At 42.8% G+C, this 136,279-nt stretch overlaps 3 protein-coding genes across 3 annotated transcripts in view; 1 reads left to right on the plus strand and 2 right to left on the minus strand.

Moving 5' to 3' along the window:
• Nucleotides 1-13,615: 13,615 nt before the first annotated feature.
• Nucleotides 13,616-79,139, plus strand: RMND5A (required for meiotic nuclear division 5 homolog A). The gene is made up of 9 exons (XM_068564183.1): nt 13,616-13,941; nt 34,616-34,758; nt 48,204-48,338; nt 49,981-50,081; nt 66,957-67,123; nt 67,817-67,982; nt 70,997-71,099; nt 73,083-73,237; nt 74,494-79,139. Exons 1-9 carry the CDS (start codon nt 13,800-13,802, stop codon nt 74,555-74,557), a joined length of 1,176 nt encoding a protein of 391 aa, XP_068420284.1. The 5' UTR covers nt 13,616-13,799; the 3' UTR covers nt 74,558-79,139.
• Nucleotides 79,140-87,913: 8,774 nt separating this feature from the next.
• Nucleotides 87,914-93,063, minus strand: CD8A (CD8 subunit alpha). The gene is made up of 6 exons (XM_068564750.1): nt 92,905-93,063; nt 92,444-92,809; nt 91,757-91,867; nt 91,459-91,573; nt 90,138-90,164; nt 87,914-87,965 (listed from the first exon to the last, which is right to left on the minus strand). The coding sequence occupies exons 1-6, from the start codon at nt 92,951-92,953 to the stop codon at nt 87,914-87,916; spliced, it is 720 nt and encodes a 239-aa protein (XP_068420851.1). The 5' UTR covers nt 92,954-93,063.
• Nucleotides 93,064-136,231: 43,168 nt separating this feature from the next.
• CD8B (CD8 subunit beta) overlaps nt 136,232-136,279 on the minus strand; it is a 12,939-nt gene continuing 12,891 nt past the window's right edge. Inside the window, exon 5 of the mRNA XM_068564751.1 lies at nt 136,232-136,272. Coding sequence (XP_068420852.1) covers nt 136,232-136,272 — 41 coding nt within the window. The remainder of the gene's footprint in view (nt 136,273-136,279) is intronic.

A 136,279-nucleotide genomic window follows, 5' to 3' on the forward strand; every position in this document is an offset into this window, starting at 1 on the left:
TTCTTTTATATCTTTGTTTATTTTCTGTCTAGCTGTTCTATCAACTATTGAAAGAAGGGTGTTGAAGTCTCCAACTATTATTGTGAATTTGCCTATTTCTTCTAGCTCTGTCAGTTTTTGTTCCACATAATTTGCATCTCTGTTGTCTGGTGCATACATATTTTTAATTGGTATGTCTTCTTGGTGGATTGACCCTTTCACTATGATATAATGGCCACCTCTATCTCTGGTAGTTTTCTTTGCTCTGAAGTTGTCTTTATGTGATATTAACATAGCTACTCCTACTTTCTTTTGATTAATGTTTGTATGATATCTTTTAAAATTCTTTTACATTCAGTCTACTTATATGATTATATTTGACATGAGCTTATTGTAGACATAATATAGTTAGGTCATGTTTTTTAATCCACTCTGCCAATCTTGTCCTATAATTGGTGTATTTAGATCATTTACATTTAATGTAATTAATGATATGTTAGAGCTTAAGTCTGCCATTCTATTTTTTGCTTTCTGTGTCTTCTCTTTGTTTTCTGTTTCTCTGGTTTCTTTTTCCTAGACATACTGTGGATTACTTGAACGTTTTTTATACATTTATTTATTTATTTATTTATGGCTGCGTTGGGTCTTCGTTGCTGTGTGCGGGTTTTTCTCTAGTTGTGGCAAGCGGGGGCTACTCTTCATTGCAGTGAGCGGGCTTCTTATTGCGGTGGCTTCTCTTGTTGCGGAGCATGGGATCTAGGTGTGTGGGCTTCAGTAGTTGTGGAATGTGGGCTCAGTAGTTGTGGCTCGCAGGCTCTAGAGCACAGGCTCAGTAGTTGTGGTGCACGGGCTTAGTTGCTCTGCGGCATGTGGGATCTTCCCTGATCAGGGCTCAAACCTGTGTCCCCTGCACTGGCAGGTGGATTGTTAACCACTATGCCACCAGGGAAGTTCCTACTTGAACATTTTTGAAGAATTACATTTTGATTTATCTATAGTGTTTTTCCCCAACTTTACAGAGATACAATTGATATATAACATTCTGTAAGTTTAAGATGTACAACATGTTGATTTGATACACTTATATATTGCAAAATGATTACCACGGCTATGTTTTTTTTAATTAACTATTTTAATTACCTATGCTTAAAATTTTGGCAAAATATACATAACATAAAATTTACTGTATTTAATCATTTTAAATATGAAACTCAGTACATTCACTGTGTCGGACAGCCATCACCACTATTCATTTTGGTAACTTTTTCATCATCCCAAACAGAAACTCTGTACCCCTTAAACAGTAACTCCCCATTTTCCCCTTATCTATAGTATTTTAAATTTTACTCTGTAAATTTTTTTTTTTTAGTGGTTGCTCTAGGTATAACATTATACATACGTATCACAGTCTACTACTGTCCTTTTACCAATTCAAGTATAGAAACCTTATCTCCCTTTATGTGTTGCCCTCCCTCTTAATGTAATTGTCTTAAATACTTACTCTACATACATTTAGAACCACGTCAAACAGTGTTATAATTTTTGCTTGCACTGTAAATTTAGAAATTTAGAAAACCCAAGAGGAGAAGGAAAGTCTATAGTACATACCAATATTTTTGCTTATTATGTTCTTATTTTCTTCTTGATGTTCCAATTTTCTTTTTTGTTTTCTTTGTTTGGAAAATATTCTTTTTGGTATGTCTGCGGGTGACAAATTCTCTTCGTTTTCCTTCAAAAAGAATGCCAAGATTTCCCTTTCATTACTGAAAAATATTTTCACTGGACATAGAATTCTGGGTTGACAATCCTTTCCTTTTAGTACTTGAAAAATGTTGTGCCGAGATTGGTTCAAGATGGTGGAGTAGAAGGACGTGCGCTCAGCCCCTCTTGTGAGAGCACCGGAATCACAACTAACTGCTGAACAGTCATCGATAGGAAGACACTGGAACTCACCAGAAAAGATACCCCACATCCAAAGACAAAGGAGAAGCCACAGTGAGATGGCAGGAGGTGCGCAATCACAATAAAATCAAATCCCATAACTGCTGCATGTGTGACTCACAAACTGGAGAACACTTATACCACAGAAGTCCACACACTGGAGTGAGGGTTCTGAGCCCCACGTCAGGCTTCCCAACCTGGGGGTCTGGCAATGGGGGGAGGAATTCCTAGAGAATCCGACTTTGAAGGCTAGTGGGATTTGATTGCAAGACTCCAACAGGACTGGGGGAAACAGAGACTCCACTCTTGGAGGGCACACACAAAGTAGTGTTCGCATTGGGACCCAGGGAAAGGGGCAGTGACCCCATAGGAGACTGAACCAGACCTACCTGCTAGTGTTGGAGGGTCTCCTGCAGAGGCAGGGGGTGGCGGTGGCTCAATGTGAGGACAAGGACACTGGCAGCAGAAGTTCTGGGAAGTACTCCTTGGCGGGAGCTCTCCCAGAGTCCGCCATTAGCCCCACCAAAGAGCCAGGTAGGCTCCAGTGTTGGGTCACCTCAGGCCAAACAACCAACAGGGAGGGAACCCAGCCCCACCCATCAGCAGACAAGTAGATTAAAGTTTTACTGAGCTCTGCCCACCAGAGCAACACCCAGCTCTACCCACCACCAGTCCCTCCCATCAGGAAACTTGCACAAGCCTCTTAGATAGCCTCATCCACCAGAGGGCAGACAGCAGAAGCAAGAAGACTACAATCCTGCCTGTGGAACGAAAATTTCATTCACAGAAAGACACACAAGATGAAAAGGCAGAAAGCTATGTACCAGATGAAGGAACAAGATAAAACCCCAGAAAAACAACTAAATGAAGTAAAGATGGGAAACCTTCCAGAAAAAGAATTCAGAATAATGATAGTGAAGATGATCCAGGACCTCGGAAAAAGAATGGGGGCAAAGATCGAGAAGATGCAAGAAATGTTTAACAAAGACCTAGATGAATTAAAGAACAAACACCTAGAAGAATTAAAGAACAAAGAAACAGAGATGAACAATACAATAACTGAAATGAAAAATACACTAGAAGGAATCAAGAGCAGAATAACTGAGGCAGAAGAACGGATAAGTGACCTGGAAGACAGAATGGTGGAATTCACTGTTGCGGAACAGAATAAAGAAAAAAGAATGCAAAGAAGTGAAGACAGCCTAAGAGACCTCTGGGACAACATTAAATGCAACAACATTTGCATTATAGGGGTCCCAGAAGGAGAAGAGAGAGAGAAAGGACCCTGATGAAAGAAATTCAAGATGATACCAACAGATGGAGAGATATACCATGTTCTTGGATTGGAAGAATCAATATTGTGAAAATGACTATACTACCCAAAGCAATCTACAGATTCAATGCAATCCCTGTCAAATCACCAGTGGCATTCTTTACAGAACTAGAACAAAAAATCTTAAAATCTGTATGGAGACACAAAAGACCCTGAACAGCCAAAGCAATCTTGAGGGAAAAAAACGGAGCTGGAGGAATCAGACTCCTTGACTTCAGACTATACTACAAAGCTACAGTAATCAAGACAATATGGTACTGGCACAAAAACAGAAATATAGATCAATGGAACAGGATAGAAAGCCCAGCGATAAACCCACACCCCTATGGTCAACTAATCTATGACAAAGGAGGCAAAGATATACAATGGAGAAAAGACAGTCTCTTCAATAAGTGGTGCTGCGAAAACTGGACAGCTACATGTAAAAGTATGAAATTAGAACACTCCCTAACACCATACACAAAAATGAACTCAAAATGGATTAAAGACCTAAGTGTAAGACTGGACACTATAAAACTCTTAGAGGAAAACATAGGAAGAACACTCTTTGACATAAATCACAGCAAGATCCTTTTTGACCCACCACCCAGAGTAATGGAAATAAAAACAAAAATAAACAAATGGGACCTAATGAAACTTAAAAGCTTTTGCACAGCAAAGGAAACCATAAACAAGACAAAAAGACAACCCTCAGAATGGGAGAAAATATTTGCAAACGAATCAACAGACAAAGGATTAATCTCCAAAATATTTAAACAGCTCATGCAGCTCAATATTAAAAAAAGAAACAACCCAATCAAAAAATGGGCTGAAGATCTAAATAGACTTTTCTCCAAAGAAGACATACAGATGGCCAAGAAGCACATGAAAAGCTGCTCAACATCACTAATTATTAGAGAAATGCAAATCAAAACTACAATGAGGTATCACCTCACACCAGTTAGAATGGGTATCATCAGAAAATCTACAAACAACAAATGCTGGAGAGGGTGTGGAGAAAAGGGAACCCTCTTGTACTGTTGGTGGGAATGTAAACTGATACAGCCACTATGGAGAACAGTATGGAGGTTTCTTAAAAAACTAAAAATAGAATTACCATGTGACCCAGCAATCCCACTACTGGGCATATACCCAGGGAAAACCATTATTCAAAAAGACACATGCAACCCAATGTTCATTGCAGCACTATTTACAATAGCCAGGTCATGGAAGCAACCTAAATGCCCATCGACAGACGAATGGATAAAGAAGATGTGGTACATATATACAGTGGAATATTACTCAGCCATAAAAAGGAACGAAATCGGGTCATTTGTAGAGATGTGGATGGATCTATGTCATACAGAGTGAAGTAAGTCAGAAAAACAAATATCATATTAATGCATATATGTGGAACCTAGAAAAATGGTACAGATGAACTGGTTTGCAGGGTAGAAATAGAGACACAGAGGTAGGGAACAAATGTATGGACACCAAGGGGGGAAAGTGGCAGGGGTGGGGTGGTGGTGGTCTGATGAATTGGGAGATCGGGATTGACATATATACACTAATATGTATAAAATGGAAAACTAATAAGAACCTGCTGTATAAAAAAAAATAAAATTCTAAAATTCAAAATAAAAAAGAAAAATGTTGTGTCACTTCCTTCTGGCCTCTGTGGTTCAGGTGAGAAATCTGCTGCAATTTGTTTTGGTTTTCCCCTATACAAAATGGTGTCATTTCTTTCTGGCTGTTTTCAAGATATTTTCTTTTTCTTTATTTTTCAGAAGTTTAATTGTCATGTGTCTTGAAGTAGAATTCTTTGGGTTTATCTAACAGTATTTGGTATTTGTTCAACTTGAATTCATAGGTTTATATCTTTTGCCAAGTTAGGGAAGTTTTCAGCTATTATTTCTTTGAATACTTTTTAAGTCTTCCTCTCATTCTCCTCTCCTTCTGTGACGACAGTGATATGATTGTTACTTTAAAAAACAAAACACCCTACAGTCACTGAGACTCTGTTCATTTTATTCCAGACTATTTTCTCTCTGTTGTTCAGAATGGGTAAATTCTACTGGTCTGTTCCTCAAGTTCACTGATCCTATCCTCTGCTATCTTCACTCTATTATTGAGCCCAAACAGCAAGTTTTTAGTTTTACTTATGTATTTTTCAGTTCTATCATTTCCATTCCATTCTTTTAATAATTTCTATATCTTTGCTGAATTATTTGTCTTTAATTTGTTTCAAGAAAGTTTGTAAATGATTGTTTTTTTGATAGCTTTAACATAATTATCAGATAATTCCAACATTTGATTCATCTCATTGTTGGCATCTATTGATTGTCTTTTCTCATTCATGTTGTGATTTTCCTGGTTGTTGGATGAGTAATTTTTTAAAAAATTGGATAGTGGACATTCTTGATAGCATATTAACAAAGCGCTGGATCACATTTCATCTTTGTCTTCTTTTTCCTTTTTCTTTAGCAGGCAGCCCCCTGTTGAGATTTAGCACATGGGTGGCTGGGTATGTATGTTTAGCTTCTAAGCCCTGCCAACACCACCTTGGCAAAAGTGGAGCACTGACTCACGCTGCCTTGTTGCAAATAGGTGGGGTGGAAGTTCAACACTCCCCTTGCTCCACTGACAACTTCCCAGTGAAATCGGGGCACCAACTCCCACTGTCTTGTTGCCTCTTAATGGGGCTGTAAGCTCAGCTCCCTGCTCAACGTGTTTGATACCACTTGATGGGGGAATTGGAGCACCACCTGCTTTTGCCAGGCAGAAGATGGAAGATCAGCTCCCTGACTCAGCCCTGCCAAAACCATCCTGCAGAGGAATTGGAGTGCTGCCTCCATGTCCATGGATTAAAGGGGGTTGAGTGGAAAATTAAGTCCCTGCTCAGCTCTGCTGATACCATGCTACGGGGAGAGGATGCAGTTTTTTGTGTGTTTGGCTGGAGTAGGACAGATATTGTCAACAAAGTTTTCATCGTTAGGCCACTCTTTTTTCCATTCGTTGGTTAGGGCTTTTCTTGGAGCTTTTGTCTGTGCCTGTTTGTGGTGCTGGGCTGAAGGTTTCTGCAGTGCCCCATCTGAGATATGAGAGGAAACCTGTGAATTTACCACCATGGCATTTCTCAAGTCCCAAGACCCCTATGCAGCCCAACTTCTTCCTACCTTTCAAAACATTCCTATGTTTGTTCCTATGTATGTTCTTCCTACCTTTCAAAACATTCCTATGTTTGTTTTCTGTGCTATGTCCAGAGTTTTTTAGGAACAGCCTGGAGGAATGGGATTACTTCATGTTTGTGGAACTGGAAGTCTCAAAAGGCCATTTTTAAGCACTTGCTTAGTTTACTATCTGGAGTTTCCCCCAGGTTGTCAAAAGTCATGAAACTTGTACTTCAACAATTTACAACCTAGACTCTGCCCTGAAGAGATGCATAGTAAGATACATAAACAGATGAATCAAATGCATACATAATAAGAGGAAATAACGGCACCCCAAATTTTTATAGGGCTTCATGGTTTACAGAGTACTTTCTATATATCTACATATACATATATATTCTTATACATTTACTAATTACATGTATACATTTACTATTGAAAACATATTTATATTACTTTATAAATAAATATATATAACTCAGTGATGTTGCAAGGTGGGTGAAGTAGATATTGTTATTTAAAAAAAAAAAAAAAGGCTGTTTGGTTAAGATTCTTACCAAAGAATCTTAAGTAGAAGTGCTACAATTTTTGTGAATTTTAGCCCTAGACTCCTATTACCTAACCACACTACTTAGGATAAATGATCTTTTGTTTTATTAGAAACCCCATGTTAACAAGTAATCATGGAGCATAATTTTGCTTTTTTGAGGTACACTGCTTATGGGTTTTGGAGTCAGACAGATTCAAATTCAAATTCCAGCTCCACTGTGTATTAGCTGTGTAATCTTCGAGAAATTACTTAACCCCTCTCTGCCTCAGTTTCTTCATCTGTAAAATACGGATAAAAATAATATTTACTTGAAAAGATTGCTTTGGATAATCACACATTTAAAGCAAAGTGCCTGGCATATTGTAAGCACTCAGTAAATGGCAGCTATTATTATTACTAGGATAAATAAACAAAGCCAGGTGGGGGGGAACCCATTGCATTTCCATAATGAGGAAGTAATGATTCAGAATCAAAGCTTTCAAAAGCAGGGAGGGTGCATCTACCCATTCCTGTTCGGCTGTGCAGTACCTCACATGTTGCTTAATAAACACTGACATCTCTGTAGTTCTAGAACTGGAAGGGACTTAAAGGTCATCTATTTCAAGCTTCTCATTTTATATAAGGAAACTGAGCCTGAGAGGGGCTGAATGAATTACTTCAGGGTTACAGTGCTAGCACCCTTCTGGCTACACCTGACCTGGTAAACCACACAAAAGAGTGAGCAGGAAACAAAGTACAGAAAGACACCAGGATTCCAAAAAGAAAAAGATTCAGACCAATAAAACTTGAGGGAGCAGGTCCAAAAGGTGTAAATACCTCCCTACGGGACGTCATATACGAGGGCAATGCCTACATATCATCCTCATAGAGATCTATAAGGGAGTATCTAAACTAGAAGGCAACCAGTGAGTGGCTTACAGAAGGGGTGATGGCTACATTGGGGTGGGCTTTGCTGGTGAGAGAGGCTGTCTTCTACAAACATTAGTGATGCTGAAAGAAGGTGGTAATGGATACAGAAGGAAAGGCATTATTGTCAACACTGCCTGTCCAATCCCTAACAGTAGGTCATTATGGCAGGCAAGTATCATCCATGTCGGCAAACAGGCATGTAAGTGGCAATATACCCCAAACCACAGAGGAGATATAAAAGAAGTGAAAAACATTCAGATCAATACTTTTTGCTAGTAGTTATGCTTTCACCCATTTCTTTTTTTAAATTTTATTTTTGACTGCGTTGGATGTTCGTTGCTGCTCACGGGCTTTCTCCAGTTGAGGCGAGTTGGGGCTACTCTTCCTTGCGGTGCACGGGCTTCTCATTGCTGTGGCTTCTCTTGTTGCGGTGCACGAGCTATAAGCGCATGGGCTTCAGTAGTTGTGGCTTGCGGGCTCTAGAGCACAGGCTCAGTAGTTGTGGCGCACGGGCTTAGTTGCTCCGGGGCATGTGGGATCTTCCCAGACCAGGGATCGAACCCATGTCCCCTGCATTGGCAGGCAGATTCCTAACCACTGCGCTACCAGGGAAGTCCACCCATTTCTTAAATTATTCTTAGTAGCAATTTCCAGATATGTCCGTGTGGAGATTATTTTTTTGGCTTAAAAATGATGAAAATCGATTTTTAAAGAAATGATGAAAAGGAATGTTATTTTTTGTAATCCAGTATTTCATAATAATGCATTTTGTCAATTTAACCTTACTTTCATATTGGCTGTCAGCTAGAACAGTCAGTAAATGAGCAAGGTCTCTTTCACAAGGTCTGTTTTTTACAGTTATAAACATAGTCTTTCTTACTCATATCTGAAAGTGCATTTTGCATAAAAGCATATTTTTAAAGCAGTTTTTTTATAGATTCTCAAATCTGAAAGATGCAATTTTGACTTTTTCTATCTTGCCTCTGTCTAGTTTCAAGCTAAGAATAAGTCAAAATGAAAAGAATACATATGAGAATAAGGGTGAATGCTAAGTTATAGTTAACTATTAAACATTTCAAAAAGATGGCATGAGCAGTTCTAGAAACTTCCTTTTGTTAGAGAAATGTTAAGTGGACAGTAAAAGCAGTTTACAAAATTGTTACATATAACGACAGCTACCCTTCACATATGGGTCTATGTGTATATGCAGGAAAAACTCTGGAAATTCACCCCAGATGTTAAAACTGATTTTTCTTTTTTTCTGGGTCTTGGGATTTCACGGGTTGATTATTTCTGTTTACCTATTTGTACTTTCTGATTTTCTTACAATGAACATGTATTTTGGTCATAAGACAAAGGGTTTTTCTTTCTCTCATCTTTCTTTCTTTGGATTGTTTTCTTAAATGTTACAGAGAAAGGAATCTGGAGTGGAGGGGAGGACCAATGCAAAGACCAGAATAATTGCAAATGAAAGGTTCTCTAGATTGAACAAAATATGGGGCAGGACTCCATTTGATACTGGCTGGGGTTTTTGTTTGTTGGCTGGTTGGTGTTCGTGTGTGAGTGAATTATTTTTTGTCGTGTGGTAAAAATGCAATCATAGAAAAATAATTTGCAGTTGTTCTGAAAATGGAATTTTTCGGTTGTTGCTTCTAGAGACCCTTCTCTGAGAAATCAAGGTTTAGGCTTAAAGCAATTGTGCACTGGGTAGGAAGGGCCAATACAAAGTAAGGAGAGAACATAAAGATCTCTGCCCTTAAAAGTACTATTTTTCTCTCCTCGGTTAAATTTGAGGCCTCTTCTCCTCTTGTTTATTTTCTTTCCTTTAACAAATACCTAGAGTACTTTTTCTGTGTTGATTAAATCATGGGAGAGGAAAGAAAAGTCAGCCCTGACCTAAGTGTTAACAATCTAGTTGAGAAAACAAGGTACACATTGGAAAAGTTAACTAAAAATACAGGGGCAGTACGTATTTAAGCATTAAATGATTGAACAGCAAAGTCCTCCAGCAGTTAAAGGAGTGGCTGGTAACTTTACTATGGTCATGGTCTAGATCAGTACTGTTCAACTGAACTTTCTACAGCAATGAAAATGTTCATACTGTGCTGATTAACACAGTAGCTACTAGCCATGTGTGGTTACTGAGTAGTTGAAATGTGGTTAGTACAATTGACAAAATGAATTTAAAAAATTTTTAATTAAAAATTTAAATAGCTACATATGGCTGATGACTACCATATTGGGGAGTGGTAGATCAAGATCTGGAAGGTATCAATAGTGAAAGGTATCAATAGTAATAGGATTTGTCCTGTTACTTGAAGAAAGGGGAGGATCTGAGTAGCTGAGAATAAAGAAAAGCATTCTAGAAGAAGAAAAAGCATGAAGAAGCTGTACTCAATTCACCTTGAAAGTGTGCAAGTGCCCAGTGTTTGGATGGGGGATTGTGATGTGTCACTATGCTGGGCAGACCATGCAGCTGAGAATTAGGATTTGAAGCTGTAAGTAATGGGGAGTCGTGATTACTTCTGATCAGTGGATAATAATAGCTCTTACCATGTGCCAGGCATTATATTGAGTGCCTTACATGGATTGTCTGATTTAATTCTTTTGTTTTTTGGTCTGGTTTAATTCTTATAACAACCTTTCGAGGGGAATGAAGATTCACCTGGTGGGACTGTAGAGGTAAGAGATAAAGGCAGGTAAGAGAAGCAATTATAACCTTGGAAACATGTCAAAAGTACTAAGGAAGGTGAAGGATGTAGAAACTAAAAAGCCTCATTTAAGACATTAGGAAGTTAGACTCAATAGAACATGTGGAGGGTGAATGGAAAAGGGAGTGAGACAATCTTTATCCTTAGGGATACTGATGAGGACAAAATCCTGGGAAACACCAATAATTCTGGGGTGACTGAAAGCAGCTGACTTAGTAAATGGATCTTCAGAAGGGTGTAGTTGGCAATGGAAACAGGTTAGTGGAGTCAAGAAATCTGATGGGGAAAAGGTTTTCAAGAATCCTAGAGGTAAGTTAATGATGAGGATGGTGAAGTGGCAGAGAAACATGGGAGAGTTAGGGTAATGCGGACAAAAATTGAGGAGTCAAGAGGAGGAAAGTCTGTTGTAGAAGGGAAATACGGATTCTGCTTCTGACATGTTGACTGGAGGTAACGAGTCCTCTGGATGATGATGTCTTGCTAGTTGGGGGGAATGTGAAGCTGGTTTATGAGACAGATCAAGGCTGGAGAGGGGCAATTTTAATGTGTTCTCACAGTACAGCAGGTAAAGGGAAAAGAGAAGGTTGAGGATAGAACCTGGGACGAATGCTCATCCACATAGGTGACTAAATGAGAAAGAAGAGCCAGCAAGGGAGAAGGGGTGACTGACCCATACCATGGCAATGCCCTGAAGGTGAAGGAAGAATTTTAAAAGTGATGGTGAGTCACAATTTTCATGTGTTGCAGTGAGGTCAAGGAAAAAAAGAGTGAGAAAAGGGTGACTGAGCTTATCAAGGAAATCCTTGGAGAAACAGGAGGAACAAGTGCAGAGGATTTGTTTGGGCAGTTTGGCCATGAAAGGACTGAGAGGAAAAGGGAAACAGCTTGAGGAGGGTTACATGAAGGTTTCCCCCATGTCCCCAGGTCAGCTGGCAGCTTAGGAAGGGAGAAGGGACTCTTCTTCCTTTAGGTATTTGACAACAGTTAACAAAATGGATGGTATAGGTAGACATACTTTGAGAAGAGTGGCAGAGGGTGCTGGAGTTGGATGTTTTTCACTTTCTCAGTGAAGCCGGAATCAGGGCCACCTGCCAAGAAAGGAGAAAGGAAATCGGGTTAGGTGGGGAAGAGAAAGAAGATATGTAACAGCAACAGTTGGGGCTGCCCTTGAGAATTACCAAGAAAATAAATTAAAGGATTGGGTGCTAGACCAACATGATTCCATGACTTTCAACTGCCATCTCAGATTTACTCCTGGGAACTGACAACAATAGTAACAACCACCATCACTATTTATCATGTGGTTATCATGTGCTTCTGGGTGTTTACATAAATTATCTCACTTAATTTTCCTAACAATGACGTGAAGTATTATTAATTCTGATTATTTCCAAATTATAAAAAAATTGAAGCTCAAAGAGGTTTTACCTTAATTAAAAAAAAAAAAAAAAAAAAAAGATTTCATACTATGTTGCCAGGCACTGTTCCAGGCACGGAAAAGACAGGCAAGGGGGCTGCCTTCGTGGAACTTTATTGAAGAGGTGCAGACAGAAAAGTAAACGAATAATTTAATCCGATCATTTCAGATTTTAATAAGTACAGCGAAAAGAATAAAACTGGTAGTATAATAGGTATTATAATAAATGATATAGCAATGGAGGAGGGAGCGCGGGAGGGTAGAAGATACATTAGTGTGGTCAGGGGAGGACCCTCTGTGGGACAAGTGAGCTAATGACAAGGTGGAAGAGCTTTCCAAGGCCAAAGAAAAGCTAAGTACAGAGGCCCTGAAGCAAGAACCAGCTTGGCTCCTCGTGCAGCTGCAGCTTAGTGAGCAAGTAGGTATAGGCCAAGGTTGGAGGCGCCACGGCAAGTCAAGGAAAGGATTTACGCAAAGGGCGTAACTCCATCCGATTCAAAGGAGTAAGGCGCCGAAGAGGCAGGCGCCAGGCCATCAGGATCTCCGACGCGAGTTTGCATTCCGCGAAGCTGCCCGTATTAGACGCGGGGTGAGGCAACCGGTCAGGAGAGGCTCCAGGCCCAGGGGCCAAAGGGCCGAGGCCTGCGGGGGTGGTGGTGTGAGGCGTGTGACCTTCCGGTGTCGCAAGAGTCGAGCCAGCACTGGGGACCGCGCCCGGCCAGCAGGCAGCCCCCCTCTCCCGCCTCAGAATCACCCCCGCCTTTCATTCTCGTTAGCGACCCTCGCCTGCAGCACCACCCACCACGCCTGGCCAGGCTTGATTTTTCCTCCGGGGCGGAGAGTCCGTCTTCCAAAACTTCGGAACGACAGTACCCCCAGGAGTGATGGGGAGATGAAATAACTCAGGGCTAGAGCGAAGTCCTACGGAAAATAAACCTTGTTATTTCTGCCTTGTTTTCCCTCTTGGCTTTCTAGAAACGACTTGCTTCCCGGGATGCTCTCCAAGTCACCCCCTCCAACAGCGAGTCTATTGGTTTGGCCCTTAGTCTCGGATTGGCTGAAGGGTTACGCCTCGGCCAGGGATTGGAGGACGTTTGTTCCTTACGTATTCGCGGCGCCCATTGGTTCGTTTTCCCCGTTTCTGGGCGGAGTGGTTCGGGACGGTTTCCACCCTCTTGTTTACGGAGCGCGTAGTTGTAGCGCTCTCGGATCGCTGGGGCTGTCTCCAAAGTTCCCTATTTAGCTCTTCGGACCAATTGGGTCCTTGCTCCACCCTCTCCCGCTCCCTTGCACGCCTCCCGCGTGCTACGGCCCACAGCTTTAGAGCGGCGGCGCGAGCGGATGCTCGTCGCGTTCCTCCGCCCGCGCTCGCCGGGTTGCCTCCCCCTCGAGGGTGCGATTGGTACGGCCCGCGCCTCCTCCTCCTCTAGCTGGGGTGGTTTCCTCCCCCTCGGGTCGGCGGCGCTTGGTGCCGTCCGGGAGAAGCAGGTCATCGGTCGGTTCCCGTGAAAACAAAAACAATCGGCGGCGCCTCGGCTGGCAGTCGAACGCGGGGAGCAGGGGCGCGGGGCCGGGTGGGACTAGAGAGCGGGAGCAGCGGCGACGCGCCGGGGTCGGGGCGCCATGGGGCAGGCGGGCGCGGGCTTCGCCGGGGTTCCCCGGCGCCGGGGCTAGCGCGTCCGCCGCCTCGGCCGCCCGCGCCGCCCGCCTGGGGGACGAGGAGCAGGACGCGGCCTCGGCCGGGCCCGGGCCGAACGGCTGCGGACACCCGGGCGCCGGGGAGCCGAACGCTGCCGCCGCCGCCTCCGGGATGGATCAGTGCGTGACGGTGGAGCGCGAGCTGGAGAAGGTGCTGCACAAGTTCTCAGGCTACGGGCAGCTGTGCGAGCGCGGCCTGGAGGAGCTCATCGACTACACGGGCGGCCTCAAGCACGAGATCCTGCAGAGCCACGGTAGGGCGGCCCGGGTGGGCGCGCGGGGCCGGGCCCACCCGCGCGCGTCCTTCAGGCCCCAGCGGGCTAGGAGGGTGCCCTCATGGGGTCCCGGTCCCGCCTTCCCCGGGGCGCGGAGACCCACCAGGCCCCTGTGACTTTTTCTCCTTCTCTCGCCCGATTTGTCTCGAACCTGCCCCGATCTCGTTGTTTATTACGAGTCAGCGCGAACCCACCCGGAAACCCATTCCGGAGCCACGGGCTCCAGCCCGGGTTAAACGGGGATGGGGGCCGCTCCTTCGCACCTGCAAACTGCCACCCTCCCGGGGTGGGCGCTCCTCGTCAATTGCCTTGGGCCCAAGGATCTGGGCCATAAGAGGGTCAGTGCAGCAAGCCCCCTCCTCCTCCCCTGCTCCGAACACTTAGCCTGGGGACTTACTTTCCTCGCCTTTCTTCTTCTGTTTTTTCTTCTTCTTTTTCTTAAATTAGAAACTCGAGTGTTATTCTTAGCTGTGGATTAACGGAACAGCCGCTCCTGCAAGTCCATGATTTGACTCTGTGTAGAAGTAGCTTTTCTTAACTCCGCAGCGGCACCGACACGATTCCTAGGAAACTAGCTAAATCAAATTGTTCAGCTCTCCTGACGTAGCCTGCGAAGAGACAGAGGCAACTCTCCGGAAACACATTGTAACATAAGTTGTTAGTTACTTGCGTTACCTGGTCAAGTTTTTACTTGATTTCCTTTCAGCAAACAGCTTTTCTCTGGAAGGTGTTTCCCCTGTATTATTATTGCCCTGGGCCCTGGGGGCAGATACTTTGCCAGAGTTAACTTGTGGAAGCTGGTTGGGAAGGGTTTTGGGTTTTGGTTTTGTTAAAGAACATTAAAGGTCTGGTGTCCTTAGATTAAAATATCCATAGTGTTGATTCCTTCTGAGCAAGAAGTAAAGGACTTTATTTAATGGATTTATTAAAGAGGTTGGGGGGGCCTTCTCAACTCAGAGGCTGAACAGAAGTTTCTGACGAGGGAGGTTTGGTAGCTGGGGTGATGTCGATACTGTGGCAGGTGCGATTGAGGACAGTGGTGGTGGCCGAGCTTCTCTCCATCTCTCCTTCCTTCTTGTACACCTTCCTTTCCCAGACTGCTTGCAGTTGAGAGTTAGTGCTCATCCATGGTGAGGGATGTCTTAACAGCATCTCATCTTGGACACCGGCAGTCGCGTTTGAACTCCGGGGAAGAAGCAAACCAGAGACCATAGTGGGAGTAGGACTTGGAATGTGAATATGGAAAAATGAGCAGACCTAGACAGCTGCCTGCGATGGGGAAGGAGAGGTGGAGTGGGGTGGGACTCCTGGCAAGGCTCTGGTGAACTTGGTTTTGGACAAAGTTGGCCTTGAAAGGCCAATGAAGATAGCCAAGGGCGTAATGTCTACTGGTGGTTGACGATGTATAGATGGAGTTTGGGAGGAAAGTAAGGTTTAAGATGGTTTCCTGGTGTCATTCCTACAGAGGAGAGTGAAGGAGATTACTTAGGCTGCAGGGAGGAAAGACTCTAGGATCTAACCACAGCCTTGAACTCCTCTTGAAGAGCAGAGGGCCAGGAGGTGCCCCCAGAAACAGAAAGGACAGGCTTAGAAAAAGAGAGGTTGGTCAACTGGTATTTGGTTATTGGGAGTCAGTGACCCTCTTTCCTTGCAGTTTCATAGAATTGTTAAAATAAACTAAGTGACTGGGAGTTAAGAAAAATTATGCAGATTGAGGGGTGAGGGGCTGCTTAAGTAATGGGGCTGAAGGTGTGCCCCCTCTGCCTTCAACTGGAGAGGAGATCTATGTTTTGTTAAAGACTGAAAGGGAAGGAGTGGGTGCAGGGTGCAGACTTGGAGCGGTGGAAGGAACATTTCATTTTTAGGGACCAGGTCAGAGATTGAGGGCTTGGATAGGCAGAGCTTGAGAGGTGGAAGATGGAAGGTAAAATCCCTTTCTTCCATGAGAAGACAGAGGGCATATTAATTGAAGGAGAATGTGATTGTGAGCCTCATTTTAGGGGATTTGGGGCCCATCCCAGATGGATAAAATCATTTTGAGAACTTGCTGAAGCAGGAATGTGTTCTAGACCTCTTTGCTTGGGAACTTTTCAAGGAACTTACGGTCAGCGGGGTATTAGCCACAGAGTTTGCTGTGCTATTCCAACAGTCTGATGTGGTAAATTGTGTGTGTTCCCTCTTCAGCCTCCTATTTTTTACCTTCTTGTCTACCAAATTGCAGTCTTATATTAATAATCTCTTTGATTTTTAAAAAATTCTTTAGTAATAGGATTAAGTGACTAAAGGCAGCTATAGAACATGAAAGAAAAGTAAGTACCACAAGTGCCAGGTCTAGTTTTCAAAATAAGGTCTACTTTCTTATGGTGTTCTTATGTATGAAAACAACAAACATCATGCTTTGCTATCTGGGTTATGGTATTTTTCAAAGCAGATAATTTCTAAAGTTCTCTGCAGGGTATTACATTGAATCTTAGATATACCCTTCTCAAAGTTATATCGACTGAAATCTGAATTTGGAACTCCATTTTCAAGTTTAAAGGGAAGTTTTCAAGGCTCTGAATGTACCTGTCTGGGCAAGTGATCTGGTGGCCTCTGGTGACCTGAGGGAGGGGCTCCAATTGGGACCCTCCATTAGGGCTTTGGATCTCATTCTCAGGGCTCATTTGTGGTGATATTCTTGTAAGAATGTGGTATGAATAAAGTAGAATCTTGGGGACTTCATAGATCCCCTACTTTGCATCATACTGTTGGTGAGTGACTGCCTGATTTAGAAGTGTCCATTAGCGAGGGTCAGGGGATCAGGTCGGTTTGGGAGGTTGAATTACCCTTTCTTATGTTTAAATTTCTTTTTTCTAAAGTTGTGAGCAGACAGCTATACCAAGTGAGGACAGTTAGGATGGTTTGTGGTAGAAACTGATCAAACATCAGTGGAGTTTAATTTGTAAGCCCATTGACAACTCAGGTCCACTCTCACCACTCTGATTCCAGATCGTAAACACTGCCCAAAGGGTGCTTGCCGGGCCTGCCCTAAGATCTCTCATTTGCTCTAAATTGCCCCATGTGGCATTTCCCCAACTCTGAGGGAAGAGGAGAGCACTGTTGTCATTTAGTTGTATCAGCCTTTCAGTGAGTTTCCCTGTGAGTGTGAAGTTTGGTCTAATTTAAGATTCAGTATAGTTGATGCCGTTGATGCTGTTTGGCGATTGTTCACAGAGTGCCCTTGATCTAATTTGGATGATGTGCTGGTTCTTCCCAAAGTTCCCTCACACATGTGCACTCTTACTTTTCAAATGGATTCACAATTTCACTTAAATAGATTTATCCTCATTTTAGGCAATGATATTTGTGAAATCATAGATTTGGTGCGTTAGGTATAATCAACTACATATTAAAATAAATTTGTAACTATTAAAATATTATTTCACATACAACTAAAGTCACCATTCACATCAGTGGTATTGGAACCACACTTTGGACAGCCCTTGATTAACAGATAAATGGTATAGATACACCTTGGTGATTTGACTTGTGATTATTTATTACCTTTTTTTGGCAAGTATATTTATATTTTGTTTCTCATTAGTACTTCTGTGGTGAAAGGGAGAGCGTAAAACTATATATCATGTATTGCTGATATTCTAAATTCATATTTCATGATAGAAAATTAGGCTGAAACAATTGGGTAACAGTTTTATGACATGTATGTGGTATACTTGAAAAAATTATAATCTTTGTAAGTGTAAAGGATGTACAGTATTTTTAAAAATTATTTTTAGGCTGTTATTAAAGGGAGTTTTAATATAGTTTCTGAAAGTGATTCTCAAGGAATTTTCTAAATTTAAAGTTGTATTTATTTTGAGTAGATAATACATGTAAATGGTATAAATTCAAATGATAAAAAAGGATACCCAGTAAAAAAATCTCCATCTCAGTCTTTCTTATTCTTGGACCACTTCACAGCCAGAGATGCTAGTTTCCAGAAAAAAAATTTTTTTTTTTTTAATGCTATTCTTGTCTGCTTACATTCTTTTTATTTATGTATGTATGTATGTATGTATGTATGTATGTATGGCTTTGTTGGGTCTTCGTTTCTGTGCGAGGGCCTTCTCTAGTTGTGGCAAGCGGGGGCCACTCTTCATCGCGGTGCGCGGGCCTCTCACTATCGCGGCCTCCCGCTGCCGAGCACAGGCTCCAGACGCGCAGGCTCAGCAGTTGTGGCTCACGGGCCGAGTTGCTCCGCGGCATGTGGGATCCTCCCAGACCAGGGCTCGAACCTGTGTCCCCTGCACTGGCAGGCAGATTCTCAACCACTGCGCCACCAGGGAAGCCCTCCAGAAAAAATTTTAAGAGGATTCAGGGAAATGATAATTTATCACTGTTTATTTTTTCTTTGAGGCGTTGGACATGTGGTTCTACTTACTGTGATTTAGGCCTAGTATTATCTCAATTTGCAAGGTGGTAAAGACAACTTTATTTGTGGGTGTGATCAATACATATTATCATATAAAACTCCTTTTGTGTGTGTGTGTGTGTTTGTGTGTGTGTGGTCTGACGCTTAGTAATAAAACTCTTTTAAAGTATCATCCTCTATATTTATCTCTTTGGTGAATCAAAGAGAATTTAGTTACTACCTGCAGAATTGCTTCCTTTTTTTTTTTTTTTTTTTTTACATTTGAGGGTGACAAATGAGAAGTAGGCAGTTGAACATGAAAGAAAAAACAAAATAGATGATCATGTTTTAAACTAGTTTTTGTGGTATTGTGTCAGTAGACAAAAACCAGAGGTCAGTGGTTGCATGTTAGGCATAACTTTCCATTCTAGAATTTGGGTTGTATATACTATATACATATTGAAAAGTATGTTTATTTATATATGTAAATTCTCTGCTTTTCAGAGCCTACCAGTGTTGAGTGTACTGTGTTGAATGAGTTGTAAAAGGATCAGGGTTTGGTGGACCGGTGCTTTGTCTATTTATTCACCCTTATTCTTTGGTGTACTTCAAGTAGACTACATAGCTTGGTCTTCCATTTGTTAATCAAACTTTTTGCTAGACAAGACACTCTTGAGAGAATAATGCCTTTAAAGTTCTGAATTGAATAAAATTTGACATCTACGTTGAACATCTAGTCTGGAAGGTGGCAGACAAGTAGGTCAGAAAAGTTTGCGTGGATTAACAGTAGCCATCGTTCAAATACTCAAGGAAGGGAATAGACCAGTCACCAAGCTACTTGGGCCTATTTTACAGATGGTGAGAATAATAATAATAGGTTAGTGTTGGTGTTTCCAGTTGGGTTTAGAAGCAGATTTAACTGTCAGCCATTCCTTTTCAGGCTCATTTAGGAGATAATCCTTTGTCCTTTGGCACCTTACTCATTCAGACTAGTATATTACTCAGGATCCTTTTGGTTGCAGGTGGCAGAATAGTTTTAACTAAGATGGAATTTGTTGACTCATAACTAAAAAGGCTGAGGTTAGATCAGTGGCTCCAGGGGCACAGAGGGTGTCGCGAGGACTGGTTTTGTCCTCTTCCTCTCTCAGCTGTGCTTTCCATGGTTGGCTTCATTCTCAGCAGAGCTTTTTCCACATGGAAGTAAAGATGGCCAGTGGACTCATGTCATCCTTGTACTGCTTGTGATCCCAGATACAGGAACATGCCTGTTTTCTGTATTTCCAACAAAATTACCAGGGAACATCCTTATTGTCTTGGTTCAGGTCATAAGCTTTTCCTGAATCAGTAATGGGACCCGGTGGGTGGAGCCCATTAGCCACCTAAATGTGGGCTGTGCTTAGCAAATGTTGGATGTATGGCCATGTGATCCACTGTTGCTCAGAGGAGAGAGTTCTAGAAAGGAAGACTTGCACCCAGACAGAAGTGATAGATGTCTGTGATAGTTGAGCAGCTACAAGTTACATTTGATAACAATGTCCTTTGAGATGGTTTCTTTATTTCTCAGCTTTTGCCTTGGCTCCTAACTGTAATGTTCATGTAATTCAAATACTGAGTGGCTGGTATGACTTAATCTGTAGACTAGAGAATACAACTCAATTCATGTTACCTTTGGGAACTTATTTGAAATTGCTTTAATGATTGGTATAATAAAATCATTTTCCTAGGGTTATCTTATCTCTTAAGTAGTTTCTAACACTGGATAATAACATCGGTAAGGGAGAAACTTGCCAACACTTCTGTGATACTGTCATACTAGAGTCAGTAGAGAAATTTCCATTGTTTTCATGTCTTAATCTTAGTAGTTAGAATAGTGAGAGTGGTGTTTTAGGCAAAATACTATTCACTTGGGATATTAAAACTGTCTTGTTTTTATTTTGGGCCCTGCTTCTTGATCTGTAAAATCTTTGAAAATGACCCCAAAATGCAGTTGAGGGGAGAACTGTTGAGGGGGGACCCTGTCCCTGAGCTGTGCACTTGGAGGCCTGTGGTACTCCATGTAACTCCCAGAAGTTGATAGATACCAGGGAGGTGATGCTCTCAACAGGGCATTTCGTCTGGCCTTCCTCTTAGATTACGTGCAGTCTAACGCCTCAAAGAACAGAGACTAGAATCTCTGGCAGAACTGAGGCTTTTAGAAATAAGCTTTCACCTTATTTGGGAACATTGTTCAGAGAGTCCATAAGGCTTATGTTGCCAAGTCTTTCTCCACGTAAGAGGCCTGGGGCACAGTGTGTTATCTTTGATGAGTTTGTTGTATCTGTGGAATCCATATAGATTTAATATCTTATTATTGGTATATGAAGACATTTGGGAGGAGATAAAGTGAGACTTCTTTAAAAAGAAACATTGTATACACGGCCTCAGTCCGCCAGGAAGGTGGAGGCTAGTTCAGGAGATAAGAGGATGAGTCTGAGCTTGTGGAGAAGAACATAAAACTTTGTCTGTCCTTGAGCTCAGGAGATCTGGATTTGAGTCCTTGTTCTACAACTTCACTGGCTCTACAGTCTTGCTTAGCCTCTTTCCTCTTCAGTAGACTGGTAAGTTATATTACGGAGTTATGGGAATTAAATAGATGATATGAACTGGCTTTGAAATCTGTAAAACAAGGTTTACTTGTTATTTTTAAGGTCTGTACCTTTAAGCAGTGTTAAGCAGTGTTTTAATTGAGACACTCTGACTATTTAGATATCTTTATTACTGGTGTTTGTTAACTACCATTCTGTATCCAGTGGTCTGCTTAACACTGTAAGGCAGGGGTCCCCAACCCCTGGGCCAGGACGTGGCCGGTTAGGAACCGGGCCACACAGCAGGAGGTAAGTGGCGGGCCAGCGATCGAAGCTTCATCTGTATTTACAGCCGCTCCCCATCGCTCACATCACCGCCTCAGCTCCACCTCCAATCATTAGGCATTAGGATCTTTTTTTTTTTTTTTTAACATCTTTATTGGAGTATAATTGCTTTACAATGGTGTGTTAGTTTCTGCTTTATAACAAAGTGAATCAGTTATACATATACATATGTTCCCATATTTCTTCCCTCTTGCGTCTCTCTCCCTCCCACCCTCCCTATCCCATCCCTCTAGGTGGTCACAAACCACCGAGCTGATCTCCCTGTGCTATGCGGCTGCTTCCTACTAGCTATCTATTTTACGTTTGGTAGTGTATATATGTCCATGCCACTCTCTCACTTTGTCCCAGCTTACCCTTCCCCCTCCCCATATCCTCAAGTCCATTCTCTAGTAGGTCTGCATCTTTATTCCCGTCTTGCCCCTAGGTTCTTCATGACCTTTTTTTTTTTCTTAGATTCCATATATATGTGTTAGCATATGGTATTTGTTTTTCTCTTTCTGACTTACTTCACTCTGTATGACAGACTCTAGGTCCATCCACCTCCCTACAAATATCTCAATTTCGTTTCTTTTTAATGGCTGAGTAATATTCCATTGTATATATGTGCCACATTTTCTTTATCCATTCATCCGATGATGGACACTTAGGTTGCTTCCATGTCCTGGCTATTGTAAATAGAGCTGCAATGAACATTTTGGTACATGACTCTTTGAATTACGGTTTTCTCAGGGTATGTGCTCAGTAGTGGGATTGCTGGGTCATATGGTAGTTCTATTTTTAGTTTTTTAAGGAACCTCCATACTGTTCTCCATAGTGGCTGTATCAATTTACATTCCCACCAACAGTGCAAGAGTGTTCCCTTTTCTCCACACCCTCTCCAGCATTTATTGTTTCTAGATTTTTGATGACGGCCATTCTGACCGGTATGAGATGATATTGGATTGTTGTAGGAGCTCAAACCCTACTGTGAACTGCGCATGCGAGGGATCTAGGTTGCGCGCTCCTTATGAGAATCTAATGCCTGATGATCTGAGGTGGAGCTGAGGCAGTGATGCTAGCGCTGGGGAGCGGCTGCAAATACAGATAATCGTTAGCAGAGAGGTTTGACTGCACAGAGACCATAATAAATCAACTTCTTGCAGACTCATATCAAAACCCTATCAGCGAGTGGCAAGTGACAATTAAGGTGCATCTTACGGAGTAGCCTGGACATAAGCAACACACTTCAGGTGTCACCGTCTCCATCACCCCCAGAAGGGACCATCTCGTTGCAGGAAAACAAGCTCAGGGCTCCCACTGATTCTGCATTATGGTGAGTCGTATAATTATTTCATTATATATTACCAAGTAATAATAACAGAAATAAAGCGCACAATAAATGTGTAGTGCATGATAAATGTGATGCGCTTGAATCATCCCGAAACCAACCCCACCCCCCGGTCTGTGGAAAAATTGTCTTCCACAAAACTGGTCCCTGGTGCCAAAAAGGTTGGGGACCGCTGCTATAAGGAATATTCAAAAGGTATACAAAACAGAGTCTTCAAGGGGCTCTATTTGGATAATGAGGCCAGACTTTTACATTGGAGAGGGGAAAAAACCCTGGCCATAGCACAGTACACTATAATAGATAACAGTGTTTCTGCTTGGTATAAATACTAGCAGTTCAGAGAAATGGGGAGAGAGGACCCCTTAGAAGGAGCTGCTTGGAGGTGGGCTATTTCAGTTGAACTGCAGAGCACTTGATCGGTAGTTATTAATCACCAAGTATATGTGGAACTAGGCTAAATCTTGTGGGACAAGCAATCGTCCTCATCATGCTGTAAGAACTTCCTGAGTAGTTGGGGAGAGCCCAGTATGAGCCCAGTATGTTTTTACATACTGAGCCCAGTATGTTTTTACAATGCAAGGCTATGTGTACAGGATAGGCCAAACGCTGATTGAATGGTGGCAACAATAGGGTAGGGTTTGGGACAGGGACAGACTCTTCTAACCTGTGGGAAGTTTCAGTAACAGACTGAATGTGGAGAGTGGGAATATGGGGCGGGGTGCCAGGAGAGGAGGTTGGTGAGAACAAAGGTGTGGAGGAGTGAGAGTACAAGAGGCGTCCTGGGAACAGTGAAGGACCAGAGTGGGGAGATAAGAGTAAAAAGAAGGAAAATTAAATTGGAATCAGGTTTTATAGAATCATGGCTATCAGGGAAGGTGGTAGACTGGGAAGATACTGAAGGACTTGGGGCAGGGGCGGGGGGTGCATTTTGAACAGGGAAGGGACACGGACATGATCTGAGACCAGTTAGCATTTAAGTTGATTGGAATTGGGAGTGAGGTTTGACTAGAGGCAAGAAGCCTAGTTAAGGTTTACTGTCAACCTCGATCTGATGAAATAGGCACCTGTTTTGGGGTAGTGGTGGTAGAGATGGAGACCCATGCGTGGGCTCTCCTGAGGGAAGGAATTACCAGGACTTGGTGCAGAGTAGGAGAGAAGGGCTGGAAAAATCAAAGGTTAATCTAAGGTCTGAGCATGAATGACAGGTAGACAATTATAGAACCAGGAGGAAAATGGGAAGTTTAGGAGAGGGAAAGGTAGAAATTTGGGTTTGATTTTTAAATGTGAAACCCACATTCAAATGCTAAAAGAAGTGCTAACTGGTTCCCCTATTCATTTCAGAGATAAATAGATGTCTAGCGATTAATTCTCTATATTTCTAATGTGAACAGAGTGAACAGGCTCTCTAAAAATATCTAGGAGACATTTAAAAACTTGTGCCTGCATCCTCCTCCTCTTCTTCTCTGGGTAGTTCTTGCCTCGCAGGCTACTGTAGAGCGTCACCTTTCAAACTTGTGCCCGTCATGTTGGTCTTGCTCTCTGCTCCAGGAGCGCTGTTAGTCTGTACCATGTCACTTAGCTCTTAAAGATAAATTTCTGTGTTTTTGTTTTCGCTCGTGGTCGGTTTTGCAGCCCACTAGGCTGTGATTTGGTGCAGTGGATCAGAACACCTATCTGTGAATCTACCTTTCTGTTCAGAAAGGTCAGAGGTTGACCAAAAAATGCTATCCTTTACTTTGTACATTTGCCAGCTATTAATATACCAAAAAGTTTGTTTTGTTTTCAGGATGTACTGCCTCTAGAAAAAAAAAATGAGTGTTTTCTCTTTGTGCCTTTTCCTTTTCCTCTGAGTAAATCTCTGTTGAGCAGCTGCTGTGTTCTAGGTGCTGAGGTAGCTCATAAGAAGCTCAGAACATCAACAGGCCACAGTTTGGTTTGCTACTCACAGTATGAAGTAGCCCTTTTATTATTATTTTTAATACCAGCCTTACCTTTCAGAGTTTCAAGTTTTTCTATTTTAATATCTTGCAAGCACATCCATGTTCACCTTGTCAACAACTTCTTTAGAATCAGTCTTGGACTCTTATCTTTCATCTCCTTTTATTCCAATCCTAAATTTCTTTTTTTTTTTTTTTAAGCTTTTTTGTTTTTAGTCATGCTTACTGAGATAATATTTCATTTTATTTTAATTTGGTTTGGTTCGGTTTGGGCTTGTGGGATCTTAGTTCCCTGACCAGGGATCGAACCCGGGCCCCGGCAGTGAAAGTGCCGAGTCCTAACCACTGGACTGCCTGGGAATTCCTTCCCATCCTAAATTTCTTAATCTGTATAGAACACTTAATCCGTACCCTCAACGCTGCTGACAAGGCATTCAGCACTCAAATGTTCATTGACTCTTAATGTTGTGATTTCTCCCTCCCCTTTTTTTTAAAAAAATAAATTTATTTTATTTATTTGTTTTTGGCTGTGTTAGATCTTCGTTGCTGTGCGCAGGCTTTCTCTAGTTGCAGCAAGCAGGGGCTACTCTGCATTGCAGTGCACATGCTTCTCATTGTGGTGGCTTCTCTTGTGGAGCACGGGCCCTAGGTGTGCGGGCTTCAGTAGTTGTGGAACGCGGGTTCTAGAGCGCAGGCTCAGTAGTTGTGGCGCACGGGCTTAGTTGCTCCACGGCATGTGGGATCTTCCCGGACCAGGGCTCAAATCCGTTTCCCCTGCATTGGCAGGCGGATTCTTAACCACTGCGCCGGCAGGGAAGCCCCTCTTTAATTATTATTATTATTATTATTTTTTAACTGAGAAATTTACATTCTCTTTATTCCTTTTTTTTAATATATATTATTTATTTTTATTTATTTTATTTTTGGCTGTGTTGGGTCTTCGTTTCTGTGCGAGGGCTTTCTCTAGTTGTGGCAAGCGGGGGCCACTCTTCATCGCGGTGCGTGGGCCTCTCACTGTCGTGGCCTCTCTTGTTGTGGAGCGGAGGCTCCAGATGCGCAGGCTCAGTAGTTGTGGCTCACGGGCCCAGCTGCTCCGCGGCATGTGGGATCTTCCCAGACCAGGGCTCGAACCCATGTCCCCTGCATTGGCAGGCAGATTCTCTACCACTGTGCCACCAGGGAAGCCCTTTAATTATTTTTTAAAGGAACTAATCTAGAATGAATTCTGGAGTATAGTTCTGTGAGGTCTGAGTTTTCATTTAGGTACAGTTAGGATTATGTTTAGTAAATGGATTTCTTTCTGTTTATCTGTATTAAAACTTGTGTGCCATTTTGCTTTCCCCTTAATTCCAAATTTAAAATCTCTGTCCATTTTATGAAAGCGGAGTTAACTTTTAATAACTCAGAAGAGCTCAAATGCCATACATGTATTATTTATAAACTTGGATATTTAAATTTTTTCCTGCTTCCACAATATTCATAAAAACGTTAAGTCTTAGTGATTTCTGGGGAGTCTTATTTATTTCTACCAAAATGTCCTAATCCTAGGTGGTGAGGTTTTCAGCTTTTTGGGAAATGTTAATAATTGTCATCATAGCAATACCTTTCTATGTTGTGCCTCACCATCTTTTATAGCGTGGTCTCTATTATCATGAGTCTCATCTCTCATGTGTTTGACCCTTAGGCAGCATGTACTTTGTGGTGTAATTGATACCTCTAAACTGCCTTTTATGGACCAAATTAGAACTTTTCATTATCTACTGATGAGCAGACATATCAACTGATGGTGTTTGTAGAGCTACCTACCAACCAGCTGTTCAGTTCTAACAACACTTTCTTAACTGTGTAGGTGTAATTTTTTGAGGTTTTTTCCCTGGGTTACCATAAAAATAAGTGGCAAACAAAATTGAAAATGCAAACACTGAGTAGGGATGCAAACTTAGTTTTCAGTCTTAATGATATCATTGTCTTGCTTGTATTATTAGGTGGCCCAAAATGATGAGTAAATCACGTCACAAAGTTGTTCACATGGCTGTTTTAAGCCATGTGATTAGTAATGAAGGAAAATAATGGAACAAATATATGAGCAAAATGATCAAACTGTATTAAAAGTTATTTGTAAAACCAAGTTAAATTAGGAATTTTATAATTTTTCGCTTTGTGGGAACCAAATACCCTTTTTAATGTGTAATTTGTTCTACCTTCCTACATACTGATTTTGGGTACGCTTTTATAGGAACACATTACGTACTAAAGTTGAGAAGTATTTCATTTCTTTGGCAAGCTTTGGGATAATTTTCTTTTACAAACAAGGAAACTGTGGCTCAAAACACAAGCCTGTGAGTTCTTATTCCAAGTCTTCATCTACATGTTTAAGGGTTTTTTTTGGGGGGGTGTCGTTCTTTGGAAAAGAGAAGGAACTTATAACTGGGGGGACTCTACTTTGTGAATGTGTTTTATTTGAAAATTGGTGTGTGTATTGACTGGTGTATTTATTTGGTGTTTGGAAAATTTAGGGTGCAGTGCTCTTGGGAGTAGTACAGCTGAAGCATCCTGGGAGAGAGCAGAGGTACAGCGAGCAGCTAGACGTGAAAGGTTGGCAGCTGAGAGGGCGTTGGTTCACAGCGTTGGTAGTGCCAGAGTCTCCAGTGCTGGGCTTGAAATTGAGACTGTGTAATACACGATCTATTATTTTTCTGTTCATTCAGTAAATAGTTATTGAACACCTGATATGTGCTGGTTGCCATGCTAAACGCTGGAGATTAAACACTCATATTTTCTACCTTCAAGTAATTTCGTGGGGGTGATAGACAAATAAATATTTACAATGTAGTGTGAAACCCTGATAGAGAAGTACAGGAAGCTATGCAAACAAATATTTTTCTAATTTACAGTTTCCGTGAAATGAATGGACGTAAATCCTGAAATGGCTAGGCAGTGAAGCTGAAGGGCAGAGCTTGAAGTCTTAGCTGGGCTCTATAAAAACAATTTAGGAGTTAACTCAAATATGTTTAATTTAGTTTGCCAGATGTCTGATTTTGGAGGAGACCATGCCTATTCCAATTTCTGAGAATATCATGCTTAAAATTTGTTTATAAAAGGTACTATTCTATTGCACTAAAAGAAAAATTATCTTTAACTTAGACCAACCATGTGTGTTGGTCCTTTGTTTGGATTTAAAATCTCTTACTGACATGCTAATTATTTTGCCTGTTGAATCAAGTCTAATAATAAAAGTGACCTTAAAAAAAAAAGTACTTTTCTGGTACAGCCACTTTGGAGGACAGTTTGGTGGTTTCTTGCAAAACTAAACATTACTCTTACCATAAGATGCGGCAATCAGGGCTCCTTGGTATTTACCCAAAGGAGTTGAAGCTTAGGTCCACACAAAAACCTGCACATGGATGTTTATAGCAGCTTTATTCATAATTGCCAGAACTTGGAAACAACCAAGATGTCCTTCAGTAGGTGTATGGATAAGGAAAGTGTGCTTATATCCAGACAGTGGACTAAATAAAAAGGAATGAGCCATTAAGCTGTACATGTATAGGGGCAACGTATATATGGGAAATCTCAGTGCCTCCTCTCAATTTTGTTGTAAACATAAAACTGCTCTCAAAAAATAAAGTATTAAAAAAAAAAAGTACTCGTGGTGACTAGGTGGTGAGCACTGTCTCAGAACGATTTCTTTCATGTTTGTGTATGGGTTCTGAGTACAGGGAGGTTTATCGCATTGCCAGACACAGTTGGCACGCGACTTCACCCTGGGTAAAAAGTGAACACTCCAGTGGCAAACCTGGAATCCAGCGTTCACCTTCATATCTGGTTTAGTTATGGTAAAGATGGCTGTCACAGTAATTGCCCAGCTTTCCTCCTAGGAACTGAATCCAGTTAGATTTCTTTCACAGAATGGTTCTCCTTGAAGCAGGTTTTGTTTTCAGACAAATAAATCAGAAGAACATTAGGACACTCCCTTTAGGACTTAGAAGTTTGGTCTCAGTCAGTTTGTTATTATAGTGATTTTCAAACCTGTTTTTACCTTTGGCTGCTTTCCACTGAATCCATTTGAAAATGCATTAGTGGAATCCTTCTCTCTGAACAGGGCTTTCCCAGGGTTCTCTTTCAGATTATTCCATTATACTTTTCTTGTGCTTCCAAATAGTTTGTAGAAATTATTTTTCCTTGGGGCATACTGAAAACTCTCTCAGTGTTAATTAATTGACCTTATATTACTAGTATCTATCATTTATCAACTTAGCAAACTAAGTTGCTAAGATTCGAAAATATCGATGGATTTCAAGGGTGGGGCATAGAAGTTCAGCTGGTAAATTCCAAATGCCCTCTCTCCAGCTTGGGCTCTGCTTTTCTGTTCCTTAACCTTTTGCTTACTTTGTTGTCTACTGACTGTAGAAACAAACATGTCTGGATGGATAGGAGTTATGGTTTGCCTTTTTTAGGTTTTTTTAAAAATTGAGTCAAAGTTCTCATACCATAAAAATCACCCTTTTAAAGTGTGTATTTCACTAGCTTTTAGTACATTCAGAGTTGTGCAGCCATAACCATTACCTAATTCCAGAACATTTTCATCACTCCCAGAAGAAACCTCGTATCACTAACAGTCACTCTCTATTCCACCCTTCCCCCACCCCCTGGCAACCATGAATCTCCTTGCCTATTCTGGACATTTCATAGAAGTAGAATTAAACAGTTGTGGCCTTTTGTGTCTGGCTTATCTCACTTAATGTTTTCAAGGTTCCTCCATGTTGTAGCATGTATCAGCATTCCTTTTTATAGCTGAATAATACTCTGTCATATGGATTTGCCACATTTTGTTTATCCATTCATCATTTGGACATTTGGATTGCTTCCATTTTGGGGCTATTAAATGCTGCTATGAACATGTATAAGTTCGTGTATGGACATACGTTTTCATTTCTCTTGGGTGTATACCTAGGAGTGGAATTCTTGGGTCATGTGGTAACTTTGTTTAACTTTCTGAGGAATGTTTTCTACCGCTTTTGCACCATTTTACATTCCATCAGCAATGGATGTGGGTCTGAGTCTCTATATTCTTGCCAACACTTGTTGTTGCCCATCTTTTTTGTTATAGCTATCCCAGTGGGTGTGAAGTAGTTTCTCACTGTAGTTTTTTTTTCTTAATAAATTTTATTTATTTATTTATTTATTTTTGGCTGCGTTGGGTCTTCATTGCTGCGTACACGCTTTCTCTAGTTGTGGCGAGCGGGGGCTACTCTTCCTTGGGGTGCCGGCTTCTCATTGCGGTGGCTTCTCTTGTTGAAGAGCATGGGTTCTAGGCGCGCAGGCTTCAATATCTGTGGCACTTGGGCTCAGTTGTGGCTCACGGGCTTAGTTGCTCCGCGGCATGTGGGATCTTCCCGGACCAGGGATCGAACCTGCATCCCCTGCATTGGCAGGCGGATTCTTAACCACTGTGCCACGAGGGAAGTCCCTCTCACTGTAGTTTTGGTTTGCATTTCCCTGTTGATTAAAGATGTTGAGCACCTTTTCCTGTGCTTATTGATTATTTGTATATCTTTTTTTTTTTTTTTTGACTGCACTACACAGCTTGTGGGATGTTAGTTCCCTGACCAGGGATTGAACCCGGGCCACGACAGTGAAAGCGCCAAGTTCTAGCTGCTGGACCAGCAGGGAATTCCCAGTATATCTTATTTGGAAAAAATGTCTATTCAAATTCTTTGCCCATTTTTTAATTGGGTTATTCACCTTGATATTGATAAGTTGTAAGAGTTCTTTGTGTATTCTAGATACTAGACCCTTATCTGATATATGATTTGCAGGTATTTTCTCCCATTCTGTGGGTTCTCTTTTCATTTTCTTGGTAGCTTTTGAAGCACAAAAGTTTAGTTTTGATGAAGTCCAATTTAATTATTTTTTCTTTGGTTGCTTTTGCTTTTGGTGTCATATCTCAGAAACCATTGCCCAATCCAGGGTCAAGAATACACCCCCTTTCTTCCAAGAATTCGATGGTTTCAGCTCTTACATTTCAGTCTTCATTCCATTTTGATTTAATTTTTCTCTATGGTATGATTCTTTTGCATATGGATAGCTCGTTATCCCAGCACCGTTTGTTCAATATGACTTTCTTTTTAACTGTTTTTTTTCCCCCTTGCTTTATTTACCATCAGTCCAAATACTTATATTAATAGTGCCTGCAGATGTGCAAGGCATATGATAAGACTGTGAAGTATACAGTTTACAATAAGAACTTGTCTTCCCCTTGGGTCTTACATCTAGTTGAGATTGATGGTGGCATATATACATGAAATCGTTAAGTAGTGTATGATTCTGTGCCAGAGGAGTGGTGGAGAGAACAGAATTCATTAGGAACTGAGAAGACTGAGTAAGTCTGTGGGCAGAAAAGTTCATAGAGAAGATAAAGCCATTGACCTTAGATAAGGTTTAGATACAGAAAGACCAGAAATGGTCAGAGCAGAGCTTACTGAAGCAATTAGATTCTTTTGGCCCCAAGTATGTATGGGACACCTTTTAGACAGATTTTAAAATTTTCCTGGATTACCAAGTATTCTCTTAGCCTAAACTGTGTTATTAGAGATTGGAAGCACCTGATATATACTTTGTGCAGTTGTATTTAGAAGTAAGGATAGTTTCTATTTTGGCCACCCCACATTGGATTGGGTACCTTATGGGCACTATCTCCAGTTTACTTATCTTTTTACTTCTCTCAGTGGTTGTCATTGAGCCAGACTTATTATATTCCCTCTTCACGGTCCCTACAATCTTCTAGATTTCTTTTCTTAAAACTCTGGAAAAACTATTCTTGTCATAGTCACTGATTACTTCTGTATTGTAGGTCAGTGGTCAGCTCTCAGCCCACATCTTACTTGATACATAGCAGCACATTTAATGCAGTTGGTTACTCCCTCCTCCTTGGCACATTTTCTTTACTTGGCTTTCTGAACACCATATTTCCTTGATTTTCCTCCCACACCAGAGTTAGTGTTTCAGTAGTCTTTGGTAGTCCCCTTTTCCAGTTCTACTTTGTCTTGGTCTCATAAACTTGGAGTTCCCAGGACTCCCTCCTTTTATCACTCATGTGTGTCTGCCCCAACTCTCTCTTGCTGATTTCATTTAGTATCATATGTATGCCAGTAACTCACAAATTTGTATCCAACCTTGACCTTACTCTTGAACTCGAGGTTTATATATCCAACTCACTCTTACACATATGCACTGGGGTGACTACTCAACATCTCGGCTTTCACAAGCCCCAAACTGAACTCTTTATGTCTCCCTCCCCCTCATAACTGCTCAGCCTTTAATCTTTTTCATCTGAATTGAAGACAGCTCTGTCTTTCTTGTTGACTCGGGTTGAAAACCTTGGAGTCATCTGTGAGTCCTTTTCTTCCCTCATACCCAGTCAAAATCCTGTTGGCTTTGCCCTCAGAATATGTCCGGAATCCGACCACTTCTCACCGCCTCCACGCCTAACACCCTGGGCTGAGCCACTGTTCTCATCTGGGTTGCTGCCACAGCCTCCTGACTCATCGCCCTGCTTCTGTCTTGTACTCCTAACATCAGCCAGAATGACTATTAAAATGTTACGTCAGTTTATGTAGCTGTTCTGCTCAAAACTTTGCAATGGGCATTCCTATCACTCAAAGAAAGTAAAAGGCAAAGACTTTACAGTACCAGAAAGGCCCTACAAAATCAGGACCCCCCCTGGTCTCCTGGGCTTCCTCTCCTACTGATTTCCTTTGCCAGAAGTCTACTTTAGCCACGCTGGCCTCTTTGCTATTTCTTGAGTAATCTAGGTATATTTCTGCAATAGGGCTTTGTCCCCCTCAGTCTGGAATGCTTTCCTCTGTAGGGGAGGAAGAATAATTTTCTTTCTACCCTTGCAAGTTCTTGGCTGAGAATACTATATTAAGACAGATTAACCAGTGAAAAACAGACAGATTGTTAACACGTATACCTCATGTGTATGTGGGAGATTCTCAGGGAAAAATGAGTAACTCAAAGAGGTGGCTTAGAATTCAGGCTTAAATACCATCTTCAGCTAAAGACAAAAGAAAGGTTGGTATGGGGAGGCCAGTAATGGAGAGGTTACCAGGAAAAGCACAGTAAACAAGAATCAGGTTGGTTATACAGATCTAAGTCTGAGCTGTCAACATGATAAAAAACTTCTTTAGAGGTTTAGAGTTATTCTTCTCTGCCTGGTACAGAGAGGGAGATACCCTTACAAATGGAGATTTATTTTATAAATTTAAATTTCCTTTACCAAAGGGTAACTTCTACTCTGTTTTCAGAGCTTCTGTGTCTGCTGTTTCTCAGAATAATCAGCTCAAAATCATTCTTACGCCAAAGAAGCTATTTTGGGGTGGCATATTCTGCTACCCTTCACTCGCCGAGGTAGCCACATGGCTAATTCCCTCGCTTCTTTCAAGTCTTTGCCCAAATGTCACTTTCTCAGTGAGGCCTACGATGTCCACCTGTTTAAGATTACAATTGCTCAAGCCACACACACTCCCCATTTGTTTTACTCTGCTTCTCCCCACCCCTGCCAGTGGCACATATCCTTTTTTGTCATACTGTATAATTGACTTACTTTGTGTTTATCTTCCTCACCAGAAGGTAAGTTTTAGGGCAGAGATTTTTGCCTGGACACTTCTATACCTGTCACATAATTGAGTGCTCAATAAATAGCTGTTGAATGAATAAACATCCTAAGGCTACTGTACTTTTGGGCTTTTTTTTTTTTTTTTTTTTTTTTCTTAATTTGGCTGCGCTGGGTCTTAGCGCAGCCAAATTTCTGATGTAAATTAAAGTTTAAGAACCACCACTATGAGCAGGATTTCAGGAGCCAGGTCTGTTGCTTACAGGTGTGGATGTGTAGATCTATGAGGTAATTGACAAGTATAACTGAATTTGTTCTCTCTTGGTTCTTCTCTTTCTCTTCCTCCTCCCTATTTCCTGAGGAAGTAGCACAGGGAAAGAGGATATAAACTATAGTAACTTCCAGTTGATTAATTGTTTTGTGTGTCAGGGTCCCCAAGACTAGCTTTAGGTTCTAGTGATTACCAGCAGGATGCACTGGACTCAGCAGGTGGTCATACCCATACTTATGGCTAACATTTATTACAGCAAAAAGATACAAGGCAAAAATCAGCCAAGGGAAAAGTCACATGGGGCATAGTCCAGAGGAAACCAGGAGAAAGCTTCCAAGAGTCCTCTCCCAGTGGAGTCACACAGGGCACGCTTAATTCCTCTAACATCAAATCCTAACAAGTGTGAAGTGTTACCTACCAGGGAAGCTTATTTAGAGACACAGTATTCAGGTGTTTACTGGGTACTTGTCATACAGGCACCCTCTGTCTAGCAGATACCGAAGAAGAAAAGTAGTTCAGCACAAACCACATTATACAAACAGTTTAGGCACAGTGAGCCATTCTTAACCAGTTAGGGTGGTAGGAACCCTCCGGTTCCAGGCCTGCTTGCAAGGTTGACCCTTGGCTGGCATCTGGGAACTTGGCTTTCAGGAGGGTTCCTACCCCCTAACTGGTTAAGAATGGCTCACTATTGCTTACAGGTGGGGATATGTTAACTCTTTTCTGCCGTGTTTCTCTTTTCACTGTTTTCATCATGGTATCCAAAGAAGTTTGTTTTTTCTTCTTTATGTAGAACATAAAGCATTTAGATTTATCTCTCTTTAGGAAATTTAGTAATAATTGAAATGTGAGAATGACTTGGACAGTTTAAGTGGATTGAATAAGTGAGTTTATTCATGTAGGCATATTTTCTGAAAAATGCCTTCACAGTATTATTGTCTCCTGATTTCAGTAATTACAAAAGTGATTTGTTTCATAGTAAAATTTTAAAATTTATTCCAAACAATAAAAAGTTAAAAGAGCTTTCTTAGTATTCACTTGAAAAATATTATCTATGAATGTGACCATCTGTTCAAAGCAGACACTGATTTTTCTTCACTTCACTTCCATCTTTCACGTTCCAAAGGGCCAATTTGTAACTTGCCATCTTTGGATTTGCTTTTGTGAGTAACCAATCTTCTTCCTTTTTTTCTTTTTTATAGGTCAAGATGCTGAATTATCAGGGACGCTTTCACTTGTTTTGACACAGTGCTGTAAGAGGATAAAGGATACTGTTCAAAAATTAGCCTCAGACCACAAAGACATCCACAGCAGTGTTTCTCGGGTCGGAAAAGCCATTGATAAGGTATGGTGTTGAAGGGAGTGTCTGGTGTGCTTCAGCATTGTCCTTCATCTCCTGTCACTGCTTCAATAACATTAGCTTTCTCAGATTATTTTCTCTTGTTTCTTTTATCGTTGCTTTTAATAAACTTTTGCAGATCTCGTTTTACTGTGTTATTCTTAAAGTTCCCTGTTGCTGTTATTTAAAAAAACAAAAAGAAAACAAACCGAAAACCTTCTCTTTTTACAGCCTTGTTTTTCACCCATTTGCTTAAATGATTACCGTTCCTAGTGTCATGATGAGTAATTTTCCAAGCAATTTTAACTTACTAGGAGGGAGTTTGTTTCTAGAAGTAACTTTTCCTACCTCCTGAGTAATTCCGAGGCCATGACTCTGCCTCTGTTATGGGATGATTAGGGTAACACGCTTGCATCTGTCTCCCCCGCATCATCCTACCTCTTGCTGTTTTCCTGTGAGCATGCTAGTCACTTGTCTCCCGTGTTGCTTTCTGTGTGAGTGGGTTGGTTGCCAGCTAGCAAGGCCTGTCACTTGTATTGGGTGATTTTTCTTTTTTAATTTTTATTGGAATATAGTTGCTCTTGTGACATCTCTTAAATCTTTAACTTGGTGGTTTACTTTTAAGCAGTTTTCACTTTTAGCCCTGGGCCAGTTTTGCCCTCGGAGTTCATAGTCCTAGTGGCGACTAAGAGAAGTGGCCTAATAAGGTTACTGTGTGATACCTCTGACTATTTCAGAGGAGTTTGACATAGTCAAACACTGGGGAATTTGTGACTGCTTATGGACATTTTTGTTCACACATTGTAAACTTCCGGGAGGGTAGGAAGAACTTTTGGGGACAGCTGTTTGTAGCAAAACCAGTCTTACGAGCTGCTCCATCTGTATACATGAGGACAGTAGCTGTAACGTAGAAACTCGTGGAATCCAGAGAGTGGCTCTAACTCGTGCGTAAGTCTGTTAGAAATAATCCTACAGAGCAGTAGGATTGAGAAGCTAGGCTCGAGGCAGCCTCAGTGAGCACTAGATGCTCGTAAGGAGACGTGGTTACCTGGTAGGAACGATGGGACAGGAATGTGAGAGGCGGGGCTCTGGGGACTGTTTGGGTAGCTGTGCCTTCAGAAGTGTTAGTGACCTTTCGGAGAGCTCTCACCACTCCCACAGCGCTGCGGGCTTCGCCGCAGCCAAAGAGGCAGAGGACTGGTGTTGGCGGCGGCAGCCTCATTTTGGGGTCAGTGATGGCCGTTGCCAGCAGAGGCTGGGAAGGCAGCAAGTGTTCTCTGAAATAGCTTTGAGGTTGTGATGCCTGTTTGTTCATTGCAGGGGAGTGAACAGAGCTTTGGGAGTGGCTTCAGCCTCAGACTTCTGGGGGCTGTGGCGTTGGATGCAGTCAGCTGGTACCTGAAGTGAGTGTTGACGTGTACTGCTTAAAGACCTCCTGGAATGGTGATGGGGGCACTTTAGAGGTGGTCTTTAATCACTGTGGGTGAGGAACCCTCTGTTTCTTTAGGGTGAGGTAACTACTGGTGGTGTTGAGGAAGCTTCGGATTTTGGCGGCTGACAGCGACCAAGGCGTTCTAATGATGGTTCAGACCCCAGGAGGTTCCTGGAGGCATTGACCACCAGGCTGCCTGCAGTTAGGCCAGTGTCGGGGGGCAGCAGGACCAGAACATGCCATGACAGTGAGAATAGCTGAAGCTTCCAAAGCAGCCAATCAGAGAAAGCTTCTGAGGAAAGATCCCAGATTCTGGGAGTAGGTAGGGATGGCCTCAGCAGTCGTACCTCAAGTGTGCGGACTACTGGCCACCAAGATTTGGAACATTTGGGCAAATAATTCAAGAGCTTTGCATTCTGCCACTGGTAGGGTGACCGTATGTCCTCATTTCCTAGCTTATGTCTTGTCCTGTCATAATTATCATCAGAACCCTCTTTTACTCTTGTCCCCCAGCTACTGGTGACTTGCTAAACATGTCTTCCTCCTGATCTGGCAGGTCTTTATAGATATTCATAAGGGTTATCATATTTTGGCTAATCTTTGAGACAAAGCATTTAAATGTATTTGGTGCTAGAAATGGAAGTATCTTTTTGAGATTGGATAACAAGGGAACACATAGTGAGTAATCTATATTCTGACTTTTTTAGGGGGGATGTGTTTGAGGTGAATGTTGCTAATTAAATATTTCAATTCACTCATTTCTCTTTTGAGGACATTTTTCAGGTACTTGGAAGTTATAAGGGCTTTTTCAAGTAGTTTCTTTTTTTTGGTAGGTTTTATGTTCCTGTGAAAGTAGTTTAGGTTCTAGGTGACCTGGATTCTAGATTCTTCTGATCTATCATATGAAATAAGATCATTAAGCTGATACTGGTGATATTTGTTGAATTATAGTCCTGGGGCACAGCAGAAAGCTTGGATCTCTTAGCCCAGTTCGCTAACATTTTCCAGTGCATTCTTTCCCCTCTTTGGGGGTGGGGGGGGGGCATCTACTTAGCCTCAGCTGTAAACGAAGCTGTTACCCTGCTAGAACTACCTAAACCTTGTACATGAGCTTCCCATGCATATGAGGAACTCTGTGTTGGCTGTTGTTGTCTAAGACTCCATTGCCTTGTAAAGTCTTCCTGCTCTTCTAGTTTGCACCTGGTAAATTTGTGCAAGCTTCCGGGGCCGCCTGCTATAAAGGCTGGGTGGACTTGTGTAGACTGGTAAACAAACAGGGTGAAGCTGAAGCCATTGTGGCTCAAGCCTTTACACACCAAACAGCCTTGAGTAATCAACTGGAATGTCATCCAGCGGCCTGTGAGCACCATGTTATGGACACATGTTCCCACCCTGCTAAGAGGAGGACAGTAAAGAAGCCGGTGACTCCTTTGTGAGCAGGTTGGCTGTTGAGTGAGGAACTTCAGTAAGTTTTTGACATGCTTAAATGATTTATTTTTTCCTTTAATGTTTCAGGGCTCCTTTTAAAGTTCTTTAGTCATCACTTGGCTGAAAACGTACACAGAAAAGAAGTTTATGATGTTAACCAAGAGATTTTCTGCCTTTTAATTATTGCCAACATAAAAAGTTATTGAAGATTTCTGCTTTAACGTGTTGACTATTTCCAGATGCTTGTCGTATAATCATAGTTTATAATATATAATAACAACAACCGTTGGGTTTTGTGGTAAAAATTTTTTTTAATGTGTTTTTAATTTTTATTTTATAATTTTTTAATTCCTTCTCTATTTTAAGAAAATCTAGACTTCTCTCCTGTTTAGTGTATTTTATTTAGTGTTTTACTTAGTCTTTTGACTTTTTTAAAGTTTAGTTCCTAAGAAAAGTCAATAACAACAATTATTGCTTTGGACTCCTGTGTGTGTGTGTGTGAAATAGTGCTAAGATTTTAAAGTGTCTAAAATTTGCTGTGGGACAGTGGAAAGTGAAACATACAGTTCTTTAGAAGATTGTGGTCTAGTTTGTTCATGTAAGGGTGCTTTTTGTACGCATAAAAGAACTGGAAAGATTCCGAGGCAACATAAAGTAAGTTTGCATAGGATAGACTCTGCTTACTATAGAAAAGAAAGGGAAGATCATTATGCTCTTGATTAATCAAAGGTTTCTGGAGTTGATATTTTAAATTTGATTTGGAAGAATGGGTAAGATTTAGAGCAGCTGAGCAGTGAGGTGTGTGGTTCTTCTGTGGCACCCAGAAAGGAGCTGAACAGCTGAGGAAATGCGTGACTCCTGTTAAAGACTCTCAGGGACTGACTGGATTGGAGCAGCCGCCCTTGTCAGGACTAGGACAAGATCAGGCTGGGGACAGGCCAGTGATGGAAGAAGGCCTCAGGATTTGCTCCAAGGAGATGAGGGGGAAAGGGAGGGAACGATGAAAGCATTTGAGGGTTTGCTTGCCTTCGTTAGAGAGGATGAAATTAGACTGAGGAGAAGTCAGGAGTAGGAAAATGCAGCTCTCGCTTAATGGAGTGTTGACCACGTTCCAGATACTGAGCTGAGAGCTTTACGTACATTTATAGCCCATGATGCAGGTGCATTATTCCCATTTCACATATGAGGAAACTAAGACTCAGAAATCTTAAGTAACATAGCCCAGGTGTACAGCTCGGAAGTGGCGAATCGATGTTTGGGAAAAGGTATCACACAAGAGTGTGGTCTTAAACACTGTGCTGTGCTAGGAGATCAGTTAGGCCGTTGCAGGGCTGGTAGTGTTTTAAGGGGGAAAATCTTCTGCCACCAGGTGGAGCATCTACACTGGTGAGGCAACACGATGATTGTTAAAAAATGGAGTAAGGCTATAAAAAGTGGACTAGAGAATATTTTAAGATAGTTCTGGGTGAGCCGTTTGGAACTGCCTTTTATGTAGATATGACTGGGGTATGAGAGGAGAGAAAGATACTGGCAGGAGAAAATTTGGGGGGGTTTAGCCTTAAAAAGTCGTTTGGTTAGAGTGGGTGAGGTCAGATAAGTACTGGCTCTAAAGTTCTCACTATGTAATAGATAAATCCTTGTAGTAGAGAGACGTTAAGGAAGGAAGGAGATTAAGGAAGGAAATGAAGGAAATTAAAAAGGCTAGAAAATTTGGCGTAAGATGAACAAGCTAAGTTTTGAGTTCTGAAATATAGGCAGATAATTTGATTTATGTTTTGGGTGGAATTTTTAGAAGTATTGAAAAGGAATGGTGAACAAAGTTATAAAAAGACAACAGTGATGAGAAGCTGGGAACAAACTCCCTAAAAATAAAACATGTCAAACTAACCGCCTTCCCCCCCCCCCCCCCGCCACCAATTACTAGCAAGGCATTTAATGAAAATCTCATATTTTTGTGGTCAAGATGGAAGGTGTTCCTTTTTAAATTAGGTGGTTTGAATAGGAGCAGCGTGTTCTCGATACCCTGTCCGCTTTGGCCACAGTGCTGCATGGTGTGAGGATGGGCCTGAGCCATCCAGGCTTGGCCACCTTCGTTTGCTCCCGGGTGGGTACCTCACCGTCCTTCCCTAGGATCTTTCTCATTAGAGCCCTTATGGAAAGAAGCGCTGAAAATACGTGAGCCCTGGAGTGATGAGTAGCCCTTGAAAGAATCTGGTCTCTTGTGGGAAGCAAAACCTACACGTCGTGAGAATAAGGGAGGGGAAATCTTTTGAGACCCATTTATCCTCCTGTCTACCCCAGGTTACCTGTGCCTCTTTTTAAATCCAACTAGCTTGGGCAAAAGAGATTTCTGTTTGTAGGAACCAAGAGTCCTGACTTAAGCAGCTAGTTGCTCTCTGGGTCTCTTCACTTGTACTGGGCTTCAGTTTCTGTGAAACAATATTGGTTTTACCCTTTTCAGTCTGAAGATCATTCTCAGAGGAGGAGTTGAGTTCCGCTTTCTCTGCCATGTGTCCCATTACGTTATTAGTTTTAGGCTCTGAGCAGGATGGAACTACCTTATTTAGTTGGTAATGATAATTATTTGTTGAATTATAGTCTAGTCCACAGAGAAAAGCCTGGACCTTTGCAGTCAAGTCTCAGATTAGGATACAGGATCAGAGAGCCCCACTGGATCTGGAGGGGGTACAGACCCACTTTTGCCTGAGTCTAGATGAAACAGCTTGCTTGGTCTAGCATCCAAGTTAGGTTGGGTTGAGAGGGGAAACAGACCCTATACCTATTAAGCTGTGCCAACTAATCCAGTCTGTAATTGTATTCAAGTGATTTTTAAATTAATGAATTCATTATTAATGCCTCTGTTAAAGTGCTTTTGTGTTTTTATTTTTATTTACGTTTTCTAAAATGAAGCTCTTTTAAATGTAGAATCAGAAGATTTGGTGGCAAGGCCTGGCCCTCAGATTCAACATCTGTGTTATTGAAGGCTTACCATGGGATAGGTACTGATAGTAGTAGATATCTTCATGTACATTATTTAATTTAGTCTTTAGCAACACCCTGTGAGGTAGAAATTGTGGTCGGCATACACAGATGTGAAAACTAAGACTTTGGCTAAGTAACCTGCCTGCGATCACAGAACTAGGAAGCAAATGGAAGAGCTGGGATAAAAGCCCAGATTTTAAGACTTTGAAGAGCCTTTCCCAACTGGAGTTCTTTGAAAGAATTAATTCCTAGTACCCTGAGGGCACCCACTGTATGTATGAATTTCTGGCCTGTGCTTCTAGAGTGGTAAGAGGTATGTGCCTTCTTTGGGAGAATTAGTAAAATAGTCACTCAGATTTCTGTAGTTGGTTCAGATAAGGAGGAAGTTGGGGAAGCAGATTGACCGGAGCAGAAAGGTATGTGAAATAGCATGTAAGATAATTGTGAGGGACAGGGATGCAAATGTGACAGGTGGTTAGACTGTGGGGCATTTTAAGGATCTTAAAAGCCCAGCGGAGTAGTTTGGCACATGTCTGGCCATGCCACATGACTCCCCTTTGTTTATAAAGAAATAACTTACCAGTGTGCACCCCCTAACCCCCCCCCCCACCTTCCTTGACCTGGTTAATCTACCTATCTCTTAACTTTGAAAACTAAAGGAGAGGTATGAATATCATGCAGAGGAGAGACTGGAGTGTCTAAAAGGAGCAGCATTTATAAATGCTCATTATGAGACGCTACTAAATTTATTTTCCAACCCATAGTTGGCAAAGCACTGCTGTCTGGTATATACCTACATACGGATTATTTTATTACAGGGCGTATACCTCCTCATCACCTTTACTAAGTTTACTAGTAAAAATTTAGCAATTTTTCCCTAAAGGGTTTGTAACAATTTATAGTCCTACTGAACATATATAACAGTTTCTGTTTCCTCAATTCTTACTTACACTTGGTATTATCAGACTTTTAAAAAATTTAAATCAATCAGATGGATGTGAAATAGTATCTATTTGTATTAATTTGCATTTCCTTCATCATCTTTGAAGTTGAGCCTCTTTTCATATGTTTGACCATGTGAATTTTCTCCTTTGTGAATTTCTTGGTTATTTGTCTATTGTTTTCTATTGGGTTATTTGTCTTTTTTATTGATTGGTAGGAATTTTTTTTAAAAAAAACCTCTTTTGGATACTAATCTTTTTGGGGTTGTAGTCAAGTAGGTATCTTTTCCCAGCCTGCATGGAACCAGAATCCAGGTCTTTTTGTTCTCTGTTAAATATTCTTTGCAGTTTACCTCTCACTGCTAAATCAGATTAACTGGGTGCTTAGAAGGGAAGTTGATTCCTGGTGGGTGCAACAATAGCACATAGTTAGGTTCACAGGCCAATTTTTCTTCAAAAGTAGATGGAGAAGTTTAAAACAAATTAACAGTATTAAAGAATTGGCACTTAGGAATTAAAACAAATACTGAGTTTTATCGTGTATGGTTATCACTACCTGCTCAATAATTATAATTTCATAAAATGTATTTCAGAAATGGATTTGTTTCGGATGGTGAGCAATGAAAGCCAGTCCTTAAATCTAACCAATTTGTAAGCATGTTCATGATACGGCAGAGAGGTAGGATGGTTTTAGATTTCATGGTTTCATAGCGATGGTCTGTTAAAGTTATTTACTCCTCCTCTGCCTAGCTTCCAGATTTTAAAACTTTTAATCCATCAAAAATGTGAATGATACTAAAAGTACATGAGGTGATGTACGAATTTATGTGTCCTGATTTCTCTTTTTAAGCCGTAATATCTTTTCTAGGCGGACACACCCTTGAATGTGTGCTTTTTTGCTTTTGATTCTTTTTTGAATCCTGCCTTCACATTTAGGAACATCTTTCCACTTTTTTTTTTCTTTTCCTTTAAAAATATAAAAGGAAAAAGTATAGTAAAACAGAAGTGGTAACAGACAGATGTTTCTCTTCACTAGCCACTTCTCGGCTGGTTTGCGGTGCTGCTGATTTCCTGGGCAGCCATGCAAATGAGTTTGGTCACCTAGCAACAGGGGCTGGAACTGATCCTTGCTCTGATGCAACGGTAAGAACATGCAGTTAAAACAAAAGGAGTTCTGATACTATATTGCATTTCCTCAACCTTTTTTTTTTTTTATAATTTTAGCTTTAATTTTTACTGCATGTGAGCAGAAAATAAGCTATGAAAAAAATTTACTTATCGACCTCAGTGGTTTAAACTGGAAAATCAGAACGGTAGAAGGGAGCTCAGAAATTTTCATCGAATGCATTGCTTATTCATGCTTAGTTGTATTTTCCAAGACTAGCAAATAAGTTCTAGAACTTGAATGTAGTAGAGGTATCCTGAGTGCAAGGGTATTCAATTTTTCTTACCACCTGTGTAGTATTGACCATGGTACACATTATAGGAATAAAGTTACATGAAGAGCATCATTGTAAAACCGTCTAAATTTGTTTAAATGTTAGACTCTTTCATTTTAACGTCATCTAGTTTTCTAGATGAACATTTACCTTTGGTATGTATATTAAGGAAAGATTTAAAGGAATTGTTTTGTTTGATTGGAGCAGTTACTGTCTGGTGGTAGCTATTAAAATCCTAAGTATATACTACCAAAAAAATTGTCTCTTTTAATGTGGTCTGTGCTTTGAGCTGACCATTGTGTCTTCCAAAGCTTTTTTCTTTCTTTCCTGCAGAATAATAGACACCTGATAAATTTGTTGGGGGTTGATGCGGTTGGGGAGTAATCATTAAATGGATAAGTAGAAACCTGAAGGTTGTATTTGGATTGAATGAGGTTGAAAGATCAGTGAGGAATCTTAATTAGTCTCAATGATTCTTGCTTATAGGGTGCATTCAGACAGTTATACAATTATAGGCAGATTTCTGAGTTCACAATAAATTCTGTCATCTTCTGATACCCATTCCTTTGGTCACTTGAATGGGCATTTGTCAGGGGAAATAAAATATGGGAGAGTGTACATCAGTCACCCTTCTAGGCCTGTACCTTAGTCCAGAAGAGGAACAAGACAGCACCATCTTCACTTCTAGTATTCTAGTTGTCATAGACAGCATAAAGATATAATAATTCGCTTAAAAGTATTGATGAACTGTTACGAAGTCATCTCTCAACAGGCGGAATCTGATAAGCAGATGGGAAATTAGAGAACCTTATCCAAACAATTCTGGCTTTTCTTCAGTGCTAGATAGTCTATTCAGTGTGGGCATGGAGACTATTGCTGTAGCATCTAGATACCCTATGTTATTTCCATTCTTTAGATTAAGTACCAGGCCAAGAAAGAGGTCTATAAAAAGAAAATGAATAAAAATGAAGACTCAGAGTAATTTTGCTTTTTTGTTTTTGTCTGAGTAATTCCAAATGTTAATGTGCATATTTAGTTTTAGGCTACTGACTTGACATCTAAGAATAGATAGCTCTTTAAAGAAAAATGGGCTTACTTTTGGAGAGGAGTTCTCTTCTGCATTGTAGTGATCGTAAATGGTAGGTGGTTTGCAGTTCTATTACTACCTGTTCGTGTATGTACTGTAAAATAATCCTGTGTCGTGTGGACTGTATTTAAGCAATGATTGACTTAGATTGTAATTTCAGTAAATCTAAATGATCTCGTCTAATTAAATTCATGTGCTTCAAAAAAAAAAAAGAAAGAAATGCAAGAGGTTTACCAGCGGGTAATGCCTATGAAAGATAAGGCGGTGGAAGTAAAATTGGGCAGGGAAAGCTTTCAGAGGTATCTTTGTTTTTCCTTCACTCTTGATGTTCCGAGTTGTCTTCTACTAGTATAATATCCCTTCTATCAGGAGAACTTTTAGCGATTCTTTCAGAGCAGGTCTTCTGCCAACAAATTCAGCTTTCCTTCATCTGAGAATGTCTTTATTTCACCTTCATTCCTGAAGGATATTTTCACTTGGTACAAAATTTGGGGATGACAGTTCTTTTCTTTTAGTACTTGGAAAGTGTACCACTTTCTTCTGGTCTCCATGGTTTCTGTTGAGAAATCTGTAGTCATTTGAATCATAGTTCCCCTATAAGTAGTGCATCACTTTTCTTGATAACTATTTCAAGATTTTTTCTTTGTCTTAAGTTTTTAACAGTTTGATTACGAAGTGTCTAAGTGTGGATTTCTTTGAATTTATCCTTTTAGGAGTCTGATGAGCTTCTTGAATCTCTAGATTTATGTCTTTTGCCAGGTTTGGGAAATACTAAAAACATTTTTTTCTACACTATACTCTTCTGTTGTTCTAGCACTCCATTGACATGACTGTTAGATCTTTTGTTATTGTCATGCAGGGCCCTGAGGCTCTGTTCGATTTTTTTTCAATCTTTGGTTATTCAGATTAGATAATTTCTGTTGATCTTCACTGACTTTTGCGCTGTCGCCTCTGTTCTGCTGTTGCGTCCATGCAACAACTTTTTAATTTTGATTACTATATCTTGTTTCTTGCTGAGACTTTCTGTCTTTTGTTTCAAAGTGTTTGCCCTTCCTTCTTGAAGCAATTTTATAATTGTTCTAACGTCTTTGATGATACCAACATCTGTCATCTTTGCATTGTTGTCTGTTGAACATCTTATGTGAATTTAGATTTTCCTAGTTCTTCGTATGACAAATAATTTTGGATTGTATTTTGGACATTTTTAATATTATGTTTTGAGCCTCTGGGTCTTATTTAAGTTCTATGGAGAACATTGATGTTTTTGTTTTAGTGGACTTGACCTGGTTGGGTTCAGGCTACTCAGTATTCTCTGAGTTGTAAAATAATTTCAATGTCAGCTTCGTTTCTAAAGCCATTACAGAGCTCTTCAGGTATGTTCTGTTTGTGTGCCAACCAGTGGCCATTCTGGGACCTGGAAACTAGGGCTGTCTCTTAGTCCAGTTTTCAAAGTCTGTGGTATGCTGCTGAGGGTCAGACCCATCCTGTATAACTTGAGGGTGAGCCCAGGAGTTCATAAACAACTTGGTGGGGGGATCACTTTCCTGCATTCCTTCCTCTCTGTGATCTCCCTGCTACTTTATGGTTCTCTGGGGCTGCCTTTTTAGTCATCCAGCCAGAAATCTGGGGCTTTACTTACCCTGCTCTCCTGTATATTTACCATAATTCTGCCTATATCTGGGGCTACAAGGTGGAAGGACAGAGAGAAAAGATGCAAGAGGGGTTTTTGCCCCTCGCTCTTGGGACCATAGCTTCTCTGACTGGAGAGGAAGGATCCCTTTCTAAAGGTGCCTCAGAGTTTTAGGTTGCCTGCTGTGGTAGACAGAGTTCTAAAAGTCTTCCAAGATTCTTGTCCCATGGTTATTCAGTCAAACATAATCTAGGTACTGCTGTGAAGGGTAGAAATAGAAACTGATTTAACTACAGACTGCCTTGAGCTACAGGTACAAGAAAAGGGAGGGAAAAAAGCATGCGATTTCCCCCACTCTCTGTGTAGTAGGAGAATACACTCCTGTTCCCCATGCCAGAACCGAAGGGCTTCTCCTGGAGTGCTCTGTCCACATCCTGGGTGCCCAGTTGTGGGTTTTGGCTGCATTGCATCCAGGCTAAGAGATATTGGAGGGAGAAAAGTAGTAAACTCACTGCCAGTTCTTTGCCTTCCTCCCCAGTCCACTTACTACTATTCACTTTTTTGTTTCCTCAAGTAGCTACTCCATTCAGTCCTGATTTTGTAACTGCATTCAGTGGGAGAAGTTGGGTTTTTAAGGATTCTTTTTTTTTTTTTAACAAATGGAGTCATAATTTTGTAGTTTTGTAGAAGTTGCTTTTTTAAAAAAATTATTTAATTATTTATTTATTTATTTTTGGCTGTGTTGGGTCTTCGTTTCTGTGCGAGGGCTTTCTCCAGTTGCGGCAAGCGGGGGCCACTCTTCATCGCGGTGCGCGGGCCTCTCACCATCGTGGCCTCTCTTGTTGCGGAGCACAGGATCCAGACGCACAGGCTCAGCAGTTGTGACTTAAGGGGCTAGTTGCTCCACGGCATGTGGGATCTTCCCAGACCAGGGCTCGAACCCATTTCCCCTGCATCGGCAGGCAGATTCGCAACCACTGCGCCACCAGGGAAGCCCAAAGTTGCTTTTTTGCACTTAAGGTGTTATGGACATTTTTCCATGTTAGTAGATACAGAACAATGAACCTCACTTTTTAATTATGAATAGTAACACGAGCAATAGCAACTACCATTTCATTGAACGAATAAAGAAGTATATTAATTTATGAGGGCTGCTATAACAAAGTACCACAGACTGGGTGGCTTACACAGACATTTATTTTCCCACAGTTCTGGAGACTGGAAGTTCCGTATCAAGGTGTGGTAGGGTTGGTTTCTTCTGAGACCTTTCTCCCTGACTTGTAGATAGCCATCTTCTTCCTGTGTCATCATGTGGTGTCTTCGTCTGCTTGGGCTACCGTAACAAAATTCCATAGACTGGGTGGTTTAAACAACAGAAATGTGTTTTCTCATAGTTCTAGAGACTGAGAAGTCCAAGATCAAGGTGCTGGCCAATTCATTGCCTGTTGAAGGCAGACAGCCTCCTTCCTGGCTTGCAGATGACCACCTTCTCACTGTGTCCTCATGTGGTGGAGAGTGAGCAAGCAAGCAAGCGAGCCCTGGTGTTTGTTCCTTGTCTTTACAAGAGCACCAGGCCTACCGGATTAGGGCCCCACCCTTAGGACTTCATTTAACCTTTACCACTTTCTCCCAGACTCTGTCTGCAAATACAGTCACACTGGTTGCTGGGGCTTCCATGTAGGAATTTGGGAGGGACACAGACGTTCGGTCTGTAACACATGGTCTTCACTCTATACCTGTCTGTGTCCTGATTTCCTCTTTTTATAAGGATACCAGTCCTATTGGATTAGGGCTGTCCTTAATGACCTCATTTTAACTTTATAAAGTATTGGGAGTTAGGACTTCAACACAGGAATTGTGAAAGGATGCAGTTCAGCCCATAAAAGTATTTTTCTCTGCTTAAGATAAGGAAACTGAGGCTCACAGACCTTGAGTAATTTTGGCCAAGGTCACACAGCTAGTGAGATAGAACCAGGATTCACACCCAGGTAGATTGGCCCCAGAGCCTGTTCTTTGAACTATCTGGCCGTTCTCCCATCCCCAGTCTCCACCTTGGCACGGCAGTTGTTGGGATGTGCCATGGATTATTGAATAATCCTATGCTGGACATAATGGGTTTTCTTTCTTTTTTTTTTTTTTCTGTTAGACAATGCTGCATTGAACATGCTTTTACAGGTATCACTGCACACCTCTGAAAATATTGCTATTGTATAATGCCTAGAAATCAATTTCTTCACAGAAGTCATTGTTAAATTTATGTATTTCCCCAAAATACCCTCAAAAAGTGTGCTTGTTTACCCTTCCAGCGATAATGAATGAGAGTGGCAAGTTTTAGAAAAGAGCAATGGAAAAGCTACTTCCTGTCATAGGCTACAGATGAATTGGAATTGGGTACTTATTTGAGGTGTCTCAGAGTGAAGCAAAGGCCATTGTTTCTGTTAAGTTAGGTGGGGTGAAAACATATCAAGTGATGCATCCTGGTCAATTCATGATTTGCTTTCTTGTTTTTCAGAATTTTGATTCTGACATTAGCAGTGTGGGAATAGATGGCTGCTGGCAGGCAGACAGCCAAAGGCTTCTCAATGAGGTGATGGTGGAGCACTTCTTTCGACAAGGAATGCTGGATGTAGCCGAGGAGCTCTGCCAGGTAACAGTGTGCCACCTGCGAGAGGATGAAACAGAAACAAGGGAAGTCCTTGCAGTTTTTAAGTCTTCTAAGCCATAGGCAGATTTTTATGTTTTAATCATCTGGGCTGACTTCAGTTTACTAGGAAGTTTTTGTTTTTTTTTTTAAGTTGGTGAAAATTATAGTCCTAGAACTTGTTATTCAAATTATTTCCTTATTCCTGCCCCAGAATGTTGGTCCCAGGTCATCAATCAAGGGTCAGAAGTGATGCTACTTTTTCAAACATCTCCTCTTTTGTTTTTTTGTTTTTTTGGAGTAAGCCAGGGCAGTTTATTTATTTTTTTAATTAATTTTTTTATTGGAGTGTAGTTGATTTACAATGTTGTGATAGTTTCTGCTGCACAGCAAAGTGAATCAGCCATACATACACATATACACACTTTCTTCTAGACTCCGTTCCCATATAGGTCCTTACAGAGCACTGAATAGAGTTCCCTGTGCTATACAGTAGGTTCTTATTAGTTATCTTCTATATACAGTAGTATGTATAAAACATCTCTTTTAAGAGGGAAGGTTAGTATAGCAGAGAAGAAAAGGACAAAGAGGTTTATATTTGCTTTTCTCATCTAGCCCAGCTTAAAGAACTTTGTTTATCAAATGAATTTCAAGCTAAAATTTACTTCAGGTGAGCAACATTTGTCTTTTATTCCTATTAGACATGAACTTAGGGGTCTCAGAACAGTTTACCAATACCACATAGTCATAATATTAGCAGCTGCCCTGTATTGAGTATTTACCACCCGCCAAGCCCTGCCTTTAACCTCACTGCAACCCTGTGAGGAAGAAATGACTGCTTCCATTCTACAGATGTGGAATCTGAGGTCTGGAGAAGTAACCAGCCCAAGGCCATACAGATTCTTAGTGGAGGAACTTGGATTCAGTTCCAACTCGTGTGTCTTCAGACTCTGTTCTGTGGCTTACATTCTGTGCTGTTGTATTTTCCATTTAGAAAAACGAAGGACCATAAGGATTAAATAATTTAAAGCCAGTCTGTAAACCAGACCTCTAATGTAAGCCTTTTCTGTTAAACACTTCAGATAAGCAATAACTCAAGTCTTTCTCTGTATGTTATGGGATTTTGTGTGTGTGTCCATATAAATTTCCTAAAATAAATTGTGTCATTTAGGATTAAGTTTTGTTTACGAGTAACAGAGACCCAAAATACCAATGGCTTAAACAAGAATGAAGTTTACTTCTCTTACACAGAAATAGGAGGTAGTAAGCCGTCCACTGCATATGTGGTAGCCATGTGCCGTGAAGCTCTTAGGGACCTTGGCTGCTTGCAGCTCTGCTGTTTCTAAGGTGTCCCTTGTCCACATGGTCCAGGATAGCCCGAACCCCAGCTAGACATTTTGTATTACAGGAAGGGACAAAGAGTATATACTTATGTTTCATTGGCTAGAACTTACATTTTGCAAAGCCATGCCCAGCTTTATTCCATATGGTTATGTGCCCAGCTCAGTCATCAGTCTCTGCCAGAGAAATGCATGGTAAAAAGAAATTATCTTTAGTGATTTGCCTCACATTTTGTAATGTAGAATATGCTTTTACCATATCTCTTTATTCTGATTACTGCTAATGAAAGTTCTTTCAATTTTTTCAGGAATCTGGTCTTTCTGTAGACCCAAGCCAGAAAGAACCATTTGTGGAGTTAAACCGAATATTAGAAGCGTTAAAAGTCCGAGTTCTGAGACCTGCTCTGGAGTGAGTTACTGAGTTTGTTTTCTTTTGAGTACTTTGAGAGAACTCTATAAGAAAATGGAATCAGAAAACACATTAGAGATTTTGAGATTATATATATATCTCACCTGGGGTAGACTTCAGAGGCATCAGGGGAGAATTATTTTATTTCTTTTAGCGATGTGAGTTTGGGGGATATGCAATATGAGAAAATGTTTAGGGCTCATTTCACTTATCAGTTGGTCTGAATTCCCATGAGAGAAGAGGGTTTCCTCTAGCTAGGCTACACCACCGCTTTAGACTAGCTTTATAACTGAAGGACTGTTGTTCAGATGGTCTGAGTTTGATATTTGAACTTCCATAATGTTCTGGGTTCGGTGCTAGCATTCTAAAAAAAAAAAAAAAAAGCAATTTAATTGGTTATTGGAACCAAGTGGTATACGTAAAGAGAACAAATATTGTTATGGAGTTTTACTCTAATTACCGTCATAAAATAATTCACTGTGAACTTGTCATTGATATGAATTATATGAAATTACTGGGTTAGCTCTGATAAGTATTATCCTAGTACAGAATCAGCAGAGTTTTTCATAAAGGGCCGGGTAGTAAATATTTTAGGCTTAGCAGGCCACATAAGGTCTCTGTTGCATATTTTTCTTTATTTTATTTTACAGCCCTTTAACAATGTAAAAAAACCGTCTTGACCATCTGGCATACAAAACAGGCAGCAAGTCCTATTTGGCCCGTGGCCATAGTTTGCTGACCCCTGTCCTAGAATTTTTTAATGTGAGAATTATCAGGTTATTTGTTTTAAAAAGGAAGAAAGGGAAGGAGGAAGGAAGGAAAGTTATAAAATAAAAGGAAGAAACTGGGTGTTAGAAGCAGTGATATGATTTTGAGGTCATAGCCTTAGAATCCTGGGATTTTAAAACTGGAAGTATTTGGTATCGTTGTTATCAGGGAAAAAAATAGTTGGGAAGATCCTTCATGAGTTTTAAAAAATACACTTTCTTTTCCTTCTACTAACCCATTTAATTCTTCATAGGTTAGTTTTCCGTTTCGCATCATTTCTCAGTTCTTAGAAAATTTTGCAGAGTTCTAAAACCAGCCTAGGTGAACAGGCAGAGGTAGAGTCCTGTGTAAATTTATAAATATCAAATTTCTGTATAAATTATAAATATGAGGTAGCTCATTTATTTTCGTTGCTGCATGCGGGCTTTCTCTATTTGCGGCGAGCAGGGGCTACTCTTCGTTGTGGTGCGGTGGCTTCTCGTTGCGGAGCATGGCTTCAGTAGCTGCAGCACGTGGGCTCTAGGGCACACAGGCTTCAGTAGTTATGGCATGCGGGCTCAGTAGTTGTGGCTCACAGGCTCTAGAGTGCAGGCTCAGTAGTTGTGGCACACGGGCTTCGTTGCTGTGCGGCATGTGGGATCTTCCTGGACCAGGGATCGAACCCGTGTGCCCTGCATTGGCAGGCGGATTCTTAACCACTGCGCCACCAGGGAAGTCCCTCATTTATTTTAATTCTTTAAAGATGTAAACGTCACTTAAGCAGCACCAGTGTGTACTATGCATATTACCTTTATAGTTTGATTTTTTTTTTTTAGCAGATTTTATTGTGACATCCCTGTGAGATTAAATTTAATCAAGTGCCTGTAATAACACCTCTTAAACAAAATATGGCAGCCACTCTTCTGCCTCCTTTTATGTTCCACCTAAATGATTAAACAATTATAAAGGAGAGTGAGGGAGCCTAAATATAAAAATGTAATGGGTTTCCCAGTTGTCTTATAGTGATTTAGAAATAATATATGAGTTGTTATTTGAGGTAATAGTCGTTTATCCATTAATTTCTCAGGTTTGTCATCAAACTTTTATTGAGTGCTTATTATGTACCAGAGACTGTGCTGAGTATTTGGACTGCCTTAGCCCTCAAAATTCTCAAGGCTTGTTCCTTTTGGAATAAAGAAAATTCATAAGACCCTTTTACCTTTGGGCTTTTTCTGTAAGATCTAAGTTTCTGACTGATAACTATGGCATATATAACTATGGCATACATATCAATGATTTCTGTAAATGTTTTCTGTTATTTGTAGCCTCAAGCAGTGCCTCTCAGGCAAAGGGAGGACTCATCCAATCCACTTGGCACTAACAGTGGAAACTACAGTAGTCCCTCGGTATCCATGGGAGATTGGTTCTAGGGACCCCTGTGGATACCAAAATTCATGGATGCTCAAGTCCGTTATGTAAAACGGCCTGGTATCCTTGGCCCTCCGTATCCACGGCTGCGGAACCTGCGGAGGCCCTCCGCATCTGCACGTTCCGCAACCGTGGATTCGGAGGGCCAACTGTACGGTAGAAGTTTTCCCGTTTCGCTTTTCTGGGAGTATTGCCATGTTAACTATCTGCATATGGGGATGTAGTCATAATTACAGTTGTCTCTTTTGGAGTGCTTATCACATGCCTAGCATTGTTCTAAGCATTTTGTTTGCATTAGCTTATTCAGTCCTCATAAATAACCCCATGAAGTAAGTACTGGGTTTACAGAGGAGGAATTGAGCCTGGAAGTTGCTCCATGAAAAAAAGGATATGGAGTCAAACGGTCAGTCGAGGAAAGCGTCACATGATATTCCCTAATATTTATTCTCCTCTAAGAGAGTCACTTTAGAAGTAAGGGAGAAAGAGAAAAACAAACACCGTATTAATATCGCTTACATGTGGACTCTAGAAACATGATACAGATGAACTTAGTTGCAAAGCAGAAATAGGGACACAGATGTAGAGAACAAACGTATGGACACCAAGGGGAGAAGGGGGAGGTGGGATGAATCGGGAGATTGGGATGGACATAGATACACCATTGATAACTATGTGTAAAACAGGTAACTGATGAGAACCTGCTGCGTAGCACAGGGAACTCTACTCAGTGCTCTGTGGTGACCTAAGTGGGAAGGAAATCCAAAAGAGAGGGGATGCATTTATACATATAGCTGATTCACTTTGCTGTACAGTAGATACTAACACAACCTTGTAAAGCAACTGTACTCCAATAAAAGTTAATTAAAAGAAATGAGAGACTCACTTTAGCATATTAAGGGGCCATCAAACAGTCCTACGGTAAAGAAACTCATTTAACTTTGTAAAACCCAGTGTTTCCCATGCGTATTTAACCGAAGACTCCCTGTCTCCTAACACCTATTAAAACTCACAAAATTGGTGATCTGTAGAACATAAGTTTGGAAAATGTTATTTTAACAGAAATCTCCATTACAGAAACTCAGACTTCTCCCAATTCTTGCCTATTATTGGTGGATGCAAAGCAAATACTTACTCAACATATTTTATCGGCAAGTTATGGAAAATTCACTGTACTCAACTTGTACCAAAAATTAAAAAATGTGGGACATGAGTTTCGGGGATTTTGGTTCAGATACACGGTGGGAAATCTTTCATATTTCATGTGTGGCATCTTCTCTTTGTACCTGCTGAGAGGTACAGGAACCACCGTGGAACCACCCGAGAGAGGAAGAAAAAGGTGAAAGCCTGCAGCAGTTCTCGAGGCAGCCTAGGCAGTTGAGGCAGAGGCCAACCAAAAAGATTAATATGGATAGAGGTCACGGAAAGACTAGATGAGGAGGAAGTCTGGTGAGCATTACCTATTAATTGCAACCAATAAAAGGCAGTGGAAAAGAAGGCAATAAGGAATGGTGACATGGCAGAGAGAAGCGGCAGAAGAACAGCTAATTATATATACAGATCTAGGCAGGACCCTGCCTACTCTTTTGTTCCTGCCCCTATATTTCTGAGTTTGTGTACAGATTTTTCTCCTCATCCACATCGCTTTGTCTGTTTTTTGAGTTCCTCTTGGCACCTAGCATAGTGCTTATTTCGTAGCAGGCACTCAATAAAAGATGGAATAATTTGAAGGAGAACTTTGAACAAACATGACCTCCTCCTTCATGTGGCAGATAGAAGCAAAGCCAAAAATAACTAGTGTCAACAAAAGAATAACAGTAACTTAATTTGAGGAGATGGAGAAAATTAGAAAAATAGAAACTGTCTGTAACTCTGTGCCAGTTACTGACATTTTGAAAGTGCTGTCTCTAGGGGAAGCTGGTTGGTTGCCTTCGTAAAGGTGTTTCAAAGAGTAATCCTGCCTTGGTGGATTTGCCGCAGTCTAGAATCTGACTCTCAACCTTGCAGACTTGGGAACCTGTTGTTCTTCAGTACCCAGAGCAGGCCCAGGGGCCTCATAGCCCTTGTTTAGAGGAATTTGCAGTTCTGTTTGCAAAGTCTCAGTAGAATGCCATTAAGAGAACAGAAGCTAACTGAATGATTATAAGAAAGAGAGATGTTACAGAATTTTTCACAGAAGAAGAGAGAAAAACTATTTCATTAGTCTAGATCACTGCAGAGTTTTCGATTAGACAGGCCATGAACAGTATCAGGCAAGCTGTTGAAGTATGAGAGGACTCCATCTCTAAGCCTAGCGATTAGGTGAGGCTAGAAATAAAGACCACAGAGGAATCTGAGGTGAGCTTGCCATTGTGGTTTCTTGGTGGTGTGTGTGTGAACGGTGGGTCTGAGGAGAAGAAAATGGTTGCTGGACTTAGAGAAATTGTGGTATCAGTGCATAAAACACAGTTCATAAGCAGAGAAGGGTTTTAGAAAGTGAAAATGAAGGAAGCAGGTAGATTAACCAAGATGGCGGAGTAGAAGGACGTGCTCTCACTCCCTCTTGCGAGAGCACCAGAATCACAACTGGCTGCTGGACAATCATCGACAGGAAGACACTGGAACTCACCAAGGAGGATACCCCACGTCCAAGGACAGAGGAGAAGCCACAGTGAGACGGTAGGAGGGGCGCAATCAGAGTACAATCAAATCCCATAACTGCTGGGTGGGTGACTCACAGACTGGCGAACACTTATACCACAGAAGTCCACCCACCGGAGTGAAGCTTCTGAGCCCCACGTCAGGCTTCCCAGCCTGGGGGTCCGGCAACGGGAGGAGGAATTCCTAGAGAATCAGACTTTGAAGCCTAGTGGGAATTGATTGCAGGACTTTGACAGGACTGGGGGAAACAGAGACCCCACTCTCGGAGGGCACACACAAAGTAGTGTGCGCATCGGGACCCAGGGGAAGGAGCAGTGACCCTGGGGGAGACTGAACCAGACCTACCTGCTGGTGTTGGGGGGTCTCCTGCAGAGGCGGGAGGTGGCTCTGTTTCACCGTGGGGACAAGGACACTGGCAGCGGAGGTTCTGGGAAGTGCTCCTTGGCGTGAGCCCTCCCAGAGTCTGCCATTAACCCCATCAAAGAGCCCAGGTAGGCTCCAGTGTTGAGTTGCCTCAGGCAAAACAACTAACAGGGAGGGAACCCAGCCCCACCCATCAACAGTCAAGTGGATTAAAGTGGATTAGAGCTCTGTCCGCCACAGCAACAGTCAGCTCTACCCACCACCAGAGCCTCCCATCAAGCCTCTTAGATAATAGCCTCAACCACCAGAGGACAGACAGCAGAAGCAAGAAAAACTACAATCCTGCAGCCTGTGGACTAAAACCCACAGTTACAGAAAGATAGACAAGATGAAAAGGCAGAGGGCTATATATCAGATGAAGGAACAAGAAAAAACCCCAGAAAAACAACTTAAATGAAGTGGAGATAGGCAACCTTCCAGAAAAAGAATTCAGAATAATGATAGTGAAGATGATCCAGGACCTCGGAATAAGAATGGAGGCAAAGATCGAGAAGATGCAAGAAGTGATTAACAAAGACCTAGAAGAATTAAAGAACAAACAAACAGAGATGACCAATACAATAACTGAAATGAAAACTACACTAGAAGGAATCAATAGCAGAATAACTGAGGCAGAAGAACGGATAAGTGACCCGGAAGACAGAATGGTGGAATTCACTGCTGCGGAACAGACTAAAGAAAAAAGAATGAAAAGAAATGAAGACAGCCTAAGAGACCTCTGGGACAACATTAAACGCAACAACATTCGCATTATAGGGGTCCCAGAAGGAGAAGAGAGAGAGAAAGGGCCAGAGAAAATATTTGAAGAGATTATAGTCGAAAACTTCCCTAACATGGGAAAGGAAATAGCCACCCAAGTCCAGGAAGCGCAGAGAGTCCCATACAGGATAAACCCAAGGAGAAACACGCCGAGACACATAGTAATCAAAATGGCAAAAATTAAAGACAAAGAAAAATTATTGAAAGCAGCAAGGGAAAAACGACAAATAACATACAAGGGAACTCCCATAAGGTTAACAGCTGATTTCTCAGCAGAAACTCTGCAAGCCAGAAGGGAGTGGCATGATATACTTAAAGTGATGAAAGGGAAGAACCTACAACCAAGATTACTCTACCCGGCAAGGATCTCATTCAGATTGGATGGAGAAATCAAAAGCTTTACAGACAAGCAAAAGCTAAGAGAATGCAGCACCACCAAACCAGCTCTACAACAAATGCTAAAGGAACTTCTCTAAGTGGGAAACACAAGAGAAGAAAAGGACCTACAAAAACAAACCCAAAACAATTAAGAAAATGGTCATAGGAACATACATATCGATAATTACCTTAAACGTGAATGGATTAAATGCTCCAACCAAAAGACACAGGCTTGCTGAATGGATACAAAAACAAGACCTATCTATATGCTGTCTACAAGAGACCCACTTTAGACCTAGGGACACATACAGACTGAAAGTGAGGGGATGGAAAAAGATATTCCATGCAAATGGAAATCAAAAGAAAGCTGGAGTAGCTATACTCATATCAGATAAAGTAGACTTTAAAATCAAGAATGTTAAAAGAGACAAGGAGGGACACTACATAATGATCAAGGGATATGTCCAAGAAGAAGATATAACAATTATAAATATATAAGCACCCAACATAGGAGCACCTCAATACATAAGGCAACTGCTAAGAGCCATAAAAGAGGAAATTGACAGTAACACAATCATAGTGGGGGACTTTAACACCTCACTTACACCAATGGACAGATCATCCAAAATGAAAATAAATAAGGAAACAGAAGCTTTAAATGACACAATAGACCAGATAGATTTAATTGATATTTATAGGACATTCCATCCAAAAACAGCAGATTACACGTTCTTCTCAAGTGCGCACGGAACATTCTCCAGGATAGATCACATCTTGGGTCACAAATCAAGCCTCAGTAAATTTAAGAAAATTGAAATCATATCAAGCATCTTTTCTGACCACAATGCTATGAGATTAGAAATGAATTACAGGGAAAAAAAACGTAAAAAAGACAAACACATGGAGACTAAACAATACGTTACTAAATAACCAAGAGATCACTGAAGAAATCAAAGAGGAAATAAAAAAATACCTAGAGACAAATGACAATGAAAACACGACAACCCAAAACCTATGGGATGCAGCAAAAGCAGTTCTAAGAGGGAAGTTTATAGCTATACAAGCCTACCTAAAGAAACAAGAAAAATCTCAAGTAAACAATCTAACCTTACACCTAAAGAAACTAGAGAAAGAAGAACAAACAAAACCCAAAGTTAGCAGAAGGAAAGAAATCATAAAGATCAGAGCAGAAATAAATGAAATACAAACAAAGAAAACAATAGCAAAGATCAATGAAACTAAAAGCTGGTTCTTTGAGAAGATAAACAAAATCGATAAGCCATTAGCCAGACTCATCAAGAAAAAGAGGGAGAGGACTCAAATCAATAAAATCAGAAATGAAAAAGGAGAAGTTACAACAGACACTGCAGAAATACAAAGCATCCTAAGAGACTACTGCAAGCAACTTTATGCCGATAAAATGGACAACCTGGAAGAAAGGGACAAATTCTTAGAAAGGTATAACCTTCCAAGACTGACCCAGGAAGAAACAGAAAATTTCAACAGACCAATCACAAGCAATGAAATTGAAACTGTGATTAAAAATCTTCCAACAAACAAAAGTCCAGGACCAGATGGCTTCACAGGTGAATTCTATCAAACATTTAGAGAAGAGCTAACACCTATCCTTCTCAAACTCTTCCAAAAAATTGCAGAGGAAGGAACACTGCCAAACTCATTCTGTGAGGCCACCATCACCCTGATACCAAAACCGGACAAAGACACTACAAAGAAAGAAAATTACAGACCGATATCACTGATGAATATAGATGCAAAAATCCTCAAGAAAATACTGGCAAACAGAATCCAACAACACGTTAAAAGGATCATACACCACGATCAAGTGGGATTTATCCCAGGGATGCAAGGATTCTTCAATATACGCAAATCAATCAGTGTGATACACCATATTAACAAATTGAAGAAGAAAAACCATGTGGTCATCTCAATAGATGCAGAAAAAGCTTTTGACAAAATTCAACACCCATTTATGATAAAAACTCTCCAGAAAGTGGGCATAGAGGGAACCTACCTCAACATAATAAAGGCCATATATGACAAACCCACAGCAAACATCATTCTCAAGGGTGAAAAACTGAAAGCATTTCCTCTAAGATCAGGAACGAGACAAGGATGTCCACTCTCACCACTATTATTCAACATAGTTCTGGAAGTCTTAGCCACAGCAATCAGAGAAGAAAAAGAAATAAAAGGAATACAAATTGGAAAAGAAGAAGTAAAACTGTCACTGTTTGCGGATGACATGATATTATACATAGAGAATCCTAAAACTGCCACCAGAAAACTGCTAGAGCTAATTAATGAATATGGTAAAGTTGCAGGATACAAAATTAATGCACAGAAATCTCTTGCATTCCTATACACTAATGATGAAAAATCTGAAAGAGAAATTATGGAAACACTCCCATTTACCATTGCAACAAAAAGAATAAAATACCTAGGAATAAACCTACCTAGGGAGACAAAAGACCTGTATGCAGAAAACTTATAAGACACCGATGAAAGAAATTAAAGATGATACCAACAGATGGAGAGATATACCATGTTCTTGGATTGGAAGAATCAACATTGTGAAAATGACTATACTACCCAAAGCAATCTACAGATTCAATGCAATCCCTATCAAATTACCAATGGCATTTTTTACAGAACTAGAAGAAATCATCTTAAAATTTGTATGGAGACACAAAAGACCCCGAATAGCCAAAGCAGTCTTGAGGGAAAAAAACGGAGCTGGAGGAATCAGACTCCCTGACTTCAGACTATACTACAAAGCTACGGTAATCAAGACAATATGGTACTGGCACAAAAACAGAAACATAGATCAATGGAACAAGATAGAAAGCCCAGAGATAAACCCACGCACCTATGGTCAACTAATCTATGACAAAGGAGGCAAAGATATACAATGGAGAAAAGACAGTCTCTTCAATAAGTGGTGCTGGGAAAACTGGACAGCTACATGTAAAAGAATGAAATTAGAATACTCCCTAACACCATACACAAAAATAAACTCAAAATGGATTCGAGACCTAAATGTAAGACTGGACACTATCAAACTCTTAGAGGAAAACATAGGAAGAACACTCTTTGACATAAATCACAGCAAGATCTTTTTTGATCCACCTCCTAGAGTAATGGAAATAAAAACAAAAATAAACAAATGGGACCTAATGAAACTTCAAAGCTTTTGCACAGCAAAGGAAATTATAAACAAGACGAAAAGGCAACCCTCAGAATGGGAGAAAATATTTGCAAACGAATCAACGGGCAAAGGATTAATCTCCAAAATATATAAACAGCTCATTCAGCTCAATATTAAAGAAACAACACCCCAATCCAAAAATGGGCAGAAGACCTAAATAGACATTTCTCCAAAGAAGACATACAGACGGCCACGAAGCACATGAAAAGATGCTCAACATCACTAATTATTAGAGAAATGCAAATCAAAACTACAATGAGGTATCACCTCACACCAGTTAGAATGGGCATCATCAGAAAATCTACAAACAACAAATGCTGGAGAGGGTGTGGAGAAAAGGGAACCCTCTTGCCCTGTTGGTGGGAATGTAAATTGATACAGCCACTATGGAGAACAATATGGAGGTTCCTTAAAAAACTAAACATAGAATTACCATATGACCCAGCAATCCCACTACTGGGCATATACCCAGAGAAAACCGTAATTCAAAAAGACACATGCACCCGAATGTTCATTGCAGCACTATTTACAATAGCCAGGTCATGGAAGCAACCTAAATGCCCATCAACAGACGAATGGATAAAGAAGAAGTGGTACATATATACAATGGAATATTACTCAGCCATAAAAAGGAACGAAATTGAGTCATTTGTTGAGACGTGGATGGATCTCGAGACTGTCATACAGAGTGAAGTAAGTCAGAAAGAGAAAAACAGATATCGTATATTAACGCATGTATGTGGAACCTAGAAAAATGGTACAGATGAGCCAGTTTGCAGGGCAGAGGTTGAGACACAGATGTAGAGAACGGACATATGGACACCAAGGGGGGAAAACTGCGGTGGGGTGGGTATGGTGTTGTGCTGAATTGGGGGATTGGGATTGACATGTATACACTGATGTGTATAAAATTGATGCCTAATAAGAACCTGCAGTATAAAAAAACAAACAAACAAAACAACTAATACTAAACTTTCATTGGGTTATTTGTATGGAAGTATGTTAATATAAATGTTTCAGACATTACATGAAATTTCTAAAAATCTTATATGTTCTGGTATAATGTTATAAGTCATAATCCTAGTTATTACCTTAAAATGTATATCTCAGAAATAACTAATTTTCTTGTCAACTGCATTATTATGAACTTTCATCAAATTTTTAACTGTGGTCACTTTTAAGTCTTTTGTCATTTACAGACAGTTCTGTGTGTACTCTGATGCTTTTGCAAATATGTTCCTATAAAAGGGTTTCATCTTTAAGAAATTCATGGAAAAGACTGACAAGTACAGGTTTCTGGTAACTGACTGTACTGCTGAACTGAATGAATAAGCATTTTCAGAACTCTAATGAAAAACCGATGAACTCATAAAAGTGCTAACAAAAGATCAAGATGAAAAAAAAAATTTAATTACATGGGACTGAGTGAACTGATGAGGATGAGTATAATTTTTGTGACTTTCTGTCTGAATTTAAAAAAAAAAAAAAATCCAACAAGGACTCAGAGGCAAAGAATATACAAATCAATTTTCACTGCAAAGTAAAGGAGCTGTTACAGTGGAGGATTACTGGACTGAATGTCAATATTATGACATAGTATGAGTGTGTTTCATGTTTGGTAATTGCAATCATTGTTGCTTTTGTTGTGGTCATCCATGTACAATGCTTGGTGTCAGTCTATTTATCTCTTGTAAAAATAAAATACAGTGTGTGTGTGTGACAAAAAAAAAAAAAGAAAAAAGAAAATGAAGGAAGCAAGCCAAGGTGCCTGGTCATAGAGCCTTGGCTGCCACTGGCAAAGAGGGTGACCCGGATTACGCTGTTTCTGGTGTCTGTTTTCTCGTTGTTAGTTTTGTCTTCCTGTAGGCAGGCAGTCTTGCTGATTCAGGCATTTTTAATAGCTACAGAGAACCGCAGAATACTCTGATAGATGTGCTATTGGAGAAGAGGAATCAAGGTTTGAACAAGTTGGGTTCCCCCTCCCCAGTCTGAGGGGGTTCTGTTTTGTTTTGTTTCTTGCTTTGTAGACAAGTGGATTCAGTTTTTGGTGCCGATTGTAGTTTTGTGCTTTTGCAGTCTCGTGTGCTTTGTTGGTTTGGGATTTGTTGTTATCAGGTTAATTAAGGCTGTTCTGCCCCTTATTCCTGCTCAGTGAATCAAACAGTCCAATATTCAGTGTGAACTTCTAGCGAAGACAACTTCAAAAAATTCTGAAGGGGATTAACTGGTACATGCTGATTCCCACAGAGTTGGTTCTATAAAAATCAAAGCAGCACTGAGTATTACATGGAAATGCCCAAGTAACTCTTGTAAATGTAATTTTATTACTAATGACTTCGGAGAACGTTAGGCCTATCCCCTCAGTAAACACATGTTAAGTAGCTTATTATTGTCTGTTTGTGCCAGTCTCCGGGCTCTGTGCTTCTACGAGCCCCCTCATTTAATGCCCATAACCCTCTGAGTTGCCCCTGCTTTACAGTAAGGAAACAGACTTGAGAGCATTAAGTAACAGACTGCCCCGATTCACACCACAGAGCCAGGGTTTAAAGGTCCATGCATGTTTGGCTCTATTAACCTGTGCCCTCTATCACTGTATCCCATGCAGAGTAGAAGGGGTGCCAAGCTGAGCAAGGCAGAGCCCCTGCTTTAAGAGACCAGAAACTGTCCTACCAAGTAGACTGTGTGTGAAGAGCTGAGACAGGTTCAAGTAAAGAACCTCTTGAGTTCTGTGGATGGAGAGATGAGTGGGGAACTTGTAGAAAATATGGTCACTGAGCCTGGGCCTTGGATTTTTCAATTCTGTTCTCAGCTACTCAATGTGTTTGATTGTACTTTTGTAAAAATATAACTAGCACCTACACTCGGAGATAGGACCATGGCTTCTAATTTCATAGAAGGAACAAGTCCTGTATCTGGACCAGCTTTCATTCACTTGGACACATCACTGTTGCTGGTGATGCATATTGCTGCATCAGGTTGTCTGAATCTGTTTGCATGTTTTTCTTGGCCTGCACCTCTCTCTGCCTCCGTTCTGTTCTCAAGAGGCCTCTTATTTTCCTCCTTTAATTCTTTATACCGCCTGACAGGTGCCTCTAATTCACCCTGTTGGCCAGCCACCGTGTTCTTCACCTTCCCTGTGCTGCCTCTCGGCATCAGGCTCTTGGTTTTCCAGCCTTCCCTCTTCTCAGAAAGAAGAGTGGAGGGGCAGAGATCTCGGTGATGCTAGGCCCAGTTCCCAAACTTCTTTCTCCGTTGTGTCACTCTGGGCTGTCTTTGCCTTTATAAAGTAACCTCCTGCCTCTGAGATCCTTATGTTTTTCCTCTCCTATTTCTTTTCTCTGTTGAAGCGATGGGCAGTTCTCTCTGCACAATTCCAGTATGCCCAAATTTCATTTACTACAGTTTAGTTAAATAACACCAATTCCCCAACAGCACAGTTCAGATTTCAGTCACCGTGAAGTATTGTGAGTAATTGCATAAAATAAAAACTTCTCTGCCAGCTCTTCAGTCCACAGATCACTACATAATAACACATGTGCCTCATGATCATGACCGGTCACCTCACTGCTTTTTCAGTCTGTTGGTGATTGGCCACAGTGCAATTCGTTTCACCCTCAGACAGCAAATGTGTGGTTGTATTGCTTCCTTGCCTCTGCCGATAAGCCCACATGACACATTACAGAAATGGATCATTGAAAGAGGGACTTGGTCAACAAAGATGAATTGCTAGAAGTGAAACTGAATGCATTGAGGAAGATTTGAAAATGCTGACAGCAAAGTGAAGCTAGGACCAGACCTAGGCCTACATGAAGCTAATGGTACACTGCATATTGATAAGTCCCATGAATGTAAAAACTAAGGTTAAAGTCGCTTCAACACCTTTTAATTTAAATCGCACTGGGAACAGAAAGCTGCTTGTGGTTTAAATGATGGAGCATTTACTTCTACTTTGTTTGTAAAAACAAACAAAACAAACCAAAACACCTCCCATCAGTTTGGCTAACATTCAGGCCAAAGTGCTTAAGTTATTAGTTGCCTCACTGAAAGAAAACAGTTATAAAAGGAGATTGAGGAAGGACTTTACTGCCAGTAAAGGATGGTTTCATCATCTCAGAAATCATCATGAATAGACTTAACGTTAAACTGTCTAGGGAGGCTGCTAGCGTGGATAAGAAAGCTGCTGTGAAATTCGTACCCAGATTCCAAAGATTAGGGTAAGGCAGGTGTTAACGATGATTGTCGAGCGAGACAACCCCATCAAGAACTTACACAACTAGAGATGTAGGACCATGAAGTGATCATGAAGGAGATCAAAATAGATGAACTCTCATGTTAGGAGGCAACACAAGAGTGTTAAACCGATACTTACCTGGCTGGGTAACTGTGGCCCAGGAATTAGGGTCAAGAAAATACAAACCTGAGGGCCCGGGTACAATCCTGGGGATGAGGGAGAGGCCCCATCAGCAAGGGTTTCACCCTAATGCTTAAGCGTGCTTACATGTTTGCGGGGCTAAAAATGGGGTATATCATCCTTAGCTTAGAAAATGACATTTTGCCAGAGAGGGAGAAACTTAGAAATGTTTATTCTAATCCCTTGCCTTGTGAGATTTAAGCTTAATATAATATTTAGAAGTTAAATGAAGATAATACAGTGTTGCAGAATAGAATGACAAGAAATATGACCCTTAAGAAACACGTGAAAACTTGTATTCTATGAATTTAGGTTTTGCATTCTCTCTACGCTCTCTCTGCAGCTCCTTTTTGTAATCGGTATCTACTTTTCTAAGAATCTTGTAGGGGGACAGCAATTAGCAATGCTAGTTTTTCCTGACTATTTTGTAGCCCTGTCTATAGCAAAATTTGAAAGTGTGTCAAAATAAATTCAAGTAGTAAATTAGGAATTACATTGTCTAAATGCCTCTCCAAGTTTAAAAGCGAGGTACATATATTTATAGCTTGAAAAGCTTGAATTTCTAATGCATAGCCTGAATTACTTTTAACACAGGTAATTTGCAGTTACCGTTAGCTCTTTGATGAAAAAAGAAAGTTAAGAAATTTTGTTTAGTTTTGCATTAGCTAAAAAAGTTAAGTATAAAAGTAAGTAATATATGTTCATTATAGAAAACTTGGAAAACTATCCTGTCTTAAAAATCACTGTCCTCTGGACTGCCGTTGGCTGCTGTTCATCCGTGTGTCCTCCTGGGTGTGTTTAGCCCCCTGGGGCTGCTCTCATAGTTGGTGCCCTATTCCGATGACTCATAGCCCACACTGCAGCAGTTGATGCTTGAATCCAGCTTTCCTAGAGTCATACCTGTTAAAAATTTTGGCGAGTAGAATTTATTTTTTTCCTATATATCACAGCTTCCCCCCCCCCTTAACATTGTATCATGAACATTTGCCTCTAAAAATAGAGTTTTTCCTCCTCTGTGAGTTGCCCACTTAAGGACTTTGCCCTTTTCTGTTGGTCTTCATCGTTCACTGAAATTTGTAGTTACTCTCTGTTAGTTCCCTTCTTTGACTCTTGCAAACGCTTGGATATATACCTCATTATCAGAAACTGAAAAAAAGAAAAGGCTCACTGCCTCTCTTTACCTGGTAGTAGGAAAACATACTCATGCTTTTATGAGTTAGAAGGGAGCAGGAAAAACTTTGGTAAGTGATCTGATTTAAATACGCTTGCTTGACATTTGTTCAATTTTGTTGGGCTTGCTTCCTTGGTTTACTGGTTAATGACCTGCCTAAAATATGAAAGGTTACTCTTTACCTTCTATGTAATCTGCCTAGATGACTGTTTTGCCAGAATAATGTCTGTACTCCATGTGGACTTTATTATATTCTTGATTATTCAATAAAAAACAGAAAAGGTTTCCTCTCAAAAAAAAAAAAAAAAAAAAAAATACGCTTGCTTGGACCTGGAAGTCAGGAATGTGCCTGACAGACTGGAGACGGGCAGATGCGCAGTGCTTCCGGTACTGACAGCTGGTGTTGGGCATTCATAAAAGAGAGCTGCTGGCGGTACCCAGTTGGTGTCACCAAGTCACCAGACTGCATTAACCTTAGTGCCACGTCAGGATCCAAGGCTTACTTAAATAAATGTAAGCAAATATTTCCAAGGTCCAAGTGATTAGTATTTTTAAAAATCACATTGATTTTGAGGTCAGAGAAGCTTCATGATTTGACTCTTAAGATGTGGATCTGTCAGCAAGTTGATGAGAATATGCATGTGCGTGTGCCGACCTTTTTGGGGAGGACAGGATCCAGTGAAAGTGCTGCTGCATGACATCTAATCCCAGTCAGCTGATTCATTATGAATAACTTGAAGCGTTTTGCTCCTGTAGTTTGTAGAGTAACTCAGTGTTTATATTCATACCCAGTAGTTCAGATTCTGAGGGTCCTTAGTGAATCGGGTTAGGTGGGGAATATCTGTCCAGCTAAAGATCAGATTAAAGAAGAACGATACCAACATCTTCTACGTGTTAATATGTTTAAAGAAATGAAGCAGTGCTTCTTACCGCTTGCTTGCAAATCTGATTTTAACAGCTGGCTGATAATGCTCTTCTGCTTTAGTGCTTACCTTTAACTGGTAGTCCCAGCTCAAGATGGGTTATTCCAACTGTCTGTACTCTAGAGGCTGGCGTCACTGTACTTTGGATCATTCAGAACTGCATGTTGTTCTTTCCCTCATTAGCACTGTTTGTACAAATCTTTTTGGCGCTGTGTGTTGACACTGTATGTTACTTATACAGCTTTATCTGCCTGATTAGACTGAAAGCATCTTGAGGGTAAATACTTATGATTACTGTTTTTAATCTCAAAGCAAGTATAGCACAAAAGCTTGCACCAGTGAAAGTTTAAACATAGATGTTCCCCCTTCAGAATCTTGTGTTTCATTTATAAACATGCCAGTTGAACAGGAAAAGAGTAGTGGATCTAGGCAGTCAGTAGTCAATCTCATGGCTAACACCTGCTTCAAAGTGTGGCCTTGTACAGTTCCAAATATGTCAGAGACAGTCTTGTCTTGGTGTTAAACCTTATTAAATATGTAATTGTCATCTAACTTAATATTTTTTCTTTCTTTCAGTGGCTGCAGAGCATCTTTAGGTGTAGTTTGTTTACTTTCTTTACGAAAGTCTCTGGGCCTAGGGATTGATGTTACCACTGACTTCCACAAGATGGCAGACTAAACCCATTATTTGGTGTTAGGTTTCAAACCATTTTTGACAGACATGCCTGTGCTCTTAATTACTGTTAAAAATCTTTTTTTGCTTTTTCTTTAGATGGGCAGTATCAAACCGAGAAATGCTCATAGCCCAGAACAGCTCCTTGGAATTTAAGCTACACAGACTCTATTTTATTAGCTTGTTAATGGGTGGAACTACAAATCAACGAGAGGCATTACAATATGCGAAAAATTTTCAGCCGTTTGCCCTAAATCATCAAAAAGGTGAGTCTAGAGTCAACTGTTTTTAATGGTTGGAACAGGACCATGGCCGCCACTGGAATTTACGTTTATCTTAACTAGATCTAATATACATTTGCTAATAAACTGAAACAATTGTAGATGATAAATCACTTACTAAAAAAAGCTTCTTGGCTGGCTCTAGAACAAAAGTAAAGCATTAAAGCCTCTTAATTGAAAAGTCAGAGAGAGACATTGCATTTTGGGGGATTCTACACTAACCTAAGAGGAGACAGAGAAAATGTAAAGTATGCACTTGCCCCCGGCATCCCCCACCTTACTGCTGTTACGGCCACGACAGAGTGTCTGAAGGTGCGACAGGGTAGCAGCAGTTACCCCCAAGTGTCAGTGTAGAGGGACTGACTAGTTTTACAGCCAAAGAGATGTGATGACCCCATTTATGACATTGGTGTTACTTCTCTAGATAATGGTAATTATACTATGCTGTGTATAAATTATAAGTTCAGTATTTAGTGCTTCCCTTTTCTTCTTCTTTTTCTCTGTGCTGTTTCTTTAATAGAAACCAAGCTTAAGTACCAGAATTTTAAAAGATATTGTCAGTAAGTTATTTTATGCCATGTCAGCTGGGGGAATTCTTGCCTTTTTCAGTGTGTTACTTGCAAGCTCTGTTTCAGATGTGATCATTCACACCTCCAAATTGTTGCTGCTTTTGTTTAGACATTCAGGTTTTGATGGGAAGCCTCGTGTACCTGAGACAAGGGATTGAGAACTCACCATATGTTCACCTGCTTGACGCAAACCAGTGGGCTGACATCTGTGACATCTTTACACGGGATGCCTGTGCCCTCCTGGGGCTCTCTGTGGAGTCCCCACTGAGTGTCAGGTATGGAAATTATCCTATTATTGAAATGTGCATTGCATTGGTTAGTTCTGCTTAATTTGTTGTCTAGTTCTTGATGTTTAAAGCTGAGAGAACATGTGTCTTTCTGAAGAAGAGTGCAGTTGGTATTTCAAGAGATCGTCACAATTGGCAGTGACCTAGTTCTAGGTGTGGTCTGTGATCCTTTGGGGGGGTCTCTGAGAGCCTTTTCCACTGTGTTGACGTTGGGTTAAACTGCTCCAGCCTTAGCACAGATCGGGGCAGTGGTCCCAAACCCCACAAGGACTTGCTGTATTCCTCATCCACCACACACTTGCAGATATTTTAGTTTTACTTAAGAATATTCTTGACAAAACGTTAAAAATCACTCACTTTATTAAATTTCGACCTTTGAGTATACATCTTTTTAATATTCTGTGTGCCCAAATGGGAAGCTCAGATAAAGCACTTCAGCTCATGCCAAATCATGAGACAGTATGATGATTGTCTCAGGAAAAAGCATCTGTATAATGTTTGAGTTATGAGCTAAAAACTGGTTGCTTTTTTCCTGGAACACAGTTTTTACTTGAACACAGTTTTTACTTTTACTGTCTTAAAAGACAGACTATAGTTACTCACACTCAGGTTTTTGGCAGATATTTATTTAGATTAATGAAGTAAGCCTGTCGTGTCAGGGAAAGCAACTGGTGGTATCTTTTGCTACAGTGGTAAAATTCAAGATTGTAAGCTAAAATAGAAAGTTGGGAAAACTTGAACCGACCACTGTAAGCTTGACAGTTCCCCAATGCTTAAAGACATTTCTGATGAGACTGGTGGTAATAATAATGAATTTGAATTTTTTGATATTACATAATGAAATGTGCTAACACTTGGAAGATCAGTAAGATCTCACAAAATCATGCATGAGTAAAAGATTCATTCAGAGTACAAGACCATTGGATTTTAGTGGAGCAGGGTATAAAAAGCACAATGGCAAGGATTCAGATTCCACTTTCCAACTAACCTTTAAAAATCTAGTACTTGTTGGGACTTCCCTGGTGGTCCAGCGGTTAAGACTCCATGCTCTCAATGCGGGGGCGGGGGCGGGGGTGGGGGCGAGCCTGGGTTCGATCCCTGGTCAGGGAACTAGATCCCGCGTGCCACAACTAAAGATTCCACATGCTACAACTGAAGATCCCACATGCTGCAACCAAAAAGACCCAGGGCAGCCAAATTAAGAACAAAACAAAACTATTTGTTGAGTTTTGGTGTGGCATTAAAGAATAATATCCACAGTTATCTGAAAAGGTGGTTTAAGTACTACATATCTGTGTGAGGCTAGATTTTTTTCACTTACTTCAACCAAAAGAATACATTGCAACAGATTGAATGCAGAGGAAGTTGTGAGAATCCAGCTGTCTTCTGTTAAGCCAGACATCAGAAAGATTTGTAAAAACGTAAAACAATGCTGCTCTTCTCACAGGTTTATTTTTGGTTTGGAAAATATAGTTATTTTTTGTGAGACTGTTATTTATAACATGTTTATTATTTTTAGGTGAATTAATCAATATTTTAATTCTCAGCTTTAATTTCTAATACAATAAATAATGATAGATATAACCCACAAAACTAAATGCTCTTTGAGATCCTTAATGTTTAAGCCTGTAAAGGGGTCCTGAGATCCAAAAGGTTTAAGAACCAGTTTTAAGAAATAACTTTTTGGGGACTTCCTTGGCGGTCCAGTGGTTAGGACTCTGCTTCCACTGCAGGGGGCGCGGGTTCGATCCCTGGTCGGGGAGCTAAGATCCTACATATGCCTCGCGGCGCAGCCAAAAAAAAAAAAAAAAAAAAAAAAAGAACCTTTTTAGCTCTTCCATTTATTTGGCTCCTCCAGTGTTTTGAACCCCTGCTACGTGCCAGGCATTGTGTGGGACACAGAGGTGAATAAGGCGCAGCCCGCGTTCCATAGGGGCCCCACCTGAGCGTAGGAGACAGACTCGTGCAGTTAACTGTAAGGTGTGGTGGGGCTGCAGGTCTGGTTGTCTGGGGCGGACTCTGAAATGAGCGGAGACCCACGTGCAGGAAGTTTACTGGGATCAGCCCCTGTGGGGAATGAAAACAGCAGGACCAGGCAGAGGGAGAAGCCGGACTGGGAGACAGTCTCACCAGAGGCCTCAGTCCACCCCTGCGGAGCTCTGGAGCTGCAGCGGCCTGTGGAGTTGTCCCAAATTGGTACAACTTTTGTATCCTCAGGTGGAGCGGTCATCGAACGTGTCCCTTGGTCAGGTCGCTTTCTCCAAATGAGGACAGTCCTGAAGAGGGACTCAGTGGAGAGCTGACCGCCAGCACTTCTAGATGAGAAAGGTGCTTCTGCCCTGTACAGGGGTGATCTGGGTCTGGAAGGAACTGTGCAAGAAAATGTTTCAGAGTGTCATTAATGTTAAGAATGCCATTAATGGACTTCCCTGGTGGCGCAGTGGTTGAGAATCCGCCTGCCAATGCAGGGGACACGGGTTCGAGCCCTGGTCCAGGAAGATCCCACATGCCGCGGAGCAACTAAGCCTGTGTGCCACAACTACTGAGCCCACGCTCTAGAGTTCGCGAGCCACAACTACTGAGCCCACGTGCCACAACTACTGAAGCCCGTGCGCCTAGAGCCCATGCTCCGCAACAAGAGAAGCCACTGCAGTGAGAAGCCCGGCCACTGCAATGAAGAGTAACCCCTGCTCACCCCAACTAGAGAAAGCCAGCACGCAGCAACAAAGACCCAATGCAGCCAAAAATAAAATAAAATAAAATAATTTTTAAAAAATGCTATTAATGACTGGTAGGCAGAGCTTATTAAATCTGGTGGTTTTGTAAACTGTAAGACTGTGTGTGTGCGTGCGTGCACGCAAAATAGAGGGCTTTGTAATGCTTTGAATCCTATGGCCGGGGCCCTCTGCACACAGAACAGAGTCTGGAGGAGTTGGCGTTTCCTAGGACCAAGCTTTCTGACACCTGGCCTGGCATTAACATTTCCTCTTCTGCCCTCCCAGTTTCTCAGCAGGTTGTGTGGCGCTGCCAGCTTTAATTAATATCAAAGCTGTGATCGAACAGAGGCAGTGCACTGGAGTTTGGAACCAGAAAGATGAATTACCTGTGAGTGCCATTTTCTGTTAGTTATTACCTCTCCTGTCATTAGAAGAACGTGGATGTTAAGGATTTTAAATGCCTGTCTTGCCTTTTAATCAGGGAACATTATTGTAGCCTTTTGACAGGGGTTCTTTTATGTGTATGTAGACATGATTAAACAGTAGAAGTGGGGAGCTGGTGCATTTTGGAGGCGCTGGAGGAGCTTTCTTACCATTTTGACTTAGAGTGGCAGTGACAGCTAATGAAGGAAAGCATCAGAAGTGGGGAGAGTGGATATACTGTAGCATGTGGTGTGTTCTAAGTGCAGTTGCTAAACCACTCATACTGTGAACTTTTTAAAACATGAAAGCAGTGAGTCAACTTGATTTAGTTTTGTCTGAAACATTGATATTTCTGAGATCATGGGCTTGTGCTGGTTATATTTTTCTAATACCAATTAAAATAAGTGTATAGCTGTTAAAGGTCATCGCAGCGACACCTGCGGTCATCAGTGTCCCTCCCGTGCTGTGTGTCCACTGTTGTCACGGACTGGGCCGTGGTTTTAAACATCTGCTCCAGTCACTTGCCAACTCTCTAACTTCTCAAAGCAGTAGTTTGTCCATCTCTGAAATGGGGACCATCCTTCTCTTTATGGGGCTATTAAAGGCTGGAGGTAACAGAGGGATGCTTAGAATAATATAGGACACATAGTAGGCAGTCAGGTTTTGTTGCCGTAGTAGTTATGACATGGAGCAATAACAAAGGTCATCGTGTGTATATGTTTCCACCAGGCCTCTGACAGTAGGCGCTGAAACTTTGACGGGAATTATCATTCCTGTCATGACTTGGTCACAGACCCTAAAGGGCTAAAATATGCATTTGACTTTTTGCTTTTTTTCTGCCACCCCTGTGCGCAGGTTCATCTGCAATTACCCTGTTCTTCCAGCTGGTAACTGTCGGTTGGTTGCCCCAGCTTCTCAGAGATCTGTCCTGATGAAAGGCGCAGGTGCACTGCCAGTCCTGAGTGTGGTCGGGACACGAGCAATACCCTGCATTGTGGCTGCTCATTTGAGCAAGTGAAAAGAACTTGAGCCTTCACTTGCTTTGCTGAGGCAGGTGCCTGCAAGAACCTGGCAGTTTCCCAGGTGTATTGTCAGTATCTTTGACGCTTGCGCACTACAACAAAGCACACTGAAATCTGAATTCACCCAAAGCCTGTGTGTCAGGGTAATAAAACAGTTGCAGGGGGGGAATGATCTGGTCATTTTTTCTCAGGATTATTGTTACACTTTGCCACCTTTCTTGAAAGAATCTGAGCAATAGACTTTTATGTAGATATAGCCATTTTAGATTTAAAAGGAAAGAAAACAGAAAGAGCTGATGTTTGTGGAGCCTCTGTCCTGTGCGAACCACTATGCTAAGGTGATTTCATAGCTTTTGTTTTGTTTACTGCAAAGAGAGATAGCTTGATACAAGTGCTGTGAGCTCAGATGGATGGGTTGTGTATTCTCCTGCTGAACTTTAGTTTAAAGCCCTTGTTTCAGGTAGTTTCTCTGGACAATTACACATAAAACATGGAAAAGATCTGGATCTGAAGCCCACACAGCAGTAAACAATGTTTAGTCTACCTTTAAAGGAATTATCGCACTGAATTGTATCACCTAGCTAAGGGTGCTGTAAAAACAGTCAGGATTTCGGGTGGGTTTACTCTTCGATATATCCTGATGAATTTTCAAGAGTATTTGACTTGTAGAGTGTTGCCTTGCCTTTGACTCTTGCTCTCAGGCATCAGAATTTGGTTTGATACATAGTGTTAAAAATAATTTAGAATTGTGAGGTAATGCTTTGAACCCCAAAGACTGTCCATCTTTGGTTAGTTTAGAAGAGTGCTGTAAAAAGTTACCTTCAGATGAGTAGGTTTGATACATGTTCTTTGCTGCAGAGTACGTATTGATATGTGGATGGTTTTCTGTAATATAACGTGAGCCTTTTACCTTTTTTTAAAAACAGATTGAAGTGGACCTTGGTAAAAAGTGCTGGTATCACTCAATATTTGCCTGTCCTATTCTTCGTCAGCAAACAACAGATAACAATCCACCCATGAAATTGGTCTGTGGTCATATTATATCAAGAGATGCCCTGAATAAAATGTTTAATGGTAGCAAGTAAGTGTCTGACTTTTTCAGTGGCAGTAAAAAAAAAAAGAAACAAATACTCTTTTGGAACTTAGTGGGAAGATAAGTAACCAAGGATAAATAAATGTAGCTAGAATTTAGAAATAAACAGATTTCTTAACTACTTATTTAGTTTAGTGGGTGGTATCTTTTCTCAGTCTTTAGTCTTTGTTCGTGAATTTATTGATTAGATTTATAAGCATGATCTTTAACTCTTAACTTTTTGGGTGGGTGGTACATTGTCATCTCAGCCCTTCCCCTCCCTTTTACACAAATGGTAGCATGCTATACACTGTTCTGAACTTTGCTTTTTTTCACTTAGTGATACATCTTGGAGATTTTTTTATGGTATAGAAAGAGCCCTCATTCTTTTTTAAAGCTGTAGATTATTCTGTCATATGGAAATGTGATAATTTATTTAACCAGCTCCCTAACGATGAGCATTTAACTTTTGTTACTATAAAGTGAATTACCGTATCTATATGTGATTTATAAATTTGTAGAATTGTAATTCAACAGGTATATACATTTATAATGTCTATACATAATGAACCCAAATTTAAAAATACAGTCTCAAAACCCTATTTCTAGCTAAGGCAGCTAGAAAATTTCTCATTGGGGTTCATTTCAGACCCATTATGGTGAAGTCTTTCTTTTAAGAGAAGGCCCTGAAGCTGTTCACGTTCTTCCCAGAAACCCTGGGAGTGCAGGTAGGTGGTGACTTGAAGCCAGAGCTTGATCTTGGTTCAGACCATGCTGGTTTCATGTGCCACTGCAGGGTATTGTGTGCCACGACGGGGCATGTAGGCTGCTCTGGGTAGGCAGAGCAGCTGGCATCAGATTTGCTGCATGTGAGTGGATTGTGACACCAGTACGTCTGAAAGTCATTTTGAGATAGGTATGAGCTAAACCTTGGAGAAGAAAGATTGGATTTACTTCTGAAACCCCAAGAGTAATTGTCAGAACAGTTGTCTTTGTTTTCAAAATAGCTTTCACTGATTTCCACTGAAGAAGAGCCTTGAAGTTTAGCATCTGGCTTGGATAGTGTTTATTTGTGACCCTTCAAAGCTTGGCTGTTAACATTAAGGGAAAGCACAGTTAATCCTCAAAGCAAAAAACAGACGTGTGCATGTGTGTGTGTGTGTGTGTGTATGTGTGTAATTGTTAAAGACTCTATAACTAGATAAAAATTGAATGCTCGGTACTGATCCTGTCCCTTGATTTAATGTTTTCTTTCTTGTCTTTAGATTAAAATGTCCATATTGTCCAATGGAACAAAGTCCAGGGGATGCCAAACAGATATTTTTCTGAAGAAATAACTTTAGTTTGCAATTTGTAAGTGAAACTGAATCGAGAGTGCATTTCAGAAGAGAACGTTCCATTTAATGCAGCTAACCAAGGACTCCCGTGTTTATATAAGCTAATGCTCCGGAAACTTTGCCAACATTTTAGTGTATACACACTGAGGGGAGTGCTCCAGATGAATATTATCATAGGGCTTTATTATATTCTTGGTCTTCATTTCTGATCAAGTAAATACACCAGCAGTTGTCATTCAATGCAGGTTTTTGTACTTAATTATATGGTGATTTTTTTACTTTTTAAGAGCAGAAACAGAAATTTACCTTCCTGCCATGTGTTTAATATTTCTCCTGCTTTTACTTTTGTCATTCTCCTGATAACTGTAAGCCTTGAGAATGTGTGTGAAAAAGTTTTATTTCCTGTTATGTATACATAATTAAATGAAAATTCTTCAGAAAAAGTTTGAAAAACTGAATTGTGGTTATGAAACTAATTTGCAGGGGTTTTTTTGCTTAAGGAAGAGAGCTGTGATAGATTCCAAATTTGCTTTTTGTGATGTTTTCCTCTGCTCCAGCTCTCACCAAGAAGTCAGCAGACCTGCATCTGAGCTCTGCTTGTAGCCCCAGCAGGCTGCCTGTTATAAAATTCCATCACCAATTTATTAGCAAGTTGGTGTGAGCAGTCTTCCGCTAGAACAGAGTGGAAGCAGTACTATTGTTTCTTTGCTTTTATTGCCAAGAGGTGCTTGTTTTAAAAGAGTGTTCAATAAAACAAAATTGTGAAGTTAGAAGCGTTCTTAAGTTGATATTTGCTCTCTTGGTCTTGGTAGCCCTCTTCTCTAAAGTCTGCTTTCAGGACTTGGCTGTTTATATTGCATTTGTATATCATTGCAGGCACAGTGTTGCGTGTATGTGTATATATATATGTGTATATATATATATATATATATGTGCACCAGCATTAAACATTGTGTATCTGGAGGGGAAGAAGCATGTTCCAGTCCTAAAGTGCAGTTACCAGACTCATCACTTTCAACCCTTAAAGTTAGAAGCTAGCAAATTTTCTGTAGTGCAGAATATGTTTATTGCTGTTTTTGTATTTGAATAGTATACTGTTCAATGCCTCTCTTCTGCAAAGCATATCATCTCATTGACTGTGAATCTGTATATTATTCTAATGGATACAGATAACGATCTTTTCTCTTGTGAGGTATCTTCATTTAATGCACTGTCCAGAAATAGCCATGTGTAAGAGTCTTTCTCTGTATGCTGAACTACATGGAAAAGACTTCTGTGGACATAATTCTGACTTAAACCCATGAAGTTACTTCATTTTGAGAAGAATGTCATATGGAAATCACCAAATAATTTGCAACTCTGTGTCGTCTGACACGGAACTGGATATCAATAGAGGAAAACTTTCATGAGAAAATGAAGAAAGAAGAATACACAGAAGCAAAGACAAATGTGACGCTTCACATTTTAAACTGCAGATTGACTTCGTTTGCGGGGGAGGGAGATACCAGATCTGGTGCTAAGTTAATTGGAAACGGGCAGCATTTGCTGTAGTGTATCCTAGCCTGGATGGTTTATCCTGAAATGTTCACCTGAGGGAACGGGGATTTGTTTGTAAAGGAAAGGGGTACTGCTTGATTGCTGTGTGTGATCAGGCTGATGGCAGGAGTTACTGTGTGCTGGGGGGCTTGGCCAGGGATCGACTGGCCTGCTGAGCCGCTCGCTTTGCCCAGCCTCCGGCTCAGCCTCACGGCTTTTCTGTCGGCACCCTCTGTCCACTAACACAGTGAAGGAAGGGAGCAGAGAGAAGCTCCTTGGACTCCAGGAGAAGGTAGAGAACTCCAGGCGACACTCTGGCCGAGGATGTAAAATTGCTTTATTATGTATTTTTTCCTTTGAATGAAACCCAGAGTGTCTTTTTTTTTTTTTTTTTTTTTTTTTTAACCTTTTTCTCACTAGGCCAGATGTAGTTTTAGTTTTAGTTACAACTTACTCTCACCTTTCCGCCTCAAATACCTGCACAACATTTAGGCTTTACATAAGGTTGGAACAATACAGACATTGCTCCAGAGGCTGGTGGTAAATGTCTGTTGGCGGCCAGACACTTCACACAGCTGACTCAGGCCAGTTTCAAGGAGAAAATCAGGAGAGAGTTCTGCTTTGTCCCTCTCCCCGTGTTGGAAATCCTGTTGACAGTTTTCTGTGCAGCTCATGAAACTTTAGAAAGAATATGCTTTAATGGAAGCATTTGATTTTACAGCTTCCTGTGCAAGGTCCTTGTGGTCCCGCTGGGCAGGGTTAGGGCCAAAAATTTGAAACTCTATTGATCTGACAATTTAACGTGCAAATGATGTCTTGTAACCTTCTTTAATTAAATGCATGGACTTAAAATTCACTGGTGACTAAATGTGAAGGAGAGAGGTGGATTTGAAGAGGCCAGACCTTAACCAAAGATGCTGAAATAAAACGTGCTGTCCTTTCTACTCTAGAAACACCTTCACCAATGGTGTCAGGACCATGTCATTACTGAGGCTGTCAGTCAGCAGCGCGGGCGGACGCACTTCGTCGCTCTCTGCTTCCTCTTGCAAAAAGGTCGTGAAAAAGAGCCAAGGTTTTTACAGTCAGACTAATTATGTCCATTGAAAACAGAATTTCAGAGTGGTTTCCTAAATTTCTTTAGGAAACCATTTCCATTTACCAGTCATGGACAAAGGCCATGGGACTATGCTAAACCAGTAAAACCTTATCAGATTCTTAGATTCTGATTTAGAGCATCTGTGCTTTCAAGTACAGTCTGAAGTGCAGTGGCTAAGGTTGTCTTTTGATCTTTTTTTCTCCTTTGTGCGATCATCACAAATGCCATTTCTGTCGTTTTAGTGGTGATCATATGGTATTTCTAATACATAAATGAACGGGTATTGGTGCCTCTTGATTTTTAAAATTTCGAAGAAAAGAGCCACCTCATATTCATAGGGTGTGTGAGTATTTTGTGGGTGTATGAGCATTTGATTGAAACTAAGGAAATTATGAAGTAAATCTTTTGATTTTTCTGTAGCAGCTGATGTATACAGAGACACTAAAACCCACGCCACATTTTGTGGGGCAATGAGGAGCCTTTTTTCTCTCCAGGTAGTCCCACAGGTTATGCAGTTTAAAGTTCAGTATATTTTACGCTGTGAGTTATTTTCCACCTCGGTGGTTTCAGCCTTTGGGACAGTAGATACTGCAAAAACCAAGAACTCTTGGTTTATCTGCACAAGACAAGCTGCTGGTAGACATCAGCCCTCTGGTTTTCCAGCTCAACCTCTGATTAAGTGGATTGACAGTCAGGCTGGCCAGTCTGCTTAGTCAGCTGACTCAGGTTATTTTCAGGGAAGGCATGGAGGCATGTTTGGTTAATTTCATCACTAGGATGTGTAAGGTGAAGACACAAACCAAATACCTTTAATTACTTAACTCTTCGTACATTATCTTTGGTTACACTAGAATGCTCTGGTCTTGGGGGAATGTTAGCAGGGAACACAACAGAAGGTTTGGTGCTTCATAAGCCTGTCCGGCTACGGCAGGTTTTATGTAGTACGGTGGTGTTTACCATAAGCAGGTACAAACTTCACGAACTGTTCTTACTCAACGATAATTGAATAGATACCAAAAATGGAATGACAAATGTATTTTAATACCAGATGAGGCAATTAGTTTTAGGGCGAGTTTTTCCGCTGTTGATTTTACTTCAAGATGTAGGGAGAGAAAACAGTTTAGTTTTCAAGACGTTTCCCTCTACAGTTTGAAACTGTAGTGAGCATATGCTTCATTTACTTCCAAAGAGGCAGAAGCAGCTGGAACTGGCTGATAGCACATGCTTTGTTTCATGTTATGGGTGATGACCTATACTCATATTTTAATGTTCTCCAGCAAGGCAGATGTGGGGTTCACGAGGACTTAGTGCCTGATCTTTTCTTTTGGGAAGGGGTGGGAGTGAATGTATCGGGGATGGGAGGGAAGCTAGGAGAAGAAAATGGGAGCGTGAATGAGTGTGCATGTGTCTGAAATTCACCATTACCCCCACCTGTGTCTAGCAAGGAACAGGTATTTAATGTATTTTGCTCCTGACTGCAGTGTGCATGTATTTTTTTGCCCTCCTCCATGTTTTCTAGACTTATACTAAAAGGATTCATCAAATCATCTTGTTCAGATGGCTCAGGATTGTATTTCTTTTGCTTACCCTGTGCTCTTGGGTTCTATAGTATTTCTATAATTATGTAACAATAGTGTTGCACTGTAATCTATCATATAGAGCTATATGTATGGAAAATTTTGATCAGTTTTTTTAAGAAATGTATCCTGTTTGCAAAGGCACAATAAAGTTGCATCTTATAGACTATAGGCAATAAAGCTAACAATAAACCTTATTTAACACAAACCATATTCACATTCTCTGTTCATTTGATCTTGAGAAAAGTCTAGCATATCCAGTAGCTTCAGGGATATCATTTTAACTTAAAAGGTTCTGATCTATTTAATTTATAAATCTCAGACTGATATAATAGAGTTTTGGAAAACTATAAGAAATGCTTTGTTAATGTGTGTATTCCTATGTAAAACACATGGCTTCTCCTGTGTATATTTTTAAAAATTAAAGAAATGCACATTTGAAAAGTGTTTTGTGGAACCAGTCTGTATAAATGTGACAGGTGCCAGAGGTAGGAGGGAGGGAGTATGGAGGTAAGAGAACATCGCTGTCTGTATTTGCTGAGGGTCTGCACGTAAAGAATTTAAGGAAATATCTTTGTCACCATCTCATCCTGTTTCTGGGCCACCAGCAGTGTGAGAAGAGGAGGTGGCTGGGCACTGTCCCCAGTTTCTAAGGGGGGAATTGGGTTAATGTTTACAGGTTCCTGCCCCTCATGCTCATCCTGTGGATGCCTGGGACCCTCTGACCAAGTGAATAGTGTGTGACTTGGAAGAGGGGCCCAGAGACAGCTCTGCCCAGGCTGCTGGTGGAGTGGGGCGTGAACACCCAGCTTTGCCAAGGAGGAATAGAGGACGAATTGTCATACACCGTGACACACTAAGGTGGTAGAGACCAAGGATCTATTTGTGCTGCTTCTGTATATTTTCTAAGAAAGACTCATTCTCATCTGAAGTTTTAGAATGTTTCTACCTAGGGGAATCAGGGTGGGTTCTACCCAGTCGCATTTGGAGCTAGTGGTCCAGGGGGTATAGATGCGGCCTGGCATCACTACCTATCCCTGCATTTGGGGCTCTCCAGACTCAAAGTGTGGTCGGTCTCTAGCAGCATTGGCATCACCTGAGAGCTTGTGAGAAATGCAGAATCCCAGGCCTCAGCCCAGACCTGATGAATCCACATCTGCATGCTTGTGAGAAAACTGGCTTCCCTCACAAGGATCTTCTTGGATGCTCCCTTATTTTATGAAGTATCATTCCTCTTAAATGTGGCAGGTAAGGATCACGTGTACTGAACAAAATTTACCCTGATGACTAAGTCCAGAGTCATCAAGAAAAGTTAAATTGAGTGTGCTTTGAACTCTGTTTTAGTATGGTTATTTTAAAAATCAGTGTATTTCTTTAGGCATCCAGGTAATTGAGGGAGTGTTTGTTGTATTCACAGCGTGGCAAAATGCATTTTCCACCCCTCTCCAAATGGGGAAGTTTGAGCGCCAAAGATGTAAAATAATAGATTTTTGTCATGGCAGAATAAAGACTGAAAATGCACCTTCAGATGAACAGCTTGATGCTTCTCACCCTCAACTGCCAGTAGAGAAGCTTGATGATAAACAATATCCCAGCAAACACAAATGTCACTTCCCAGAGGACACTCTTTCCTAACTTTTTTTCTGGCACTCAGTAAGAAATTAATATAACCCTGTATACACATAAAAGTTTACAACTATGAAACAAGTTTTACAGAACTATATATTTAATGCTTATGTGTGGTGCGCTCTGATATTTTTTATTATTTGGTTAATGCTCATCAAGACAATTGATTTCATGACTCTCTAACGGGTCGGGATCCACTGTTTAAAAAAGCCTTGCATTGAGAATTCCCTGGCGGTCCAGTGGTTAGGATTCTGCGCTTTCAATGCTGAGGGCCAAGAAGCCACGAGGCCCGGCATGAATGGATGCATGCATGCATGCATGGATGGATGGATGGATGGATGGATGGATGGATGGATGGTTGGATGGGTGGTTAGGCAAGCCAGCCAGCCTCGCATTAAGGGACAATAGTGTAATGATCCGTTCACAAAGCTTCATTGAAATCTCCTGTCAATGTGTATGATAGAAAGTATTTTTTCTTTTTCCAAAAAACCTTTTCCTTGCAGCGGGGTGTTATGCTCCCGTGAGTCTTCCATGCTAGCAAATGTAACATTCCTGAACATTAGAAGCACTGCCTAAGCAAGGGCTCACGTGTGTCAGGGAATTTTGTATCTCCTTAGCTATGCTTCCTTCCAGCTTAGAAAAGTGCGAAGTGCTTCAAGCTAAATAGTGGCTTGGGCAATAGAATCCATTAGTAACTTAAGCAGTTGTGTGCCTGTTAAATGCAGAAAGTACTTAACATATCATGGAATGACACCTTCAGTCAGTCAACACGGAATTTTTTTTTTAAGTGCCAGGCACTGGGAGGAAGCAAGTTCCTGGGCCTCCAGGAGCTTATGGACTGCTGGTAGGTGCAGAAAAGTAGAAAAGTACGAAGACCCTGTAGTGAGGTTAATTCCCACCAGTGACCTAACTACTGCATGATGATGGGAGAGAAGAGAAAGGAGAGATGTAATGATTTGTGTGTGTGGTTTTTTTTTTTTTTGGCTGCACCCCGCAGCTTGCGGGAGTCTTAGTTCCCCAACCAGGGATCGAACCCGCGTCCTCGGCAGTGAAAGCGTGAAGTCCTAACCACTGGACCGCCAGGAAATTTCCTGATTTGTGTGTCTTTAAGGTCCACTCTGGCCACAGTGGTCTGAAAGGTGGTTGGGGAGAGGAGGAGGTTAGACCCTGGGAGGCCAGTACAGTAGGTAATGAAGCTGAGAGTGAGTTTTTCTTGAGCACTCTAGGTTCCGGGAGGAGAGTGGTGAACAAGACAGACTTGGTCTCTACTCTCAGTGAGGGTAATCTGAGAGAGAAGTGTAATGAAAATGCAGCAAGGTGATGCTTTTGTCACACACAGTGCTCCAAAATCTTTTGTAATATATAGAGGCATTGAAGCATTCTTGTCTCTCAAAGCGATGGGACTCCTTGCTCTGGTGTTCTAGAAGATATTCCCATTTCTTTCTATTGCCTCCAGTTTCTAGGTGAGTTTCTAACTTCTCCACACTCTGCTTACTTATACTGGCCCCCTACACTATGGGGGTTGTGTAATGATATGCCAATCTCCCGTTGGGACTGGTCTTTTTACTCCGTTTGAAGACTGCATTCAGCCACAGAGCAAGTGCTGCCCTTCAAATGAAGGGCTTTGGTGTCCTTTCCCCTCTGAAGCAAAGATGTACCTTAAAAGGAAACACGTTATTTGTTAGCATTCAAGACTGTTTCGGGAGCTTTCCCCTTTTGATCAGGTTAGAAATACATTTTAGGTTTCCTTTCATTCTTAACACAAGACTGTTGCTTTTAGTTATTTTAGATTAGTGAGCTAATCAGCCCTACAGAGGAATTTCACAGGAAATTATTATATTGTCGTGAAAGCTTTGAGAGGTGGTTCTGGAAATTTGGGCTGAGGGCCCGTGTCTGTGCTAGTGTGTATCAGTTAGCACCATGTGTGCTGCAGGCAGTCTGGGGTATGTGTGGTGGCTTCATGCTATCAGGGGACCCAGGCTCCTGTCATTCTGCTCCACAGCCTTGACGTGTGGCCTCAGTTTCACCTCTGATCATATCTGTGTTCCAGGCAGGAAGGAGGAGGAAAGGAGTGGGGAAAGAACAAGCTTCCAGCTGAGTTAGCCCCTTTGAAGTCTTCCCCGGAAGCTCTACCCAGTGACTTACGAGCCACGTTTGGCTGCAAGGAAGTCTGGGAAATGTAGTCTTTGAGCCTGGCACATCGCCGCCTATAATAAAATGAAAGTTCTGTTCGGAAGGAAGAAGGGGAGAATGGTTGTTAGGAAAGCAACCTGCAGTCTCTGCCACACTTAACCATGTGTTTCAGCCAGGAAACAGGTGAAATTTGATTCACAGAATGGAATTAAGTCATCAGCACCAGTAGTCAATGCTTTCACCTGCCCTGAGATACTGGACAAATGAGGAGTTAGCTGTCAGTGCTTTTCACTGACAGTACGTCTCCTCGAGCTGCATTTCTTGGCCCCTGGTGGTATTCAGAAGCAGCAACCTCGCCCTAACTTCCGACAGAACCCCTGTTCTACGCTTGTTCTAGAACATTCTTCCCATTTGTTGAATTTCAGAGCAGGTGGTGACCTTTGTTTTCTACCTTGGGCTGCATAGGTAAAAAAAAGTACATTTGGTTTTGAGATGCTTTTAGACTTTTAGAGAATTTTTAAGTGCTCTACAGGCAGACCTTGTTTTATTGCACTTCAATGTATTGGGCTTCACAGAGATTGTGTTTTTTACAAATTGAAGGTTTGTGACAACTCTGCGTTGAGCAAACCTATTGGTGCTATTTTGCCAACAACATTTGCTTACTTCATGTCTCTGTCACATTTTGGTAACGCTAGCAATATTTCAAACTTTTTCACTATTTTATGTGTTACGGTGATCTGTGATCAGTAATCTTTGATGTTACTGCTACGACTTGCTGAAGGCGCAGATGATGGTTAATACTTTTTAGCAATAAAGTTTTTACAATTAAGGTATGTGCATTTTTTTTGGACATAAAGCTATTGTACACTTAATAGACTACAGTATAGTATAAACATAACTTTTATATGCACTGGGAAACCAGAAAATTCGAGTGATTTGCTTTATCGTGATACTTGCTTTATTGCAGTGGTCTAGAACCGAACCCACAATATTTCTGAGGTTTGCCTGTATTTGCCTAATTTTAAAATTAAAAACAGACTGTAAAATATTCAATATAGCAAAGCAGTTAAGAGTTTGGGCTATGGGATTAGACCTGAGTTCAAATCCCGATCCCACCAGATTCTAGTTGTAGAATCTTGGGCAAGTGATAGAAACTTCCTATCTATGCCTTAGTTTACTCATCTGTAAAGTAGAATAATAGTTCCTACCTCATGGTTTTGATGAGGCCTAAATGAGATACCTGGCCCGTGGTGAGTGCTGAGTTAACTGGTAGCTATTATTTCGTTAAGTCAATGAAACATAAGACTGATGACATATGCGGGTCACAGCCAGCTCAGAGAGAGCAGACAAGGGGAATTTGTAACTGGCATGCAAAGGTGAGATAGGCCTGCAGGGATGGGGCCTTCAGTAGGTGCTGAGATGACCAACGGTCAGGCACATCCTTTTCCCACTCTGCTGGCCTCAGCCAACTGTTCTAAGGATGGTAAGACTCTCCTGTGCAGTGGACAGGCACAGCCCCCACCAGCACAGGGAGGGTGGTGGCACTCAGGATGCCAGGCTGAAGGGAGCTTCACATCACACCGTGCAGAGGCCACGTCCGTCTGGGACTGAGCTCTTGTGAGATGTGTATGAAGGGCCGTCTTCCGCACACAGGGGTGGAGATCCCTGGGTATACTAGCGTGTGGATCCATCAGGAATGACTACTGTGTACCCCTTTTCACAATAGAATTTGGAAGAATCAGACACGAGTGGCTGCATTCAGAGTGTAATTGGTGCAACAGTAGTTTTGAGAAATTCAGTACAAGTTCATTTTTTCAGTATACGTTTGTTACTATGTTCCAGGAGCTGTTCTAGGCACTTGGAAAATACATATAAACGTGTGTATTCTTGCCAAGAACCTTTTGAGATGGGGACTATTGTTACCTTCATTTTACAAGTGGGGAAACTGAGGTATTGAGACGTTGTCATTTGCTGGAGAACACACAGTTAATAAGTAGCAGAGCCAGGGAGCTGCTTTCAGAGCCTCTGCATGTAACCTAATTTAAGGTTATCGTGGCCTCCTGCAGCTCCCTTTGGTGGAGAGGCACTGCTCAAACCTGCCTTTCAGAGCAGGTTAAGGGGTGCCTGTCCCTACCTGTTGTAAAATCATGTGCAGGAAGGATTTGTATACAGGCCCAGGGCAGAAGGGAGGGGGCAGCTTCTTGCTGGTTAAAGAAAAAAAAAAAAAAAAAAGAGAACCTTCTCCCTGACCCACTTGTTGAAGAGTCATGGGGGATTTCCAAGCATATGGTGGGCTCTCTTAGAAACAGTTTAAAAGCTGGAGAAAGAAACCACCAATTTCTCTGTTTTTTTCTTCCACAAATAGGATACATTTTGTTAAGAGAATGCATGTTTGTTTAATGAACCACACTGAGGCTGGATTCTGGCCAGCAGATAAACAAGTGTACTGCCTAGTACAGAAGTCATTTCTCTAGTTCCTGTTTTTCAGGGTCCAAAAATGTGTTGTGGGCATCTTTCACATGGGAGAATTTGTAAAACCAGAGCTTCAGGCTAGAGATTGGCAAGTAAGATGCGACTGTTGGACCTGAGGCCTTCGGCTTTGAACTGTGGGTGTTTCTCCCGCACGTGTAGAACAAGCAGGCTGGATGTCTGTGGTCTCCGGAGAGCCCTGAGCCTAGATTCGCAGCCCCCACCCCTAGCATGCTTTAGGCCTCGTGGTCTGCAGACTGGCATTCTATTTTCTTCCTGGTCTCGAGGGCCAACTCTAATGAATGCTTTTTCCTATGTTGATGTTTTTAATCTCCAAGTTGTTGTTTACCATATTATTTGTGGTAAGTGAAACCCTTTTGTAGGGGGTATGAAAAAGATCAGTAAGTATTATATTTAACCCTCTCTGGAGCCTCCCTAGCATGGCTCCCCGGCTGCTTACACCTGAGCTGCAGGTTGGAGAGGAAATGCTCTTTTCCTGTCCCTTCGCCCTGGCTCAGATTCTCTGACATTGGTGCTCCACGGCCATCCTCTCCAGTTAGTCGCATGAGGACAGCCATCCTTACAAGTTTCTCCCATGAGGAGAGGAGTGCCCTTTGTGGGATGCTTCTCTCCTCACCTCTTTCAGGGAACCCAGAGACAGCCCCAGAGCCTGGCACCCACTCCAAGCTGGGCCTCAGTCCCTGGGGTGTCTCCCCCCAACCCTGGTCTGGTTAGCTTGATATGTTCGTGAGGAGGGGTCAAGAACCAGATTTTGTCTCAAAGGAACTTTCTCAGCTTTCATTTCTGCTTTCCCACACTCGGGATACTTTTTCCTCTAGAATTTTGTTCTCTAAAAGTAGACTGTTTTTAAAAATTAAGGCTGTGGAAGGCAGATTCTGGGAGGCAGGGAAAGCTCTATTTCTGCCCTGGTGCTGGGTGTGCGAGTGTTCATTTAATAGCGACTTGGAGCTGTATGCTTACGACTTGTGCACTTTTCAGTAAGTATATTTTACCTGAACAACAGAAATGAAGATTTTGTGATTTATTATGAGAGGAGTATCAGCTCATCTGTTGCCAAGAAAGAACAAAAGGAAGGAAGATGATACAAGAAGAGATGAATCCATTTCAACTGATGTGAAAATGGGGGGGGGGGGGTCCAAGGTGAAAGTGGGCAGTGACCCAATAATTTTAGGTATTCCTCCTAAAGCTGTGTGCAACATTTTAGTAGTGTTTGTTATTATAGTAGAGGAAAATTGAAAGCAATTAAATGTCAAGTCAGTTAAATGATGGCACAACCAAAAATGGAATGAGATTTTGCTATTATGAAGTATGCCATAGGACTTCCCTGGTGGTCCAGTGGTTAAGAATCCGCCTTCCAATGCAGGGGATGTGGGTTCAATCCCTGGTCGGGGAACTAACATTCCACATGCCATGCGGCAGCTAAGCCTGTGCACCACAACTAATGAGCCCACACGCTCTAGAACCTGCATGCTGCAACTAGAGAGAAGCCCGCACGCCGCAACGAAAGATCCTGCATGCCGCAACGAAGATCTCATGTGCCGCAACTAAAACCCGATGCAGCCAAGTAATAAAAAAAGAGTTTGCCATAAATGTTTGTTTATTAAAGCCACTTATAAAAGCATAGTGCAATCCCATTTTTTAAAAGTATATATTTTATATATATGCATAGAAAATAATCAGGAAGAATGTACACCGTAATATTAACAATGGATTATTCCTGAGGTAAAGAATTATGGGTGATTCTTATTACCTTATCTTTTAAGTTTTTTCTTCCAATGAGCATGCATTTCTTCTACAACGCGGTAAGAGAGGAAACGCGTGTGTAGGGCTGCAGTTTGGGCTCTTAGCTTCCTCACCAGAGTCTGTCTGCTACGTTCCCACATCTGCTGGTCTGGGGGAGGCCAGGGCCTGTACCAGCTGCTGTCACAATTCTGCCTTTACAAACTGTAAAAACTCACCGACGATCCCAGGAGCATGTTCCAATACAAAATCTCAAGTTCAGAGAGAGCTGACTTCCCTTCAGCTTTCCTGATGCTCAAATCTTGTTTGCAAAGGGCAGCCTCTCCTCTTTCATGGGTCCCTCTGCAACGCAAGGGCTGGGAGAACCATCCTGCCTCCACTTCAGGATTTCACAGAGGTTTTCTTCAGAGGTCTAGTTCTTCATTTTCCAGGATTCAGTTCACCCCTTCCACTTTATTTGAGGAATTCCTGTTACCTGTATTGTTTCACGCTTGATTATTAAAAAGTCTGATCCTGTTCAGCTACATCATAGAACTCTGTCAAGTCCTCTTGTCTTATTTCATTACCTCCTTGGGGCTCTGGGCGCAGTAATGGGTCTATCACAGGTGCTCAAAAAATCACTCGTTCTCTTGAGGCTTGAGACACAGCTCCCCATGCTGAGACAGAGGCCTCCAGAAGAGAGACCTGAACCGTGTGGAGGTTGAGCCCTGAGCCCTGCTGGGACTCTGGTCCAGCTGCCCCCATCTCTGGGCTTCAGCCTCCTCCTTTGTAAATGGCTGGGGAAGAGGTTGGGGCTGAGTGGGTGCCGAGGCCCCCGCCAGCTCTCACAGCCTGGTTCTGAGAACACAGCTTGCGGTATAGCTCTGGCCTACCTCCCCTTTACCCCAATATGGGAGCGCAACGGTATTATAACCCTTGCGGTGTACCGTAGACATGGTAGAGTCTCGTTTTGTGTCAATTAAAGTAAACACGTAAAGAAAAAGTTAACCCTTCCCACCCCACCCCCAGGAAAACAATAATAATGAGAATGAATACATGTGGAAGGAAGGAAGGCTGGAGAAACCGAAAGGGAAGGACTCTTGCTCTCCCTGTCAGGAGAGTTCTCAGTTTGAAGTCTTGTAGTGGCTGTCACGCGGGGCCCATCGCCATGCTAGGTGCATCTCTCTGAAGGGCTGGGCTTGCCTCCCTGTCTGACCACAGGCCTGGAAGAGAGGCAGGTGACCATCACTGCAGCAAGAGCCCCTGCAATGCGATGCAGCATTCACCCGTGTCTACCCACCCCTCACCAACCTCCCAGCCTTCATGGGGGTCTGAGGACTTGTCCCTGCGGCACCAGCACTGGGTGAATGACCTCAGCAACCCTGCCAAGAGCTTTCCTTGTGCCATCTTGTTTAATCCTCATGGCAACCTGAGGGGTAGCCACTGGGGATGAGAAGTTAGAGAACTTGCCCAAGGTCACATAACTAGGAGGTGGTGGAGCCAGGATCTGAAGCCAGTTAGCCTAGCTTCTTAGAGACTTTGTCAAGGTCCCCATGGAGGTGAGAGAAGCAGGCTGATAACCAAGCCATCATCTGACTTGATTCTCAGCCCTCAGGAGGATCACAGTGACAGGGGAGGATGTGAAAGAACCACCACCATCAACCAAGCAGAGCTACTTTACCTGAAAGTCCCTTTGACAACCCAAATTTGATGCTGCACTAAAAATGTGTTAATTCAGTACTGGGCTGGCACCTTCTAAATGGGCTGATTCATCGTGAGTGTCATGTCTACACACACCATCCTCCAAAACCTCTGTGTTGAAGCTGAGCTGCCCTTGGTCATCACTGAGTTTATTAACTCATGTGTGAGTTCCTCATATTTTTAATCTGCATAGCTTTGTATTTCAGGGCAGAGTTTTATTCTCAGTTGCTCATTTCAAAATGAGAATTTTCAGAAAAGATAGAGATAAGGGACGATTCTCCTCCAAAAGCTCCCAACTGTACCCTGAATATTGAAATTGCTAAAAATCCTTCTCTGCTTTTAAAGAGTCTTTATCCCCTTGGTATATCACCTCTAGTATATGCATTGGAAATTCATTACATTTCCACTGTTAAAAATAATGATGTATAAGACAGTGAACTTGGCTTCCTGCAGAGAAACATCAAGGAGTGTGAAATGTGAACCCCAGGTATAAAACCTGAAACATTTTCACCTACCGAAAGGAACTGGTGAATATAGTTGGTTATTGTTAACGCCCTCTGCCCCAGCCCCCAGCCACAGAGAGGAGCCTGGGCTTTGAATAGCAGTTGCAGCTCTGCTACTTGCTAGCAGTATGGCCTTGGACAAGTCACTAAATGTCCTAAGCCTCAGTCTCCTCGTCTGTAAAATGGTGGTCACAGTAACTATTTTAAAGGTTGTTATGAAACTTGAAACTTTTTATATATATATATATATATATACACATATATATATATATATATGGCACTGGTACACTTTAGGCTTTCATCAAATGGTTGTTATTATTCAATATTATTGATAATTGGAGTGTAAGCATATCTCTGCCACCTTGGGTAGGTTTCCTGATCTCTGGGCCAGTGATCTGTGAGATGGCACCGCGGTGTTTCCCCCATGGGGTTGCTGTGAGGGTAAGGAAGACCCTGGGTATAACTCCCACCACAGAGCTGGGCTAGAGTGGGCGCTTGCAGGATGTTAGCACAGGGCTGTCTGGCCGAAGGTCGAAGAAGAGAGGAGACTGAGGCCTCTCTTCCAGACACTGTTTTTGGTTTTTGTTTTTTCCTAATCGCTTCAGAAAGATCATGGGCTGGAACTGGATAAGGGAGTCGAACTGCCAGATAGCTAATTGCCCCTACCCCTGGTCCTCCTTTCTTCCTGCTCCAGTCCTTGGCAGCAAATCAAGGCCCCGAATTGCCACAGGGAAATTAGGAACTGAGGCCATTCTTTATTTGGTTCAGGTGATAAAACTGGCTGTCTCTCAAAAAAGTCTAGACCAAGCCAATAGGAAAAAATAAGTTTTCTTAAGAAAACTACAAGACCCAGCTGGAATCATCCAGATAAATAGACCACAGGTCTTCAGAGGAGCTAGGATTAATTGGGGGAATTCTTCAGATGGGCTTTTTGATACTAGGCCAAATAAGACAGACATTTCCTGAAGTCACACTTCTCTCCCCCTAAGCCCAACCTGGGCCTCCATTTTTTCCCCAATGTCAGCCTTCTGCCTCTCTTTGTTCAGGCACTATGCTGACTCCCTGGTCCCCAGGACTCCACTGCCATGGCCTCTTTCTGGGAAAGGTTCCCACCATCTGCTGCTTGGGGAGCCAGGACCTGTGTCCAGGGCTGCCTGGGGTTAGCAGGCCCAGAGGTTATAAGAGACTCACCTGGGACATTTGCAGACACGTCTTCGGCTCCCTGGATAAGGAAAAAGAAGGGATAAAGTGACTGCCCCATCACGACGAATAGTTCCCAAATATGGTTTCTCCTTCACTTTTCCTATTTATTTAGGATTATAACTCTTTTTTTTTTTTCTAGTGTGGCTATGACTATTTTATTTAAAGCAAACAATAACTACATCGACATTATAAAAAAGACATAATAAACTTGTAAAATGACATTAGTGCATAATGATGATTGACACTGTGAAGATTAATTTATATTATAAAGAAATAAGCTGTAAAGAAAGCATGATATAATATTTATATTTTATGGTTTTAATAGTTATTATTAAAATTTTTAAAAATTGTAGACAGTTTACAATATGGTGTTAGTTTCAGCTGTACGGCAAAGTGATTCAGTTATACAAATAATATGTATATATTTTTTCAGATTCTTTTCCATTATAGGTTATTACAAAATATTGAACATAGTTCCCTGTGCTCTACAGTAAGTAAGATTATAACTCATGAGAGTCCAGGTGAGGGCTTCGTTCCTATCCCTCTTTGTATCAATTTAAAAAACATTGCATATACACACTACCAAATGTAAAATCGATAGCTAGTGGGAAGCAGCCGCATAGCACAGGGAGATCAGCTCGGTACTTTGTGACCACCTAGAGGGATGGGATAAGGAGGATGGGAGGGAGACGCAAGAGGGAGGAGATATGGGGATATATGTATATGTATAGCTAATTCACTTTGTTATACAGCAGAAACTAACACACCATTGTAAAGCAATTATACTCCAATAAAGATGTTAAATAAAAAACATTGCAAATACAGATGTGGGTGAACGTGGGTTAGTACAATCACCTGCGTGGGATCCAAGACGGGGCGGGGGGCTCGCAAGGAGGGGGACCAAGAATAAACCATTGCCTGTCGTGGTTCTGACCCAGCCCTCCCGGGCACAGGTCCCAGGGGCACAGAGCCCCCCCCCCCCTGCCGCGCCCCCCGCCCCCTGTCCCAGGCGTTTGTAATAAGCCCAGACCTGTGTGCTTGCTACAGGCTTTGCCCAGGGAACACCCCACCCCTGCTGCTGCCGCTCCGGGGCACTGTCTTCCTAAAAACCTCCCGGAGAGTGGAAAGAGCAGCGCGAAGGGGTCTTCCCGCGTTCTCTCTCCAGGAAAGACAAAGGCTGCGCCTGGCCCTGCGGAGCAGCTCGGAGTCCCAGGAATTCCAACTCCGACTCCCGGCAAGGGCTGCCTAGAGCGAAGCCGCGCAAAGGGCGGGAGTCGGGCGGACTCTCCCCGCCGCGATTCCCTAGGACTTACGACGGTGGCAGATGACCGTGATGACCAATAACAGGAGAAGGATGGCGCAGGTCCCGGCCAGGGGCGCCCAGATGTAGATATCGCAGGAGAAATCCAGCCCCCTTGTGTCTACTGACGACACAGAAGACGCCGACATTTAGGAGCGGGCCCGGGATCCCTCACCCCACCCCGCCAGCCTGGACACTTCCTTCTCCCGGCTCCGTCTCTCGGCTTCCCCACCACTCGGGCTGCCCTCGGCTCTACCTGCAGGATCAGGGCTGCCCCTGGCGAGGACTCTCCCCGCGCCCGCCTCACCTGCGCTGCCCGCCGAGGGCCGGCACACCTCTGGGCGCGGAGACACAGTCTGCAACGCTTTGGTGGGCGCCCACGTGGATGGTGGCGTCGCCGGCGTCGTGGTGGGCTTCGCTGCGGGAGCAACAGAGAGTGGTTAGGGGCCGGGCTGGAGCTGTGCACGCGAACCCTCCCCACTGCTCCGCGCGCCTTTGCCAAGTGGGCGCCTCCTCCCGATTTTCCGCTGGAAGAGCCGTAGACCGCCGCCCGCGCGGAGCTCTGCGCTCAGGGCAGGGGAGATGGGGTGGGACCTCCTGGTCCGCGAACCGCACCCGGCGCCTCGGACGTGAATGCAGGGCCCGCTCCCCTCCGCCCGGCCTCTCTCCAGGGCCCCACCAGAAGCCTCGTGGGCTTGGCGGTGATACCCGCATTTTACTGACCAGCAAAGGGAGGCTCAGAGAATTTAAGTACAACTTGCCCAGGATCACACAAGCCCGGAACTCGAGCCCAGATCAACCGGACCTAAAAAGCCATCTTCAGTTCCTATCCAGTCGCACTCTAGCCCCTAGCCTCAGTTTCCTCAACTGTGAAATGGGAACAGTATCTAAGTAGCCCCCAGGGCCGCTAAGCGGCTCGAAGCGTGTGAAAAACGGACTCAGACTGAGCCCCAAACCCCACACCGAGGGGGTGCCACGCCCCGGGCGCCCGGACCTGGCAAGAAGACAGGCACGAAATTGCTGAAGTACATAACCGAGTTGCTCATGAACGAGCAAAAATAGTAGCCTTGGTCCTCCTCGCGGAAGCGGTGCAGAGTGAGGTGGAAGTTGGCGCCCTCGGCCTTGGCGCCGGAGATGTAATTGGTGTCCAGCCCCTCGGCCGGCTTGGACCGCGTGCTGGAGAGGTACACTAGGAAGATGGGTCTGGAGGCGGCCCCGGGCTTCTGGTAGAGCCAGGAGCAGCCCGACGTCATGCTGGACTGCAGCACCTCGCAGTGCAGCTTCACCTTCTCGCCCAGGCGAGCCTGCACCTGCACCGGCGACATCCGGAACGAGAATGACTCGAGGACAGCGGCGGCATCTGCGGGGCACAGGCAGCGAGGCTGAGCCGGGAGCCCCGCGCCCCGCGCCCCCCGCCAGCCCCGGCCCCGTCTTCCCCAGGGGTCGCCAACTCACGGAGCACCAGGGCCAGCGGCAGGAGCAGGGCGGTCACCGGCGAGGCCATGGCGCGCTCCCCGCGGCGCCGCTCCGCTCGCGGCTCGAAGCTCGGAGGAGCGCAGGAGCCAGTGGGACGCCGACCGGGGAAGTTGCGCCCTTCGGCCGGCCGCGGAGCCGATTTCGCGTTCGGAGGATGTGATGTCACGTGAAGTCCCGCGGAGGAGAGAGTCGCCCTCCTTTTCGCGGTTGTCACCTTCCAGCCCAGAGAGGGGGCTGGGGTCCGTGAATGGGGGCCGTCGAGGCAGCCTTGACGGGAAGCTGGGAATGGTTGAGAACCGCGGGTTTGAGGACAAGGAAAAGGGCTTGGAAGTGGCCCTTGGAATGGCTCTCCTGTGGGTGTGACAGCGGCAGAGGATAGAGATGAGAGATTTCAAGAAGGGAGGGTGAGTGAGCAGGAAGGAGAGAAAAGTGTCCACTTCCTTTGCCCTCACTCAAAGTGGCCCTAGCACCGGCACCGTGGGGCTTTGGGGCCGTAAAATGGGCCCTGAGGGCTGAAGAGGAGTTCGTGACTGGCCCACTCCTCCGGAGCTCCAAGGGGCAGCAGCCACTCAAGCCTTGTGTGACCTCTGCTGACCACACCCTTCAGGCTTTCCCCAGCAGCTGCACCTGGCCACACAGCCTCACTCCTTCCGGCGCCCACTCAACAGCCTCCACACCAGCCCCTCTTCTGGCCAGTCCCCCAGCCACCCTGCTGTGAACATTATTCTCCGAAAGGGCATCTGATGGTGTCACTCCCACAACCTTCCATGACCTGCAGGACCGCGTGGCAGCTCAGCCCTGGCTTGGCTCCGAGCCTTTGGGTTCTGGCTGCTCCCAAGCCTCTGCCCTGGTCTTTCCCATCCACCTACCGCTGCATTCCCACAGGGCTTGAGATTATCTGAACTGTGGGCTCCTCTTGCCTTTGCTGTTCCCTATGCCTGGAATGCAGTTCTGTTTCCGCCCCGGGCCCAGCTCCCGTGCTAGGGGACTTGGACTTCACTCCTCTGTACCTCTGGCTATGGGTGCTTGGTGGGGACAAGTGTGCAGCCTGGGTGAATGCTTGGGTGGAGACAGTTCTCCCTGTCTGAACCTGACACACACTTGGCCACTTCCTTTATGTCTTCTGCTATCCGGAAACCTTCTGCCCCATAGTGGGTGCCCTCTCTCATTTCTTCAGGGTCTTCCCACTTTGCATCCCATAGTGGGTGCCCTTCATGCTGCTGCTGCCTGATTCAAAGCCACCTGGCATTATCTGTTCCATGTGTCTGCCCCACCCGTGAGTTCTGCCCCGCGGCAGTGGCGAGAACTATTTTCCAGACACACACCCCGGCCCCCCCCCCCCCGCCCACCCCCCCGCCCACCCTCCCGCGAGGTTGCATGTCACATCACAGCTTGGGCTGAGCTGTGTTTGCAGAACTGTACTCCCCTCGTGCGGTCTGAACTTAAGTGTTGGGTGGGCTTCTTTTTTTTTTTTTTCTACTTTGATTTCAACCCCCTCCCCCAGCCCTCCGCCCAAAGCATCAAAGGTGCTTACTCTAACGTGGACCATTTATATTTAGACATGTTTTTTACAGTGTCTTTTAAATTACAAAAGTTATGTATTCTTGAAAAACTTCAGACAATACAAAAAAGAGTATGGGGAAATTTCCCTGTCTCAGCTCTCCTCACCATCATCCATTCTCCGGAGAAAACCACTGTTAACAGTTAAGTGTGCTCCTCAGATATAATCTATGCATAAACAGCTGCTTACACACCATTTTTGACACATGGTTGTACTATGCACATATTTTTTGCAACTTGCCTTTCTTGTCTAACAGCAGAAGAAAGCTTTCTGTGTCAGCACCTGTAGATCTACTCCATATTTCTAAAGAGGCGCATTTTACATGGGTGTTCCCTAACTTAGTTTTCCTATTAATAGACATTTAAGCAGTTTCTCAATTTTTGCAATTACTAGTAAGGCTGTAGTAGATACAATGTATCTGTATCATTGAGGAGTCACTCATGCACATGTAACATTTTCAGATGGAAGACAGGCAGGTGGGGGAAGGAAAACCCTTTGTAACTGTAAATATGACTGTGGCACACAGCAGCGGGTCCCCTGGCATATCGATATATGTGTGTGTGTGTTCCTGGCTGTGTAGACACAGTGCTGTGCCTTAACTTACATCAATGAGGGTGACAAGGAAACAGCCAAGTCCAGATAGGCCACTGACAAGGCAATCCTCTTTTTAGATAGTTTCCCATTTTGCTTCGTCTCTGTTCCCACTGCAGGAATGTTCAATGGCCCTTCTGGCCAAAAGATGCAATCAGGAGGGTGGTGAAGAGGATGGCCAGCCACAGAGGCATACCTTGCTGGTGGAGGAAGCATTGGAGGGGAGCCAGAGTCAACCTGCAGATATTTGGATCTTGGGAACCAGGTCCCTGAGTACGATGATGGCCAGATTCTGGGGTACAAGACTTGAAAATAGAATCGTCCTATCCCAGTCCCCTGAAAGTGAACTGCAGCTGGTTTGGAGGTCTTCCAGCCTTGCAGTTAAGAAAAGTGTCAGCCGTGTGTGTGGCAGCCCCTTTTGTGCAGAGCATGACAGAGGATGGGGGGATGTCAGGGCAACATGTCAAACCCACCAAGGAGGCTTTGCGACCCCAATGATATTTTTCACAGAACTGGTAGATTCTCAATGAAACCACAGTGACATCCGCCCTGCAAAAGACAGGAGAACAGATGCAATTGTGCAAGTTCTGGGGATGCTTGTTTGCTGCAGGGCCAGGTGTGCAGAGGGCTGGGTGGGGCCTGCCAGGTAAGCTTCCACATCCCACACTGTGTGGCACTCACATGGGGTGGATGAAGAAAGGGGAACAGCAGCACTCTGTCAAATAAACTCCTTATTTTTAAAGATACCCAGAGAGAGAGAGAGAGACAGAGAGAGAGAGAGAGAGAGAGAGAGAGAGAGAGAGTAAGAGAGTAACCAGTTTCTATGCGGAATTTAAACAGGTCTTTGTTTTTCCTCAAGGTGTATGTTCTTAAGCCATGCAAATACTTTTTTACATTAATTAAAGACTATTCAGAACACATAACTGCGCAGGGCAGTGGTAGGAAATTAATCAGCTCCTAAGACGCTGACTCAGGGCCAACCTGGAATCACGGTGTTGGAAGTTGCCTGCTGTCTCCTCTTGCCGGTCCAAGAGATGTTACTGTCTCCTTGGAAAGAGTTAGCTTGTTTGGGCCTAGAAAGGCCTTTGAACTCTAGAATTATCAGAGCCTTGCTTTATCTCAATCACAAATACCTGTTAATTCTACCTCACTTCTGCCATTTCCACTTTTCCACACCCCAGGCTCCCAAGTTCAACGAGGCTACTGTCGTCTCTTGTCTGGACTTTTGCAGTGGTCTCCTAACTGGCCACCCCACTTCTACTCTGGTCTCTTCCCGTGCTTCTGGTCACTTTCAGTGAAAATCTTGTCCTGCCAACCCTGTGCTCCATCCTGCAAGGGCTTCCCATGGTCCCTAGGAGAACGCTGGGGGATCCTGGATGTTGTCTGAGGCCCTGCACACTCGGCTCTGCAGCCCATCTTCATCCCCTCCTGCTTGCCTCCTTCACACCTCCTAGGCTTGCCGCCTCTCTGTTTCTCAAAGGAGCCCTGCTCCTTTCCACCTCAGTGCCATTGCCTCCATGTTATTCTTTTAGCCTGGCTTGTTCTCAGCTCTGCTCTCTGCTTAGTAAACGCCTCTTCCTTAAGGCCCAGTTCAAGCATCTCCTCCTCATGGGCTCAGCCCCTTGCCCCCTCCCTGTGCTCCCAGGCAGTATAGACCATATGCTTCTCAGTGTCACCTGGACCTTGGGCGTCCCTGGACTGAAGCACTTATTCTGCACAGCAATGTTGTGTTTGCTCATCCAGCTTGATGACCAGACCCTTGGTGTCTTGAGGAAGAGACCTTGTATTGTTCATGTTTATATTGTGGTGCCTAATAGGCCATGGCACACACTTGGTCTTCAAGAAACCCTTGTTTTGTAAAAGCTAAATGCAGCGTAGAGCAGATCAGAGGAGGTAGAGATTGCTCATTTCAGGTAAGAGTGCTCAGGAAAGGCTTTACAAAGTGGCTGGTTTGTAGATAAGGTAAGAATTAGGAGAGAGGTTGCTTAAAATGAGGCACTTGACTTCTAATCAAGATGGTGCTGATACCATGTTTTAATACGTAGTAATGGTATGGTTGAAGGTAAAAGAAGGAGACGGAGGAAGGGGAGAAGATAGATGCATTCAAAAGCAAGGCGAGTGTCATCCTGGATGTAGGGGTGGAACCAGGGCTGAAATCTGGGGCCAGCTTGTTGGGGTCTGTTCCTGAGTCTGTGTCTTGGGTCAGGATTTCTCTTGGTGAAAGTCTGGAGAAAGCTGTGTGCTTCTCCATAGTCAAGGCTCACATAGGGCTGCTCCCCTATAGTGTCGGGAGGGCAGGCCAGAGACTGGAGCTGTGGCAGTGTCACTACTGGACAGGAGCCCAGAGCCATCAGAATAAGGCCTGGTTCTGACTGTGGGCCCTGACAAAACCCAGGAGGATGCAGTATAAAGAGAGAGAGATTTTTAAAGTTCCCATTCAAGATGAGATTATGTAGACACTCAAAATTCAAAATATATGTAAAGATATTTAACTAAAATTGGGATGGGAGTTCACTCCAGAAGAGATGCAAATTATAGAACAATCTGAAAAGAGTTTGAAACAGAGAACAAGAAGGTGTAAAAAATGCAGAAATTAAACAAGAACAACTGAATAAATACTGATAAATACTGAGCATCCTGGAAATGAAATCTATATATAGTTTAGATATAAACTAGGATACACTCTAGATTAGACATAGTTGAAGGGACAATTAGTGAAATGGAAACTAGCACTGAGGAATTCACAGAGACTGCAATGCAGGGAGATAAAGACAGAGGCAGTTTGAAAAGCTATTGAGATGTGAATCAGTACTGTGAAATGTTTAATGGGATTTCAGAAAGAAGAGAATAAAGGGAGTGTGGAGAAGGAAAAATGGAAGAGATCATTGCTTATGATTTTCTACAATTAAAGACACAAGTGATCAGATCAAAAGTGCTCCCAGAATGCCAAATAGGATAAGTAAAACTATGTCCATCTCTGAACATATCAAGATGAACCACAAGACTTCAAAAGCAAAGAGAGGAAGGCATCCCAGGAAGCCAGAAGAAGTTGAGATGATGTTTAAAATATGCTTGGGGGAGCCTTGGTCACAGTTTGGATGGGGTGAAGAGAGTAAGAAGCTGATCTGTGATGGGAAAAACCCACATATCGGCTGACAACTTGTATTCACGCTGTGTCATTCTCCTCTCTTGGTGCAGACACACGTTTGCTGTAAAGTTGCGTCAACTTGCTACAGATCTTTAATGTCGAGAACATTCAAACAGAAGCATCCTGAATGCAATTGGAGAGCCAGGATTTGAATTCAAGAGAGGGGCCAGGGCTGGGGAGGCAGCCTCTGCAAGGGGGTAATAATTTAAGTTGTGAGAGTGGGTCTGATTGCAAAGAGAGGTAGAGTGGAGGGGAGGAGCAGAAGAGGATATTGAACCTTTAGGGAAGGCGCATATTTAAGGAGAGAGAAGAAGACATTGGCATTAATTCAGGTGGTGTAGGAACTTCAGGATGGGGCTCGAGAAGGTGGCAAGCCTTTATGGAGAGGTGGCTGCTGCAGGTTTGGGCTATAAAGGAGCTTTGGGAGGGCATTCAAGCTTGGGACAGCTTGAATACAGCCCATAGCAGGAAGAGATTGTAAGCCTCTGTTCAGTGCCTGGTCCACTTAAGGACATGCTTATCAGAGGAAGACTCACAGGTTGGGAGGGAGGCGGGGGAGGGAGGGTAGGCTGGGGAGGGTAGGGAGTTGGAGTAATGTTGGATGAGGTGACATTGATGTCTGCACCTCATTTATTGTTCATTCACTTAAATGTTTCTTCCATTCACTTTTTTTTTTTAAGTTACGAAAGCATTTGGAAAAAATAGAGCAAATAATATAAAACACTCACATGCTCCTCGGAAAACACCCCTCAAAACTAATGTGTTAGCATTTTGTCATATTTGCTTAGATAAACGTTACAGATACAATTGCAGCATCCTCAAATAACTTGCCTCCTCCCCAGAAGCAAAAATTGGGTTTTTGTCTATCAGTTGTGAAAGAAGGATGTTACATTTCCAACTATGATCCAGGATTTGTCTATTTCTCCCTTTAACTCTGTCCACTTTTTGCCTTGTATATTTTGAAGCTTTGTTGTTGGATACATACACATTTAAGATTGTTCTGTTTTCTTATCAGATTGACCTTCTTATCATTACAAATTGTCCCTCTTTATCTCTGGTGATACCTTGTTTGGAAGTCTAGTTTGATATTCATATGGCCACTCTAGCTCTCTTATGTTTTCTGTTTGAATGATATCTTTTTCCATCCTATTACTTTCAACTTGCCCCTCTCTGTTTTAATACCTTTACTGTATATATATATATATATATATATATATATATATATATATATATATATATATATATATATATATATATATGTATTAGCTGTATATAATTTTTGAGAATGTTTCAATATACAGAAATATTATCATATTGAATGTCTTTGAGTTTGAGTTATGCTGAGACGTAAATTTAGTTCATTTAACTTAAATGCTGTATAGTAGTATTATCTGGTGAATATACCACAGTTCAGTAGTTCTCAAATCAGGGTCTTCATACTTCTGGGGGGACGTGAAGACTGTCCTTAAGGATACACGTAACTTTTTAAAAATTTATTCTATTGAAGTATAGTTGATTTATAATGTGTTAATTTCTGCTGTACAGCAAAGTGATTCAGTGATACATATACATATACATACATTCTTTTTCATATTCTTTTCCATTATGGTTTATCACAGGATATTGAATATTGTTCCATGTGCTATACAGCAGGATCTTGTTGTTTATCCATTCTATATGTAAGAGTTTGCATCTGTTAATCCCAAACTCCCAATCCATCCCTCCCCCACACGCCTTCCCCCTTGGCAATCACAAGTCTGTTTTCTATGTCTGTGAGTTTGTTTCTGTTTCATAGATAAGTTCATTTGTGTCATATTTTAGATTCCACATATAAGTGATATCATACGGTATTTGTCTTTCTCTTTCTGACTTACTTCACTTCGTGTGATAATCTCAAGTTGCATCTATGTTGCTGCAAATGGCATTATTTCATTCCTTTTTATGGCTGAGTAGTATTCCATTGTATATATGTATTTATACCACATCTTCTGTATCGATTCATCTGTCGATGGACATTTAGGTTGTTTCCATGTTTTGGCTATTGTGAATAGTGCTGTTATGAATATAGGGGTGCATGTATCTTTTTGAATTACAGTTTGTCTGGCTATATGCCCGGGAGTGAGATTGCTGGATCATATAGTAGTTCTATTTTTAGTTTTTTGAGGAACCTCCATACTGTTTTCCATGGTGGCTGCACCAATTTACATTCCCACCAACAGAGGATACACATAATTTTAAGGGGTTTGTTTTCCAGATCCCGAAAGCCTGTTTATCCTTTTTCCTGAGACAGATCTGCCCAAGAACAAATGCCTTTGTCTAGTTTTCACACAGATTCTCCTTCCCCACCCCGCATTTCATAATTGCTCTTTTCCTGCTTTAAAACAAAACAGCAGACTTCCCACCCTCCTGTACCTTACTGTGGTGCAATCAAAGAGAAACACCCAAATATTTTCCATTTAGTATCCATCTGCTTAGGAATTGCCAAAGAATGCATTTCTCCTGAGTAGAGTCCCCGAGATGCTGGAAAACAGGGCATCCGGGAGAGTACTAGAGGCAGAGCTCCTCAGGGCGGACTCCTGAGCCGCATCGCTCTACCTGCCTCTCCACTGTAGAGCTGGAATTCAGAAGCGAGACAGTTATTATGGGAGGCACATTAACATGTTCATTAGAATTGCAAAAGGAATCAGACTTCTTTTTTTTTAACAGAACGGAAGCCTGATTTTCTAGTTGGTTTGACACTGAAGCCTTTGCCAATGAGGTTAGTTGGAAGTATTTTTATTTTCCGTGAATCACACGAGGGAAACCTTTAGCTCCAAAGTTGTAGTGAAAACAAAGTGTAAAGCCTTTGATAAGATAAAAATATTTTATCAAAATATTGTTTTGGTAAATTTGTATGGTAATTAAAAATATTTCTATTTCCCCAACCCTTTCTAAGTTCATCAGGGTAGGCAACTGCTTTTGGTGAGAGAGGAACAATGCAGTTGATAGCTACTTGATAGGCTGTAGTATAAAGCCTATTTCGGTGGATTCCAGAAACTGAGAAGTGAATAACTCTAAAGATCATGACCAATCCACATGCAGGTCAGTGATTCCTGAGTCTTTCCTTCCAACATAATTGGAAGAAGACCTACTAGAGCTGGCAACTGTTATAGATTGAAATGAGTCTCCCCCCACCCCCCCAACAAATTTACATATGCTGAAGTCCTAATCCCCAGTATCTCTGAATGTGACCTTATTTGGAGATAAGGTTTTTACAGAGGTAAACGAGTTAATATGAGTTCATCAGGTCCTAATCCAATATAATTGGTGTCCTTAAAAAAGGGGAAATCTGGTTATAGACACATAGCTAGGGAGAACATCCAGTGAAAATGTTGCCAGATCTCAGCTTCTCTGTGCACCGATGCCGAACAGAAATACCGAGACAGAGATTTTGGAGGATGAGAGAGATGGCTTTATTTTTCTTTGCCAGGCAAAGGGAAGACACAGTAGGCTAGTGCCTCAAGAACTGTGCCCCCCCCCACCCTTGGGGAATTGGAGAAGATTTTATATGTGGGGCTCACAGGCGGGGTATGTGATAAGGATCAAAACAGTGAAGGTCTTGCATTCTTTTTCCTTTGCATTATTTCAAAACAGTCATAGCTGGCGTCAGGCAGCCTGGTAATTGGGGTCCAGCATTCTGGTAATTGGGACCGTTTGTTTCTGGTTTATCCGCCAGAGACCTTTCTGAAATGCAGAAGCTACAGGGGGTGATTTGTTACCAGAGGGCATAGGGAATGTATGCCCGAGGATGTGATAAGGTTAGGCAGTGATAGGCACAGGCTGTGACTCACACAGAGTCAGGGGTGATAGGTGCAGAATGTAATTTACATAGTGTGAGGGAGTGAGGTTAGCTTTGAGAAGTATAAATCTAGTTACAGATACTACAGATTAGTAACAGTTAAAATAAAACTAGGAGTGATTAACTCTTTCAGGCCAGGTTATGTTTCTTCTCTGTCCTGTTCACTGTTCCCTTTGTTTTCCTTGCTCTCGAAGGAAAACTTCATTTCTATTTTTGCTGCAACAAAAATAAAGACAGAGATAGGGGTGATGCTTCTACAATTCAAGGAACACCGAAGACAGCCAGCAACCCACTGGAAGCTATGAGAGAGGCATGGAACAGATCTTCCTTTCAGCCCTCAGAAGGAACTAATGTAGTCAACACCTTGATCCCGAATTTCTAGCTTCCAGAACTGTGAGACAACACGTTCCTGTGGTTTAAGCTACTTAGTTTGTGGTACTTTGTTAGTTGCCAAATAACAAAGCAACTAATAGATCATTAAAATTACCTTCCGATGATGGGTCACTATTGTGGGGTTATTGGGGGTTTTTATGGCTGAAAAAATTTTGGAAAAAGTTAAAAGATTTAGTGACTCTGCTGTAACAAAACCAATTGTTTATTTATGGAAACAAGATTTTTCAGTGCTTCCTTGTTATGAACAAAACAAAAACAAACAAACAAACAAAAAGTAAAATAATTGATGCTGAGCTCTGTCTCATTCTAACGATAGGTAATGTTATCCTGTGGGTTCATTAACTAATTGGCCTCTATTCATCTCATTAAGAGCTGAATTTCCCCTTGTCGACTTAAAAAAAATGCACAACATGAGAGGAGCGAGTTAAGTTTCATATGGGGCAAAATGAGGACGGCAGCCCGGGAGACAGCATCCCAGACAGCTCTGAGAAACTGCTGCAAAGAGGCAGTGGGGAAGATCAGTATATATGCGATTTTGGTGAAGGGGGAATACATGCAATCAAGCACATATTTTTTACAGAAGGTTGCTGCTAGTCTCGGGCAGGCTACTGCTAGCCAAGAGGAGCAGACGTCAGTCACCGTGAAGGATTTTAGCGCTTTTCTAGATATGAGGAGATACAAGAATTGGGCTCATAAAATGGGCTCCTGAAAATATCTAACTATCTGAAGACCTGTTCTGCCAGTTTTTCCCAGAGCACAGAGTGCCTCATTTCTGCTCTCCACCGTGAACTCCTTTCAGGGAAAGTCAGCAGCTGTAGCAGCACATGATTTAATCCTTGTAGAGGTAGATGGCAAGTGCCAATGGAAAATGCCAATTCGTAGCTGACACCCTCAAAGTTACTTTTTTATGAAACTTCTTATTTTGAGATGATTACAGATGGACACTGCAATTATAAGAAATAATATAGACAGATTCCATGTATCCTTCATCTAGTTTCCCCCAATGGTAACATTTTGCATAACTGTAGTACATTAGAACCAAGGGTTACTTTTTATGTTTAATAATTACTTTTTAATAATTTAAATTTTTATAATTTAAAATTGATTTTATTTTAAATTTGTTATTTTTGAACAATTGTGTACTACTGATAGTTGCAATGATGGCATAATCTAAACTTTTAACACTTAGAAATTTATGATTGTAGGAAATTAAAACTTCAGTTTGTATGCTTTTTTTTTTTTTTGGCAGAGAAGTATGATCAATAAAAGATCTTCAAGCATAAGAATGTATTATATTAGAATAAATGTCTATGGAGGAAGTGGGATAGAATTCATAAGTTTGAAGAAAAAAAGGAATGATGGAGAATTTCCAAAAGTTAAAGAACTTGTTGTTGTATTTTTAAAATGGGTGATGGTGTTGCAGCAAAAAATAGAAATGAGACTTTTCTTTTCTGATAAACAAGGAAAATAAGGAAACAATGAACAGGCTGGGGAAACAGCCCATAAAGAGTTAAGCAATCTTGGTTATTCTTTAGCTGTTACTACTAACAAACACTTGTAGCTAGACTTGTCCTTCACAAAGCTAATTAGTCTCTGACTCCATATGAATTACCCTTTGCACCTGGCATTTCTTCTCCCCCTACACTCCCCTGTAGCACTCTTCATTTCAGAAAGAAGTTTATGGGCCGATAACTTCAGGGACACCACACGAGGTTGCTGCGCTGCCTGATGCCAGCTTTGGCCATGAATTTGCAGAAGAAAAGAAATGCAAGACCTTATTTACTTTGAGTGTTATCACCTACCCCAGACCACAAGCCCTGGGCTATAAAAACCTTTCCCTATTCCCCAGGGAGGGGGGCACAGTTCTTGAGGTGCTAGCCCACTGTGTTCCCTCTTTGCGTGGCGAATAATAAAGCTACTCTTTCTCTTTCCTCCAAAACTCTGTCTCCGTATTTCTTTTTGGCATCGGTGCACAGAGAGCCAAGATTTTTGGCATCAGTGGTTGAAATAAAATTGATACATCATCTGTTTATATTCTATTAGAAATAAAAAGACTGATGTAAAGCTTTATTTTAAAATACCAATATTTACAACACATTGGAAATTATATACTTTACAAGTATAATATGGTGAAAAGTGTTTGATGTCAAGTTAAAACTGAGTGAAGAGGTACACCACATTCATAGCAGCATTATTCACAGTAGCTAGAACGTGGAAGCAACCCAGATGTCCATTGATGGGTGGCTGGATAAGCATAATGTGGCATATACATACAATAGAATATTATGCAACCTTAAAAAGGAAGGAAATGTTGACATATACTGTAGTCATGGATGAACTTTGAGGATGTTATGCTGTGTGAAATAAGGCCGTCACAAAAAGACAAATACTGTATGCCTCACTTACACGAGGTACATAGAGTAGTCAAAATCAGAGACGGAAAGTAGAATGGTGGTTGTCAGGGGCTGGAGGGGAGGGGGAATAGGGAGCTGTTTAACGGGTATAGAGTTTCAGTTTTGCAAAGTGAAAAGTTCTGAAGATGGATGGTGGTGATAGTTGGGCAACAATGTGACTGTACTTCATACCACTCAACTGTGCGCTTAAAAATGGTTAGGATGGTAAACATTACGTGTATTTTACCACAATAAAATTTTTTTAAATGAGTGGAGCACATAGTCTTTCATATTTGGGGGGTGATACAAAAGAAGTAAGATTTGATGACAAATGCCACTGTTTACTTCTCTAGTCCTCTGTTGATGGACCTTTTGGCTGTTTCCAGTTTTTGCCATTATAAACAACGCTACGGTGAACATCCTTGTACATATACTTCCTAGAGTCCATGTACAAGATTTTCTCTAGGGTATCAACCTGGAAGAGGAATGACTTAAGGAGGACACTGACCTTGAGAGGAATGATGACCTGAAGCATCTTCTTCTCTTACCCGCATAGCTACTGGCAAAGTTCTCTCCAAAATGATGGTACCCACTTACACTCACACCAGCTATGGATGAATTTCCATTTACCCACATGCTTTCTAATTCTTGGTTTTGCCAGTGTTTTCAATTCGGCCAATCTGATAGGTGTGAGTTGGTATCTTATTGTTGTTTAAACCTGCATCTCCCTAAACAAGGATGGGATTGAGCGTTTTGTCAGATGTTGGCCATTCAGCCTCTTCTGCAAAGCACTTGTTTGCTTTCTTTGCCTTCTTTGAGTGTCAACAATGTTAGTAACTTCCACACACCAGGTGCTGTCCCTATCTTCTAGAACTCACATCACTTTAAATACAAATTTCATTGGTGCTTAAAGAACATGCTTTCTTTCCAGTCAGTTGTTCACTACTAATTTCAACAACCAAATGAGGCTTCAGCTCTTTTCTCTGTTCAGACTGTCCTGAGGTTTGCTGTATTCACAGTTCAGGCTCTGCCAAAAAACTCTGTGAGGCCAAATAATCAAAAGGCCAAGGCTCCTTTCTTTCCCCTCCCCTTCTCCGTCCTCCCCTCCTTCTCCTCTTTCACCTCCTCCTCCTCCTTTTTTGGTGAGACAATTTGTCGTCTTGAAACCATTTACCCAAAACAGAAACTTTAAGAAGTCAGTGGAAATTTTTCTTTTTACACAAGAGGGTTAATTTTTTTATTTGGCCGCTGGTGGAGTATCCATGAAGTAACCTCAACTCAACCGTAAAGCTTTTCACGCTCACATTTTACAAACTATGACAAGCCCCTCATGCACCTTTCCGAGGGGACCTGAGTTGTTGTCTCCGGTTACCTGCGGGGTGAGCTGTGGAAGCCGGAGGACTCAGCAATGGACACATTGCAAGAGGGGAGAACGACTGTTTCCACAGCTAACCACCAGAGCCAGAGGGCGGGCCCTTTAAAAGGGCCCAGCAACTCCTGGAGGACGTTGACCCATTTATCAGTCTTCTCTGGGAAGAGGAGGAGGGAGGTGTGGCTCCTGGGAGAGGAAGGAGGGCAGAAAAGGCGGAGCTAGGGAAGGAAAGAACAGATGAGGGAGGCCGAAGGCTTTTCCCTCCCTTCTCTTCTCGTCCTCCGGCTCCTCCCACCCACCGCCTTTGGCGGGGGCGGAATGATGGGGGTTAGAGGATTTCTCAGGGTGGTTTGCACCTTCTCAGTTTAGCAGGAAGGAGAGAAATGAGCTGCTTCTTTCACACCCCAGACACTAAGGTAAACTGCCCTTCAGGAATGTTCCTGGCTGTGCTCAGAGGCAGAGGCATGAAATAGGATCTCCACGCAGAGACCCCCCCAAGCGATCGCGCAGTGGAGAGGAGCTACAGGGAGCTGGGGTGCGGGTGTGTGTGTGTGTGTGTGTGGGCGTGCGGTTGCCGTGGGTGTCTCTTGCCGTCCGGGGCACCGGCTAAGCAATGGGGACAGACAAGGGAACACGTGGTACCACCATGAGGGTGCCAGGATGTGGTGGGTGCCGCCGCGGACAGGCGCACGAGGAGCCCAGCCTCCCGCCGCCCTCAGCCGGTGGGGTGGGGACTGGGGAGGGCGATCAAAGGGACTAGAGCCAGCTGGGTCCGGATTCGGTCTTCCTGGAGGCGAAGAAGCAGGCGTGATGGGAGTGGGGGGGTCGGGTGGCGAGCCAGGCTGAAGGCAGGCAGTGCTGCAGAGGTACGGTGGCCCGAGGCGGGGCTGTGGAGGCAGAGTTGATGCCGGAGAGGAGCTGGGGGCCGGTTGACACTCCTTCCCTTCTCAGTTACTCCTTCTGCACAATTCTCTGGGCCAGACTTGGGCAGAGGTCTCTAATATCCACCCCGATTGATCCAAGGCCTGGATTCTCCTCCACCATTTCTCACAGAATTTTTTTCTGGGGACAGTCAGCCCTGATCGGAGGGGGGCAGCACATTTCCCACTCTTACCCCAGGAAAACAGGGGCCCCAAACGAGGGGCAGGTGCTGGCCTTCTGCAGCTGCACGCTTAGGGCACAGAGCTCAGCCCGCAGCACTGGGGTAGAAACTGGGGTGCCATAGCGGGTGGGCAGGACCTTGCGGGTGGCGGGGCGGGGCGGGGGGGGGGGAGGCAGGTGAAGAAGCGCCTGCGGGTCCCTGGCTGGGGGCGGGGGGAGGAGAAAGGAGAGTTCTAGAATCCGGACCTGGAAGTGAGCTCAGAGAAGATCCGATCCAACACATTCATTTTATGGAGGAAGAAAATCGGAGGCCAGGGAGGGTGAGCCACTTATTAGAGTAACTCGGGAGGCCAGAACTGAGCCGGGACCAAGTACCACGGGACGCTCCTTCCCGCTCCCGAGCGCGGCCTGCCTTGAATAAAATCTAATGCCCCGCTCAGTCCAGCAGGGGGCGATGTTGCTCTAGTTTGGGCCTGGTTGGGGGCGGGGCGGGCGAGGTGGGGAGGGAGGAATTGTAAATTCAGTCCGCGCGTGCCCCCAAGCAAAACTGAAGCCGGATTACGCTCCCTCCCAGCCCGCCGGTGCCCAGCCCTCTTCAACGACCCCACCTAGCTGTTCCCCGGCGGTGGCTTTGGCCTCGCCCTTCTCAGGATTCCCACCCCGACTTCCAAGGGTCCTATTACAGACCCCTAGAGTTCTACTTTTCTTCGGCGACCGAGGGTACCTTGGGGGATGGAGTGGCGTGGGGTGGAGGGCAGGAATTGCATTTGACTGGGGACCAAAAGACTGGTTGAAGACGGAATTTCTGGCCTAAGATAGGGCGGGGAGATATCTCGCGTAGACTCCTAACCTCCCCCAATCCCTCAGTATCTACCAATGAATCCTAAACCATCTGTGCGATGCATCGTCCGTAGAAATAAAATGTCAACCCTTTAATGGTGGAGAGGAGTCCCCAGTTTGAGAACCTCTCTTCTTTGTGCCAGGCTGTGAGTTCTCCCAGCTCTCCTTCCCTCACTTGTCAAAAATGAAAAGGGACCGGACTGGAGATCCTGGGCCGTCGCAAGCTCCGGGAGGCCCGCCCAAGGCTGACCCAGCAGCTGTCTGCTGGTCCCTGGCGCGAACGGCGGGACCCAGGCGCGGAGGGGAGGCGGACAGGTTCCTCCAGCTTGCTCATCCAGACCAGCAGCCCCGAGAGGGGGCCTTGGGCCCGGAGGGAGGGCAGGAGGGGTGCACCAGGCAGGAAGCGGACTGGGTCGGGGGGCTTGGGATGTCCTGGGGTCAGGTGGAGCGGCCGGCCCCTGGTTTCTCTCGTGCAGGGCGCGGTGGTCACTGTGCAGGGTAAGGTCCAGGCGGCGGGTCGGGTCTCGTCCGCACTGGGCACGGACGGGTCTGGGAGAAGGGAAAGCCTCGGAGCACTAGGTGGGAGGTTACAGGGGCCAGGGCCTCTCTGAGGTTCCTTGGCCTATTCACCGATTTCGCTCCACTCTTGGTTTTAGTTTATGTGGAAGGCTCAGCCCCGCACTGGCCCAGGACGTGCTAGGAACCAGAGCCTCTTGGTCAAAAATTTTGAAAAATAGAAAAGAAAAAATAATCGCTCATAGTGCTAGCATGGAACTACAATCTCTCAACATTTTGGTGTATTTATTTTGTTTTTGTTTGTTTGTTGTTTTTTGCGGGGGGGGGGTTGGTTTAAGCCTTTTTTTGTTCAAATCCTTTACTTATATATTAAAAAATTTTTTCCATCAATGTCATCATATCTCCTATTCAGGTTTCCAGGCTGCTTTTTACAATTCTTGTATCGTACACAGTTCTCTTCTAACATATTCTTCATGAGTCTCACCTGGCATCTGTGTAATATTCTGTTTATATTTTGACCAATTAGTCCCCAGTTAGTTGGACATTTAGGGTGTGTACTTTTTCATTATGATACAGTGGTTTCTAAATAGTATGTAATTTCAATTTTTGTGTTTTAATTATCTTAAGCGTTCTTTAAAAATGTTACAATTTTTAAAGTGGATAGATTTTTTTCCCCATTTGTTTTTTTTTTTAAATTAATTAATTAATTAATTTATTTATGGCTGTGTTGGGTCTTCATTTCTGTGCGAGGGCTTCCTCTAGTTGTGGCAAGCGGGGGCCACTCTTCATCGCGGTGCGCGGGCCTCTCACTATCGCGGCCTCTCTTGTTGCGGAGCACAGGCTCCAGACGTGCAGGCTCAGTAGTTGTGGCCCACGGGCCTACCTGCTCCGTGGCATGTGGGATCCTCCCAGACCAGGGCTCGAACCCGTGTCCCCTGCACCAGCAGGCAGATTCTCAACCACTGCGCCACCAGGGAAGCCCTCCCCATTTGTTTTTAATTTTATTGTCCTGTGGTCTGAGAATGTGGCTTGTATTTATGCTTTTGGAATTTATTGAGCTTTTGATAGATGGTCAATTTTTAAAATAACTTTAGGCATAATTTTGAATGAATGAATACAAAATTCTATATATTAGATCAAGCTTAGTAAATATATATTATCCATATTTGCTATGTTCTTTATTGTATCTACTTGATGGGTTAATTTTTGAAAGAACTGTAATTTTTCAAAATATGTTTGTGGATTTGCCATTTCCTTTTTATATTTCTAACAGATTCTGCTTTACATATTTATTTATTTAAAAAATTTTTGTTCAAGTTTTTTTTTTTTTTAACATCTTTATTGAAGTATAATTGCCTTACAATGGTGTGTTAGCTTCTGCTTTATAACAAAGTGAATCAGTTATACATATACAATATGTTCCCATTTCTCTTCCCTCTTGCATCTCCCTCCCTCCCACCCTCCCCATCCCACCCCTCTAGGTGGTCACAAAGCACCGAGCTGATCTCCCTGTGCTATGCAGCTGCTTCCCACTAGTTATCTATTTTACATTTGGTAGTGTATATATGTCCATGACACTCTCTTACCCTGTCACATCTCACCCCACCCCCTCCCCATATCCTCAAGTCCATTCTCTAGTAGGTCTGTGTCTTTATTCCCGTCTTGCCACTAGGTTCTTCGTGGCCTTTTTTTTTTTTTTTCCTTAGATTCCGTATATATGTGTTAGCATACTGTATTTGTTTTTCTCTTTCTGACTTACTTCACTCTGTATGACAGACTCTAACTCCATCCACCTCATTACAAATACCTCCATTTCATTTCTTTTTATGGCTGAGTAATATTCCATTGTATATATGTGCCACATCTTCTTTATCCATTCATCTGTCGATGGACATTTAGGTTGCTTCCATGTCCTGGCTATTGTAAATAGAGCTGCTGTTCAAGTTTTATTGAGATATGATTGACGTGTAACATTGTACAAGTTTAAGGTGCACAACATGATGGTTTGATATACGTATACATTTCGAAATTATCACAATAAAGTTAGTTAACACATTTATCACTTCATATAGTTACATTTATTTCTGTGTGTGTGAGTTGAGAACATTTAAGATCTACTCTCTTAGCCACTTTCAAAAGTGCAATACAGTATTGTTAGCTATAGTCACCATGCTGTACATTACTTCCCCAGAATTTACTCATCTTACAGCTGGAAATTTGTACCCTTTGATGGTTTTATTTCCGTATTTTAAAGTAATATTATAAGGTGTAAAAACCACGTGGCTGTTGAGATGATAAACAAATGTACTTATTGGCATATATTTCTTTTTATGCATTTTGAATTATTTTCTTGACCTGGATTTTCAGAAGAAAATGGCCTTGAAAGCCAAATTGGCCTCTTAAGGATTTGACAAATGCACATTGTTGGCTTCCACATGGTCAGCAAAAGGTATAAAAAGAACACAATCAAACAAGATGGTAAGAAATGGGGATACTTTAAAAACTTTGCTTTGATTTTTATTGAGGTTGACCTTTTTTTTTTTCTGTAGGTCCAATCAGTTGAATTTTCTTTTTTGTGTGTGTGGATTGTCTGTTCTCATCTTTTTGTGCTTCTGTTTTCTAACTTCTAATTTGTGGAGATTAATCTCTTCCAGCTCATATTCTAGGAATTATGTTTTTGTTTATTCTACCACAAAACACCTTATTGAAAAAGAAAAAAATCCATCCCTTCAAACCAGATACCTTGAATTCACCCTGACTGCCTCTCTCCCTGCTACCTGAGCAGATCTTTCAGTGTAGCACACAAAGCAGATAGGGGTCCTGTGGGACCTAAAGCTTATACAGTTGGGGGGAGGGGCTTCTTTAGCTCTTTTTTTTATAGTGGTGAGATTTTAGGGTAACTGGGCTGAAATATGGGGAAAAGTGACATCTAATGAGATTACATGATTTTCCCGGGATCGATAGGTTCCTGTTCCAGTGTCCCTCAGATAAAGGGGGTGCGGTGAGAGGGAGGGTAGGATAAGGTGTGGGGAGCTGGAGTCCTTTGCTTTTTTTTTCGGGACTAAGAAAGAGGAGGAATGGCCCAGCTGGTCATACACAAGTAGCTCCATCGATTTACAGTATTCCTTCAGTATAACTTTTATGTCCACACTATCAGTAGATATGACCCTACTTTCATTTCTCTGTTAGTAATTTGTGTTTGCTCTCTTTTTTTCTTGGTTGGCCTGGCTAGAGATTTATCAATTTTATTGATCTTTTCTTAGAACCAACTTTTAATTTCATTGATTTTTCTCTATTGTTTCCCTGTTTCCAATTTCACTGATTTCAGCTCTAATTTTTATTTCTTTTCTTCTACTTGCTTTAGGCTTAAATTGTTCTTCTTTCTCTCATTTCCCAAGGCGAAAGCTTAGGTTATTCATTTTAGACCTTCCTTACTTTTCAATATGTGCATTTAATGTTATAAATTTATGTGCAGTGCCTCTAAACACTGCCTTTGTTGCATCCCACACATTTTGATAAGTTGTGTTTTCATTTTCATTTGGTTCAAAATATTCTTAAATTTCTACTGAGACTTATTCTTTGGCCCATGTGTTATTTAGAAGTATGTTGTTTAATCTCCAAATATTTGGGGATTGTCCAGATATCTTTCTGTTATCTGATTGCTAGTTTAATTTCATTGTGTTCTGAGAACATACTTTGTATGGTTTTTATTTTTTAAATATTGTTAAGATGTGAGTTATGGCCCAGAATCTGGTCTATTTCAGTGAACGTCCCATGTGAGCTTGGGTAAGATGTATATTTTGCTGTAGTTTGATGGAGTATTCTATAAATGTCAATTAAATCAAGTTATTTGATAGTGCTGTTCAGGTCAATTAACTCATTACTATTTTCTGCCTGCTGGCTCTATCAATTACTTACAGAAGAGCATTGAAATATCCAACTATAATAGTGGATTTGTCTATTTCTCCCTGTAGCCTCAGTTTTCGTCTCATATATTTTGATGCTCTGTTATTAGGCGCATCCACGTTAAGGATTGTTACGTCTTGGAGAATTGATCCCTTTAACATTATGTAATGCCCCTTTTCAACCCTGATAATTTTCTTTGTTCTGAAGTCTGTTCTGTTTGATTATTCCAGCTTTCTTTTGATTAGTGTTAGCATGATATAGCTTTCTCCATCCCTTTACAACTTACCTGAGTCTTTACATTTAAAGTAGGTTTCTTATAGACAACATAGGGTTGGGTCTTGGATTTTTATACTCTGACAATCTCTGGGCAGTAGTGGAGGAAGGAATGAGGGTGAAGTAAGTATGAACATTTATTTCTTGAAATAAAAAACTGAAGCAAACTGGAAAAATGTTAACTTTTCTAGATCTGACAGGGGTCCCTGGGCATTTATGATATGACTTTCAGTACTTTTATTTGACATATTGTGCAATTTAAAACAAAAATTCAAAAACTCTGTTCTCTTTAGAAGTTTTTTATAGAATAATTACATATAACAAGCACCTGTTGTGTCCCAGGCACTGTCTGAAGTACTGGAATTCCCAAGGTTAATGAAACATCTGTTTCCTGGCCTTAAGTCGGGGTGGGATTTAGACCGTTCAAAAATAGCCAGGGAAATCAAATATCTGAGAAGGGGTTAATATCCAAACTATATAAACAACTCATACAACTCAATAGCAAAAAATTGAACAATCCTATTAAAAAATAGGCAGAGGAACTGAACAGACACTTTTCCAAAGAAGACATACAAATGGCCAATTGGTACATGAAAAGGTGCTCAACATTACTATTCATCAGGGAAATGCACATCAAAACCACAATGAGATATCACCTCACATCTGTTAGAATGGCTATTATCAAAAAGACAGGAGAGGGGCTTCCCTGGTGGCGCAGTGGTTGAGAATCTGCCTGCTAATGCAGGGGACACGGGTTCGAGCCCTGGTCTGGGAAGATCCCACATGCCGCGGAGCAACTGGGCCCGTGAGCCACAACTACTGAGCCTGCACGTCTGGAGCCTGTGCCCCGCAACGGGAGGGGCCGCGATAGTGAAAGGCCCGCGCACCGCGATGAAGAGTGGTCCCCGCTTGCCGCAACTAGAGAAAGCCCTCGCACGAAACGAAGACCCAACACAGCCAAAAATAAATAAGTAAATAAAGTAGCTATTAATTAAAAAAAAAAAAAAAAAAGACAGGCGATAACAAATGTTGAGGAGGGTGTTTGGAGAAAAAGGAACCTTTGTGCACTGTTGGTGAGAATGTAAAGAATTAAAAATAGAATTAAAAATAGGACTACCATATGATACGGCAATTCCACTTCTGAGTATTGATCCAAAGGAAATGAAATCACTGTCTTGAAGAGATATCGGCATCCCCATGTTCATTGCAGCATTATCGACAATAGTCAAGATATGGAAACAAGTGAAATGTCCATAGATGGATGGATGGATAAGGAAAATGTGGTGCATATAAACAATGGAATATTGTTCAGCCACAGAGAACAAGGAAATCCTGCCACTTGCAACAACATGGATGGACCTTGAGGGCACTAACTGAGTGCAATGAGTCAGACAGAGAAAGAGAAATGCTGTATGATCTCGCTTATATGTGGAATCTAAAAAAACTAAACACAGAGAAACAGAGAAAAGATGGGGGGTGCGGGGATGGGTGATGGGGATCAAAAGGTATAAACGTCCAGTTATAAGATAAATGAGTTCCGGGCATGTAATGTACAGCATGGCGACTGTAGTTAGCAACACCGTATTGTATATTTGAAAGTTGTTAAGAAAGTAGGTCTTAAAAGTTCTTATAATGAGAAAAAAAATTGTAACTATGTGAAATGAGCGACATTAACTAGACATTGTGGTAGTCATTTCACAATATGTATATATCAGATCATTATATTGTACACTGTAAACTGATACAGTATTTTGTCAATTCTCTCAATAAAACTGGGGGAAAAATAACCAGGATCACTTGCCCAGGGTCACACAGCAGCCCAAGTCTGCCAGACGCCGGCCTCTGTCCTAACCACTGAGGCCTTCTGTCTGCCCCAAGAGCTCTGACCACCCCTCCTCCAGCCTCACCTCTTTTCCTGAACCACGCTGTGTAGCTGGAGTTAGTTGATTTGAAAAGACCAACTTTATTCTCAAATAATCCAATAACTCAGACTTTTATCAGGTTACACAGGCTTCTCGCAAGTTTTTCTCCAAACTCACCTGCTTGCTGCTCCTGAAAGCCTTAAGGAGCAGCTGGGCTATTTCTGGGGTAAGGGGAGAGTGGGTAAGGCGTTGGAGCTAGGCCGATGGGTGTTGCATCGTAGTGCTCCAATTCATTAAATGCTGTGTGATTTCGATCATGCTGGGGAACCTCTCTGAGCCTCAGTCTCCTCACCTGTTAAAGGGGTCACTAATATCTATTTTAAATAAGGCTGTTAGGAAAGTAAAGAAGAAAAGGAACGCACAGATCCCAGCATAGTGCTGGCGCCTGGGAGGCACTCAGCAGATGGGAGCTTTATTACTCTTCTTCATCTTGTGGTGAGGAAGCAGCTGGGGTCTAGTCCTTGCGCACTTGAGCTGAGACACACTGGGGTTCCTTCACGCCCCGGTCCACGCTGAGATGCAGGGTGAGTTGGGGTCACTGCCGTAGCGCTTGGTAACCGAAAGCTGGAGGATTGTTTTTAAGCCAGTGTGGACCCCCAAGTGGAACATCTTCCTTGCCAGGGCAACCCCCTTCAGAACCCTTGGAAAATCCCAGTTTCACTTTTAGCAAGACCCTGCCGCAGCGGGGGAAAGCCCCCACTGTAACCAACCTTCTCCGAAGGCAGAGTCCCCTTGTGGGGGGATGCGCTCATTCTATGCCCCTTGCTTCCTGCACCCTTCTCTTCCCACTGCTAATGCCTTAGCTCCATCCCATCTTGCCTTCTTTATCCTTTTGCCTTTTCCAACTCTGCTTCTCTCTCATTTTGGACAGCTACTGCACTGCTTTCAGGTTCTGGATTGTCCATCTGCCCAAGGACCTCAGTGAAGCCTCTCTTGCTGTCTCCTCAAGCAACTCAGTGTAACCCTGTATTTAGGTTACCGCTTCCAAATAATCCTGCCCTAATTTGCCTCCAGGCGCAGGGTGGAGTAAACCAGGTACCCTCCCTAAGGCTTTGAGTTCCCGCAGTGTTTCTAGCATAAGCTCTATGCTTTAGGTCTATAAACACAGCAGGAAGGTCTGTGTACTACAAGGAAAGCTGTTCCACTTGGGAAACACAGAGTTTTACAATGCTGCATTTTTCTAAGTCACGATCCATGAAAGAAGTAACTGATAAGATGGACTTCATTAAAGTTAAAAACTTCAGCTCTGCTAAGACGATGTCAAGAGAGTGATGAAACAAGCCACAGACCGGAAGAAATATTTGCAAAAGATACATCTGATAAAGGACTGTTATCTGAATTACACAAAGTACTTTTAAAACTCAACAATAAGAAAACAAACAACCTGATTAAAATAAGGGCCACGATCTTAACAGACACCTCATCAAATAATATATGAAAATGGCAATTTAGCATAAGAAAAGATGCTCCGCTTCATATGTTATTAGGGAAATACGAATTAAAACAACGAGTTACCACCACACACCTATTAGAATGACCCAAATCCAAAACACTGGCAACATCAAATGCTGGCAAGGATGTGGAGGAACTCTCACTCGTTGCTGGTGGGAACGCAAAATGGTACAGCCACTTTGGAAAACTGTTTGCCAGTTTCTTTCAAAACTAAACATACTCTTATCGTATGATCCAGCAGTCGTACTCCTTGTATTTACCCAAAGGAGCTGAAAACTCACGTCCACACAAAAAACTGCACAGAGATGTGTATAGTAGCTTTATTCATAATTGCCAAATTGGAAGCAACCAAGATGTCCTTCAGTAGGTGAATGGGTAAATAAAGTGTGGTACATCCAGACAAGGGAATATATTGAGTGCTAAAAAGAAATGAGCTATCAAGCCATGAAAAGACATGGAGGAAACTTAAATGCATATTACTAAGTGAGAGAAGCCAGTATGAGAAGATTCCATCTCTATGACATCTGGAAAAGGCAGAACTATAGATACAGCAGAAAGACTAGTTGTTGGCAGGGGTTAAGGGGAGGGAGAGATGAACAGATGGAGCACAGAGGATTTTTAGGGCAGTGAAACTACTCTGCATGATGTTATAATGATGGACACATGCCATTATACATTTGTCCAAACCTATAGAATGTACAACACCAAGAGTGAACCTTAATGTAAACTATGGACTTTGGATGATAATGATGTGTTCATCAATTGTAACAAATGTACCACTCTGATGGGGGATGTGGATAAGGGGAGAGGATATACATGTCTGGGGGCAGGGAGTATATGGGAAGTCCCTGTACCTTTTCAATTTTTCTGTGAACCTAAAATTGCTCTAAAAATATAAAGTCTTTGAAAAAATGTGGCAATCTTCTAATACAAAATCATATCATCACTGAAAAAGTATTTCCCACCTATAACCCAGCAGGGGCATAAAAAAGTGATACCTTTTTTATTGTGGGTGAAAGTGGTGTAGAACTGGTACTTGCTGATGGCCTGGAAAGCAATCTGATACCAAGTATTAAAAGCGACAAAAATATTTATACCCGTAAGCTCAGTAATTCCAATCCGGAAAATTTCTCCAGTGGATATAATCTTAGACTTGTCACAGTAGGGTATGAACAGAGATGTTGAAGGTTGAAAGCAGTTGAAATGTTCAGAAATAAAGGGTCATTTAAGTAAACTATGATAATCCACTCAATACAATTTTAAACACTAAAATCATGAATTGATGGGACTTCCTTGGTGGCGCAGTGGATAAGACTCCAGGCTCCCAATGCAGTGGGCCTGGGTTCGATCCCTGGTCAGGGAACTAGATCCCACATGCATGCCGCAACTAAGAGTTCGCATGCCGTGCAACGAAGGAGCCCACCTGCCGCATAAGAGCTGGTTCAACCAAATAAATAAATAAATAAATTTAAAATTCATAATTTAAAAAAAATTATGAATTGTAGTTATGAAAACTATGTAAGAACAAGAAAAATGCTTATAGTATACTTAATAAAAAGATACACTCAGCATGATTACAACTAAAAATGTTTTAAAAACATTAGGTGAAAATACATCAAGATGCTTTTTCCTCACTCTTTTTTCTAGTTTCTAAGTTTCTGCGATGTATATTACCACGATTATATTACTTTTACAAATGGAAGACTTAAAAATAACTCACTTCCCTTCCGGGGGAGCAGTGCTTAGTGCAGAACCGCACTCCGCCCGGAAACAGCCTTCAGAACTGGGCTTCTTTCTTTCTGGGGCTGAATCAAGTAGTGTGTGTGTGTCGCTTTCTGCTCCATATTGTCTGTGTTGTGTATTCCTGTGTCGTCTCATAATTTTCCAGTTTAGTATATTTATGTCTTTCCCACAACTATTAAAATTTTCAAAAACTGTGGCAAAATGTATATAACATAAAATTTGCCATTTGAATCATTCAGTGTACAGTTCAGTGGCATTAAGTACATTCACATTGCAATATCAGTGGCATCCATCTCCAGAACTTTCTCACATTCCCGTCAAAAACTAACTCCCCCCCCCACAACATTCTACGTTCTGTCTCCTTGCATGTGACTACTCTAGGAAACTCATCTATGTGGAATCATATAATATTTATCTTTTCCACCATCATTTTTAAAGCTCTCTAAGGATAAGGACAAAGTCTCCGGTTTATTTTCATTTTAAACGTAATGTTTATTTGCTCATTTATGTCAATACTACAGGGCTAGGCAGAGGGTTCAGCAATGCTCAAGGAACGCACGGGCTGATAGTGCAGTGGCGCAGAGAGAACAAGGGAAAACAGAGAAAGAAGGACAGAGCATGAGAAGTACGCTGAGTGTGGTGATGGAGAACCGCAGGGGGCTTTCTGGAAAACCTAAGTGCTGTCGGATGAGTGGAGGAGGGGTCCTGGAGGGAGGCGAGGAGGAGCCCTGGGGGGTCCAGGCAGAGGGAGGGGAACACAGAGTATGAGGATGAAGGGGTCTTTGCGCAGGGTGAGTGAGTGTGTGTGTGTGTGTGTGTGTGTGTGAGCACGCGTGCATGCAGGAGTCCTGGGGGAGATGGCAGGCCTGGGGTTTGGGGGGTGCAGGAGTATATTTTAGGGGTGGTGGTAGGTGTGGAAGACCTGCTTCTCTCGCCCGGTTGAGAGGGAGAAGTGCCCCGGGCTTGGCCAAGCGCACAGCCAAGGGCAGGAACAAACGCCAGTATCTCGTGCGGGGTGCTGACTCTACCACACTCTGCACCCGCACGACCTCCCGGGCCAGGTGCCAGGGAGCCCCGTTTCCCAGACACCAAGGCCGAGGCACAGGTCAGTGCAGCCTCTCACCCAGCACGGCCCAAGCCCGGAACCGCCGCTTTGCTCCGCATCTTGGTTTACAGCTGCGTGGCTGTGGGTACAGGGCCTGCGGTACGGGCAGGCAGGCGATTGTTATCTCTAAATTTGTAGGAGTGAAAACAGGCGGAGGGACCGGTAGCCGCCTGCCCAAGGTCGAGGAGCAAGTGAGTGAAGACTGAATAAGTGACTGCATGAAAGAGTGAATGAAAAGAGAAAAAAAAAGTCCTACGCCCCCCCCATCCCCTCCCTCATTCCCTCCCAGGGTCCTGGGGGAGGGGGGTTTCATCACTCCACTGGGCCTGGGGAAGACAGAGGGAGGCCTGTGGGGGGAGGAGGGGAGAGGAAGGGGGAGCAGGGCCCACCACAGAAGATGAAAAGAAGATTCTAGACTCTTCAGAGCACACTTGGGCGTGCTTTCTTCTGCTCCTTTCCTAAAGCCTCGTCTAGACCTTACTTACTGTAAATGCAACGTTATGTCCTGTTTTTCCATTTCTTATTCGCATAAACATTCTCTGAGCCTCTTACAAAATCTTTGACAATTGTTGAGCGTTGAATAATTGTCTGCCAAGTAAATGGACCACAATTTATGAACATTTCCTCTTACTGTCAATCATTTACATTGTTTCGATAATTTCTAAAGTCCGCAAACAATGCTGTTAAATAATTCGAATAACACCAAGAGTAACCTTTCCTGAGACTGAGCTCCAGACTGGGTTTCAAAGGTCTGAGCAGTTTCTTTGGGCCCTGTCGGTTTTGACCTTCCAAGGTACCTAAGGTGTCTGTGGGCCTTCCACAGAGGACAGAACCGAGACACTGCATCTGTGCTTGTAAGTGAACTTGTTCCTCATCCCAAACAGCTGCTGGAGGGGGGCCGCCCTATATAACGTCCCCACATAAAAGGGGCAGGTGTGCAGGTGGGACCCAGGGTGGCAGCAGCTCTGCCTGACTCCCCTTGCTCATGGGGGTCAATTGCCTGCCTCAAGCGTCCCCCCAACCCCTCCTTGGGCCATTCCCTTCAACTTCCCTTGGGAAGGAGTCCAGAGTACAGGAATTCTTGCACGTTTTAACCTGACCTCATCTGAAGGGCAGCCTCAGAGTCCCTAACTGTTGCAGCAAACCCCAGGCACGCAAAGACAGAGGCTTGTGGCTGGCTTGCGGTCGCTGTGATCAGCTGGGATCACGCTGAAGTCAGGACGGCAGCCCTGGCAGGCACCGCTCGGCACTTCTAGGAGGGAAAGCTCTGTGCTAGTGGATGGTGTCCTGAGGCTCTGGGGGAGACCCTGCCCTGGGAGCCTGGGCTCCAGCCAGCTCAGCCTCCTACTGGCTGATGCCCATGGGCCAGACACCTCTGGGAAGAAACCCACAGAAAATATAAGGGAGAAGAAAACTGCTGAGACCCGTTCTTGGTGCCACCTCCAAGTCTGAGTGCTCAGCAGACCATCACCAAGGCATGGGAGCTTTCCAGAAAGGACCACCTCCTTCCTGGTCGGTTTATCTCCTGCTCATCCACCGTCACCCTTTACTGCCCTTTCCTGACTGTATCAGGCCCAGTGACTCAGCAGGTGTCTGTCAGCCACCCCGAAAGATGCACCGAGGAGAGCAGCCGTGACCGTGTCCTCAGGGAGGGGACACCATTTGGTCATGAAGGGGAGCACGTACCTGAATGTGTGGACATCACCGGCTGGAGCTCTTGGAGGAGAACAGTCAAGACAGCTCCCCCAAACTCTGATAGATCTGTAGACCCAGCAGACTGAGGCACCCGTGTTTCTGGGTGGTTTTTTAGAAAGTCTCATTTTTCTTGTATTGTTATGCCCTTGAAACCCTGGGAGGAAGTGCGCTCTTGTGGGGAGCACTTGCTGTCGGAGGAGTCGCTCTGGGCCACGGGAGTGAAGGTCACACTGTCCCCTGCTTAACCAGCGACACCGCCCAGCGGTGTGGCAGGGTGATGGAGGTATAAAGCCAGTGCGCTGCTCCCAATAAGCAAAACAAACAGCAACTCTAAAGTGGTGACTTTCTCGCAAACAATGGAATATTCAGAGAATCTGTGACGTGTGGGTTTGTAAATGAAGAGGAAATAGGAACCACTGCTCAATTCATAGTGATACCATTGAAAGTTGCTGTGGTTCTGGGCGAGGGGAACACCAACAGATGTGCTGGGAAAGCAGATGAACCCAGGAAGGGTGGCGGTACATCTGGGTGCATCACCTGAGCCCTGTCACATGGAAAGAACCCCAACTCACCCTCTTAACCTTCTCTGTATGGGTACCTTACTGTGTCATTGCTGGGTGTGAAGAGTGGCAATTAATTAATTAATTAATTTTTTTGCTGTGTTGGGTCTTCGGTTCTGTGCGAGGGCTTCCTCTAGTTGTGGCAAGCGGGGGCCACTCTTCATCGCGGTGCGCGGGCCTCTCACTGTCACGGCCTCTCTTGTTGCGGAGCACAGGCTCCAGACGCGCAGGCTCAGTAGTTGTGGCTCACGGGCCTAGTTGCTCCGCGGCATGTGGGATCTTCCCAGACCAGGGCTCGAACCCGTGTCCCCTGCATTGGCAGGCAGATTCTCAACCACTGCGCCACCAGGGAAGCCCAAGAGTGGCAATTGAAAATACCCAATTCCTGAAAAACAGGAGAGCAGGTTCAAGATTATTCTTGAAATATAGTGTCACTTGCACTGTAGTCGGCTTCCTTGAGTGGGCTAGAAAGGGATGAAGGGACAGCTGGCACACTGGGCATCAGCCATGGAGATGGTCACTCACGGATATCACTGTGAATTTTGTGGCAGCAAAAAGGTCAACTGGGTGCATTAGTGATTCAGAACTGCTGTCAAATATCAGTCATTGAGTAGACTTGCTTTTAAGCGGTTCTTGGAAGCTTGCAGGGTCTTCTTTTGAGAAAAACATTTTCGAGTGGAATTAGTTAACTGTGAACTGCGTTGCCCAGAGAATGTGAGTTCCATGTCACAGGAGGTATTTAAATGTGAGGATGAGGGTCGAGCTCTTGGCAAGGTTGTAGTAAAGGGTGTTGAAGTCTTATTTTGGAAGCTGAATTAGATAGGCTTTAAGTTCCTTTCCCAGCATAGAGATCTATAAGTCTAAAGGATAGGAGTTTACCAATTGCAAAGATTTTTGAATTTTATTTGCACTTTGCTGCTACTCCAGCCACAAGGAGAGTAGGGAAAGAGCCCACGGGACGCCTTATGTGCAGGGATCATGAACTGTGGGGTTGTGTATGGTGAGAAGACTAGGTAAGCTTGTGCAGGACCCAAGATGAAACCACTCTTGCTCTAGTCCCCATGGGTTGGGGTGGGGAAGAGGACATCTCACCAGGTATCACTGGGTGGTGGTATTCCTGTCTCTGCCTTTTGCTTTCCAGCCCGGGGACTTGTTGGAGCTTGGGCTTAGCATCCTGCTTATAAAATAGCAAGAATGCATATGTGCATGAGGGGTTAATTGAGACAGTGCAGGTAAAACAGGACGGTACCAAGCACATAATAAGTGCCTAATAAGTGGAGATGGTGGCTGGCAATTGAGGTCGAATCGAATGTCAGTAAACAGGGCGTGAAGGTGTGGGTCATCTGGTTACTTTAAACGTTTAGTGAGATTGGAGGCAGGCAACCCTTCTCTGAAAACAAGTAGAAATGTGTGCGCGTGTGTGGTCAGACCCATCTATTAAAAAATAGATGTATAACATAGAAATTTTAGATTTCTTTGTTTTTTGTTTAAAGATTTTTTTGATGTGGACCTTTGTTTTTTTTTTTTTTTGAAAGTCTTTATTGAATTTGTTACACTATTGTTTCTGTTCCATGTTTTGGTTTTTTGGCCACGAGGCATGTGGGATCTTAGCTCCCTGACCAGGGATCAAACCTGCACCCCCTGCATTGGAAGGCGAAGTCTTAACCACTGGACCACCAGGGAAGTCCCTAGATTTCTTTTTATTGTTTGTTATGCGATCATGATTTTTTTCCTCTCAGAGGAGATTTTGCAGCTGCAGGGAATGCTGTTGTTGAGCTCAGTTTGGAGGGTAAGATGCCTTTCTGACAGCCGTGGACTCAGAGATGTGGAATCCTCAGGGTGGCTAGAGAGGGCGGATCTGCGTTGTTCAGAGCCAACATGTGAGTGTGAAGTTCTGTATGTTTAAAACGGTTATGTTTTAAATAGTTACAGCCTGAAAAAACATTATTTTCAAAGTCATGTGTCTTTTTAGAGAAAATTTAGGATATAGCAAAGCAAAGAGAAGAGGAAAAGAAAATATTCATACAATTGTAACCCCACAGATATAACCGGCAACCTCTGTTAGGTCACCTTCCAGATTCTCTCTCTTAAAAGTGGAGCCGGGACTTCCCTGGTGGTGCAGTGGTTAAGAATCCGCCTGCCAATGCAGGGGACACGGGTTCGAGCCCTGGTCTGGGAAGATCCCACATGCTGTGGAGCAACTAAGCCCATGCGCCACAACTACTGAGGCTGTACGCCACTACTACTGAAGCCCGTGCGCCTAGAGCCCGTGCTCCGCAACAAGAGAAGCCACTGCAATGAGAAGCCGGTGCACCAAAACGAAGAGTAGTCCCCGCTCGCCGCAGCTAGAGAAAGCCCGCTCGCAGCAACAAAGACCCAATACAGCCAAAAATAAAATAAATAAATTTAAAAAAATACATTGTGGGATGTTACGTGGCAGCCTGGATGGGAGGGGAGTTTGAGGGAGAATGGATACATGTATATGTATGGCTGAGTCCCCTTGCTGTGCACCTGAAACTATCACGACATTGTTAATCGGCTATACTCCAATATAAAATAAAGAGTTAAAAAAATAAATAAATAAAACTACATTGTGGGGACTTCCCTGGCGGTCCAGTGGTGAAGACTTCGCCTTCCAGCACAGGGGGTACAGGTTTGATCCCTGGTCGGGGAGCTAAGATCCCACATGCCTCGCGGCCAAAAAACCAAAACATAAAACAGAAGCAATACTGTAACAAATTCAATAAAGACTTTAAAAATGGTCCACATCAAAAAAAATCTTAAAAAATATACATTGTGTACATAGAAAACAAATTTATGGTTATCAAAGGGCAAAGGGGAGAGAGGGATAAATTTGGAATGTGGGATTAACAGATACAGACTACTACGTATAAAATAGATAAACAACAAGGACCTACTGTGTAGCACAGGGAACTATATGCAATGTCTTGTAATAACCTATAATGGCAAAGAATCTGAAAAATAATATATATATATGTATAACTGAATCACTTTGCTGTACACCTGAAACATTGTAAATCAACTATACTTCAATAAAAAATAAAAATTAAAAAAACAACAAACAAATGTACTGTGAATATCTTTGCAGTTATTAAGCATTCTTGCACAGCATCATTTTAGGGGCTCTCTTTACATTGTATTGATGTATTTGTTTATTTCACTGGTGGATACTTGGGTTTTAACATGTTTTCAGTATGCTCGCATGTCTTTGCTGTCAATAATCCCTATGTGTAACCATAATAACCTTTTCATGATAAATTCCCAGAAGTGGAATTGCTGGGTCAAAAAATATACACAACTTTATGGCTCTTGATACATGTTACCAAATTGCCCTTCACGGTAGTGGCACCAGTCTGTACTCAGAGCCATGGAATACTAATGGGCTCATTTTTCAGCACTCTTATCTACCTGGAATATTATTTTCTGGTGTAATCTGGTAAAATGCATTTTAAAAATGGATTCCTTTTTTGTTTATTTTTTGTTTGAACGACTCCAATCTATATTAGAAAAAAGTTTGTCTTTCATTTTTATTACAGTTTATTATTCATTAAAATACTGATCTTCTGGTTTCTGTCTTTCAGTATATTTTTTTAAAACATTCACTTATTGAAACCACCTGGAATTTCTTTTGGTGTAAGATGTGAAAGGCTAAGACTTGCTTTTTCCCTAATAGTTACTAATTGTCCAGGCACCCTTTATTATAGAATCCAGTCTCTCCCCATGTATGTGTATGCCACTTGTAGCATGTAATCCATATATTCTACTGGGGTCTGTTCTTGAATCACCGTATTTTAATTACTGGGATCAGTCATTGTAAACTGACCAGTATGTGTCTAGTAGCTGCTAATCCCTTTGGAGAGACTCTTACCTCTGAGAAAGAAAACCTTTCTGATTCTCAAAAGATGATTTAGTCACACATTCTTCCATCTCTGCAACTTTTCCCTCTGTTGGGACGTAAGGATGGGAAAAACAGGCCTTCATGGTGAGGAAGAAGGAATCCAGAATTCAGAATGTGGCCGACCAGTAACAAAAGCTCGTGTGAAAACTTAAGATCCCCCAGTCCCAGAGGGTAGGGGTGGTCGCAGAAGAGACTGAAGATCAGCCTCAGGGATTCTGACACTTTGAGAAGTCAGCCTGATTCTGAGACCCTGATAAGAAATTAAAAACTAAGAGTTTGGGGAGATGAGAGGAGTTTTGTTCTCAAGCTTTTAGAAAAAAATAAAGTTCTTAAGGGATCAAAGAACAACCTCTCAGTAAGTCAATAACTTCCTTGTATCTATATGCTCAAAATGCATCTTTTTAAATGCAGGAACTATAATATGTTCAGCTACTGCAATAACAAATTCTACTTCTGTGGAAAAAAGTACAGATGAGTGGAAATTGTGCTCTCTCATCTCACCATGCTTCTGAGCGGCCTGAGTGTTCATACCACGAACCCACAGCCGGAGCAGTACAGACTTTGGGGGGAGGTGAATTGTAATTTTAGATAAATTCAGAGGAGAAAATAAATTATCTGGAGTGACTGGAAAACTAAAACTGGAAAGTAAGAGGCGATATCATATCAGGATGAAGGATACAGACACATCAAGTTTTACGTGCACCAGATTAGCCAGCTTAGAGATGCTGAAGGCCAGTGGGTGTTGGGTTGCTGTGATGCCGCCTCGGCTCCGTCCCATTGCTGGTTTGTCCTTACTGCTCCCTTTGTGCATATAGCTTTGTAAGCTGCCCCAAATCCTTTCTGGAATTGGACAGTGCCAGTATAAATAAAAACATCGTTCCTTAAGTGCTTTCTGATGTGTTGTGAAACTGAATTTTAACTAACAGTCAAGTTAATCAAAATAAAAGGATTACTTTTTTTTTTTTTTTTAAAGATTTATTTATTGATTGATTGATTACTATGTTGGGTCTTCGTTTCTGCTCTAGGGCTTCCTGTAGTTGCGGCAAGCGGGGGCCGCTCTTCATCGCGGTGCGCGGGCCTCTCACTATTGTGGCCTCTTTTGTTGCGGAGCACAGGCTCCAGACGCGCAGGCTCAGTAGTTGTGGCCCACGGGCCTACCTGCTCCGTGGCATGTGGGATCCTCCCAGACCAGGGCGCGAACCCGTGTCCCCTGCATTAGCAGGCAGATTCCCAACCACTGCGCCACCAGGGAAGCCCAAAAGGATTACTTTTGTTTTAATCTCTCATTACTTAAAAGACACTAGTTCCTTTTTCAGTGGTTTTTAGCACAGTGCCTCATGTTGGTAGCCAGTTAGGTGTCCTTCTACAGTGGTGTATATTGATACCTCCTCATGCAGTCATACATGCTCAGTTATATATCTATATCTATCTATCAATATATATGTAGAGGGTTTTCTGCAGGTGATTATTTGCTTTACAGAATAGGATCTTTTTTTTTTTTTTAATTTTTGTTTATTTATTTATTTATTTTTGGCTGTGTTGGGTCTTTGTTTCTGTGCGAGGGCTTTCTCTAGTTGCGGTGAGTGGGGGCCACTCTTCATCGCGGTGCGCGGGCCTCTCACTATCGCGGCCTCTCTTGTTGCGGAGCACAGGCTCCAGAAGCGCAGGCTCAGTAATTGTGGCTCACGGGCCCAGTTGCTCCGCGGCATGTGGGATCTTCCCAGACCAGGGCTCGAACCCCTGTCCCCTGCATTGGCAGGCAGATTCTCAACCACTGAGCCACCAGGGAAGCCCCAGGATCATATTTTAAATACATTCTGTTTTTGTTCTCTGAGGATCCCTGGCAATCTTGCCAAATCATTTTTTTAAGTCATTCTTTTGATGGCTGCATGATATTTTAAGGTGTGGATAGATCACAATTTATTTAGTGATTCCCTACTCATTAACTTGGGGTTGTTTCCAGTTTTTATTTTACCCAAATAAAGGAAATTGAAATAATCATCAATTATTTGTATATTATTTATTTTTATTTATTTATTGTATATTTATTTATATAAATAAATATATAATATTTATTTATATAAATAAATATATAATATTTATTTATATTATATATTTGTATATTTATTCTTATGTAGTGGTATTTTTTTTTTATATTTTTTTTTTAGGTAGCGGTGCTTTTACTTTATAGGGGACATATTCCCCGGAGTGCTGAGTTGAGTATGTGATTTATATTAGACGCTACTAGATACTGCCAAACTGTTTTTGAGGTGTTTGCAGCGTCTCATGATACCATCGACAACCCCCGTGAGGCTGTCCACATTCTCTCCAGCAGTGAGTGGTATCCTGTTTTTACATTTTCACCCAGTGACCGTCTGTATGCAAATGACGGGTTTCCATTTTCTGGAAAATGTATTCTTAACCTTGACCGAGTCGCAACTCATTCTACGAAGATGAAATTTTGCTGTAGAGGTTACGGCAGGAGATTGAGAACACGTGAATCAACCTTCTTCTCATAAACACACAGATACACACAAAGGTCTTAATTTAGTTTGGATACTAAAAGCAGGGCAGGGAAGCCGTGGGGGAGATTTTGCGTTAACATCAGCGGAGTCTGAACAGGCTCAAGTATGGGACAGCTGTCCATTGGAAGGCCCCGTCTATCAATAATCAGGCCTCGTTCACAGGCAAACACCCTCTACGCCCCTCACCCACAGGGGCACGCCCACTCGGATATTACCTAGATAAAACCTCAGTAGCCTTATTCCCTCTTCCGCGGATCAGCTCCTTACGAGCTGGCTGGGCTGGCAGAGTCCTGATAGAGGAAGATGTGCGAAGCCCTTGGAGGAAAGGCTGGCTGCAGTCTGAGCCCCAGTGTGCTTTTCTTTGCGTCTCCTTCAGCCCCCCACACGGCTGGGTGGGTCACCATAGATGGGGTTCTGGGTTTCTGGGGAGGTGGGCTTTGAGCGGGGTCCAGAGAAGGTCTTCCACAAAGGCCTGCTCCTCTCGTGGAAGTCACCTTTCTTCCCATCCCCAAATCTCCCTGGGTCCCCCAAGCTTGGCTGAGGCCCGGAGTGTGGTGAAGGGGGAGAGACAGGAGTCACATCTTCCCTTTGGCCCAGCCTGGCCCTCCCCGGCCAGCAGGCCTAGCCAAGCCGCCAGCTTTCGGCCCACAGGATGCTGAGGGGATGCAGGGGGTGAAGGAGGGTCTTCCGCCTCCCGCCAACACCTCAAATCTTCCCCTCTTCACATTGCCCGCACCCAACCACAGAGACCTCCACAAATCTGCTGTGAGAGGCTGCAGACCCTTCTGTCAGCGGGAACACAGCTTTTTTGTGAGGAAGCAGTTCATGCCTTTGCCTGTGTTCCCATCAGCTGGGTATTTACCTGGTGACTTGTTTACCATCTGTCCAGGCCTGGTTCGAGGGTGGGGCGAGTGAGGTCCCCCAAGGGCACTCACTCTGGGCGTCACCCAAGTGCCAGCCCTGTGTCCGTGTCCCCGAAGATGATGTAAGCCCAGGATTCGTGCCAAGGATACATTAGGTGCTCAATTAGCGTCTAATACGTTGAGCTTGTGTTCTCCAGGGGGGTTGTCGACTGCACTTGGCAGAGTAAACATTCAGAAAGTGGAGAAGTTGAGTCCTCACCGCCTTGGGATGCCCAGCAAGGTTAGGTGGGGTATCCAGGAGGAGAGGTGCTGACGGGGCGGAGAGAGAGGGCGGTGCTCCCGGCCCACTGACATCGGAGCAGCCTGCCTGTGGGCACGTGAGGCCTCCTAGGCGAGCCTTCTCGCTTGTTTGTTTATTCACGTAGACTCTGGCCTCAGGGCTTGGGAATGCTGACCATTTGTGCAGGTGGCAGGATAGGGCCAGAGGGCTCCCACAGGTCTTGGTCCCCTCACTCCAGGAAATGAGGGAATGGCTAGAAAGAAGGGAACTGCAGCCTAGAAGCCTCTTTGGTGGCATATGTGAGTCTGGAGGGCTGGGCTCTGTCGCCCTGGCCACCTTCATCCCAGCACAGTGTGGGCTGGGCACACAGAAGTTGCCCAAGTTAATATATTTGAAGTGGCAGCAAGCAGCCTAAGGAAGAGGGCCATTAACTGCAGGGAGAGGGACAGGTAATTAGTTCACATAAATGAGGGGCAGGATGGGAGATGGCCTGCAATCAATAATATATGAACCTAGAGACTGTCATACAGAGTGAAGTAAGTCAGAAAGAGAAAAACAAATATCGTATATTAACGCATATATATGGAATCTAGAAAAATGGTATAGATGATCTTATCTGCAAAGCAGAAATAGAGACACAGATGTAGAGAACAAACATATGGATACCAAGGAAGAAGGGGGGTGGTGGGATGAACTGGGAGATTGGGATTGATTTATATACACTATTGATACTATGTATAAAATAGCCAACTAATGAGAACCTACTGTATAGCACAGGGAGCTCTACTCAATGCTGTGTGGTGACCTAAAAGGGAAGGAAATCCAAAAAAGAGGGGATATATGTATACGTATAGCTGATTCACTTTGCTGTACAGCAGAAACTAACACAACATTATAAAGCAACTCTACTCCAATAAAAATTAATTAAAAAAAAATAATATATGAACAGAGAGGTAGGCAGTTTCCATTCAAATTTAGAAGCAGAAGTTAAGCGCTAAAGATGAGGACTCGCATGTAAAAGGCTGTCAATTAATGGAAGAAAACACGACCCTGGAGAACCAATGATACTGTGCAGGAAAGGAGTGCCTTTTTCAGCACTTCTGTTTCGGCTTGATAAGAGTCACACGTGTCACACGTACTTCTGTGAATCTCAAACTGATCCAGTGCTGGGGACTATGGTTTCCGTCTGTTGGAGTTGATGCACCGAGCTTTGTAGCAGGAGGACACCAGGAGCCAGTGACTCACAGCCACTGAGAAGTGTCAGTGACGCATCTGAAGAGGTTTCCCAAGAAGTGACAGAGGAAATCTCTTTTGTCCTCCACACCTGGAAAGGCCTCTGAAGACAGGGCTCTTTCTCTCTTTCCCTTTGACTGGGTGGTAGATTCGGATCAGCTTTGTAGCCCACACGGGGCCGGGGATGACTTTCTGAAAACAAGTTGCTCACTTCCTACAGGTAGAGAGTGAGCGGCTGGGGTGAGGGGGTGGGGCTGAGTAAGGATGAAAAGGAGGGGGATGTGGGAGCCCCCTTCTTCCTTTGAACTTGGCCCCGCTGGGGCTGGGCGGGCGCCACACCTGCGAGCTGGGGCCCAGAATCCTCCACACTTGCTTCCCACTAAGAGGAAGGGAGGGGAGGAAACAAGCACTGCCCCAGACCCTCCTGTCTGTGGTCATTCAAGGCCAACAGCAAGACTAAGGGGGAGATACTACTGGAGCCCCCATTTCAAAGGAAAGAACAGGCTCACAGAGGTCAAGTAGCTCCCCCAAGGTTGTGCAGCTGGTAGAGTTAGGTCCTGTTGTCCAGCCGTATCAGCATGCATCACAGTGATTTCCGTTGTACAGATTTTTAAAAATCATGATTCATGAACAAATCCCTCACTGATGGATATTTAAACTGATTCCAATTTTTTAAGATTACAATCACCAGAGCCTCTTTTAAAAGAAGTTGTTTCTTTTTTCCAAACCTCTGTTTTTTCCACCAATTATAAAAGTAATAGGTGATTATTGTAAAAATTCACAGACCACAGAAATGTACCATGCAGAAATGGAAATTCCTCAGAGGAAATGCCATCAACAGTTTGCAGCATATCCTTACAGACCTTTTTCTATTCATATAGGAACAAATATGTCCAGAGGTCTTGATTAGAGAAAAAAATCAAACAATAAGATTCAATATTCTATGTTATATACCGTATATTATATTTTATAAGATTTCAATTTTCTGTTTAAAAAGTACATGCAGGAAAAATCTGGAAGAACAAGAAACTTTCGAATACCAATTTTACACATTTCTGAAATGTTCTGTACTTGGATTTTTAAAATATCTCTTTATAGAAGTATAATGTCTATCTATTTCCATAGCTATATATGAAAGTTGACATCTCATGACTGTACAGCTCTACTGACGTTTCACAAATTGAACACACCCCTATGACCAGCTCCCACATGGAGAAACAGAACATGCCCACCCCAAACCTCCTGCTCCCTTCTCATGATCATCCCTGGACCAAGGGTACCCATATCCTGACTTCTAACTTATATATATTTGCTTGTTTTTATCTGTGCTTGAATTTTAACAGTGACCACGTATTACATTTAAAATGAGAATAATCAATACAGATGTTACAATAGATGCAGATGTAGTGGTCATCATTTGATGCCAGCGTATAGGCTTCTAGCTCATTCCTTCACAGCTACGTGGAGTCCCTTGCAGCACAATTGATCTAACTGGCTCCTTTTGAGGGACATTTGGATTGGTTCCAATTTTTGGCTAATAAGCAACTCTCCAAGGAACAATTTGATGCATATTTCTTTGCACACATCCCTTTGAGATGTGTTTCTTTAAGATACGTGCTGAAGAGTGAAATTGCTGGTCAAAAGATAGCTAAATTAAGAAAATTTTTTTTGATATTTTGCCATAATGGCCCTCCAGAAAGTAGCAAATGCTCAGTTTCTTCTTCAAAACAAAAGTCAGGTGCTGAGTGCAGACCTCCTCACCGCAGCCCCTGCCGCTGGCAGCCAAGCCTGTGCCAGCTCCCCGGGCAGACGGAGCCCAGGCTGCCTCAGCAGGTGCCTGTTGCACAGAAAACAGAAAGGCACCCCTCAACCTGACCCCCAAACCTCACCCCATGCAAACGCACAAACAACTAAACACAATCACAAAGACAGCAGCTGGGAGATGCAGCTAAATAGCAGAGCCCGTAGCGGGATGGGGGGCCTTGAGATCTGTTACTTCCTCTGCGGACAGGGTATGAGCCTTCCGGAAGGGTAGGCTGCATGTCTGGGCCTTAGTCTCTTATTAAATAGGGTGTCTCGGAGCAAAGTGAACCCCGGAGGAGTCTGGTCCAGGCTAACCCGGCCCTTTCCCATGACCTGTCAGCCTTGGGAGGCAGCCTGTTCTGTTGTCCTTACAGCTGATGGGCAGAAAGAGTCAGTTTCTCTTGAGCACCTCCTGCATCTACGCCCTTCTAACTCCCACCCACCACTGCTAGCCCTGCTGCGCTCCGACTCCACTGGGAGCCTCTCAGATGCTGGGAGATGGTCACACTGGCCTTCGTCACAGTCTGCGGCTGCCAGAGGCCTCTGAAGACGGCCTGGTTTGCCATTGCCCTTCTTAAGTCCCACCTCCCAGCCCTGGGCTGGCCAGGAAAAGCAGGTGGGACTCTCTCCTCCTTTGACCTGGGCCATGTGCTTCTGTTAATGCAGCCCAAGTTTGAATTCTTCTTGGACTCAATAGCTCTTAAGTTGCTCAAGCCCAGGCTGGGGAACTAAGATATAAGATCCAGGGGCTTTTACAACTCCTCCACCCCAGCTCAGCATTTTCTCTTTGCATCTTTCTTCTCCGACTATTGAAGCTGAGAGACAGTAAAATATTAACGGACATGCGACAGAGACCCTGATGTGTCTCACCTTCCCTTTGGTGCAAGGTCGCCAGCCTCGTGGCCAGGAGTCCCTGGGGTTCCATGCTCGGTAGGAGTGAACAGGTGCTAGTGAAGGCAACTTGGGGGTGGGCTGGAGGGGGGTGGCCCCTGGGGCACCTGCTACCTGGCTCTGGGTGCCTTGGGTGCTTCCAAACTGTCCAGGCTTTCTCTCTGCACCTACACGGTGGAGTACAGCATGTTTGGGGGCAAATGAAGAGCTTGACACAAAATGAAGACATAGTCATTTTAACCTTCTTATCTCGTTTTAACTGAGCACCGACATCTTTGCCGCGTAGGTGAGCTTTTGTGTGTTTACATCACAGGAGCCATGTGCGTCATTTACTCAAGACTTTATTTTTACAACCAAGGTATTATCATAACAAGAACAGAGAGTAAGAGAAGAAACATACAAGCCATGGGAGGGCAGAAGTGAAAGCTGAAGGACTTCCTGGTGGGAGATCAAGTGGCCTCTTGTCCCCCAAGCCACAAGTTCCAAGCCCCAAAGGAGGTCCTCAGAATCTGAAGTGACCATGGGAGCCAGGTCAGTCCCTCTTGGAAGCCTCATTTCCAGTCTGGGTCTGCTCTCTGGGGCCCTCTGTGAGGAGGGTCAGCCCCAGCCTGGCAAGACCAAAGGGACCCATCCCAGCACCATCCCATGAGAGACTCGGGTCTCAATGTCACTGCCTTACCTGGGCAAAGCAAGGCGGTGGCTGGATGGCCAACACTGAAATTCCCAGCCCAACCCAGGATGAGTACAGGAGCCGGAAGTGGTGCACTGGGTGCCATTTTGTGCTCAATCCTCCAGTGTGCCTTGCAAGTTGCAGAAAGTGCCCTGGGGTTCTGAAGCCTTCTCTCTAAGATTCCCGAAGACCATGTAACAAGTTGCTCCCATGCACGAGGCCCACAGAAAGAACTTGCAGTAGTTAAAAGCAGGCAGCTTCAGCAGGTCAGTGACATTTCCATGGTTGAGCGTGTCCTTTCTCTCTCATTTTTCCAGATCTCGCTCATCACTGACCAATGTATTTTTGTAGCAGGACACCAAAAACATATCCTCTGCTCACTTATAAAACCTGAAAACAACAGCAAGCTGTGAAACCACTTATTATCAGACAAATGCTATTGTATTTCCTGTAAGAGAGATAAATGGCGAGTCAGGACGCAGGGCTCCACTCCAAGTAAGTAGCCTAGGGCCAAGAGTTTTGTGTTGGTATGTTTTTAGGGCCCATCTCAGTCATTAAAAAAAATTGAAACACTCAAAAAACGCAGCCCTAAGAACTCTAGCTTTGAGTAGTTTCTTCCTGCGGTACCTTCTAAGGTAAGCGATTCACCGATGCACGCTAAGGGACCAGAGGAACGTGGCCTGCCGATAGATGATTTTCTAAGGCCAGTTAGAGGCTGGGGAATGTCTGCCCCAAATTGCAACTTGAATTAGTAACAGCTGATCTTTGAGGCCCAGGGTCTATTTCATCCACACCTGGATCATGATAGCAAAACCAGAGGTGGTTTTCAAACATCTTTTTAGCCACGAACCCTTTTGTTCAATGACATCTTAAGGTAAGTGTAATTACAGGCAACGGATGAAAGCAGAGCTGTTCGGAATGAAAAGGGTGAGGGGGCTAGGGTCCCACCTGGGGCCACCCCCAGCCCCTTCCTCGCCTAAGCTGATCCTCAGAACCCCAGGGGTGTGCCATAGCATGAGGTCCTGCAGCCAACTCCTCCCAAACTGGCATCAAATCACTGGGGAACAAGTTAAAACGAAGGAGTGGGTGGGAGGCACAATACAGGCAGCTCCTTGAGGGGGAGTCGTTCTCCACAACAGGTCACCACAAAGACGATTCTGAACAGAACATTCTGGAGGTCTAGAGTTAGACAAATACACTTAAGTTACTGTCTCTTAAGTACAGGGTAGCTTCTAAATCCAGCACGTAAAGTGAAAATTGCACACCATCAAAATTACCATAGAAATTGCCCATGAAATGCAGCAGGCATGTTTAAGCAACTATACAATACAATGTATACAAATATATACAAACACAATGTGTGTAATAATGTAGAGCAGACAGTATAGTGAGCATATATGAAAGTTTATCATTTCAGAGTATTTAAAAATACATTTTACGTTGTACACCTGAAACTAATATAATATGGTCTGTCACTTATAATTCAACAAGAAAACATGTTGTTTCTTGGTTGTTGGGCTCATAAAGTTGCCTTTTGTAAGTAACATGAGCTGCTGCCTTGACTCCAAGGATCCAGGGGCTGTGCACTTAGACGGTGCTTCTTCAGTAAGTCCTTACAATAACCATGTGCTTGGTACTGTTATCCCATTTTACAGATGAGGAATCAGGGGCTCAGAGAGGTGAAGTGACTTGCCTACAGTCCCAAGGCTGGTGAGTAGCAGACAGGACTCAAACCCAGATCTGCCTCACAATGGAGCCAGAGTTCTTGATCTTCAATCTAAGATCGGGGGCTTTCTTTCTTTTTTTCAAACACTCTACATAGAGGGGGGGTGTAATTAATGAGATAGGTAGATGCGAAACAATCCCTATTTTGAGGCAGAAAAGGCAGTCCAAGGACACTGCCCATGGCCAAACAGGGGTCCAGAGCCCTTGAGTCTGGGAGCCTCAGGCAGCCTTGGTCTCTGCCTTGGCTTCTGCTGGAGCTTACCCAGCTCAGTGGGCCTAAGCAGCGAGCCTTGTAGCCCCTGTGTCTATGTGACTCAGCCAGTGAGTTTGCCAACTCCTGGGACCCAGGTGGGGTCAAGTCCAACACACAACACCAGGAGGGAAGGAATTCCACTGGTGGAGATGCTGGCCTTGGGGTGAATCGACTTGTTTTCGAGTTCGAGGCTGTTCTCTACTGTCCCAAATGCTTTGAGCAAGTCTTGATCTGTAAAAGTAACCCTCCTATGTCATGCAGGACCAAGTTGAATGAAATACCGGGTGGCGAAAAGTTTGGAATATCCTACTGGTTCTACCCATGTAGGAGTTGATTGTTTATTCAATATCTCATAATAACGTATAATGGAAAAGAATCTGAAAAAGGATATATATAACTAAATCACTTTGCTGTATACCTGACGCTAACACAACATGGTAAATCAACTCTACTTCAATAAAAAAAAAAGAGTTCACTATTATTCTCAGGAGAGATAAGAGCTAAATCTTACTATACTTCACATATACTTAGATGACTAATCAGTATTCCGTTTGCTTAGGTTCTCTCTTTGCCTGAACTCCATGAGCCCATCTATTTATACAGTGTGTGATTGTTTTGAAGGTGGTGTCTGTCTGGGGCTCTCGCAGTTGGAGGCTGTGAGTACCAGCAGGGGCTGAGGAGGCCAGGGCCACACCCAGGGCTGCGGCCCAGGCAATTTTCCAAGACCCCAACCACTTACTGTTTCAGGAGGCGAAGCCGAGCTCTCCTCTGCAGGCCTGGAAG

Source organism: Eschrichtius robustus, chromosome 15 (assembly GCF_028021215.1).
Source record: "Eschrichtius robustus isolate mEscRob2 chromosome 15, mEscRob2.pri, whole genome shotgun sequence".
In the NCBI taxonomy this organism is placed as follows: domain Eukaryota; kingdom Metazoa; phylum Chordata; class Mammalia; order Artiodactyla; family Eschrichtiidae; genus Eschrichtius; species Eschrichtius robustus.

Excerpts from the sequence above, each read along its gene's own strand:
- RMND5A (XM_068564183.1), top strand. The coding sequence starts at position 13,800 with ATGGATCAGTGCGTGACGGTGGAGCGCGAGCTGGAGAAGGTGCTGCAC. Across the intron at positions 34,759-48,203 it reads TCGGAAAAGCCATTGATAAG|AATTTTGATTCTGACATTAG; the intron begins GTATGGTGTTGA and ends CTTGTTTTTCAG. Across the intron at positions 67,124-67,816 it reads TGCCCTAAATCATCAAAAAG|ACATTCAGGTTTTGATGGGA; the intron begins GTGAGTCTAGAG and ends GCTTTTGTTTAG.
- CD8A (XM_068564750.1), bottom strand. The coding sequence starts at position 92,953 with ATGGCCTCGCCGGTGACCGCCCTGCTCCTGCCGCTGGCCCTGGTGCTC. Across the intron at positions 92,810-92,904 it reads GCCGCTGGCCCTGGTGCTCC|ATGCCGCCGCTGTCCTCGAG; the intron begins GTGAGTTGGCGA and ends TGTGCCCCGCAG. Across the intron at positions 90,165-91,458 it reads GTCATCTGCCACCGTCGTAA|CCGAAGACGTGTCTGCAAAT; the intron begins GTCCTAGGGAAT and ends TTATCCAGGGAG.